The sequence below is a fragment of the Oncorhynchus mykiss genome, chromosome 19, assembly GCF_057628025.1.
Source record: "Oncorhynchus mykiss isolate SJ-2025 chromosome 19, ASM5762802v1, whole genome shotgun sequence".
Classification (NCBI taxonomy): Eukaryota; Metazoa; Chordata; class Actinopteri; order Salmoniformes; family Salmonidae; genus Oncorhynchus; species Oncorhynchus mykiss.
Window position 1 is genome coordinate 31,941,597 of NC_143040.1, and position 144,179 is coordinate 32,085,775.

Genomic DNA, 144,179 nt, shown 5'->3' on the forward strand with positions numbered 1-144,179 from the left:
TTACAAAGGGGGGCACGTTTTTTTCACGGGAGCTCCTATGTGTGCATGCGCTGCACACTTTTTTTTATGGGTGTTATAGTGAAGACCATAAGCGGCGCATGAGTTTCAAGTTTGGAGAAGCTTAGATTTTATCCTACCATTTCTACCGATCTGCGTGCCAGTTATATCTGCACGCCATTTCCATTGAACAATTTTGTTTCAATATCTCAAAGTCATTGTCACTTGGCTAATCACACAAATCTTAATTAAAATGATAAAAATCTCAAAGTAAAAATGTAACTAATGTGAAAGCACCAGCCTCTGACAAATGGACACATTGATACACCGTGATCCATTGGCAGCTAAAGAAATGAGCGCATGGAACTAAGATATCCTATAGGCCAATGCAGCAGTAGGCCTTTAACTTCCACCATCAATTAAGTAAAATACATAGGCCGACAAATAAAAAAAGTAGAAAATAAACTGATGAAAATTCTGGTTCTTTCAATCGCATTCATCTCTTTACTCTACCTGTCTGCCTTCCTTTCTATTGGTCTTGACTTGAGCTATCACTAGTGAAGTGCTACATTGTATCAAATCAATCAACTGGTTCCTGCCTGTGGCTAGCAAACTTGCAAAATTGTATCAACAGTCTATTCTGGGCGCTCAGAGTTTCCTGTGCCAAGGGATCCCGAGTGGCGCAGTGGTCTAAGGCACTGCATCACAGTGCTAGCTGTGCCACTAAAGACTTTGGGTTTGAGTCCAGGCTCTGTCGCAGCTGGCTGTGACCGGGAGACCCATGGGACGGCGCACAATTGACCCAGCGTCATACGGGTTAGGGGAGAGTTTGGCCGGCAGGGATGTCCTTGTCCCATCATGCACTAGCGACTCCTGTAGCAGGCTGGGTGCAGTGCACACTGACATGGTTGCCAGGTGCACAGTGTTTCCTGCGACACATTGGTGCGGCTGGCTTCTGGGTTAAGTGGGCGTGGTGCGGCTTGGTTGGGTTGTATTTTGGGGGACGCACGGCTCTCAATCTTCATCTCTCCTGAGTCTATAGGGTGTTGCAGCGATGAGACAAGACTGTAACTACCGATTGGATACCATGAAATTGAGGAGAAAACGTGGTAAAAGTAACAAAAAAAGGTAAAATAAATAAAGAGTTTCCTGCACCAGTGAGCTCGCACAGAAGGTTTTGTGGTAATTTTATGGCGTTTCAGTTGGATATATCAGATCATGATATTTTACTCTTTAACACTTGGTGATTATCAAGGCCGGGAGAGGGATAGAAAGATTTTTTAAATACTGTGAGGTACTATTATCATTTGCAATGTATGTATAAAAAACAGACTTTGTTGACTTACTGTGTGAGGTGAAGAAAAAATGACTGCGAAGTGGTGGATGTGGTGAGTTATGGCAATCAGAACTCAGACATCCCCAAATGGGCACTTTCCTACATTTGCACGCAGCAGGCCAGGTATTTCTGCATGCTCATGTGCGCGCACTCCATCAACAATATCAGCACAGAGACACCAGAAACATGCTCTTACATGCTCTCAACCCTTACAAAAAAGTCCTACATGAATCCTGCATGACAAATCCTGCAGGAATCCTACAGAATATGCAGCATATGGTTCAAGAATTGGAAGTCCTGCTGGATATCCCACAGGAATTTCGGGGTAGGATTTTTTGTCATTGTCCTATAAGACAATTCCTGCAGGAATCCTGCAAGATCCTGTAAGACTCATGCAGGAAGTCATTCAGGAAAACAATCCCGCAGGTATCCTGGAGATAGTCCTCAAATAAATATTTTCCTGAAGGGTTACCTGATTTTTGGGGTCATTTCCGTTCTTCATCTTTCATCTTTCAGAGAATTTCATGTTGGACAATCCACATCAAAATAAAGCACAAGACATCAGATTGCATGGCAATTTTATTATTCAATGCAGCAATAGCGGATGTTTTTGATTGATTGTCCATTTCACCAGCATAAAAGATGATTCTTAGGAGAAAGAAAAAATGTGATTCTGAATAAATCTGTAAATGTTTTTAAACCTTGTTTTTGTTTTTAAAAGGTTTAAAAAAAAAAGGTTTTGTTTTTAAAAGGTACAACACATGTCATACGTTCATCAGATTAGTTACGGTAACATCGTCTTTGATTAAGCAATTTTGAAGTACGAAACCCATGTTTCCCAGTATTCCTGGCATCTCTCCTCGTGAGTTCTTAAAGTAAAGCTCATACTATACTATGTATTTCTTTAACAATTTCTATCCATTGTTTCACGGTTGAAGGGTCTTTTGGTAGCCATTTCCTAGTGTGGGTCTTTTTACTGACTGCCAGTTGGACCTTCAACAGGTACTTTTCTCTATTCAATGTGTGGTCACATTCACATGATTAGCAGATGTTATTGCGGGTGAAGCGAAATGCTTGTTCTTCTAGCTCCAACAGTGCAAGTATTATCTAACAAATTACACAACATATACCCAATACACACAAATCTAAGTAGGAAAGAAATTAAGACTATATACATATGGATGAGCGATGTCAGAGTGGAATAGACTAAGCTACAGTCGAATAGTATAGAAAACAGTAAATACATTGTGGTGTAGAGCAGGTCAGCCAGCAGGGGGAGACTCGTTGAGGTCTGGTGACAGACATGGTATACATCACGAGGTGATGGCTCCATCTGCTGGACGTGCCAGGTCTCGACGGGCTCTCCACCCAGGACTAATTGGGGCTAATTGGGGAGTTGGTGTGTAATCAAGGGCTGATTGCTCACCAGCTGTACAAGCCCCATAAAGCTGCCAGAAGGGCAGCACACAGGAAAGGACTGGGGGAAGTGAGGTGACTTCCATGTAGTTGGAGACGGTTACCTGAGCTAAGATGAGAGAGTTGATTTTGTGTGCCCGACAGGATACAGCAAGCCCTGTATCCCGGAGAGGGTCTCATGGGGAGACCTATCCTTTTCGTTTTGATTTATTATTTAATAAACACCCTTGAAACAGAGCTAATCATACTCTTCCCGTGTCTGATCGGTGTAAACGTCTTCACCAAACCCCATGGTCTGCCACAACATACAGTTGAAGTCGGAGGTTTTACATACACCTCAGCCAAATACATTTAAACTTAGTTTTTCAGAATTCCTGGCATTTAATCCTAGTAGAAAGTCCCTGTCTTAGGTCAGTTAGGATCCCCACTTTATTTTAAGAACGTTAAATGTCAGAATAATAGTAGAGAGAACTATTTATTTCAGCTTTTATTTCTTTCATCACATTCCCAGTGGGTCAGAAGGTTACATACACTCAATTAGTATTTGGTAGCATTGCCTTCAAATTGGTTAACTTGGGACAAAAGTTTTGGGTATCCTTCCACAAGCTTCCCACAATAAGTTGGGTGAATTTTGGCCTATTCCTCCTGACAAAGCTGATGCTACTGAGTCAGGTTTGTAGGCCCCCTTGTTCGCACAAACTTTTTCAGTTCAGTTCTGAGGTCAGGGCTTTGTGATGGCCACTCCGATACCTTGACTTTGTTGTCCTTAAACCATTTTTCCACAACTTTGGAAATATGCTTGGGGTCCTTATCCATTTGGAAGACCCATTTGCGACCAAGCTTTAACTTCCTGACTGATATCTTGAGATGTTGCTTCAATATATCCACATAATTTCCCTGCCTCATGATGCCATCTATTTTGTGAAGTGCACCAGTCTCTCCTGCAGCAAAGCACCCCCATAACATGATGCTGCCACCCCCGTGCCTCACGGTTGGGATGGTGTGCTTCACGGTTGGGATGGTGCTCCCCCTTTTTCCTCCAAACATAACGATGGTCATTATGGCCAAACAGTTCTATTTTTGTTTCATCAGACCAGAGGACATTTCTCCAAAAAGTACGATCTCTGTCCCCATGTGCAGTTGCAAACAGTCTGTTTTTTAAGGCGGTTTTGGAGCAGTAGCTTCTTCCTTGCTGAGTGGCCTTTCAGGTTATGTCGATATAGAACTCATTTTTTCTGTGGGTATGGATACATTTGTACATTTATATGGGCAGTGATTGGAACAAATACAGTAACCTCAGTAGGACGTTCATTTTGATTGTTTCAATTCTACTCCAAAGGAAGGGAATTCCACCTGTCCAGGTCATCATACATTTTCTTGTTGATGTGAACGTAATTCATGTCATAGAGTTTGGGTACATCTTTTGGTAGATTTACTCCAAGATATTTAATGGAGATGAGGTCCACTGGAAGGTATACCTACTCTTCAGCTCTTCCTGTGGGGTATAATTATATGCTAAGCGCATCCCCTGAATACGGTCCAAATGTATGTAAAAACATCCATCAATATTGGTACACTTGAATCGGGGTCTTTAAATTCAAACAGGACACCGGATAAGACTCCCATTTGGAGTCAGTGTCACTTTGAAAGAAAATGTTCAGTTAGAATAGTTTAACATATGAGCCCTGTATCAACAGGTAAAATAAACAGATATATATAGAGAGTACAGGGAACATAAGGTTGAATATATTATTATGACCTGCTAGATCTACTGTCTCTTTTATATTATACATTTCAGCTAGATCTACTGTCTCTATTATATTATGACAGATCAGCTAGACCTACTGTCTTTATTGTATTACAACAGACCAGCTGTATCTACTGTCTCCATTTCACTTTGGCCATTGATGTGGTCCTGCCCTCTCCTCAACAGCCTCAAATAGGCTATTTCATGTGGGTTGTGGTGGGGCGGAAGACACATGCATCTCACATTTCATGGTGTTTATGATGTTTATATATTGCTTCTAAAATTAAAAAAAAATCACATAATATTTTGTTATTAATTTCAAACAAGGGCATTAGCATGATAACTTACCAGTCCAAAACGATGTCCTCTCTCGTTCAAAAATATTCCTCCACAATCGCTAAAAGAATCGTCCTACAACAATCTCTGTTTCACCTTCCCAATCAATTTATTCTAAAATTGTGTGTAAATCTGTATATCTAGACTTAGATTTAGCTTTCCCTGACTTAGTCGCCATAATGATTGATATATAAACAGCTGAATCTGCGCGTTTACCAAACAATGCAGTGCGTAATATGTGTTTCTCCTTCCGGTATGAAACTTCAATCGCGAATGACTCACTTTACGCTGGAGCTTACTACATGGGTTGGTCTTGCAACACATAAACATGGCGTATTGCCGTTTACATCAGCTCATTGGCTATCTACCCAGCTAGATTTCAAGACGATCAGTGGTCATTGGGTTAAAAGACAGTCAATCAACGAAACAGCGGGCAAATCATTGGTGCACAATGATGTCATGACTTGGTGTCTTCAAATCAATATCTTTCAGTCAATACGTCCCGCGAAATGGCCCATCAGGTTTGATTGTGTTACAAACAAACCAGTTGATTGCAGTGAAACCAAACATGACTGGAAAAGTCACGTTCTGTGTGGGTTATTTACCTGGAATGTGTCGTCGAAAATGGAATGAGGCGGAATTCACGACACAAGCGGTTCACAAAATGTTTAGTGTTAGGCTATAAAAATGGATTTGATCAAACAAAATATCATTCATTGTGTAACAATGAGCATTGGAATTGCAAACAGACGAAGATCGTCAAAGGTAAGCAATTTATTTTAATGCAGTTTGTGATTATGTTACGCCTGTGCTGGTTAAACATTTTTTTTATGTGGCTCTATGCTCAGATAATCGCATCGTATTCTTTCGCAGTAAATCCTTTTTTAAATCTGACAACGCAGTTGGATTAGCAAGATTCTAGGCTTTCGATACATGTGAGACACTTGTATTTTCATGAATGTTTAATATGACTATTTATGTAGCGACACCGTATGTTGTGGAATTTCAGCCCGCTAGCGGGCTCCGTGCGCAGGTAGGTTAATGAAAGAAATAAGCAAACACGTTTGGTGTCTGCCAAAAGGCATGTGGGAGAATCCCCAAACATATGGGAGAAGGTACTCTGGTCAGATGAGACTAAAATTGATCTTTTTGGCTATCAAGGAAAAAACCAACACCCCTCATCACCACGAGAGCACTATTCCCACAGTGAAGCATGGTGGTGGCAGCATCATGTTGTGGTGATATTTTTAATCTGCAGGGATTGGGAAGCTGTTCAGAATTGAAGGAATGATGGATGCCGCTAAATACAGGGAAATTCCTGAGGGAAATCTGTTTCAGTCTTCCAGAGATTTGAGACTGGGACAGAGGTTCGCCTTCCAGCAGGACAATGACCCTAAGCATACTGCTAAAGCAACACTTGAGTGGTTTAAGGGGAAACATTTAAATGTCTTGGAATGGCCTAGTCAATGCCCAGACCTCATTCCAATTGAGAATCTGTGGTATGACTTAAAGATTGCCGCACACCAGCAGAACCCATCCAACTTGAAGGATCTGGAGCAGTTTTGCCTTGAAGAATGGGCAACAATCCCAGTGGCTAGATGTGCCAAGCTTATAGAGACATACCCCATGAGACTTGCAGCTGTAATTGCTGCAAAAGGTGGCTCTACAAAGTATTGACTTCGGGGGGGGGGGGTGAATAGCTATGCACGCTCAAATTCTGTTTTTGTGTCTTATTTCTTGTTTGTTTCACAATGAAATATATTTTGCATCTTCAAAGTGGCAGGCATGTCGTGTAAATCAAATGATACAATCCCCCAAAAATCTATTTTAATTCCAGGTTGTAAGGCAACAAAATAGGAGAAATGCCAAGGGGGGTGAATACCTTCGCAAGCCACTTTACACACACCCACATATAAACATACAGTAACGTTTTCGAGAATTAGTGTTTTCAAACGTACTGTGATCCTGCGGCTACCGTATCTCGTATCTGATTCCTCGTCTGGTCTATTTTCTGCGCCTGGGTCCAACCTTATCACGTCACAGGTAGGCAGGATCAGGGTCAGGACAGGCAGAAAAGTCAGAACTGGGAAGACTAGGAAAAAATTAAAACTAGATCACAGGAAACACAGGAACACACTTGTAGGACTTGATGGACAGACAAACTGTCAACAAACAAAAAGAAAACAGGTATAAATACACAAGAGTTAATGGGCACAAAGACAGGCGAAAAAGGTCAGGGTGCTACAATCTCTGGAGTGCATTTTAACATGATTTTAAACTGAAAGTTGGACAGCACAAATCAAAATTGGAAAATAAGCCTGGTTGCTAACAAGATCAATAGGATTTAGGACTACTTGATGTATAACATCCACATGTCAGATATGGAATATACTTTTTACTCAGCCCCCCACACTGAATACTCCAGGTTAGACTACTTTTTCATGTACCGTGCAGATAAGCAAAGTCTTAAGGATTGTTGGATCGGGCAAAGAGACTTATCAGATCATAATGGAGTTTACCTAACTCTACATCTTGATAGCAAACAAAGAAATACTCTAAGAGTCTTAATAGAAGCATGCTGAATGAAACAGCATTCAAGGTATCAATAAAGACAGAATGGAACGTCTATCTGGAGAATAATGATGACTGGGAAGTATCTCCTGCTACATTGTAGGATGCAGCTAAGCTGTTATTAGATGGAAGATCATAGCCACATCTCTCAAGGAAAAGTTTAAAGAACGGAAAATGCTGAAATTACAGGAAACATTAGGAAGCACAATCTCATAGTAATTTCATATAACCTATTATACACTGCTCAAAAAAATAAAGGGAACACTAAAATAACATCCTAGATCTGAATGAATGAAATATTCTTATTAAATACTTTTTTCTTTACATAGTTGAATGTGCTGACAACAAAATCACACAAAAATTATCAATGGAAATCAAATGTATCAACCCATGGAGGTCTGGATTTGGAGTGACACTCAAAATTAAAGTGGAAAACCACACTACAGGCTGAACCAACTTTGATATAATGTCCTTAAAACAATTCAAAATGAGGCTCAGTAGTGTGTGCGGCATCCACGTGCCTGTATGACCTCCCTACAACGCCTGGGCATGCTCCTGATGGGGTGGCGGATGGTCTCCTGAGGGATCTCCTCCCAGACCTGGACTAAAGCATCCGCCAACTCCTAGACAGTCTGTGGTGCAAGGTGGCGTTGGTGGATGGAGCGAGACATGATGTCCCAGATGTGCTCAATTGGATTCAGGTCTGGGGAACGGGCGGGCCAGTCCATAGCATCATTGCCTTCCTCTTGCAGGAACTGCTGACACACTCCGGCCACATGAGGTCTAGCATTGTCTTGCATTAGGAGGAACCCAGGGTCAACCGCACCAGCATATGGTCTCACAAGGGGTCTGAGGATCTCATCTCGGTACCTAATGGCAGTCAGGCTACCTCTGGCGAGCACATGGAGGGCTGTGCGGCCCCCCAAAGAAATGCCACCCCACACCATGACTTACCCACCGCCAAACCGGTCATGCTGGAGGATGTTGCAGGCAGCAGAACGTTCCCCACGGCGTCTCCAGACTCTGTCACGTCCGTCAGGTGCTCAGTGAAGAGCACAGGGCGCCAGTGGCGAATTTGCCAATCTTGGTGTTCTCTGGCAAATGCCAAACGTCCTGCACGGTGTTGGGCTGTAAAGCACAACCCCCACCTGTGGACCTCGGGCCCTCATTACCATCCTCATGGAGTCTGTTTCTGACCGTTTGAGAAGACACATGCACATTTGTGGCCTGCTGGAGGTCATTTTGCAGGGCTCTGGCAGTGCTCCTCCTGCTCCTCCTTGCACAAAGGCGGAGGTAGCGGTCCTGCTGCTGGGTTGTTGCCCTCCTACGGCCTCCTCCACATCTCCTGATGTACTGGCTTGTCTCCTGGTAGTGCCTCCATACTCTGGACACTACGCTGACAGACACAGCAAACCTTCTTGCCACAGCTCACATTGATGTGCCATCCTGGATGAGCTGCACTACCCGAGCCACTTGTGTGGGTTGTAGACTCCGTCTCATGCTACTACTAGAGTGAAAGCACCGCCAGCATTCAAAAGTGACCAAAACATCAGCCAGGAAGCATAGGAACTGAGAAGTGGTCTGTGGTCACCACCTGCAGAACCACTCCTTTATTGGGGGTGTCTTGCTAATTGCCTATAATTTCCAACTGTTGTCTATTCCATTTGCACAACAGCATGTGAAATTTATTGTCAATCAGTGTTGCTTCCTAAGTGGACAGTTTGATTTCACAGAAGTGTGATTGGATTGACTTGGAGTTACATTGTGTTGTTTAAGTGTTCCCTATTTTTTTTGAGCAGTGAGATTGAAAAGGTAAAACAGGAAATTAACCATATTTATAGTGAATTAGAGAAAAAGCCCAGGTTCCTGAAACAACGAAATGATGAAGTAGGCTGAAAGTCAACAAAATTACTAACATGGAGATTCAGAAAACAACAAGCACAAAAAGCTATTTCTAAATTAAAGACCCCAAAACAAAGAAGATTACATAAAAATTGGATGAAAAAAATTGCCTCGTTATTGTTATTTTATCGTGTTACTTTTTTTTATTTTTTTACTTTAGATTATTTGGAAATATTTTCTTAACTCTGCTTGAACTACACTGTCGGTTAAGCTTGCAACCAGAGAAGGCATATGCACAAACAGAGCATTTTTTTACTCACTTGAGGTCACTCCCCTCAATTGGGACAGAGCAGAAATAACTACTGTCCCCAAAAAAATGCTCTAATGTCTTTGCATATGCCTTTCTGGTTGCTTGTACAGATTTGTATAGTATGATTCAAATGCATTCTGTATTTCAAATCAAACTTTGTCACATGTGCCGAATACAACAAGTGTAGACCTTACCGTGAAACGCTTACTTACAAGCCCTTAAACTGTAGTTTAAATTTATTTTTATTTGGATGTCATGTAATGGACAAACACAAAATAGTCCAAATTGGTGAAGTGAAATGAAAAAAAGAACATTTAAAAAAAAATGTAAAAGATTTCAAATGGAAAAGTGGTGCCTGCATATGTATTCACCCCCTTTCCTATGAAGCCCCTAAATAAGATCTGGTTCACCCAATTACTTCAGAAGTGACATAATTGGTTAAAAAAAGTCCACCTGTGCGCAATCTAAGTGTCACATGATCTCAGTATATATACACCTGTTCTGAAAGGCCCCAGAGTCTGCAATACCCCTAAGCAAGGGGCACCACCAAGCAAGCGGCACCATGAAGACCAAGGAACTCTCCAAACAGGTCAGGGACAAAGTGGTGGAGAAGTACAGATCAGGATTAGGTTACAAAAAAATATCAGAAACTTTGAACATCCCACGGAACACCATTAAATCCATTATTTTAAAAATTGAAAGAATATGGCACCACTATAAACCTGCCAAGAGAGGGTGGCCCACCAAAACTCAGGGACCAGGTAAGGAGGGCATTAATCAGAGCGGCAACAAAGAGACCAAAAATAACCCTGAAGGAGCTGCAAAGTTCCACAGCTGAGATTGGAGTATCTGTCCATAGGACCGCTTTACGGAAGAGTGGCCAGAAAAAGGCATTTCTTAAGGAATAAGAGATCATCAGCATACATGCATATTTTATTTTCACTACCTCTTATTGTTATTCCCTCTAAAAATGGGTCCCGTCTTATAGCCTGTGCTAAAAGCTTGATGTACAAGAGAAAAGTGTGGGTGAAAGATTATAGCCTTGTCTTGCCCCTCGTTCTAAACTTATCGTTCATGACAAATGTCCATTCATCTTACTTCTGGCAGATGAATACAGTGTTTTGATGCACTGTATCACTTCTTCGTTGAAACCAAATCTATCCAGAACTTGGAATAGATAATCCCATCACACTGAATCAAATGCTTTATCTGCATCTAGACTGATTTAATATAGCACCTGTTTTATCCTAAGTGATGTGGTCCATGCATCTCCTCCACGTGGACTGCACCATATTTGCCAGTTCTTGCTGTGAGATGTTACACCACTCTTCCACCAAGGCACCTGCAAGTTCCCGGATATTTTTTGGGGGAATGACCCTAGTCCTCACCCTCCAATCCAACAGGTTCCAGACGTGCTCAATGGGATTGAGAACCAGGCTTGTCGCTGGCCATGGCAGAACACTGACATTCCTGTCTTGCATGAAATCACGCACAGAACGAGCAGTATGGCTGGTGGCATTGTCATGCTGGAGGGTCATGTCAGGATGAGCCTGCAGGAAGGGTACCACATGAGGGAGGAGGATGTCATCCCTGTAATGCACAGCTTTTAGATAACAAGCTCAGTCCGATGATGCTGTGACACACCGCCCCAGACCATGATGGACCCTCCACCTCCAAATCGATCCCGCTCCAGAGTACAGGCCTTGGTGTAACGCACATTCCTTTGACGATAAATGCGAATCAGACCATCACCCCTGGTGAGACAAAACTGTGACTTGTCAGTAAAGAGCAGATTTGGCCAGTCCTGTCTGTTCCAGCGACGTTGGGTGTGTGCCCATAGGTGACTTTGTTGCCGGTGAGATCTGGCGAGGACCTGCCTCTCTCAGCCTGTTGCGGACAGTCTGAACACTGATGGAGGGATTCTGCGTTCCTGGTGTAACTCGGGCAGTTGTTGCCACCCTGTACTGGTCCCACAGGTGTGATGTTCGGATGTACCGATCCTGTGCAGGTGTTGTTACACGTGGTCTGGCACTGCGAGGACGATCAGCTGTCCGGCCTGTCTCCCTGTAGTGCTGTCTTAGGAGTCTCACAGTACGGACATTGCAATGTATTGCCCTGGCCACGTCTGCAGTCCTCATGTCTGTAACGGCTTTCTATTGTGGAAAAAGGAGAGGACCAAAACGTAGCGTGATTAGTGTTCATCATGTTTAATAAAGATGATAAACGTGAACACTACAAAATACAAAACAACAAATGTGAAAAAACGAAACAGTTCTGTCTGGTGCAGACACACAAAGACAGAAGACAACCACCCACAAAACCCAACACAAAACAGGCTACCTAAATATGGTTCCCAGTCAGAGACAATGACTAACACCTGCCTCTGATTGAGAACCATATCAGGCCAAACATAGAAACGGGAAAACTAGACACACAACACAGAATGCCCACTCAGCTCACGTCCTGACCAACACTAAAACAAAGAAAACAAAAATAACTTTGGTCAGAACATGACAATGACTCCTTGCAGCATGCCTAAGGCACGTTCACGCAGATGAGCAGGGACCCTGGGCATCTTTCTTTTGATGTTTGTCAGTGTCAGTAGAAAGGCCTCTAGTGTCCTAAGTTTTCATAACTGTGACCTTAATTGCCTACCGTCTGTAAGCTGTTAGTGTCTTCACGACCGTTCCACAGGTGCATGCTCATGAATTGTTTATGGTTAATTAAAAAAGCATGGGAAACAGTGTTTAAACCTGGAACAATGGAGATCTGAGTTTATTTCATAATCCATGTTAAGACGTATAATCCATGCATTCCTTCCTATCTTTACCCTCTTTTGGAATTTTATTGTGTTACTTTTTATAATTTTTAACTTTAGTTTATTTGGTAAATATTTTCTCAGTTCTTCTTGAACTGCACTGTTGGTTAAACGCCAAGGGGGAGGAATACTGTAGATACCTTTCACCGACATCCACAACTGAATAATCAGCTAGGCCTATTGCCACTCACGCTTTCCAAATAGGCATTGGCCCATGTGCTTGTGAGTTGAAACAATCCACCTCAATTTTTTTAAAGAAGCGAATGATCCCCTGTGGCTAAGTCACACTCTCTGGTTAAGTTTTTTGAATTCTATTCATTAAAACAGGAGCAATTCTATAATTTGGGTAAAAACATACATTTACTTTAGGGGAAGCCAGCATCCGAAGAGTGACCTGTGCACACGTCAACTTTCCTTTCCAATTCTCAAGTGGCTGCCTGAAACCAGAAATCTGTATAAAATGATGAGATGCTCATGTCTCCACCCTAACAATGGGAGTCTCATTGTCCCAAAGGCGGGAAGGCAGGTGAAAAGTTTAGGTCTGCATATTAAGCCGATAGACGGGTTGGTTGTTAAGCAACATAGATTGTTGACAACATGTAAGCTATATTTCATCTCCAATGTTGATTTGAAAACATAAATACATTTGCACAATGAGCACTTGTTGTCTGTCAAATACATCATTACAGTTGTGGGTGAGCTATCTAGCGAATTTTTTGCCATATTAGCATTGACATGAAATCAGTCAAAACACCATAAAATAAGACATGGTGTCAATAACAAGATGAAACGAGCTGATATGAGCCACTTATGATCCCCATATGGTAGTTTATTGCCATTCTTGCTAGCAATCTGGCCACCCAGAATCAGAGCTACACACTGTCTTCTTCCCCATGGAAGCTCGTACATCGTTTTTATGATGTTTTCAGCTAAACCATCTATCGAAAGGCATTGGGCTTATTCTGGACAGATTTTGGTGAGAGTGAGCCCTCTCGCTTCGCCTCTTCCTCTCTGCTGAAACGATCTCACTGGAGAAAGCATCCGAGCTGTCTCGCTAAAAAGAGTATGACATACCATACTCTGTCCAGAGAGCATCAGATACATGGGCTACACATACTGAGACACAAGGGCTCTGTTTCGCTCACTCGGATGCATTATCTGAGATTGATACGTCTTTCTGTTGGTGCGAGTCTCGGTTAAATAAATTCTCAATATTTTATTTGGATGGGCAAGGAATGGTTGGGCAGGCCAGGCCCATTAAGGCCCTCCCAGTGGACATGACATGCACCACTATTTATACATGTATTAATTGCATAATTTAGAAATACAGTTAAGAAGTTTGGCAGAGGATGATGCTAATGATAGAAAATAGTAACTCCTGAACAAAAATAGATAGGGTGATGTAGTAGTATTTGTTGGAATGTTCTGATTCATAAGGGTGTATTAGTGTCTGTCTAGGGCTAGGCTATAATCACAATCACCTTTATTTGTCAAGTACATCTACACGTATCAGGAATTTGACCTGGTGAAATGGTGCTGCTTTTACCACAATAAACAGAATATACAGACATAATATATAGACGTTACTCATAATCCACATACAGTATGTATACTATAGTGTAGTAGTGCTCGATCACAGAAAAAAAAAAGATGCATTTGTATTTGATTATCATACACAGAATTGCAGTCTTTTTCCACAAAAATAATTAAGCCTAGTCCTTGAAAATTACCTTGAAAATTACCTGACTGCAACTACTTTACTGTGGTTGGAAAAGCAGTAATAGCCTTTTCTAAGTTAGTTTCCCCTGGGATTTCATGGGGTAAGGATCATCATCGTCACCTGACCCACTTGCCCTCAGTCATATATATTATTTCTGTATTTAGTTCTTTTTTGGGGGTGGGGGGTAAATCAGCAGCTTACACTCTCAGGCCAGGATGAGTTCACTTCCTGTGATGTCAGATACTGTCATCACATAGTGTCATCAAAAATGCCAGTCCTATTTTTTGACAGAATCTGTAGTCGTTTTGGGGCTGGTATAGAGGGCATTTGGATATTTGTTTAAAAAAGTGGGTGTCTAGCACATGGTAGCTTTAAAAAGTGGATATGATATCTGAGAGATACAGTATCTGATAGTGTTTGGATTGCGGTTGGTTTTTTAGGATGAACTACTTTGGGTATCTGAGGAAAAAGAAAGTGGATATTTAGGACATTCAGCTTTACGAAGTTATATTAAATTGTTGTAAGCCTACTAATTTACTCAGTACTTCACCTCAATATCTATATTTGACTATATTGCTTCCTGCAAGTCCACAGACTACACATACTGCCTTTGGCTGAGTCCACTATTGTGTAAACAAGCCATACTTCTCTGTGGAGAGAGAGAGCGGCATTGCATAAGCCCACCTAGTATTGAAGTGTGAGTGAGAAAATAGCACCTCTGTGTTCTAAAAGCAGACTCTCTCTAACGCATATAGCCCACTCTTTCCGCCAGTGGGTCAGTGGGTATGGGAGGAGAGGAGTGCAGGGGAAGGGGAGCAATACGGATTTACCCAGGGAGGGAGTGGGCGGCATGGGCTGCGGGAAATCTGGAAAGTCAGGAGGCTTCCAGGCAAAGAGGCAGAAGTTTACATGAAAAGATAAAAACAGAAATAATGCCAAAGCAATGTCAGGCTGACTCTGTCATCAGCTATTTCAGCACTTTCAAAAAAACTGAAGAGAGGGAAGGAGGAAAGTGTTGACATCTTCATTCCGTATGTTCCTGCCATTTGCCCCCTCATTTTGCCCCCGCATTCTCCCCTTGCATTCTTCTGATTTATTGTGTTTCAGCATGTAATGACAAACACTTAATGCATATTATTTTTTATCAGTGGACAAATATCATCATAACATAACTATTATAACAGTAACTTAAAGGTTAAAGGTTTTACTGTTATTGTATAGTTCAGGTTTATCCATTGATCATTTCAACTGATAATGTAGCTAATACACATTTAATTTCTTTGTTCATTACATAGGCTTGTAATTTTATAGTCACAATTCAACAGCTCAGACACAGGACGTATGTGGCAGGGTCTACAAACAATCACAGATTTACAAAGGGAAAATCAGCCACGTCGCGGACTCTTGCTCTGGACAAGCTAAACACTTCTTCGCCCCCTTTTGGGGATAACACAGTGCCACTGATGCAACACGCTCTCAAGGACTGTGGGCTCTCGTTTTCCGTGGCCGGCGTGAGTAAGTAATTTATATTTAAGCGTGTTAACCCATACAAGGCTGCCGGTCCAGATGGTATCCCAAGCCTTGTCCTCAAAGCATGCGCAGGCCAGCTGTCAGGAGGGTTTACGGACATATTCAATCTCTCCCTATCCCATATTCAATCTCTCCCTATCTCTGCTGTCCCCATAGGTTTCAAGATGGCCACCATTGTTCCTGTACCCAAGAATGAAAAGTAACTGAACTAAATGATTATCGCCCCGTAGCACTCACTTCTGTCATCATGAAGTGCTTTGAGAGACTAGTCAAGGATCATATCATCTCACCTGTCACCCTAGACCCACTTCAATTTGCTTACCACACCAATAGGTCCAGAGATGATGCAATCACCATCACACTGCCCTATCCCATCTGGATAAGAGGAATACCTATATAAGAATGCTGTTCAAATCAAATCAAATGTTATTGGTCACATACACATGATTAGCAGATGCTATTGCAGGTGTAGCGAAATGATTGTGATTTGAGCTCCAACAGTGTAGTAATATCTAACAAGTAATATTTAACAAATTACACATATACCCAACACACAAATCTAATTAGGAATGAATTAAGACTATATACTGTACATATGGACGAGCGATGTCAGAGTGGAATGGATACAGTAGAATAGTATAGAATACAGTATATACAAATGAGATGAGTAATGCAAGGTATGTAAACATTATTAAGCGAATGAGATACCGTATAATAGTATAGAAAACAGTATATACATATGAGATGAGACATGAGTAATGCAAGATATGTAAACATTATTTAGTGACTAAGATACTAAGATTCATTGACTACAGCTCAGCATTCAACACCATAGTACCCTCCAAGCTCATCATTAAGCTTGAGGCCCAGGGTCTGAACCCCACCCTGTGCAATTGGGTCCTGGACTTCCTGACGGGCCGCCCCCAGATGGTAAAGGTAGGAAACAACACCTCCACTTGGCTGATCCTCAACACTGGGGCCCCACAAGGGTGTGTGCTCAACCCCCTCCTGTACTCCCTGTTCAACCATTAATGCGTGGCCAAGCACTCCTCCAACTCAACCATCAAGTTTGCAGATGACACAGGCTTGATTACCAACAATGACGAGACAGCCTACAAGGTGGGGGTGAGGGCTCTGGGAGTGTGTGTGGCGCCAGGAAAATAACCTCTCACGCAATGTCAACAAAACAAAGAAGATGATAGTGGACTTCGAGGAAACAGCAGGGGGAGTACCCCCCTATTCACATCATCGGGACAGCAGCGGAGAAGGCGGAAAGTTTTAAGTTTATGGGCGTTGTCACACCCTGATCTGTTTCACCTGTCTTTGTGCTTGTCTCCACCCCCCTCTAGGTGTGGCCCATCTTTCCATTATCCTCAGTGAATTTATACCTGTATTCTCTGTTTGTCTGTTGCCAGCACATTTTGTTTCGTCAAGCCTACCAGTGTTTTTCCCGTGCTCTTGTTTTTCTCTATTTCTTGTTTTCTAGCTTTCCTGGTTTTGACCATTCTGCCCTGACCCTGAGACTGCCTGTCGTACTGCACCTTTCAGACTCTGCTCTGGATTACTTATCTCTGCCTGCCTGTCGTTTGCCTGCCCCCCTGTTTTTGTAATAAACTTTTTGTTACTTCGAAACTGTCTACATCTGGGTCTTCTCCTGAGCCTTGGTAGGCGTACACATCACTGACAAACTGAAATGGTTCACCCACACAGACAGTGTGGTGAAGAAGGCGCAACAGCACTTCTTCAACCTCAGGAGGCTGAAGAAGTTTGGCTTGTCACCAAAAACCCTCACAAAATGTTACAGATGCACAATTGTCGCCTGGTATGGCAACTGCACCGCCCACAACTGCAGGGTTCTCCAGACGGTGGTGCAGTCTGCACAACGCATCACCGGGGGCAAACCACCTGCCCTCAAGGACACCTTCACCACCCAATGTCACAGGAAGGCCAACAAAAATAATCAAGGATAACAACCACCCGAGCCACTGCATGTTCACCCTGCTATCATCCAGAAGGTGAGGTCAGTACTGATGCATCAATGATGGGACCGAGAGACTAACAAACAGCTTCAAGCTTCAAGGCCATCAGACTGCACCTTAGAGGCTGCTGCCCTATGTACATAGACATGGAATCATTGGTCACTAATAATGGAACACTAGTCACTTTAATAATGTTTACATACTGTTTTACTCATTTCATATGTATATACTGTATTCTACTGCATTTTAGTCAATGCCACTCCAACATTGCTGGTCCTTATATTTCTTTCATTCTTAATTCCATTCTTTGACTTTTAGATTTGTGTGTATTGTTGTGAATTGTTATATACTACTGCACTGTTGGAACTCGGGACACAAGCATTTCGCTACACCCACAATAACATCTGCTAAATATGTGTATATGAACAATACAATTTATATTAATTTGATTTGATATAGGCTCTTCATCTTGACCTTACTCTCACCAAAAGAAGGGACATAGTGCTCTCCTGTGGCAAGATTTAAAATGTTTTTTTTTGTTTTTTTTAAAGGGAATCAGAAAAGAGCAGTCTTTTCAAGAACACCATAACTCTTGAAGAGCTTATTAATAAACTGATAATTAACAGTTACATGTAATGACTCAATTTGTTTTGAAATATTTCAAATAGATAAATAGTGGGGGGGGAACATTTTGATGTAGTAAGTGTATAGTAAACATAACAAAGGGAACTCAGTGCCTTGTCGATGAACCAACAAACATAGCCTTCAGTATTATGATGATGGAGCCACAGTCAGATTCACTAAAATTATCTTGGCCCGAAGCCAAGTTCAGGGTTCCTTGTAAAGTTACCAGGTCAACGACCGGATGTGTTACTAGTTAATAGCAGTGGTGGAAAAAGTACCCAATTGTCATACTTGAGTAAAAGTGAATATACCTTAATAGAAATAGTAAAAGTGAAAGTCACCCAGTAAGATACTACTTGAGTAAAAGCCTAAAAGTAATTGATTTTAAATATACTTAAGTATCAAAAGTAAATGTAATTGATAAAATATACCTAAGTATCAAAAGTAAAAGTAAAGTATAAATAATTTCAAATTCCTTATATAAAGCAAACCACACAGCATCACGTTCTTGTTTTTAAAATTTACAAATAGCCAGGGGCATGCGCCAACACTCAGACATCATTTACAAATGAAGCATGTGTTTAGTCAGTCCACCAGATCAGAGGCAGTAGGGATGATCAGGGATGTTCTCTTGATACGTGCGTGAATTGGACAATTTTCCTGTCATGCTAAGCATTCAAAATGCAACAAGTACTTTTGGGTGTCAGGGAAAATGTACGGAGTAAAAAGTAATAATTTTCTTTAAGTATGTGGTGAAGTCAACGTAAAAGTTGTCAAAAATACAGATACCCAAAAAAGCTACTTAAGTAGTATTTTCAAGTATTGTTACTTAAAGTACTTTACAACACTGGGTAATAGAAAGCCTCTCTCTTCCTCACACACACATATAAGAAGTCAACAGACCTTTTCAGTTGTCTGAGCTGCATTGTAGCCTGCATTCTCAGAACCAAAAGAACATGCTTTAACACTGTGACTAGGGGGCAGTATTTTCATTTTTGGAAAAATAACGTTCCCGTAGTAAACAGGATATTTTGTCAGGACAAGATGCTCGAATATGCATATAATTTTAGTTTAGGATAGAAAACACTCTAGAGTTTCCAAAACTGTACAAATATTGTCTGTGAGTATAACAGAACTGATGTTGCAGGCGAAAGCCTGAGAAAAATCCAATCCGGAAGTGCCTCATGTTTTGAAAGCGTTGCGTTCCAATGCGTCCCTATTGAGCAGTGAATGGGCTATCAACCAGATTGCTCTTTCTCCGTATTCCCGATGGTGTCTACAGCATTGTGACGTAGTTTTACGCATTTATGTTGAAGAATACCCGTAAGCGGCTACATTGCGCAAGTGGTCACCTGATGGCTCCCATAGTGACTCTCGCGTAAAATACAGAGGTAGCCATTATTCCAATCGGTCCTACTGAAAAACGAATTGTCCCGACGGATATATTATCGAATAGATATTTGAAAAACACCTTGAGGATTGATTATAAACAACGTTTGCCATGTTTCTGTCGATATTATGGAGCTAATTTGGAATATTTTTCTGAGTTTTCGTGACTGCAATTTCCAGGCAATTTCTCAGCCAAACGTGAAGAACAAACGGAGCTATTTCGCCTACAAAAATAATATTTTGGGAAAAAAGGAACATTTGCTATCTAACTGGGAGTCTCGTGAGTGAAAACATCCGAAGCTCATCAAAGGTAAACTATTTAATTTGATTGCTTTTCTGATTTCCGTGACCAAGTTATCTGCTGCTAGCTGGACAAAATGCTATGCTAGGCTATTGATAAACTTACACAAATGCTTGTCTAGCTTTGGCTGTAAAGCATATTTAGAAAATCTGAGATGACAGGGTGATTAACAAAAGGACAATTTCAGTGAAAAACATATGAGGGCAACAGTACTTGTGCAACGTTTCAGAATGATAACTTCCAAAATGTGTGTGCTACATGAAGTCACCCAGGCGTCCCACACAAGTAGCCCAAATGTACCCAAGTGGCCAAATAGGTGAAGGTATACATTTTGAAACAAATAACTATTTACAAAATACCAAAATGGTATTCTAACATATTGATTTAAAAAAATATATAAAAAATGTATATATATACACTTACAAAGTAACATGGTTAACTATTTACACACTTTCAATATTTGGAAGACCCTCAGTCCTCTATCAAATCAAATCTATTTATATAGCCCCAGCCAAAAAACCCAAACAGCAAGCAATGCAAGTGTAGAAGCACGGTGACTAGGAAAAACTCCCTAGAAAGGCAAAAACCTAGAAAGAAACCTAGAGAGTTGCATAGGCAGAACAGTTGAAACTGGAACAGCAGCAAGGCCAGGTGGACTGGGGACAGCAAGGAGTCATCATGCCAGGTAGTCCTGACACATGGTCCTAGGGCTCAGGTCCTCCAAGAGAGAGAAAGAGAGAATTAGAGAGAGCATACTTAAATCCACACAGGACACGGGATAAGACTCCCATTCGGAGTCAGTGTCACTGTGAAAGAAAATGTTCAGTTAGAATAGTTTCACATATGAGGCCTGTATCAACAGGTATAATAAACAGATATACACTGCTCAAAAAAATAGGGAACACTTAAACAACACAATGTAACTCCAAGTCAATCACACTTCTGTGAAATCAAACTGTCCACTTAGGAAGCAACACTAATTGACAATAAATTTCACATGCTGTTGTGCAAATGGAATAGACAACAGGTGGAAATTATAGGCAATTAGCAAGACACCCCCAATAAAGGAGTGGTTCTGCAGGTGGTGACCACAGACCACTTCTCAGTTCCTATGCTTCCTGGCTGATGTTTTGGTCACTTTTGAATGCTGGCGGTGCTATCACTCTAGTGGTAGCATGAGACGGAGTCTACAACCCACACAAGTGGCTCAGGTAGTGCAGCTCATCCAGGATGGCACCTCAATGCGAGCTGTGGCAAGAAGGTTTGCAGTGTCTGTCAGCGTAGTGTCCAGAGCATGGAGGCGCTACCAGGAGACAGGCCAGTACATCAGGAGACGTGGAGGAGGCCGTAGGAGGGCAAAAACCCAGCAGCAGGACCGCTACCTCCGCCTTTGTGCAAGGAGGAGCACTGCCAGAGCCCTGCAAAATGACCTCCAGCAGGCCACAAATGTGCATGTGTCTGCTCAAACGGTCAGAAACAGACTCCATGAGGATGGTATGAGGGCCCGACGTCCACAGGTGGGGGTTGGGCTTACAGCCCAACACCGTGTAGGACATTTGGCATTTGCTAGAGAACACCAAGATTGGCAAATTCGCCCCTGGCGCCCTGTGCTCTTCACAGATGAAAGCAGGTTCACACTGAGCACATGTGACAGACGTGACAGTCTGGAGACGCCGTGGAGAACGTTCTGCTGCCTGCAACATCCTCCAGCATAACCGGTTTGGCGGTGGGTAAGTCATGGTGTGGGGCGGCATTTCTTTGGGGGGCCGCACAGCCCTCCATGTGTTCGCCAGAGGTAGCCTGACTGCCATTAGGTACCGAGATGAGATCCTCAGACCCCTTGTGAGACCATATGCTGGGGGGGATGGCCCTGGGTTCCTCCTAATGCAAGACAATGCTAGACCTCATGTTACTGGAGTGTGTCAGAAGCACCTGCAAGAGGAAGGCATTGATGCTATGGACTGGCCCGCATCGTTCCGCAGACCTGAATCCAATTGAGCACATCTGGGACATCATGTCTCGCTCCATCCACAGACTGTCCAGGAGTTGGCGGATGCTTTAGTCCAGGTCTGGGAAGAGATCCCTCAGGAGACCATCCGCCACCTCATCAGGAGCATGCCCAGGCGTTGTAGGGAGGTCATACAGGCACGTGGAGGCCACACACACTACTGAGCCTCATTTTGACTTGTTTTAAGGACATTACATCAAAGTTGGATCAGCCTGTAGTGTGGTTTTCCACTTAAATTTTGAGTGTCACTCCAAATCCAGACCTCCATGGGTTGATAAATTTGATTTCCATTGATAATTTTTGTGTGATTTTGTTGTCAGCACATTCAACTATGTAAAGAAAAAAAGTATTTAATAAGAATATTTCATTCATTCAGATCTAGGATGGGTTATTTTAGTGTTCCCTTTATTTTTTTGAGCAGTGTATATATAGAGTACAGGGAACATAAGGTTGAATATATTATTATGACCTGCTATATCTACTGTCTCTTTTGTATTACGACAGACCAGCTAGATCTACTGTCTTTATTATATTACAACAGACCAGCTGTATCTACTGTCTCCATTTCACTTTTGCCATTGTTGTGGGCCTGCCCTCCCCTCAACAGCCTCAAATAGGCTATTTCATGTGGGTGTGGGTGGGGCGGCAGACACACGCAGCTCACATTTCATGACATTACATGTTTATATATTGTTTCTAAAATAAAATAAAAATCACATAATATTTTATATTATTAATTTCAAACAAGGGCATTAGCATGATAAGAACTTACCAGTCCAAAACGATGTCCTCTCCCGTTCAAAAAATATTCCTCCACAATCGCTAAAAGAATCGTCCTACAACAATCTCTGTCTCACTTTCTCAATCAATTTATTCAAAAATTGTGTGTACATCTATATATTTAGACTTAGATTTAGCTTTCCCTGACTTAGTCGCCATACTGATTGATTTCTAAACAGCTGAATCTGCGCGTTTACCAAACAATGCAATATGTAATATGTGTTTCTCCTTCCGGTATGAAACTTCAATAGCGAATGACTCACTTTACGCTGGAGCTTACTACATGGGTTGGTCTTGCAACACATAAACATGGCCTATTGCCGTTTACCTCACCTCATTGGCTATCTACCCAGCTAGATTTCAAGACGATCAGTGGTCATTGGGTTAAAAGACAGTCAATCAACGAAACAGCAGACAAATCATTGGTGCACATTGATGTCATGACTTGTTGTCTTCAAATCGGTTTCTTTCAGTCAATACGTCCCGCGAAATGGCCCATCACGTTTGATTGTGTTACAAACAAACCAGTTGATTGCAGTGAAACCAAACATGACTGGAAAAGTCACGTTCTGTGTGGGTTATTTACCTGGAATGTGTCATCGAAAATGGAATGAGACGGAATTCACGACACAAGCGGTTCACAAAATGTTTCGTGTTAGGCTATAAAAACGGATTTGATCAAACAAAAGACCATTCATTGTGTAACAATGAGCATTGGAATTGCAAACTGACAAAGATCGTCAGAGGTAAACTATTTATTTTAATGCAGTTTGTGATTATGTTACGCCTGTGCTGGTTAAAATTGTTGTTTTTTTATGGGGCTCTATGCTCAGATAATCGCATCGTATTCTTTCGCAGTAAATCCTTTTTTAAATCTGACAACGCAGTTGGATTAGCAAGATTCTAGTCTTTCGATACATGTGAGACACTTGTATTTTCATGAATGTTTAATATGACTATTTATGTAGCAATCACCATATGTTGTGGAATTTCAGCCCACTAGTGGGTTCCGTGCGCAGAGGTTAAACAATTTAAAGGCAATGCTACCAAATTCTAAATGAGTGTATGTAAATTTCTGACCCACTTGGAGTGTGTTGAAAGAAATAAAAGCTGAATTAAATCATTCTCTCTACTTTTATTCTGACATTTCACATTCACTTAAAAATAAAGTGGTGATCGTAACTGACAAGTTTTTAAGCTAGTTCTGGTGATTTTCCATTGATTATGTTTGCTAGTCCTTTTGCTAGGATTAAATGTCAGGAATTGTGAAAAACTGAGTTTAAATGTATTTGGCTAAGGTGTATGGAAACTTCCGACTTCAACTCTATATAGCATTTGCCTACGTGATGAATGATGATGAATGATGATCGCTGGCACTCAACTGCAGTGTTGGATTATTATCAGGACAGATGGTGGACACATGGAATTATTTGATTTGGATGGATGGTTGACAACAGCAAGGTAGCGCGATATTTTCTTATCTAAAAAGTGGGTGAAAGTTTGCAGTATACATTTCTTGAGCGCATCAAAGTTATATGTGTGTTGTGATTCATAAAAACGTATATGCAATATATTCCAAAATTCTAACAAAATACACCAGTGTAAATATTTAGGAGACACTGTACAGGTTGTGACTTGTGTTTCTGATCGGGTTGACAATTATCTTCTAATGTCCTTGTCTGGCTACAATGCCATCTTTAGCGCACATTATTTTCTGCTTGGTGTGACGTGGTAAGGTTGGACCCAGGTGAAGATAACAGATGAGGAATCAGTGGTTAAGGATAAACACAATACTTTACTGAGAAACGGTAGCCGCAGGATCACAGTACACTTGAAAAAACAACAAACACTAAGTCTAGAAAACTCACTAAGGAAACAAACACACAGGGTAAACAATTTATGCTTCTGCTATGGACAAACCCGAGTGTCATTAATGTCTCTAGGACGGTCTCTGCCTCGCTCTGGTGACAGGTGGACCCATGACACTTGGTTACCAGAGAAATGTAGGCTGTTGAAAGAGAGAAATAAAACTAATACTGAGGTCTAATAGATCTAACTTCTAATGCCAAATGTTTTCTAACTTATGGGTTTGAATGTATTTTCAATGTTAATGAAATAACTAATGGTAAGCGCATGTAGCCAGGCAATCCCACTCGAATCAGAGCGCATAATCACTACATGTCAGGAAAGAGTGCATATCTCATGCACTAAATGATGCCAAGTAAGAATGGAAGAACTCTGCCTTTTCCATTGGGAGAGGACTGCAGATGGTTTATTATGCATGTATGAACCATATATTGAGACATAGAGTCCAAAACGGGAGGTTTAAAAAATAACAAGGTCGTTATCAATCCTCTAGAACAAGTTTTTAAGCTAGTTCTGGTGATTTTCCATTGATTATGTTTGCTAGTCCATGACTGGATGGCAATAGTCTAGGTGATGTGGGTAAGGCGGAGTCAGACGCAGGATACAGAGATGAGTAATAATCGTAACTTTACTCAATAAACAATCTTCCATCAAGGAGAACAAAATTCCAGATCACATAAACGAGACAACTTGACAACAATAAACACGCACAAAACCATGATGGAACCAGAGGGTTAAATAGGGAATAAATTATAACGTAATGGAAACCAGGTGTGTACAATCAAGACCAAACAAAAGGAAAAATAATTGTAGATCGGTGGAGACTAGAAAGCCGGTGACGTCCACCGCCAAACGCTGCCCGAACAAGGAGAGGCACCAACTTCGGCAGAAGTCGTGGGCTTAATCTGTGTCCAGGCCCTAAATTATCGCAACTCTGAAATTCAAAGCAATGCGTAATAATAACACAAAACACATGGTGGTGAAATTATCTGCACCACTACATCTTGATAGAGCATACTATAGTTCTTACTCTCTGAATATCCAAACACTGTCTTTAATTAACTTGGGTCAAACGTTGTGGGTAGCCTTCCACCAGCTTCCCACAATAAGTTGGGTGAATTTTGGCCCATTCCTCCTGACAGAACTGGTGTAACTGAGTCAGGTTTGTAGGCCTCTTTGGTCGCACAAGCTTTTTCAGTTCTGCCTACAACTTTTCTATAGGATTGTGGTCAAGGCTTTGTGGTGGCCACTCCAATACCTTGACTTTGTTGTCCTTAAGCCATTTTGCCACAAATTTGGAAGTATGCTTGGGGTCATTGTCCATTTGGAAGACCCATTTGCGACCAAGCTTCAGCTTCCTGACTGATGTCTTGAGATGTTGCTTCAATATATCCATATAATTTTCCCTGCTCATGATGCCATCTATTTAGTGAAGTGCACCAGTCCCTCCTGCAGCAAAGCACCCCCACAACACGATGCTGCCAGCCCCGTGCTTCACGGTTGGGATGGTGTTCTTCGGCTTGCATTATGGCCAAACAGTTCTATTTTTGTTTCATCGGACCAGAGGACATTTCTCCAAGAAGTACGATCTTTGTCCCCATGTGCAGTTGCAAACCATAGTCTGGCTTTTTTATTACGGTTTTGGAGCAGTGGCTTCTTCCTTAATGAGTGGCCTTTCAGGTTATGTCGATATAGGACTTGTTTTACTGTGGATATAGATATTTTTGTAGCCGTTTCCTCAGGCATCTTCACAAGGTCCTTTGCTGTTGTTCTGCGATTGATTTGCACTTTTCGCACCAAAGTACATTCATCTCCAGGAGACAGAACACGTCTCCTTAGTGAGCGGTATGACAGCTGCATGGCCCCATGGTGTTTATACTTGCGTACTATTGTTTGTACAGATGAACGTGGTACCTTCATGCGTTTGGAAATTGCTCCCAAGGATGAACCAGACTTGTGGAGGTCTATAATTTTTTTTCTGAGGTCTTGGTTGATTTCTTTTGATTTTCCCATAATGTCAAGCAAAGAGGCACTGAGTTTGAAGGTAGGCATTGAAATACATCCACAAGTACACTGTCAATTGACTCAAAGGATGTCAATTAGCCTATCAGAAGCTTCTAAAGCCACAACATCAATTCTTTGAATTTTCCAGGCTTTTTAAAGGCACAGTCAACACAAAGTAGATGTCCTAACCGACTTGCCAAAACTATAGTTTGTGAACAGGAAATGTGTGGAGTGGTTAAAAAACTAGTTTAAACAAAATTGAATAATCATTACACAAAATGTAATAATCATTACACAACTTTCAAGGAGTAGGACTTCGATGCAAACACATACTGAAAGTAGGCTATCACTTTTCTTTTGTTTTAATGCAATTATTACAATTGTTTGCTTGCAAGTCTTTAAAACAACGGGAATTAGCTAGAAGCCAAACGTTAAGGGACAATGTTGATTGGCAGGTGGAATGATGCTCAATGAGGTTGCAAGGTTAAAGTGGGAGGTGGGGTCAGATTGGCACAGCATTGTCCAATGAGGTTGTGGGGTGAGCCCAAGCAAGTGCATAGCTCATGAACGACAGACAGGTTCTTTTAATTATCTTTGTGCACGCCTCAGAAGCAAAGTGATGACGAAGTCCACCATTTTTGGGACCCGTTTTGGCTTTTGAGCACTACTTTCAGAACTACTGGCTAAAAAGTATATTAAAGTACCAGAAATTATCATTAATTTGCATCTAGACACTGGCCAATACAGTGATTAGAACATGGATGACTTTAAATAAGGAGGGAATGGTACCCTGGTCCCAGATCTGTTTGTGCTATCATGTCAACTCCATGCCAAACATTTTGGAACCAGGCTAAGGTTCTGGGACCAGGCTAAGGGAATGTTTGCATTTGATCACTATTTGAACAGGGTAATTAGGGTATAATAGTGTTAGTAGGGCTGAACAGTCTCAAAGCTCCTCTTTGTGTGTTCTCTCTGCCCTGAGGAGCACTATGTGAATGTACTAGCTCTGATTACACCTGTTGAAATACACTCATTCTGTGTACGACCGGTGTAATTGTAAGTTACATGTTGGTGGAATAAGTGAATAAAGAGTATTTTGAGATATGGAAGTGCTGACTTTAATCCTTTACTGAAATTACTCAAAATGAATTGATTCAGTGGTCTAAGGCACTGCATCTCAGTGCAAGAGGCGTCACTACAGTCCCTGGTTTGAATCCAGGCTGAATCCCATCCGACTGTGATTGGGAGTCCCATAGGGCGGAGCACAATTCGCCCAATGTCGTCCGGGTTTGAACGGGGTAGGCCGTCATTGTAAATAATAATTTGTTCTTAACTGACTTGCCTAGTTAAATAAAGGTTACATTAAAAAATAAGTGGTGTGTCTTGTGGTAGCAGTTGCAAACCATTGCTAACATTTACCTTGGAACTGAGTTGTGTGAGCTTGTGTCATAATGAAAATGGAAAAGGCCAATGGCAGCCAGTGTGTTGCTTCATAAAGAATATACCCGTGACACAAGCATGCATGCACGCACGCACACACACATATCCATGCACACACACATATCCATGCGCATACACACACGGTGACACACGTACACACATACGGCGGCACACCCACACATGCATGCACACGCATCAGAAGCATGCAAATGCACAAACACAGATTTTGATATGCGGTTGTCGGACAAATCATGTGAAAAATGTCACATGTAAATGTAAATTATTTTTTTTATGACATTTTCACGAGTCAGACATGTGGTTTTCGGACACGTGACGTTTCACTTTAATTTTTCACATGTAAACAGACACGTGCTTTTTGTACAGAAGTTTCACCGTTGTTTGTCAGACCATGAGACATCCCAAACATCGGTCATCTCAATCTGTCTTCTCTACAGACGTTTTTGGAATGTCTAATGGTCTGACAAACAACCCTGTAGCTTGGCCACCTACCACTGCAGATGCGGAAGGATGACAAAGGCAGATGCATTGGATTTTTGTGAGAAGACTGAACAGTTTAGGCTACAAAACTAAAATGAGCACTCTATGGAAATGGGAGACTCTCTGTCAAGGAGACACTTCTGAAGGTAACCCACACAAACAAATGGAAGTATGGACCACAAGTATGGACCATAAGTATGGACCACACAACCATATCAAGGGCAGGGTAGCCTAGTGGTTAGAGCGTTGGACTAGTAACCGGAAGGTTACTACCCCCAAGCTGACAAGGTACAAATCTGTCGTTCTGCCCCTGAACAGGCAGTTAACCCACTGTTCCTAGGCTGTCATTGAAAATAAGAATTTGTTCTTAACTGACTTGCCTAGGTAAATAAATAAATCCCTCAAAGGCAAAGGTGTTGTTAATATTTATATGATAGCAAATTTCAATTTTCAAAAATAAAATTATGCTTTCGTCTTTTGAGCTTCTAGTCATGAAATCTATGCAGCCTACTGTTTACAGGCCTCCTGGGCAATATACAGCGTTCCTCACTGAGTTCCCTGAATTCCTATTGGACCTTGTAGTCATGGCAGATAATATTCAATTTTTTTGTGAATTTAATATTCACATGGAAAAATCCACAGACCCACTCCAAAAGGCTTTTGGAGCCATCATCGTCTCAGTGGGTTTTGTCCAACATGTCTCCGGACCTACTCACTGCCACAGTCATACTCTGGACCTAGTTTTGTCCCATGGAATAAATGTTGTTGATCTTAATGTTTTTTCTCATAATCCTGGACTATTGACCTAACAAAATCGTTTGTGGTGCTTTTGCTGTAAAGCATATTTGAAATCGGACACTGTGGTGGGATTAACAACGAGAATAGCTTTTAAATGGTATGAGATACATGTATGTTTGAGGAATGTTAATTATGAGATTTTTGAAGTTTTGAAAATGGCACACTACACTTTGACTGGCTGTTGTCATATCGCTCCCGTTAAACGGGATTGTAGCCATAAGAAGTACACTTTCCCTGCTATGCGGATGACACACAGCTGTACATTTCGATGAAACATGGTGAAGCCCAAAAATTGCACTTTTAGACTCTGACAAAACAGAGATGCTTGTTCTAGGTCCCAAGAAACAAAGAGATCTTCTGTTGAATCTGACAATTAATCTTGATGGTTGTACAGTCGTCTCAAAAAAAACTGTGAAGGACCTCGGCGTTACTCTGGACCTTGATCTCTCTTTGACGAACATATCAAGACTGTTTCAAGGACAGCTTTTTTCCATCTACGTAACATTGCAAAAATCAGAAACTTTCTCTCCAAAAATGATGCAGAAAAATATATCCATGCTTTTGTCACTTCTAGGTTAGACTACTGCAATGCTCTACTTTCCGGCTACCCGGAAAAGCACAAAATAAACTTCAGTTAGTGCTAAACATGACTGATAGAATCTTGACTAGAACCAAAAAATGTGATCATGAAAGGCACTGGAGCGACGAACCGCCCTTGCTGTCTCTGCCTGGCCGGTTCCCCTCTCTCCACTGGGATTCTCTGCCTCTAACCCTATTACAGGGGCTGAGTCACTGGCTTAGTGGTGCTCTTCCAATGCCGTCCCTAGGAGGGGTGCGTCACTTGAGTGGGTTGAGTCACTGACGTGATCTTCCTGTCCGGGTTGGCGCCCCCCCTTGGGTTGTGCCGTGGCGGAGATCTTTGTGGGCTATACTCGGCCTTGTCTCAGGATGGAAAGTTGGTGGTTGAAGATATCCCTCTAGTGGTGTGGGGGTTGTGCTTTAGCAAAGTCAATCTGTTATATCTGGAGTATTTCTCTTGTCTTATCCAGTGTCCTATGTGAATTTAAGTATGCTCTCTGTAATTCTCTCTCATTCTCTTTTTCACTTTCTTTCTCTCTTTCTCTCTCACTCTCAGAGGACCTGGGCCCTAGGACCATGCCTCAGGACTACTTGGCCTGATGACTCCATGCTGTCCCCAGTCTGGAGTGGTTCTCAATCAGAGGCAGGTGTTTATCGTTGTCTCTGATTGGGAACCATATTTAGGCAGCCATATTCTTTCAGTTTGTCGTGGGTGATTGTCCTTAGTGTCTTGATGTCCTTATTCTGTGTTTGTTTACACAAGTATAGGCTGTTTCGGTTTTCGTTCATTACGTTCTTTTGTTTTGTAGTGTTTGTGTTCATTCGTGTTTACGTTGTTCATTAAACATGGATCGCAATAGACACGCTGCATTTTGGTCCGACTCTCCTTCTACCGAAGAAAGCCATTACAGAATCACCCACCACAAAAGGACCAAGCAGCGTGTCAACAGGCAGGAGCAGCCCAAAGAGGAGATGCGCAATAAGGATTTCTGGACATGGGAGGAAATCCTCGACGGGAGAGGACCCTGGGCTAAACCAGGGGAGTGTAGCCGCCCAAAGGTGCAGCAGGAGAAGAGGCAACAGGAGCAGCCCAAAGAGGAGGACAGTATGGACTATACTTCTTGGGAGGAGATAGACAGGTGGGCGGTCGACCCAGGGAGAGTGCCGGAGCCCGCCTGGGATTCGATGGAGCAGTGCGCGGAAGGTTATCGGAGAATGGAGTTGGCAAAGCAAGCACGGCGGCGCGGACGGAAGCCCGAGAGTCAGCCCCAAAAATATATTGGGGGGGGGGCTAACAGGGAGTATGGCTACGCCAGGTAGGAGACCTGCGCAAACTCCCTGTGCTTACCGGGGGGCTAGAGAGACCGGGCAGGCACCGTGTTATGCTGTGGTGCGCACGGTGTCTCCGGTGCGGGTTCATAGCCCGGTGCGGTACATTCCAGCTCCGCGTCGGCATCGAGCCAAGCTCCGTGAGCATCGAGCCAAGTGCCATGAAGCCGGCTCTACGCATCTGGTCCCCAGTGCGTCTCCTTGGGCCGGCTTACATGGCACCAGCCTTGCGCTCGGTGTCTCCGGTTCGCCTGCATAGCCCAGTGCGTGCTATTCCACCTCGCCGCACTGGCAGGGCGACCGTGAGCGTTCAACCAGGTAAGGTTGCGCAGGCTCGGTGCTCAAGAGCTCCAGTGCCCCTGCACGGTCCGGTCTACCCAGTACCACCTCCACATCCCAGCCCTTCGGTAGCAGCTCCCCGCACCAGGCTTCCTGTGCATGTCCTCGGCCCAGTACCACCAGTGCCAGCACCACGCATTAGGCCTACAGTGCGCGTCGCCTGTTCAGCGCTGCCAGAGCCTTCCTCCTCTTCAGCGCTGCCGGAGTCTCCCGCCTGTTTAGCGCTGCCAGAGCCTTCCGCCTCTACAGCGCTGCCGGAGTCTCCCGCCTGTTCAGCGCAGCAAGAGCCTTTCTCCTCTACAGCACTGCCGGAGTCTCCCGCCTGTTCAGCGCAGCCAGAGACTTTCTCCTCTCCTGCGCTGCCGGAGTCTCCCGCCTGTTCAGCGCAGCCAGAGCTGCCAGCCTGCATGGAGCAGCCAGAGCTGCCAGCCTGCATGGAGCAGCCAGAGCTGCCAGCCTGCATGGAGCAGCCAGAGCTGCCAGCCTGCATGGAGCAGCCAGAGCTGTCAGTCTGCATGGAGCAGCCAGAGATGTCAGTCTGCATGGAGCAGCCAGAGATGTCAGTCTGCATGGAGCAGCCAGAGATGTCAGTCTGCATGGAGCAGCCAGAGCTGTCAGTCTGCATGGAGCAGCCAGAGCTGTCAGTCTGCATGGAGCAGACAGAGCTGTCAGTCTGCATGGAGCAGCCAGAGCTGTCAGTCTGCATGGAGCAGCCAGAGCTGTCAGTCTGCATGGAGCAGCCAGAGATGTCAGTCTGCATGGAGCAGCCAGAGCTGTCAGTCTGCATGGAGCAGCCAGAGCTGCCAGTCTGCAAGGAGCAGCCAGTCTCCAAGGAGCTGCCAGTCTGCACGGAGCTGCCAGTCTGCAAGGAGCTGCCAGTCTGCAAGGAGCTGCCAGTCTGCAAGGAGCTGCCAGTCTGCACGGAGCCGCCAGAGCTGCCAGTCTGTAAGAAGCCGACAGCCTACATGGAGCAGCCAGAGCCGCCAGTCAGCATGGAGCAGCCAGATCTTTCAGTCTGCCAGGATCCGCCAGTCAGCCAGACTCTTCCAGATCCGCCAGGCAGCCAGACTCTTCCAGATCCGCCAGGCAGCCAGACTCTTCCAGATCCGCCAGTCAGCCAGACTCTTCCAGATCCGCCAGTCAGCCAGACTCTTCCAGATCCGCCAGTCAGCCAGACTCTTCCAGATCCGCCAGTCAACCAGACTCTTCCAGATCCGCCAGTCAGCCAGACTCTTCCAGATCCGCCAGTCAGCCAGACTCTTCCAGATCCGCCAGTCAACCAGACTCTTCCAGATCTGCCAGTCAACCAGACTCTTCCAGATCCGCCAGTCAACCAGACTCTTCCAGATCTGCCAGTCAACCAGACTCTTCCAGATCCGCCAGTCGGCCGGGATCTGCCAGAACTGCCAGTCGGCCGGGATCTGCCAGTCAGCCAGGATCTGCCAGTCAGCCAGGATCTGCTGAAACCACCAGCCAGCCAGGATCTGGTAGATCTATCTACCTGCCTGAGCTTCCTCTCACTCCCGAGCTTCCTCTCACTCCCGAGCTTCCTCTCACTCCCGAGCTTCCTCTCACTCCCGAGCTTCCTCTCACTCCCGAGCTTCCTCTCACTCCCGAGCTTCCTCTCACTCCCGAGCTTCCTCTCACTCCCGAGCTTTCTCTCACTCCCGAGCTTTCTCTCACTCCCGAGCTTTCTCTCACTCCCGAGCTTTCTCTCACTCCCGAGCTTTCTCTCACTCCCGAGCTTCCCCTCAGTCCCAAGCTGCCTCAGTCCCGAGCTGTCCTTCAGTCCCGATCTGCTCCTCAGTCCAGTGGGGTTCTGGGTGAGGACTACTAGGCCATGGTCGGCGTCGAGGGTGGACTATCCAGGGACGCGAGGAGAGGGGACTAAGACATTGACTGAGTGGGGTCCACGTCCCGCGCCGGAGCCGCCACCATGGACAGACGCCCACCCAGACCCTCCCTATTGTTTTGAGGTGCGTTCGGGAGTCCGCACCTTAGGGGGGGGGGGTTCTGTCACGCCCTGGTCGAAGTATTTTGTGTTTATCTTTATGTATTGATGTATTGGGTCAGGCCAGGGTGTGGCATGGGGTTTTTGTATTGTGGTGTGTTTTGTCTTGGGGTTTTGGTGTGTATGTATTGGGATTGTAGCTAGTGGGGTGATCTAGCAAAGTCTATGGCTGTCTGGAGTGGTTCTCAATCAGAGGCAGGTGTTTATAGTTGTCTCTGATTGGGAACCATATTTAGGCAGCCATATTCTTTGAGTTTGTCGTGGGTGATTGTCCTTAGTGTCTTGATGTCCATATTCTGTGTTTGTTTACACAAGTATAGGCTGTCTCGGTTTTCGTTCATTATGTTCTTTTGTTTTGTAGTGTTTGTGTTCATTCGTGTTTACGTTGTTCATTAAACATGGATCGCAATAGACACGCTGCATTTTGGTCCGACTCTCCTTCTCACCAAGAAAACCGTTACATGGATATAGTACAGACACTTCAAAACCAAATAAGGTAGCTAAATGATCCATGGTATGACCATCAAAAAAAAATCCATGTTAGCTTAGTACCCACTACACTTTCTTTAACCTCAAAGTCAACTTGTTTTGACATCGCAATGTTGTTTTTAGCTGTATAGATTATGAAATTTAAGCTCAACATGTGAAAACAGTATGTTTTTTTTGTAAGGGAGATGATGATGTCATTGAAATAGAATCTCTCTACTCTCGCCAATTATACCGGACTCTCTCTTCTTTCTTACCCACATCTCAATCTCACTTTAATTTCAGTTCAATTGTCTTTATTCGGATGACAAGAAACAAATCCAATGCTGTCAAAGCTAACACGTCACTGAACCGACCAGAAGCAACTCAAAATTAAAGTAATAATATGAAGACTATTATAAGTGACATGTACTTACCTCTCCCCCTCCCTTTCTTCTTTCCCTCCCGTGGGACGCACTTACAGTAAAGGCACAATATGGAAGATTTTGTGCTATACAATGGTCATTCAATTTATGATATACCCATCGATTCCTGAAGAAACTAACTTATAAATGCCACATGGGCTTATTAAAACGGTATTACCCTATCATAACTCACAATATAAGTTTGTAATGATGTATTGTTCATATTTTGTAGTCATAACTTTTTGGAGTGCCCCTTTTCTTTAAACTGTTTATTTTAAGCTATTATTTTTCCATTGTCACTGTATAATGAATAAATAAAGTGATATTCTATTTGAATTGCATTATTTTTCATTCTATTCTAATACATTCTATTATTTTATATTTAAACGAAGTAGGCTATTTTATAGTTCAAATTCGAAACTTGACACACATCATCCTAATGACAGTTCCCAAATCTATGTAACCCTATTGTTCCTCCAATAGATGAAAATGGGCTGAAATACATTACAGACTTAGGCAGTATTTAAACATAAGGCTTATCGTTCCATGAAAACAAGATATGGCTTTAAGAAATAGACAGTCACCCCTCCCTCGACAGAAAAAAACGACATTCGGTGGAGAAGCCAATGAAAAAGACGGATCCATAACGGAGAGAAGTAGTATGTCTGTTGTAAACTAGCGTGCCATGTAGCCTGCATTCGGCTGTGTGTATGTCTGTGAGAATGAGTGCTGTGTGCCTGTCTAAATGTGAGCAAGTTCAGTAAAAGTAACCTACATAGTTTGCGCGCGCTACAATTATTTTTGCAAAGCATAGGAGGAGAAAGTCGAAACGACTATGATGTATTCATTTGGGACCTGGGAAACCAGCTACCAGGACTGGCTACGTCGCTACCAAGCTAAATAAACGCACAAGAAGTCGGTTTTAGTTCAAATTCGTCCTAATCCAGCCTGTCACAAATAACGGATTTGGTCGCTATCATGTCAAGATTTTGACCTGCACAGAGTTTATCTTCAACCTGATATCGGGGCTGATTCTTCTCTTCAACAGAAGTTGAGCGTGCCACCTTTGTGTGTGTGGTGTGTGCGTTAATGTGTAAATGTGTGCGACTGATGTGTAAACTGCTGTACAATTCGCAATGAATGCACTGTAGTTGTAGCATTGCTTCACACCAGTGTACATTTAGCAACAAAAATAGTTTGGGGAAACCATATTCGTAAAATTTCAGGATGTTGAAGACTCTAACCAAGAAGCTAAGGAGACACTCACTCAACGAGATACATCCCTTTCAGTTCAAGGTAAGCATAATATGTTTACAGTATTGTCGAATTTCCCCCTCCCTCCCCCTACAGTAACATCGTCCCCCTGTTGAATTTACCCTGCCCCCACAGTAACATCCCATCCCACATCCAAAATAGAAATTTTAACATTGTTAAGTGCTATTATAATAGTATCATTTAACTAAAATAAAGAATACAACAACCACCGGTTGTGGGTTGGTAGCCAATTGATTGCAGCAACATTTTGTTATATTTTTGATTGCAGCAACATTTTTTACCCTTCTATATTAATTAGTATTGCATTATGCAGAGTGTTTTTGCTAGGGCCTGTGGTTTTAGGTGAATGACCTGGTTACTTCGAAAGACTACTGCAACCACACACACACACACACATTATGTGGGCAGTACAGTATTTTTGCTCCTACTTCAAATCAGGCATTTAACGTTCAAAGAAATTAGCTGGACACATTCTATGTAAAAAATTGCACACACAAGTGTGTGTACAGTTGAAGTCGGAAGTTTACATACACTTTATTTGGAGTCATTAAAACTCGTTTTTCAACCACTCCACGAATGTCTTGTTAACAAACTATAGTTTTGGCAAGTCGGTTAACATCTACTTTGCATGACAAGCAATTTTTCCAACAATTGTTTACAAACAGATTATTTAACTTATAATTCACTGTATCACAATTCCACTGGGTCAGAAGTTTACATACACGAAGTTGACTGTGCCTTTAAACAGCTTTGAAAATTCCAGAAAATTATGTCATTGCTTTAGAAGCTTCTGATAGACCAATTTACATTATGAGTCAATTGGAGGTGTACCTGTGGATGTATTTCAAGGCCTACCTTCAAGCCCAGTGCCTCTTTGCTTGACATCATGGGAAAATCAAAAGAAATCAGCCAAGACCTCCAAACGCCTGAAGGTACCACGTTCATCTGTACAAACAATAGTACGCAAGTATAAACACCATGGGACCACGCAGCCGTCATACCGCTTAGGAAGGAGATGCGTTTTGTCTCCTGGAGATGAACGTACACATTGGTGTGAAAAGGTGTGCAAATCAATCCCAGAACAACATCAAAGGACCTTGTGAAGATGCGGGAGGAAACGGCTACAAAAATATCTATATCCACAGTAAAACGAGTCCTGTATCTACATAACCTGAAAGGCCACTCAGCAAGGAAGAAGTCACTGCTCCAAAAAAGCCAGACTATGGTTTGCAACTGCACATGGGGACAAAGGTCATACTTTTTGGAGAAATGTCCTCTAGTCTGATGAAACAAAAATATAACTGTTTGGCCATAATGACCATCGTTATGTTTGGAGGAAAAGGGGGGAGGCTTGAAAGCCGCAGAACACCGTAAAGCATGGGGGTGCTTTGCTGCAGGAGGGACTGGTGCACTTCACAAAATAGATGGCTTCATGAGGAAAGAAAATTATGTGGGTATATTGAAGCAAGACATTAGTCAGGAAGTTAAAGCTTGGTTGCAAATGGGTCTTCCAAATGGACAATGACCCTAAGCATACTGCCGAAGTTGTGCTAAAATGGCTTATGGACAACAAGTCAAGGTATTGGAGTGGCCATCACAAAGCCCTGACCTCAATCCCATAGAACATTTGTGGGCAGAACTGAAAAAGCGTGTGTGAGCAAGGAGGCCTACAAACCTGACTCAGTTGCACCAGCTCTGTCAGGAGCTTATTGTGGGAAGCTTGTGGAAGGCTACCCAAAACTTTTGACCCAAGTTAAACAATTTAAAGGCAATGCTACCAAATACTAATTGAGTGTATGTAAACGTCTGACCAACTGGGAATGTGATGAAAGAAATAAAAGCTGAAATAAATCGTTCTCTCTACTATTATTCTGACATTTCACTTTCTTAAAATAAAGTGGTGATCCTAACTGACCTAATACAGGGACTTTTTACTAGGATTAAATGTCAGGAATTGTGAAAAACTGAGTTTAAATGTATTTGGCTAAGGTGTATGTAAACTTCTGACTTCGAATGTACACACACACCACCCAACTGTTGCACACAAAATAACTTACATACAGTGCCTTGCGAAAATATTCGGCCCCCTTGAACTTTGCGACCTTTTGCCACATTTCAGGCTTCAAACATAAAGATATAAAACTGTATTTTTATGTGAAGAATCAACAACAAGTGGGACACAATCATGAAGTGGAACGACATTTATTGGATATTTCAAACTTTTTTAACAAATCAAAAACTGAAAAATTGGGCGTGCAAAATTATTCAGCCCCCTTAAGTTAATACTTTGTAGCGCCACCTTTTGCTGCGATTACAGCTGTAAGTCGCTTGGGGTATGTCTCTATCAGTTTTGCACATCGAGAGACTGACATTTTTTCCCATTCCTCCTTGCAAAACAGCTCGAGCTCAGTGAGGTTGGATGGAGAGCATTTGTGAACAGCAGTTTTCAGTTCTTTCCACAGATTCTCAATTGGATTCAGGTCTGGACTTTGACTTGGCCATTCTAACACCTGGATATGTTTATTTTTGAACCATTCCATTGTAGATTTTGCTTTATGTTTTGGATCAGTGTCTTGTTGGAAGACAAATCTCCGTCCCAGTCTCAGGTCTTTTGCAGACTCCATCAGGTTTTCTTCCAGAATGGTCCTGTATTTGGCTCCATCCATCTTCCCATCAATTTTAACCATCTTCCCTGTCCCTGCTGAAGAAAAGCAGGCCAAAAACCATGATGCTGCCACCACCATGTTTGACAGTGGGGATGGTGTGTTCAGAGTGATGAGCTGTGTTGCTTTTACGCCAAACATAACGTTTTGCATTGTTGCCAAAAAGTTCAATTTTGGTTTCATCTGACCAGATGTTCCACATGTTTGGTGTGTCTCCCAGGTGGCTTGTGGCAAACTTTAAACGACACTTTTTATGGATATCTTTAAGAAATGGCTTTCTTCTTGCCACTCTTCCATAAAGGCCAGATTTGTGCACTATACGACTGATTGTTGTCCTATGGACAGAGTCTCCCACCTCAGCTGTAGATCTCTGCAGTTCATCCAGAGTGATCATGGGCCTCTTGGCTGCATCTCTGATCAGTCTTCTCCTTGTATGAGCGGAAAGTTTAGAGGGACGGCCAGGTCTTGGTAGATTTGCAGTGGTCTGATACTCCTTCCATTTCAATATTATCGCTTGCACAGTGCTCCTTGGGATGTTTAAAGCTTGGGAAATCTTTTTGTATCCAAATCCGGCTTTAAACTTCTTCACAACAGTATCTCGGACCTGCCTGGTGTGTTCCTTGTTCTTCATGATGCTCTGCGCTTTTAACGGACCTCTGAGACTATCACAGTGCAGGTGCATTTATACGGAGACTTGATTACACACAGGTGGATTGTATTTATCATCATTAGTCATTTAGGTCAACATTGGATCATTCCGAGATCCTCACTGAACTTCTGGAGAGAGTTTGCTGCACTGAAAGTAAAGGGGCTGAATAATTTTGCACGCCCAGTTTTTCAGTTTTTGATTTGTTAAAAAAGTTTGAAATATCCAATAAATGTCGTTCCACTTCATGATTGTGTCCCACTTGTTGTTGATTCTTCACAAAAAAATACAGTTTTATATCTTTATGTTTGAAGCCTGAAATGTGGCAAAAGGTCGCAAAGTTCAAGGGGGCCGAATATTTTCGCAAGGCACTGTATGTATAAACATTAACACACATTTGACATTTCAATATAACATCAGTATTACACAAACCATCGCCCTACTTCAATGTATTGCACATCTGGTTCTCCTCTGAAAGGGGAATCTGTGTTAGTAATGTGTGTGTGTGTGTGTGTGTGTGTGTATTCCCAGCAGTGTTTCCACCCTAAACTGCCCAGAATGCTTTAACACACACACATGCACCTGGCCTGCTTAAACTACACGTATGATTTGCCCATCCAACAGCTGTTCAACTCTACAGACAGTCTCCTCAGAGTCCAAGAGCTCTAGCAGTGTTTCCCTAGACTAGAGGTTATCTTAGCTGGAGCCCTAAGGACTTTGCAGCAATATACAAAGCTGGTGTCACCAGTCTTCAATAAAAACACTAACCGTTTGTTGGCAGGGGGCTGCATCATCACTTTTAATAATGTAATGTAATGATGGTGATTGAAGTCACCCACCTTTACACTTGCTTTTCTTCAACCTTCAGTGGCAACCAATTCAACGTTACACGGCAGCCATTTTTTTGGACCATGTTAATTTCACATGTGCTCAGTCCTAGTAGGATTTTAAGTCGAATACGTCTCTATGCTACCTGCAGAATGATCTATTTTATAGAGGGCACAGTTGTTGGTCTGCGTACGCTGAGCCAGAGGCTCGTGAATCAATCATTATTTGCGATTCATTGCAGCCAGCAGTAAAATAAAAAAATTATGATGATTCTCGAGTCACTAAAAAGTATTTCAAAAATAACTAATCATTCGCGAACTACACATCACTACCACAGATTTCACTGCTGTTGCTTTGGTCATGGTGATCTGCCGCTGCTGTGATGACCGTTTGGACATTCTTTTCACATGCTTTGCTGTTTCGAAGTGACCTTGTGTTCCAGCACAACGTTGCATGGAGTGCATTACAATTTGCCCCCACTTTCATGTCAAATATTTGGAAATAGTTTTGCACGGTCTTTAGCTGTGATTTTTGTTGGTAAATTAGATTCCTGTTCATTGTTCTGTCTGTCATAAACTGATGGTTGATGACTGACATTTTAACACGCAGACGGGGGAAGAAAGTTTGACGTATGGTTTGATTGGGCAGTTTGAGGTAAGTGGTCGAAATTGCGAAACCTCATTTGTTTTGGACCCTTTTAATGCAGTAAAGTGCAGTGATGGGTCAATTGTGAGCTCTCGCGTAATATGCATGGATTGGTTGATTTTTGCGTTGTACTATGTATGCTATCTTGTAATCCTGGAGAGACTGTTTAATGTAGGGTGTGGAGGGACTTTAAATTGTGAATGGGTCACTCGCCTCAACCTCCACCATTGTATAGAAACCAGGTTTCGGATCAATTCAAAATTGAATTGAGATTCCAGAATTTGAATTTGAGGCAATTTGAATTGAAGTTGTAAACAGGATACAGAATTGCAATTTGAATGAAAGAAAATACAATTTATTCAGTGAAATTCAATGAATTTGTATTCTTTGTTAGATGTTGTACATAAAATAACATGTTATAAACATGCATATAAAATATTGTTGAAACAATGGATTTTCAGGACAAACGCTTAAATTATCAAGGAAAACAAAACATGTATGCAAATATAAGTTATTATATTTAATCAATCACTTACATTTTGTTCAATATTGGGAAATACTACAATTTTCAGAATGTATTAATTTAATTCTCAAGTTGACCCCGACTATTAAAACCTTCCTCAACCAGAAACCGTGGATTGATGGCAGCATTCACGCAAACTGAAAGCGCGAACCACTGCTTTTAATCATGGCAAGGCGACCGGAAACATGACCGAATACAAACAGTGTAGCTATTCCCTCCAAGGCAATCAAACAAGCTAAGCGTCAGTATAGAGACAAAGTAGAGTCGCAACTCAACGGCTCAGACACGAGAGGTACAGTGGGGAGAACAAGTATTTGATACACTGCCGATTTTGCAGGTATTCCTACTTACAAAGCATGTAGAGGTCTGTAATTTTATCATAGGTACACTTCAACTGTGAGAGACGGAATCTAAAACGAAAATCACATTGTGTGATTTTTAAGTAATTAATTTGCACGTAGTTTCACACATCTTCAATGCTCTCTTGTAAGTAGGAAAACCTGCAAAATCGGCAGTGTATCAAATACTTGGTTCTCCCCACTGTAGCTCAGGTTAATGTATGTAGCCTTCCTAACAAAATACATGAGGTTTTTAAACTTGGTCAACTTAAATAATATTCATATTTTAGCTTTGACCGAAACGCATTTAGATGCATCTGTAAATGATTGGCAAATGAAGATTCATGATATAGTCTACTTAGAAGGGACAGGAATAGTGGGGGTGCAGCACTGTACATTCAGAATCAAAATCCTTTTAAGAGGAGGGATGAGCACATCTGCCTCACTAGGCATCCATATTGGTGGGATGTGTGTATAGACCTAGCTCTAAAGTGTCCTATCTGGATGTGTCCTATCCCAAAAGACAGCAAAGAACCCATTACTCGTGCCAATAGTCAACCTTCACTCAGTAATATATTGGAGGGTATTGTGAGTAGACAAATATGAGAGTACATGGAAAAGAATGATCTGATTACAGCCAATCAGCATGCTTATCCCAAAAAACATTCCACTACCACTGCATTGGTTGACATGACTGACCAGTGGCTCAATGCTAAGGATAATGTCAGGTTTGTGAGTGTACAGTTTTTAAACACCAAGAAAACCAAAGTTATGTTGGTCTGTTCCACCAGGAAAAGGCTTATTTTATAATATACACCATTTAAAAACAGCCAAACTCTATTCAAAACAGTACTCAGTTGGTAAGAGACATTCAGTAAATACTCCACCATCTATGTGTTATCCAGAAAGAAAAGAGAAATAGGCAAAATAACATTGACTTAGAGCAATAAAGAAATTGAATAATTTATCTGAGCAAACCAGAAACATTTCTAGATATAAATTCAAACAAGACTTTAAAACCATTTAAATATAACATATAGGACAGTTGTTCTGTCCTATGGTGGATGAAAAATCTCTCTTTTTAGACGGTTTTTATCTGGTATTTATCTGGGCAATATGTCAGTGTATTATGTTTGTTTGTAACAGTGTTTTATTTGAAAATGTGTTTGTATTATAAATTGTATTTGAATGTTTAAGGACTCTTGGAAGATTAGTCCAAATGAGGACTTAGAGAGATCCTAATCAAAACAAAAATCTACACACAATACTCCATAATGGCAAAGACAAAACAGATTTAGACATTTTTGCAAACATGTTAAAAATAAACAGAAATACCTTATTTACCCAAAAACTCAGAGCCTATGAGACTCAAAATTGAGTTCAGGTGCATTCTGTTTCCATTGATTATCCTTGAGATGTTTCTGCAACTTGATTGGAGTCCACCTGGGTGAATTCAATTTATTGGACATGATTTGGAAAGGCACACACACCTGTCTACATCAAGTCCCACAGTTGACAGTGCATGTCAGAGCAAAAACCAAGCCATGAGGTCAAAGGAATTGTCCGTAGTGCTCCGTGGCAGGTTTGTGTCGAGGCACATATCTGGGGAAGGGTATCAAAACATTTCTGCAGCATTGAAGGTCCCCAAGAACACAGTGGCCTCCATCGTTCTTAAATGGAATTGGTTTGGAACCACCAAGACTCTCCCTAGACCTTGCCAACCTGGACAAACTGAGCAATGGCGGGATTAGGGCCTTGGTCAGGGAGGTGACCAGACCCTGATGGTCACTGACAGAGCTCCAGAGTTCCTGTGTAAAGGGAGAACTTTCCAGAAGGACAACCATCTCTGTAGTACTCCACCAACCAGGCCTTTATTGTAGTGGCCAGAAGTGCCTTTTAGTGAGAAGTGGCATACATTGCCAAAAGGCACCTAAAGGACTCTTACCATGAGAAACAAGATTCTCTGGTCTGATGAAACCAAGATTGAACTCTTTAGCTTGAATGCCAACTGTCACATCTGGAGGAAACCTTGCACCATCCCTACGGTGAAGCATGGGGGTGGCAGCATCATGCTGTGTGGATGTTTTTCCAGCAGCAGGAACACAGAAACTAGTCAGGATCGATGGAAAGATGAACTGAGCAAAGTACAGAGCCTTGATGAAAACCTGCTCCAGAGCGCTCAAGACCTCAGACTGGGGCAAATGTTCACCTTCCAACAGGACAACAACCCTAAGCACACAGCCAAAACATAGGAGTGGCTTCGGGACAAGTATCTGAATGTCCTTGAGTGGCCCAGCCAGAGCCCGGACTTGAATCTGGGCTCTGGAGAGACCAGAAAACAGCTGTGCAGCGACGCTGCCCATCCAACCAGACAGCTTGAGAGGATCTGCAGAGAAGAATTGTAGCGTCATACCCAAGAAGACTCAAGGTTGTATTCGCTGTGAAAAGGTGATTCAACAAAGCACTGAGTAAAGGGTCTGAATACTTATGTAATGTGACATTTCAGTGGGTGGGGGGGGGGGGGGGGGGGGGGGCTCCTCCAGACCATTCAAAATGTGCAATGGTGGCACAAGTAGGAGCTGGTTGCTACCAGGGTTCGGGCTCAATTCAGAATGAATTTAAATTCAATTCAGTTGGCCACACCCCAAAGGATTGTAGAATTTGAATTATAGTGACAAGAAGTAGAGTTTAATTCAATGTAATTAAAATAAATTCCACTCCGTAATAGAACATGGAGTTTTACTGAATCTGACTGGTCACACTTCCAGATACTAAATAATATATCACTTCTCTGGAAACAATGTTCATTTACTCTTTAACCTCAGTGTTAAGAATAGCCAATTACATTTCCAGCAACTATATCATTTGTTTGGCGTATTTTTGAAGGCCTCAAATAAAATCACATTTCATTGGTCACATACACATGGCTAGCAGAGGTTAATGCAAGTGTAGTGAAATGCTTGTGCTTTTAGTTCCGATCATGCAGTAATATCTAACAAGTAATCTAACAATTTCACAACAACTACCTTACACACACAAGTGTAAAAGAATGAATAAGAATATGTACATATAAATATATGGATGAGCGATGGCCGAACAGCATAGGCAAGATGCAGTAGATGGTATAGAGTACAGCATATACATAAGATGAGTAAATGTAGGGTATGTAAACATTATATAAAGTGGCATTGTTTAAAGTGACGAGTAATACATTTATTATATCCAAATTTTTATAGTTAAAAGTGGATGAAGATTTGAGTCAGTATGTTGGCAGCAGCCACTCAATGTTAGTGATGGCTATTTAACAGTCTGATGGCCTTGAGATGGAAGCTGTTTTTCAGTCTCCCGGTCCCAGCTTTGATGCACCTGTACTAACCTTGCCTTCTGGTTGATTGCGGTTGTGAACAGGCAGTGGCTCGGGTGGTTGTTGTCCTTGATGATCTTTTTGGCCTTCCTGTGACATTGGGTGGTGTAGGTGTCCTGGAGGGCAGGTAGTTTACCCCGGTGACGCGTTGTGCTCACCTCACTGTTGTGCTCGCCTTACAGTTGTGGGCGGAGCAGTTGATACAGCCCAACAGGATGCTCTTGATTGGGCATCTGTAAACATTTGTGAGTGTTTTTGGAGACAAGCCGCATTTCTTCAGCCTCCTGAGGTTGAAGAGGCGCTGTTGTGCTTTCTTCACCACACTGTCTGTGTGGGCGGACCATTTCAGAATGTCAGTGATGTGTACGCCGATGAACTTGACGCTTCCCACCTTCTCCACTACTGTCCCATCAATGTGGATAGAGGGGTGCTCCCTCTGCTCTGTTTCCTGAAGTCCACGATCATCTCCTTGGTTTTGTTGACGTTGAGTGTGAGGTTATTTTCCTGACATCACACCCAGAGCCCTCACCTCCTCCCTGTAGGCCGTCTCGTCGTTGTTGGTAATCAAGCCTACCACTGTAGTGTCATCTGAAAACTTGATGATTGAGTTGGAGGCGTGCATGGCCACACAGTCATGGGTGAACAGGGAGCACAGGAGAGGGCTTAGAACGCACCTTTGTTGGGCCCCAGTGTTGAGGATCAGCGGGTGGAGATGTTGTTTCCTACCTTCACCACCTGGGGGCGGCTCGTCAAAGTCCAGGATCCAGTTGCACAGGGCGGGGTGGAGACCCAGGGTCTCGAGCTTAATGACGAGTTTGGAGGGTACTATGGCATTAAATGCTGAGCTGTAATCGATGAACAGCATTCTTACATAGGTATTCCTTTTGTCCAGATGGGTTAGGGCAGTGTGATTGCCTCGGCTGTGGACCTATTGGGGCGGAAAGCAAATTGGAGTGGGTCTAGGGTGTCAGGTAGGGTGGAGGTGATATAATCCTTGACTAGTCTCTCAAAGCACTTCATGATGACGGAAGTGAGTGCTACGGGGTGATAGTTGTTTACCTCAGTTACCTTAGCTTTCTTGGGAACAGGAACAATGTTGGCCCTCTTGAAGCATGTGGGAACAGCAGACTGGGATAGGGATTGATTGAATATGCCCGTAAACACACCAGCCAGCTGGTCTGCGCATGCTCTGAGGTCGCGGCTAGGGATGCAGTTGCAAGGCTTAACACATTTAAACGCTTTACTCATGTTGGCTGCGGTGAAGGAGAGACCACAGGTTTTTGTAGCGGGCCGTGTCAGTGGCACTGTATTTTCCTCAATGCGAGCAAAGAAGTTGTTTTAGTTTGTCTGGGAGCAAGACATTGGTGTCCGCGACGGGGTTGGTTTTCTTTTTGTAATCTGTGATTGACTGTAGACCCTGCCACATACAGTGGGGAGAACAAGTATTTGATAACCTGCAAAATCGGCAGTGTTTCCTACTTACAAAGCATGTAGAGGTCTGTAATTTTTATCATAGGTACACTTCAACTGTGAGAGACGGAATCTAAAACATAAATTCAGAAAATCACATTGTATGATTTTTAAGTAATTAATTTGCATTTTAATGGATTACATAAGTATTTGATCACCTACCAACCAGTAAGAGTTCCGGCTCTCACAGACCTGTTAGTTTTTCTTTAAGAATCCCTCCTGTTCTCCACTCATTACCTGTATTAACTGATCCTGTTTGAACTCGTTACCTGTATAAAAGACACCTGTCCACACACTCAATCAAACAGACTCCAACCTCTCCACAATGGCTAAGACCAGAGAGCTGTCTAAGGACATAAGGGATCAAATTGTAGACCTGCTGGGATGGGCTACAGGACAATAGGCAAGCAGCTTGGTGAGAAGGCAACAACTGTTGGTGCAATTATTAGAAAATGGAAGAAGTTCAAGAGGACGGTCAATCACCCTCGGCCTAGGGCTCCATGCAAGATCTCACCTCGTGGGGGATCAATGATCATGAGGAAGGTGAGGAATCAGCCCAGAACTACACGGCAGGACCTGGTCAATGACCTGAAGAGAGCTGTGACCACAGTCTCAAAGAAAACCATTAGTAACACACTACGCCATCATGGATTAAAATCCTGAGGCGCACGCAAGGTCCCCCTGTTCAAGCCAGCGCATGTCCAGGCCCGCCTGAAGTTTGCCAATGACCATCTGGATGATCCAGAGGAGGAATTGGAGAAGGTCATGCGGTCTGATGAAACAAAAATATAGCTTTTTGGTCTGAACTTCACTCGGTGTGTTTGGAGGAAGAAGGATGAGTACAACCCCAAGAACACCATTCCAACCGTGAAGCATTGAGGTGGAAACATCATTCTTTGGGGATGCTTTTCTGCAAAGGGGACAAGGACGACTGCACCGTATTGAGGGGAGGATGGATGGGGCCATGCATCGCATGATCTTGGCCAACAACCTCCTTCCCTCAGTAAGAGCATTGAAGATGTGTCGTGGCTGGGTCTTCCAGCATGACAACGACCCGAAACACACAGCCAGGGCAACTAAGGAGTGGCTCCGTAAGAAGCATCTCAAGGTCCTGGAGTGGCCTAGCCAGTCTCCAGACCTGAACCCAATAGAAAATCTTTGGAGGGAGCTGAAAGTACGTATTGCTCAGCGACAGCCCCGAAACCTGAAGGATCTGGAGAAGGTCTGTATGCAGGAGTGGGCCAAAATCCCTGCTGCAGTGTGTGCAAACCTGATCAAGAACTACAGGAAACGTATGATCTCTGTAATTGCAAACAAAGGTTTCTGTACCAAATATTAAGTTATGCTTTTCTGATGTATCAAATACTTATGTCATGCAATAAAATGCAAATTAATTACTTAAAAATCAGACAATGTGATTTTCTGGATTTTTGTTTTAGATTCCATCTCTCACAGTTGAAGTGTACCTATGATAAAAAAAAATACAGAACTCTACATGCTTTGTAAGTAGGAAACACTGCCCGATTTTGCAGGTTATCAAATACTTGTTCTCCCCACTGTATATGCAGCCCTTTCCTTGTCAAGTGGAGATCAATAGTGCATGTATTCATTATAGTTGAAGTTGTCATGATACACATGTTTGAACATTGAATTAAAATAGCCAGGGAGTTAGTCTGGAATCCTGATACAGTTGCCCGTTGATTTAAAGTTTATCCATCACCATGGAGACTCGTTGATTCGGGCAACGCTTTTCCATCATGGTGGGATAGTTTTTTTTCTCCTTTCCGTGGGGAAGTGATCATTAATTCCAAAATTAGTGTTTCTGAGTTGTCTGCCACTGCTCTTCGCTATTTTCATTTTGCTTAAAAAATTCAAAACATGCAATAATAGCCCGTGGCCTAGTCCCAGAGGCCTTACCCATTCTATGGACTCTGGAGAAAGTGACATTACGCATAACATATGTGGGCAGATTCAGTTGAGTAGACATAAAGTCTCAGATGGTGTCCTCACAGCTTCTGATGTTGTCATTCTCCATTATCCCTGAAAAGATTAGATTGTCCCGCATTGATCGACACTGTACATCAAGCAAGGTTTCTTTAAGTTGTTTGTTCTCCCTTTGCAACACCTCCACCTTGCATGAATAGAGTCTTCATTACCTTTCCGTTCCGTGTTCTCTTTTCTTAGATCATTCTGACATTGGCTGAATTCTAGACCGGCACATAATGCATTGACATCCTCTCAAGTTTGGCAAGCCTTTCATTGATGGGTTTTAACAAGTCAACATCCATATCAGTAAAACTCTCGCCAACTCTACATGCACGTCTTCTTGCTTGGGGATGGTTTAGTGCCATCTTTGATACTGCTTGGCCAACTTGGCTTTGGTTTGTTTAGTTGATTGGGTTTATTGTCCTTAACAGTGCTTGAATCCTACGAAACCAGCGACATTTCTTTGAGCTCGTAAGTATCTCTTGTCAATGAATCGTTCAAGCTCTTCAATGGATTCTGAATCATCCAGTGTGTTTGCAGGCAGAGTAAAACACATAACAAAACAATAGATGTATCTTTCCGGACCTGTACAGGCCATCAGATACACGCAATATATTTTTTTAAACAATTGTTTACTCACTCGTGGTTGAAGGAAGTGCTTGTGTTAGAGGATAAGAGAAACACTTTTTGGTTAGCGAGTTTTCAGTAGTGAAGCGACAGTTGATACATTTCATGTTTATTTAATCCTAGAGCTTCAAGAACACTGTCCTTGTGAGTTCAGTGCCTAGATTGATGAGGAACATGTATTTAATCCATTTTAGAATAAGGCTGTAATGTAACAATGTGGAAAAAGTCAAGGGGTCTGAATACTTTCCGAATGCACTGTACATGTCAAATCAAATTTAATTGGTAAGTTGACATCTTATTTCCAATAGTTCCTCCCGGCTGTATGTAATAAGACTTAAGATTTCCTGGGGTAACGGTGTAAGAAATAATACATTTAAAAAAAACAAAATACTACATAGTTTCCTAAGAACGCAAAGTGAGGCGTTAGAATCACCTTTTGGCAGCCATTTATAACAATTCTATCTGTGAGTCTTTCTGGGTAAGTCTCCATGTGTCTTTTGGAAAACAGACTGAACCAGGTTTTCCTCTAGAATTTGCCTGTGCTTAGCTCTATTCCATTTATTTTTATCATAAAAAAACGTCCTAGTCCTTGCCGATTACAAGCATACCCATAACGTGATGCAGGCACAAATGCTTGAAAATATCAAGGGTGGCACTCAATGATGTGGTGTTTTGGATTTCCCCCAACATAGCACTTTGTATTCAGGACATAGAAGTTCATTTTGCCTCATTTGTTTCAGTTTTACATAAGTGCCTTATTCTGTACAGGCTTCCTTCTTTTCACTCTGCCATTTAAGTTAGTATCAACAATATTGTTGATCCATCTTCAGTTTTTTCTATCACAGCCATTTAACTCCCATTGACCTGGTGGTTAAATTGCTGAGGGGTTTCCTTCCTCTCCGGCAACTGAGTTAGGAAGGACACCTGCATCTTTGTAGTTACTGGGTGTATTGATACACCATCCAGTGTAATTAACTTCACCATGCTCAAAGGTATATTCAATGTTAGCTTATGTTTTTTTTTACCCATCTACCAATAGGTGCCCTTCCATGGTCTTTGTTTTTGAATCTGTGTTTGAAATGTACTGCTCGACCTGAGGGACCTTACAAATGATTGTATGTGTGGAGTACAGATATGAGGTAGTCATTTAAAAAATAATGTTAAACTATATTGCACACACAGTGAGTCCACACAACTTATGTCACTTGTTAAGATAATTTAGAATCTTGAACTTATTTATGCTTGCCAAAAAAGAGTTATACTTTCACATTATAGGGTATTATGTGTAGGACAGTGTCCCAAAATCAGAATGTAAACCATTTTAAATTCAGGCTGAAAAGGTCAAGGGGTGTGAATACTTTCTGATGGCACTGTATATATAATTTAGCAGTCATTTTTTCCAATGATAGGCTGGATGGCATTTATCGCAATATTGCTTGGATCTATTTAATCTCCACCAAGTGCATAGGGTATCGGCTCGATTTGGGACTGGGCGTTAGTGGTAGTCAGTAAGTTTACATTACACACACATGCGCGCACACACACAATAATGTGATTGCTAAAGGGAATGTTAACAGTAACTTCCCAGGGTAAGGGATGCACGATGTATCGGTGAACATGTCGGAATCGCAGGATATTAGCTGAAAATGCCAACATCGGTATCGGCCCGATGTCTAGTTTAACGCTGATGTAAAAAAAAACGATGTCAAAGCTGACGTACATACAAAAAAGTATTTAGTCAGCCACCAATTGTGCAAGTTCTCCCACTTAAAAAGATGAGAGAGGCCTGTAATTCTCATCATAGGTACATGTCAACTATGACAGACAAAATGAGAGAAGAAAATCCAGAAAATCACATTGTAGGAATTTTAATTAATTTGTTTGCAAATTATGGTGGAAAATAAGTATCTGGTCACCTACAAACAAGCAAGATTTCTGGCTCTCACAGACCTGTAACTTCTTCTTTAAGAGGCTCCTCTGTCCTCCACTCGTTACCTGTATTAATGGCAACTGTTTGAACTTGTTATCAGTACAAAAGGCACCTGTCCACAACCTTAAACAGTCACACTCCAAACTCCACTATGGCCAAGACCAAAGAGCTGTCAAAGGACACCAGAAACAAAATTGTAGACCTGCACCAGGCTGGGAAGACTGAATCTGCAATAGGTAAGCAGCTTGGTTTGAAGAAATCAACTGTGGGAGCAATTATTAGGAAATGGAAGACATACAAGACCACTGATAATCTCCCTCGATCTGGGGCTCCACGCAAGATCTCACCCCGTGGGGTCAAAATGTTTACAAGAACGGTGAGCAAAAATCCCAGAACCACACGGGGGAGACCTAGTGAATGACCTGCAGAGAACTTGGACCAAAGTAACAAAGCCTACCATCAGTAACACACTACGCTGCCAGGGACTCAAATCCTGCAGTGCAGACGTGTCCCCCTGCTTAAGCCAGTACATGTCCAGGCCCGTCTGAAGTTTGCTAGAGAGCATTTGGATGATCCAGAAGAAGATTGGGAGAATGTCATATGGTCAGATGAAACCAAAATATAACATTTGGTAAAAACTCAACTCGTTGTGTTTGGAGGACAAAAAATGCTGAGTTGCATCCAAAGAACACCATACCTACTGTGAAGCATGGGGGTGGAAACATCATGCTTTCGGGATGAACCGCAGAGCCGCGCACACTTTTAAATAACGCTCCATAGAATTCTGTGGCACCATGCAAGCTGCGCAGCAGTACGCTGCAACTTTTAACGGAGGGACCACTGAATAGCAGTTGCCATTGAATAGATTGAGGGAGACAGTGCCATCCTGTCTGATGTTCTGACTCTGCTTGCAGATGTAAGAGGAGAAATCCGTACTGCCATGCCCACTTCACTGTTGCTCCAAGCAGAGGAAACTGCAGTTCTGAAATGCATCAAAAAGCATGAAGCCCATACATGCCACAGCGTACATGTTGGACCCCAAGTATTCTGGCAAGAGCATCCCGTCTGGTGCAGAGATCAACAAGGCCTATGGTGTCATCACTACCGTGTCTCACCACCCTGGCCTGGATGAGGGATGGGTTCTTGGCAGTCTGGTGAAGTGCACTTCCAAGCAAGGGTTTTGGGATGGAGATGCAATATGGCAGTTGTGCTAACATATCTCATCAGCCACCTAGTGGAAGGGACTTTATGGATCTGAGGCTCTTTCCCATGTTGCCTCCATCCTCCAAATCCCAACAACATCATCCACCTCAGAGCACAACTGGTCCTTATTTGGGAACACACACACCAAAGCACGCAACAGGCTGACCAGGTTGAACATTTGGTGGCTATCGAGTAATCCTCAACAGGGTTGGAAAGTGACAGTGAAGAAGAGGCCTCAGTCTGATGTTCAAGAGATGGACATTGATGTCCAGGGAGAAGACATGGAAGCCTGAGAGGAAGACAACCAAAGCTTTAGTATAGGAACTATCATTTTTCAGATGTATGTTGAAAACGTTTTTGGGAGATGCAATGGAACATTTGGGGATCATTCAATATTCCCTTTTGTTGTTCAGTGAAATCATCCCATGTGAAGAGTCAACTCATTTAATTAAAGTTCAATTCGTAACTAAGTTGTTTTAAAAATATTCTATTGGATGTATTTAATCATTTGCAATTATGTCTACTTATGATAAGGTAAAAGGTATATGTTTCTGTCTCCACATGATATGGTAAATATATCCAATGCAAAAAACATCTACATTTAAATGGTATTAACATTAATTTGCATATTTTCATTAATTCCCATGGAAAGTTTCCACCTTTTGAATATTCCCCAAAATGTGCAGCCCTAGATTTGAAGGCATAGTGTGCTGTGTGCCACAAGGCAAGGTGTTGCTGTATCTAATAGCCTAATGGTCCCCTGCTCAAACAGTAAGAAAATCAGTTCAGCTCCATTGCACAGCATATGCACTCAAGAGTATCTCATATGTATCTCAAGAGGTAGTTTCTCTCTTGTGCAGAATCTCATCAGAAACACCCAGACACACAGTTCCCTCAACTGTTGAATACATACATGCATGACCTATATCATATTTTATGTTTACCATGCATTTGCAAAAATAATCTATTTTCATACACACTTCACTGTGCATAACATTGATGTCCTTTTCAAGAGTACCCTCTGATACTAGTCTACAGGCTCAACACAAGTATCCTGGATCCCAAGTACATTAGTCATGAAAACCCCATAGACATTTGCATTTTTCATGGTCCAATTATTTGAACCCTGTTTGAGTTCCTCAGATAAAACAAATGTCCCCTGTTTTTCCAATGTGGGGTGAATGTATGTAACATAGATAAGGAGACTAACTGGGACTGCGAAGTAGGAATGTAGCAGAAAATGTAAGGATATTTGGTGTGATAAATAGCCTAGTTCCTTACCCCAGTCGTACACACACTGAATAACTTTGGCTTTACTGTGCGTGCATGTATGTCCTTTAACTCCTCTGGGATATGTGGGACGCTAGCGTCCGTTGACATCTAGTGGAAGCCTTAGGAAGTGCAATATGACCCCATAGACACTGTATATTCGATAGGCAGTGACTTGGAAAAACTACAAACCTCAGATTTCCCACTTCCTGGTTGGATTTTGTCTCAGGTTTTTGCCTGCCATATGAGTTCTGTTATACTCCCAGACATAATTCAAACAGTTTTAGAAACTTCAGAGTGTTTTCTATCCGAATCTACTAATTATATGCATATTGTAGCTTTTGGGCCTGAGTAGCAGGCAGTTTACTCTGGGCACTTTTTTATCCAAGCTACTCAATACTGCCCCCCAGTCCCAAAGAAGTTAAGTGCAACGTTAATGTGTGTGTGTGTGCATCGTGTGTATGAATGTTTTTTTTTTTACCTTTGTGTGTATGAGTGTGTTCCCTCTTAGTCACCTGGTGTCCTTATAAACAGTTAATACCAGGTTCCCTGAAATACCGCCAAATAGTTAAGTCAACATGCAACGTCACTGTTATGTTCACTAAACCTGTTGCCACAGACAATAGTGTCTGACTTGCTCCAAGATGGGGCACACCCTTGACATCTAACCTGGATGCCTTTAACCCCTTGCTTGATGTAGAAGTTGCCCTTAAAAACTGATCTTCGATCAGATTACCTGATCCTGTATCAGTGGTAAGGGGGAAACATGTATATTTTTTTACCTATTCTGAATTGTTTGAAAGGTTCATATCACTGTCAGGAAATGCAAGCTCCCTCCAGCCCTGTGAATGTGTTGGGCCCCACAGCGACACACACACACCCCAGTCCCATGCAGTGCTAGTGGGTGATGTCATGGAGATGGCAGGTGTGACCGTGTGATGGCAGTAAAACTTTGAATGCACACCTATTGTATGTAGAATAAGTAATGTTCAAGTTTTACAGATATACATATGGCAGTCACTGAAATGCATGGATATTACAGTACATACAAAAAACAATTCATGACTATGTATACTGAACAAAAATATAAATGCAAAATGCAACAATTTCAACTCATATAAGGAACTCAGTAAATTGAAATGAATTCATTTGTGGATTTTACATGACTGTACAGGGGGACAGCCACAGGCCCACCCACTTGGGAGCCAGGCCCACCCATTTGGAAGCAATGCCCAGCCAATTCTTTTTTCCCCACAAAGGGGATTCATTACAGACAAAAGTACTCCGTTTCATCAGCTGTCCGGGTGGCTGGTCTCAGACGATCACCAGGTGAAGATACCAGATTTGGAGGTCCTGGGCTGGTGTGGTTACACGTGGTCTGCGGTTGTGAGGCCGTTAGGATGTACTGCCAAATTCTCTAAAATGACATTGGCTTATTGTATAGACATGAACATTAAATTATCTGGCAACACCTCTGGTGGACATTCCTGCAGTCAGCATGCTAATTGCACGCTGCCTTAACTTGAGACATCTGTGGCATTGGGTTGTGTGCCAAAACTGCACATTTTATTGTCCCCAGCAGAAGGTTCACCTGTGTAATGATCATGCTGTTTAATCAGCTTCTTGCTATGCACACCTGTTAAGTGGATGGATTATCTTGGCGAAGGAGAACTGCTCACTAACAGGGATGTAAACAAATTTGTGCACAAAATATGAGAGATGAGCTTTTTGTGTACGGAACATTTCTGTGATCTTTTATTTCAGCTCATGAAACATGAGACCAACTTTACATGTTCCGTTTATTTTTTTTCAATATACATTTAGGAGACTCTGAGTTGTTGATTTAGTTTGCGTAGGTTATGGACAACTTTTATATATCTGTCTTGGCCTGTTGGATAGAGAAGAGGGCACTTTGGGTGTACCTTCCTGACACGTGTCCTTGACAGGCAGTGGGTAACCAGTCCCTGAAAGGCACAGTTTCTCTCTTCTCTCATGAAGTGAGGGTAGTGATAATGAAGTCAGAGCATCCATCTATTCAGGATATGCTGTGCTGAGGATGATTCTGCAAGCATACTTCTGGATACGCTCCAGTTGATCAGAGAGGGCTTGAGTTAAGGAGCAATGCGAAGCTGGTGCTGCGTATTCCAGGCAGGGGTGAATGTAGCCTGTGTATATAGCTACCAGGTCAGCCTTTGGCACATTGAACCTTTCTTGTTTCTCTTTCTAACCATGATTGTTACGTATTCGTCCCACTGCAGATTATTTTGTACAATGACTAAGAAGTTTGACTGATTCACAGACTTGCAGGTCTTTACTGTTGATTGTAAAGGTACTTGGAGGGTGCGGGTTTATCACAAGTAGTGTATGCGGCTTGCTCGAGGAGCACTGGTTCCTTTCTCTTTCTCTCCTTTTCACTGTTTGAAGTGCTTCAGTAGGAAGGGGAGGTGTTGAGTCTGTGTGTGCATGTGAGCACAGATGGCAGCTGCTCGGCCTGGCCTCACTCAGTGTGGTGCGTTACTTAACTCTTAGTGCTGCCGTCTGTTGGGTTTCTATCTTTTTAGACTCCTCAAAAGGAGAATGCTCTTAAAGCACAGCTGAAGGCAATAAAATACCTATCTGATAAAAAATGTGGCATCGATATTAGTCAAAACATTTATATAAAGTGTCAAATGTAAATAGGATAATTTTGTTCATAAAGTCAGTCTCATCCAAAACTGAGTTTTGTGAGTTCATGACTTACTTGAGGGTTGTTTTGATTTTGACTGCTCATTTGCCCACTAACACAGGTTACACAGCTGCTGGGATTGCGCTCTATCCAATCTTACCGCAGAACACAGACAGTGAGACAGACCTGCCCATCAGATCTGACTTTGTTAACATAAGATGACAAATTGGTGCAGTATTTCTCAAGTAAAAAAAATACAAACACCTTAGCTAGATGTAAAATTGCTCTATACTAAAACCTCTGCAAAAATGTTAATTACAATTAATTACAGAGTTCTTGATTTATCTTAGATTCAATCTGACAGTTTGAGGAAGAGATACTGGTTTTGTCCCCCATGAGGGGACTAACATCCCCTAACTGCCACATCGAACCACAAGACTGAAATCTCATTTTTTTAAAGGGACAGTCTGGGACATGGAAATGGCAGCATCAAGAGCTGCCAAGGGTTTACATTGAACTGAAGAGGCTGTCTTCTAGAGAGCAGACTTGGCCTAGATTTAAGCTTTTTGTAACTTCATCCATCTTACACTCAAGTTGGATTTTGGAAGGCATTTTTCAGGAAGAATAGGCCATTTGACCAAGTTTAGGTGTTCGCATGATATGCACGCTACATGTGAAACAGAGTTGTGCTAATTGTAACCTTTTTTACATTGCACAATTTCTTTGGATAAATCATGTTGATTGAGCTTTTGGGTTAGTGGGCCACCATGTTGCTTAAAGCCCCAAAGAGTGGCTTGTACTGATGCTAACTCATTTAACTGGTTGAGAGCCATATGTTGCCTGATGTCATAGTTAACCTTTAACCCTTTCCTTCTAGATTTCCTACCATTGCAGTGGGGAGGGAGCAGAGAGCGACGATTCCGAGGGGGAGAACCAGGAGCTTGCACAGATTGACAGAGGTATGTGTCGCTCAAACCAACCCAAGTCGTCTATGGTCTTCATTGTTACATGGATGTGTACAAGATGGTCATTTAACAGATTAAGCTACTTCTAGGTAACACAGTATAGAAGAAGACAATAAGCTTGTTGCTATTTCTGCCTCTTCAACTTTGACCTATACTCTTGGTTGCCCCCCTCAGAGAGGCGGCGGAACGGCGGCCTCACCCCTCTGGCCACCAGCCAACAGCACAACCAGGGTCCCCTCTCCCCGGCATGCCTCTGTCGCCTACGCCTCCTTCTAGACCCAACTCTGGACCACCACTCTTCCGAAGAAGAGCTGGAGCGAATCAGCCGCAGCGTTGGAGATGGCAAGAAGTGGATGCTGCACCATCACCATGTCGAGCACCACAGCAGTGCCTCCAGCGACGAGGAGGTGCGGGACCTGTTCGGCTGTGGTCCGGTGGTGGCAGCCTTGGAGCCTGGGACTTGCCTGGAGGCCTCCCCCAGCCCAGTGCTCTTTAGCTCCAGCCTGCCTCGCAGCCTCAAGCCCCCGCCCCCCATTCGGCTCCAGTTCCAGGTGGTGCAGCCTGCTGCCAGGCCCATTATCTTGACCCACTTTGACCAGTCAGCGGTTCCCTATACGAAGCACAGGCACAGCTACGGGGGAGAGGTTGGGAGGCCGAGTCTGGACCTGGAGAAAATGCAACAGGTTAGTGTTTCTATGCAGTGTCCACAATTCTTAAATAGCAACCGTTTGTATTGCGTTGTTCATTCTCATGGTCATGCTATGCATAGTGCCTTTTGGCTAGTGTAATTTAAATTAAGAATTGTTTTTATATAAAAGTGAAAGGGTTGATATCATCTTAAATTAGCATGTTGTATGGAAAACAGGGAAGGGAGATTGAATGCAGTCTTCACAACAATGTTTGAACTGTTTAAGAACATTGGTGGCCTATATATTTATGGGTAACAGGGTTAATGTGTTATGTTCAGTTTTCCACCACAAAACACCAGACAATTACTAAAAAGAGTAGAACCAGGGCCTCCGGGGTGGCGCAGCGGTCTGCATTGCAGTGTATCGCAGCTGCCCCCGCGACTGAGAGACCCATGAGGGGTGCCAGGGGTAGCCTAGTGATTAGAGCCGAAAGGTTACTCGATCGAATCCCCGAGCTGACAAGGTAAAATTCTGTCGTTCTGCCCCTGAACAATGCACTGTTCTTAGGCCATCATTGTAAATAAGGGTTTGTTCTAAACTGACTTGCCTGGTTAAATAAAATAAAAACGAGGCAGCGCACAATTGGCCCAGCGTCGTCCGGGTCAGGGGAAGGTTTGGCCTGCCGGGATGTCAGTGTCCCATCGCGCTCTAGCGACTTCTGTGGCGGGCCGGGCGCATGCATACTGACACAGTCGCCAGGTTTACAATGTTTCCTCTGGCTGGCATCCGGGTTAAGTGAGCAGTGTGTCAAGAAGCAGTGCGGCTTGGCGGGTCGTTTTCCAGAGGACGCATGGCTCTAGTCCCATCACTGTAACTCCCGTACAAGACTATAACTACCAATTGGGGAGAAAAGGGGTAAAAAGTGATATATGTATGTATATGTGTGTGTGTATGTATGTGTGTGTATATATATATATATATATATATATATATATATATATATATATATATATATATATATATATATATATATATATACAGTGCCTTGCGAAAGTATTCGGCCCCCTTGAACTTTGCAAATCAAAAACTGAAAAATTGGGCGTGCAAAATGATTCAGCCCCTTTTACTTTCAGTGCAGCAAACTCTCTCCAGAAGTTCAGTGAGGATCTCTGAATGATCCAATGTTGACCTAAATGACTAATGATGATAAATACAATCCACCTGTGTGTAATCAAGTCTCCGTATAAATGCACCTGCACTGTGATAGTCTCAGAGGTCCTTTAAAAGCGCAGAGCGCATCATGAAGAACAAGGAACACACCAGGCAGGTCCGAGATACTGTTGTGAAGAAGTTTAAAGCCGGATTTGGATACAAAAAGATTTCCCAAGCTTTAAACATCCCAAGGAGCACTGTGCAAGCGATAATATTGAAATGGAAGGAGTATCAGACCACTGCAAATCTACCAAGACCTGGCCGTAACTCTAAACTTTCAGCTCATACAAGGAGAAGACTGATCAGAGATGCAGCCAAGAGGCCCATGATCACTCTGGATGAACTGCAGAGATCTACAGCTGAGGTGAGAGACTCTGTCCATAGGACAACAATCAGTCGTATATTGCACAAATCTGGCCTTTATGGAAGAGTGGCACGAAGAAAGCCATTTCTTAACGATATCCATAAAAAGTGTTGTTTAAAGTTTGCCACAAGCCACCTGGGAGACACACCAAACATGTGGAAGAAGGTGCTCTGGTCAGATGAAACCAAAATTGAACTTTTTGGCAACAATGCAAAACTTTATGTTTGGCGTAAAATCAACACAGCTGAACACACCATCCCCACTGTCAAACATGGTGGTGGCAGCTTCATGGTTTGGGCCTGCTTTTCTTCAGCAGGGACAGGGAAGATGGTTAAAATTGATGGGAAGATGGATGGAGCCAAATACAGGACCATTCTGGAAGAAAACCTGATGGAGTCTGCAAAAGACCTGAGACTGGGACGGAGATTTGTCTTCCAACAAGACAATGATCCAAAACATAAAGCAAAATCTACGATGGAATGGTTCAAAAATAAACATATCCAGGTGTTAGAATGGCCAAGTCAAAGTCCAGACCTGAATCCAATCGAGAATCTGTGGAAAGAACTGAAAACTGCTGTTCACAAATGCTCTCCATCCAACCTCACTGAGCTCGAGCTGTTTTGCAAGGAGGAATGGGAAAAAATGTCAGTCTCTCGATGTGCAAAACTGATAGAGACATACCCCAAGCGACTTTTACAGCTGTAATCGCAGCAAAAGGTGGCGCTACAAAGTATTAACTTAAGGGGGCTGAATCATTTTTCACGCCCAATTTTTACGTTTTTGATTTGTTAAAAAAGTTTGAAATATCCAATTAAATGTCGTTCCACTTCATGATTGTGTCCCACTTGTTGTTGATTCTTCACAAAAAAATACAGTTTTATATCTTTGTTTGAAGCCTGAAATGTGGCAAAAGTTCGCAAAGTTCAAGGGGGCCGAATACTTTCGCAAGGCACTGTATATATATATACACACACATATACATACACACACACACATATACATACATATATCACTTTTTACCCCTTTATACTACTCAAAAACATAAAGGGAACACTAAAATAACACATCTGAATGAATTAAATATTCTTATTAAATACTTTTTTTCTTTACATAGTTGAATGTGCTGACAACAAAATCACACAAAAATTATCAATGGAAATCAAATTTATCAACCCATGGAGGTCTGGATTTGGAGTCACACTCAAAATTTAAGTGGAAAACCATACTACAGGCTGATCCAACTTTGATGTAATGTCCTTAAAACAAGTCAAAATGAGGCTCAGTAGTGTGTGTGGCCTCCACGTGCCTGTATATGACCTCCCTACAACGCCTGGGCATGCTCCTGATGAAGTGGCGGATGGTGTGTACACACACACAGTTGAAGTCGGAAGTTTACATACACTTAGGTTGGAGTCATTAAAACTAGTTTTTCCAACCACCACAAATTTCTTGTTAACAAACTATAGTTTTGGCAAGTTGGTTAGGACATCTACTTTGAGCATGTCACAAGTCATTTTTCCAACAATTGTCTACAGACCGATTATTTCACTGTATCACAATTCCAGTGGGTCAGAAGTTTACATACACTAAGTTGACTGTGCCTTTTTACACAGCTTTGAATATTCCAGAAAATTATGTCATGGCTTTAGAAGCTTCTGTTAGGCTAATTTACATCATTTGAGTCAATTGAAGGTGTACCTGTGGATGTTTTTCAAGGCCTACCTTCAAACTCAATGCCTCTTTCCTTGACATTATGGGAAAATCGAAAGAAATCAGTCAAGACCTCAGAAAACAAATTATAGACCTCCACAAGTCTGATTCATCCTTGGGAACAATTTCCAAACGCCTGAAGGTACCACGTTCATCTGTACAAACAATAGTACGCAACTATAAACACCATGGGACCACGCAGCAGTCATACCGCTCAGGAAGGAGACGCGTTCTTTGGTGCAAAAAGACACGTTCTTTGGTGCAAAAAGTGCAAATCAATCCCAGAACAACAGCAAAGGATCTTGTGAAGATGCTGGAGGAAACAGGTACAAAAGTATACATACCTACAGTAATACGAGTTCTATATCGACATAACCTGAAAGGAAGAAGCCACTGCTCCAAAACCGCCTTAAAAAAGCCAGACTACGGTCAGAAACTGCACATGGGGACAAAGATTGTACTTTTGGTAGAAATGTCCTCTGGTCTGATGAAACAAAAATAGAACTGTTTGGCCGTAATGACCGTCGTTATGTTTGGAGGAATAAGGAGGAGGCTTGCAAGCCGAAGAACACCATCCCAACCGTGAAGCACAGGGGTGGCAGCATCATGTTGTGGGGGTGCTTTGCTGCAGGAGGGACTGATGCACTTCACAAAATAGATGGCAACATGAAGGAAAATTATGTGGATATATTGAAGCAACATCTCAAGACATCAGTCAGGAAGTTAACGCTTGGTCGCAAATGGGTCTTCCAAATAGATAATGACCCCAAGCATACTTCCAAATTTATGGCAAAATGGCTTAAGGACAACAAAGTCAAGGTATTGGAGTAGCCATCACAAAGTCCTGACCTCAATCCTATAGAAAATTTGTGGGCAGAACTGAAAAAGTGTGTGCGAGCAAGGAGGCCTTCAAACCTGACTCAATTACACCAGTTCTGTCAGGAGGAATGGGCCAAAATTCACCCAACTTATTGTGGGAAGCTTGTGGAAGGCTTCCTGATACGTTTGACCCAAGTTAAACTATTTTAAGGCAGTGTTATCAAATACACTCAATTAGTATGTAAACTTCTGACCCACTTGGAATGTGATGAAAGAAATAAAAGCAGAAAAAATAAGTCTCTCTTCTACTATTCTGACATTTCACATTTTTTAAATAATGTGGTGATCCTAACTGACCTGAAACAGGGACTTTTTACTATAATTAAATGTCAGGAATTGTGAAACTGAGTTTAAATGTTTGTGTATGTAAACTTCCAACTTCAACTGTATATAAAAAGTCGAACCAGCTCACCTGCTTGACTATTAGATGTTCAATGTTTCTTTTAAATAAAAATAAATAATTTTACCATGTTGAAATGGAAGTTCAGTTCATATTACAGGGTTGACCTTACCTGAGGGACTAAATGTAAATTAATCACATTAAGTAAGTACAATTGAGAATATCTTTCCCAAAGCAACAAAATAACTAGAGCTTTAAAATGGTGCAAATCTTGGGGTTAAATCTTCACCGGAAGTTGGACGAACATGTCGTGGGATATTCCAAAAAGGGGGATTTGAGAAAGAAATACAGTTATTGACATGTAAACACACTGCTATTTGAATATTTAACATGGTTTACTTTAGTTGGAGTCAGAGTGTAGGTTATCCAACTGTTAAATTAAGTGCTTTATCAAAACTTACACACAATGTTTGAGGGACATAAAAGGCACTCGTGGAGCAACCCATTTCCCTTTGGAATTTGTATATATTTATTATTTTGGTATGCTAGTTTTCAATGCGAATTGAGGCCTCGAGCAATTAGCCATGCTAACTACAGCTCTCTTTTTACTCCCAAAAAGTTAGGTATAAAACCTATTGTGGATTGCCATCTGTTCCCTGTAGACTACATCCAATCTTATAAAACAAACAGAAAAGTATCATATTTGGATGGACTAACCATTTAAGGTTCATCAAAAGGGCATTCTTTATCTATGTTCTCCAATGATGCCATGTTTCAACTCTTGTTTGGGTATGTAGTCTGTGGACCACACCACAGATCTTCCAAGATGACTAAAGTGTATTGTTTTATATTTTTCTCATCCATATCTGTTATGGGTTCAAGTAAAGCATTACCTAAATTTAACTAATGGGTTTTCACGAAGGACAATTGACCAAGAAAGTTGTGTGAGTATGTTATTTCACTCAAACTGTATTAAGGACACTGAATAACTAGGCTTTACTTTAGGGTAGCCTTGTACCACTAGCCAGACTGTAGACTATGCTTCATTACATTGAGTTTGGGATTAGGTAAAGGGACACAATAGCGTTGCTCTCCTGCACACACACACCCACACAATCCATTGCCCGGCGCTTGCCACCTCGGTGGTCCGGAGAGATGAGGGAGGCACGGACGGCAGATGTCTGCCCTCGTTTCTCACAAAAGCCAGCAAGGCAGAAGGAGAGGATTAAATAAACAACAGAAAACGACAATGACTAATGAGTCACAGAGAAGCTGGTCCAGTGATCGTTAAAATCCAATAGCCACATTGGCACAGACTATGATATTGGAAGTGTGTGTATGCGTCTGTGTGTAGGGGAGGATTTGAGGGGTCCATATGTCCATGGGTGTTTTTGGAACAAGGGAACAGATGAGAGACAGTGGGTAGTGACAGGGGCTAGGGGAAATAAAAGGAAAGGATGAGGTTATGTGTTTCTGTCTGATCGGCATCTGAGTGTGTGTCTGTGTGTGTTTCTACATCTTTATGTGTGTATGTGAGCTCAGTCAAGGGGAATGGGAGATGCTGGAGGGAAAACAATAGGGGGGTCTTCAGAGGTAGCTGCCAGACAATACTCTCCCATTAACCCTTTTCTGGGCAACTCCAAGTGTGTGTCCCTATGGACCCTGGTCAGAAGTAAGTTCTGTATAGGGAATGGGGTGCCATTTGGGATGCGTTCTTGGTGTCTCCAAATTATCAATCTAAATAAATGTCTAGACTTCTCCATCCTTCATATCAAATGTTATCTACCTCTGTTTTGCTTCTTTCATGTCTGAACTGTCTAAAAAGTATTTTCCTGCATCTCAACCTTTCTCTTTTCTTCCTCACAAACTATTTTAGTGGACAGCACTTTCTCTCCATTAAAAGAACCTAGAGTACATTTTGCAACTACAGTGCCTTGCGAAAGTATTCGGCCCCCTTGAACTTTGCGACCTTTTGCCACATTTCAGGCTTCAAACATAAAGATATAAAACTGTATTTTTTTGTGAAGAATCAACAACAAGTGGGACACAATCATGAAGTGGAACGACATTTATTGGATATTTCAAACTTTTTTAACAAATCAAAAACTGAAAAATTGGGCGTGCAAAATTATTCAGCCCCTTTACTTTCAGTGCAGCTAACTCTCTCCAGAAGTTCAGTGAGGATCTCTGAATGATCCAATGTTGACCTAAATGACTAATGATGATAAATACAATCCACCTGTGTGCAATCAAGTCTCCGTATAAATGCACCTGCACTGTGATAGTCTCAGAGGTCCGTTAAAAGCGCAGAGAGCATCATGAAGAACAAGGAACACACCAGGCAGGTGCGAGATACTGTTGTGAAGAAGTTTAAAGCCGGATTTGGATACAAAAAGATTTCCCAAGTTTTAAACATCCCAAGGAGCACTGTGCAAGCGATAATATTGAAATGGAAGGAGTATCAGACCACTGCAAATCTACCAAGACCTGGCCGTCCCTCTAAACTTTCAGCTCATACAAGGAGAAGACTGATCAGAGATGCAGCCAAGAGGCCCATGATCACTCTGGATGAACTGCAGAGATCTACAGCTGAGGTGGGAGACTCTGTCCATAGGACAACAATCAGTCGTATATTGCACAAATCTGGCCTTTATGGAAGAGTGGCAAGAAGAAAGCCATTTCTTAAAGATATCCATAAAAAGTGTTGTTTAAAGTTTGCCACAAGCCACCTGGGAGACACACCAAACATGTGCAAGAAGGTGCTCTGGTCAGATGAAACCAAAATTGAACTTTTTGGCAACAATGCAAAACCTTATGTTTGGCGTAAAAGCAACACAGCTGAACACACCATCCCCACTGTCAAACATGGTGGTGGCAGCTTCATGGTTTGGGCCTGCTTTTCTTCAGCAGGGACAGGGAAGATGGTTAAAATTGATGGGAAGATGGATGGAGCCAAATACAGGACCATTCTGGAAGAAAACCTGATGGAGTCTGCAAAAGACCTGAGACTGGGACGGAGATTTGTCTTCCAACAAGACAATGATCCAAAACATAAAGCAAAATCTACAATGGAATGGTTCAAAAATAAACATATCCAGGTGTTAGAATGGCCAAGTCAAAGTCCAGACCTGAATCCAATCGAGAATCTGTGGAAAGAACTGAAAACTGCTGTTCACAAATGCTCTCCATCCAACCTCACTGAGCTCGAGCTGTTTTGCAAGGAGGAATAGGAAAAAATGTCAGTCTCTCGATGTGCAAAACTGATAGAGACATACCCCAAGCGACTTACAGCTGTAATCGCAGCAAAAGGTGGCGCTACAAAGTATTAACTTAAGGGGGCTGAATAATTTTGCACACCCAATTTTTCAGTTTTTGATTTGTTAAAAAAGTTTGAAATATCCAATAAATGTCGTTCCACTTCATGATTGTGTCCCACTTGTTGTTGATTCTTCACAAAAAAATAAAGTTTTATATCTTTATGTTTGAAGCCTGAAATGTGGCAAAAGGTCGCAAAGTTCAAGGGGGCCGAATACTTTCGCAAGGCACTGTATGTTTCCCGAAATTTGCCACCTCGAGCCCCCCACTCCCACTAGAGCCCCCCACTCCCACTATGCTACAATTCTGTACCAAATCAAGGATATTGTAGTCACTTTGCCGACAGATGGAGTTAAACACTGTTAGCACAACTCTTTAAAGGAAAGTAATAGTATTGCCAGCGCACGGTGCTAGGACATACCATGAATCCAAACACCTCAACAACGACTAATAGTAGTAGCACCTTTGCAATAGGCTGCTAAAATAAAAGGAGAAGCAAGTGAATAAAATCAGCATACAACATAAGTGTGACATAATGTACAGTCATTTACCTGACAACGTAAAAATATGTCGTTCTGCGCCTGAACAAGGCAGTTAACCCACTGTTCCTAGGCCGTCATTGTAAATAAGAATTTGTTTTTAAAACTTGTTTGGGGATAGGGGGCAGTATTTTCACTTTGGATGAATTGCGTGCCCATAGTGAACTGCATCCTACTCTGTCCTAGATTGCTAATATATGCATATTATTATTACTATTGGATAGAAAACACTCTGAAGTTTCTAAAACTGTTTGAATTATGTCTGTGAGTATAACAGAACTCATAGGGCAGGCAATCTTCCAAACAAGAAGTGAAATTCTGAATGTGGGTCAAATTTGACGTCATCGCCCCTTCCTTTCCCAACAAGAGATGGATCTGGTAGCACTTCCTACGCCTTCCACTAGATGTCCTCATTCAGTAGAACGTGGAATGTAGCTTCTGGTGTGAACTTTGACCGAATGGGAGGGGAAATAGTCACGGTCTTGGCAGAATGCAATTTCCCTGTGGCGCATTTCTCTGTGGGTGCCACCGTCGTTCCATTTGGCTGCAGATGAAAACGTATGATCCGGTTGGAACGTTATTGGATATATATGAAAATAACATCCTGAAGATTGATTCTCTACTTAGTTTGACCAGTTTATTCGACCTGGAATATATATTTTTGAAGTTTTCGTGCGAGTTGTCCTGGACCAGCGTCAGCTTTTGGGCACTTGAGCTGAAAGTGCTAGCAAATGCAGCTAATTGGACATTATGGAACAAAACAACGATTTATTGTGAAACTAGGACTCCTTGCACTGCATTCTGATGAAAGATCATCAAAGGTAAGGGAATATTTATGATGTAATTTCGTATTTCTGTTGACTCCAACATGGCAGAGAAATTTTCGTAACGTTTTTAAAAAATCTGACACAGCGGTTGCATTAAGAACCAGTGTATCTTTAATTATATGTAGAACATGTATCTTTAGTCAAAGTTTATGATGAGTATTTCTGTTATCTGGCGTAGCTTTCTATAATTCCTCCGGATATTTTGGAGGCATTTCTGATCATGGCGTCAATGTAAACCGAGATTTGTGGATATAAATATGCATATTATCGAACAAAACATAAATGTATTGTATAACATGTCATATGTGTGTCATCTGATGAAGATTTTCAAAAGGTTAGTGATTCATTTTATCTCTAATCCTGCTTTTGTGACTCTATCTTTGGCTGGGAAAAATGGCTGTGTTTTTCCTTTGGTGGTGGTCTAAAAAAATATATGATGTGTTTTCGCTGTAAAACACTTTTAAAAATCAGACATGATGGGTAGATGAACAAGATGTTTATCTTTCATTTGCTGTATTGGACTTGTTAATGTGTGAAAGTTAAATATTTCTAAAGAATATTTTTGAATTCCCTGCGCCACCTTTTCAGCTGAATGGGGGGGTGGAGTTCCCCTCGGGGATCGGCTTGCCATAACTTAACTGACTTGCATAGTTAAAGGTTAAATTAAAAAAAATCTTTGTAATATTCTTAAACGGGTCAAAAGGGTCACACGGCTGTTTATCTCTACTACTAATCCACCGTGCTCACGGTAATCCGAACCCAATTGCTCAGATGTGGCACGACCCATTGTCTGTAGAACGATTGTCAAAGCAAACTGTTTGTGGCAGATGTCTTTTTTACCTGGCTGGTCACAAATTATTGGTCTGTCAGATATGCATTAAGTTCATAACTGTGCGCCTCGAGAAAAATATCAGAATTTCCTTTATGGTCCTCAAATGACAGAGATGCATATACGGTTTCAGGGATGATACAGAGCACATTTAAGAGCTATTAATCACCAAACTTTCAACTACTAAACACACTGTACAAACGTTGTTGGGCATGTGAGGTCCATACAGTACCTTGCAAAAGTATTCATCCCCCTTGGCGTTTTTCCTATTTTTTGCATTACAACCTGTAATTTAAATAGATTTTTATTTGGATTTCATGTAATGGACATACACAAAATAGTCCAAATTGATGAAGTGAAATGAAAAAAATAACGTGTGCACATGTATTCACCCACTTGGCTATGAAGCCCCTAAATAAGATCTGGTGCAACCAATTACCTTCAGAAGTCACATAATTAGTTACATTGCACACAGGTGGACTTTATTGAAGTGTCACATGATCTCAGTGTATATATACACCTGTTTCAAAAGGCCCCAGAGTCTGTAACACCACTAAGCAAAAGGCACCACCAAGCAAGCAGCACCATGAAGACCAAGGAGCTCTCCAAACAGGTCAGGGACAAAGTTGTGGAGAAGTACAGATCAGGGTTGGGTTATAAATAAATATCCAAAATGTTGAACATCCCACGGAGCACCATTAAATCCATTATTTAAAAATTGAAAGATTATGGCACCACAACAAACCTGCCAAGAGAGGGCCGCCCACCAAAACTCACGGACCAGGCAAGGAGGGTATTAATCAGAGAGGCAACAAAGAGATCAAAGATAATCCTGAAGGAGCTGCAAAGCTCCACAGCGGAGGTTGGAGTATCTGTCCATAGGACCACTTTAAGCCGAACACTCCACAGAGCTGGGCTTTACAGAAGAGTGGCCATACAAAAGCCATTGCTTAAAAAAAATAAGCAAACACATTTGGTGTGCTCCAAAAGGCATGTGAGAGACTCCCCAAACATATGGAAGAAGGTACTCTGGTCAGATGAGACAAATGTTTGCTTTTTGGCCATCAAGGAAAATGTCTGGCACAAACCCAACACCTCATCACCCCGAAAATACCATCTCCACAGTGAAGCATGGTGGTGGCGGCATCATGCTGTGGGATGTTTTTCATCAGCAGCGACTGGGAAACTGGTCAGAATTTAAGAAATGATGGATGGTGCTAAATACAGGGAAGTTCTTGAGTTTGTCTTCCAGAGATTTGAGACTGGGACGGAGGATTATCTTCCAGCAGGACAATGACCCTAAGCATACTACTAAAGCAACACTCGAGTGGTGTAAGGGAAAACATTTAAATGTCTTGGAATGGCCTAGTCAGAGCCCAGACCTCAATCCAATTGAGAACCTGCGGTATGACAAAGATTGCTGTACACCAGCGGGACCCATCCGATTTGAAGGAGCTGGAGCAGTTTTGCCTTGAAGAATGGGCAAAAATCAGAGTGGCTAGATGTGCCAAGCTTATAGAGACATACCCCAAGAGACTTGCAGCTGTAATTGCTGCAAAAGGTGGCTCTACAAAGTATTGACTTTGGGGGTGTTGAATAGTTATGCACGCTCAAGTTCTGTTTTTTTGTCTTATTTATTGTTTATATAAAAAAATAAAAAATGAATAAAAAAATAAAAAAAATAAAAAAATATGTTGCAGTGGTAGGCATGTTTAAATGAAATGATACAACCCCCCCCCCCCCCCCCCCCCCCAAAAAAAAAAAAAAAATGTAATTCCAGTTGAAAGGCAACAAAATAGGAAAAATGCAAGCCACTGTACCAAATCTCCCTCCCTCCACAACAGCAGGAGACTTGCGTTTACATTCTAACTTGGACTGGGAAGTAGTCTTTGACAGGATATTATAAGCTTTTATAAGCTGCCTTGTTTGGTTTAGCAGCAGCTGCACTTCCGTCACTTTCTTGATTTAATAATTCTTAATTGACTCACAGTGGTCAGTTGCTGTGACATCATCAAATGGATTTACCTCTAATTGTCAATGAAACCCATTGGCTGCTCTCGACAGAATACAGTGGCTTGCGAAAGTATTCACCCCCTTGGCATTTTTCCTACTTGGAAAAACGGCTGTGGGGGTGAATACTTTTGCAAGGCACTGTAAACTGCCCTCGAAGTATGCAGTTTAAGCTGCATTCTTTGTATGAAATGGGGTATACAAATCAATTAATTATTTATTGTAATTATTATTCAGGTGTGTTTTGAAATGTTTCAGTAAGACATGGGACAGAATGCTGAGGGATAAAGTTGGTTTAAAGAGGGATGTTTGCTGATAATTGTTTCTCATTTCTTCCCCTCAGAAAATGCTCCTTAAAAAGAACTGTGGTGGGAAAACACGGGCCATAAAGATTCAGGTGAGTTTAGATGAATCTTCTGGTCCCCACAAGGATAGGAAAATTTGGGCTCCCGAGTGGCACAGTGGTCTAAGGCAGTGCATCGCCGTGCTAGAGGCGTCATTACAGACTCTGGTTCAATTCCAGGCTGTATAACAATCGGCCATGATTGGGAGTCCCATAAGGGCTAGTGCACAATTGGTCGTTGTAAATAAGAATTTGTTCTTATTTTTTGTTAAATATAGGATATAAAAAATTCAAACACAAACACACGGAGTCCTTATCCTTTCAAACCAAGCGATAATACCCAGTCAAGCTGGCCGTGTCCATTAAAGTCGCGATAAGACTGAGGGATCATACAGCCCCGTGAACAAGTCTGTCTCGCTACACTGTTGATGCCCCTCCAAATGCATGCTGGGATAGAATCTGACACCAGTGTCATGTAAAAAATACTCCATGTGAAGGCTTATTATTGTGAACATTTTTACACTTATGATTGCCTGTGATTGTGACATGAAAGTGTGAAAAAGCTCATGGCTTGAGAATTCTCACTGGTCAATTGCTTCTGCTTCATCTTGTTGCTTAGGTGGATAACATCAGTGCCTGATTGAAATTGACACTTAACTTGAATAAATAAGAAATTATCACTTTTTAAATATATTATTGATTATTTTGCTATTCTGTCGGGGCTGGCTAGCTAGCTAGCGTCGGGTAACTTTAGCAACTGGTCAGAATGGTGCGAGTTTATGCGTTAGCATAGCGATTTAGCCACAAACCTGTTACCTAGTTGTGAAAACTGTGTAGATGGCTGAGCTCGTAGCAGTGCCACTGCACTTGTGCGGATCGCTCTCCTCTCACCCACATCTCCACTACAGTCACTTTGATTTGACATTGTTCAAATATGTTATTTTGATAACCAAATGTATTGATCTAGCCAGTTGCCATTCTGTCCATAATATTATATACCAGCTCGCTGTTTGCATGACCACAACTAGCCCTGACGTTCCTTATGCAGTCAAGAGTATGTGACCGCAACCCACCGTCTTTCAGACTTAACAATAGTCTACCATGGTTGCCTCTGCTGGAGCAATCCTTGAATGGAAAGTAAATACAAATAAAAACATTTGTGGTAAAGCCAAGTAATCATCTATCAACCATTGAGGTATATAGCTTGCTATGGATCAACACTACGATGATTGCCATGGTAGTACAATTTCACCAAAATCATCTGTTAAAGTCCTCTCATTTTATGTTACAAATGACCTTTACTGGCGTAATGTGGAACTGAAGACTCAACTTTGTTGTTTTTTCCAGGTTTGTCTCGATAATGCCATGGAGAAAACAAGACCTTCCTTGGTGTCCTTTGTTAGTCCATGGCCTTATGCTTAATTAGTAGGTTGATTTTATTTCAGGTTATAAGGAACACATTACAGGCTATCTGGAAGAAAACTATTCATCCTGGCAGGTATCAGACCAAAAGCAAAAATGTACATGAACATTTCCCATGTCTCATAATGATCTGCTGTCTAATAGCTGTTATTGATGACACTAGATAAGTCAAAGATGAAGTGTATTCTTGCTGCCTAGGCAAAAAAAACTGTCTAGCTATAACAACAGCCCACCCCAATACAATGTGTCATGCTTTTACTGTTACACTTACCCACTGGACCAGCTTAATGTTAGGTTAATGACAGCAAACAACAACACTGAAATATGTGACCGTTTTTTATTTAAAGGGTGGTGGGGGAGGAAGAGAATACATTCCCCAATTTAACACAAAACAATAACAACAAAGCCAAAAGACATGAATAATACAATTCAAAAGTTTTTTTTAAATTTACATCTGCTTTCCTTATGTCTTCAAACAAATTATTAAATCCCTCTGCTCATACTAAGACATATTAGTCAGGCTTGAAGCCATGACTTCCAAGAAATGTGTAAAACTCCAACTTAGTATTGCTTGTGAAGAATATCAGGAAAAACTAACATAATCAGTTTTTAAACCTAGATATTACTAATACAAGCAAGAGGTAGAATGTGGTGAGACCATGTGGTGAACAAAAAACTGAAAATGCGATCGTAAAGGAGGCAAAAGTATGATGAAAGTAATGACACAGTGAGGATGAATGAAGTGAATGACCAGGGATGCAGCAAGGACACTTAACGCCCAGGAGAGGCAGAGCGGTTGGGCACAGGATCAGGCTGCTCCTCCGAATGGACTGTGGGGTGGTCTGAGAAGAGGACAAGACCTAACGCTGCCAGAGCTTGTGCACGCTAGGACAAACAACGATGCAAACAGTGAGTGGTATTCTAACACAATTACGTTTAAACACAACTAATGAAAGTAAATTGTAGGGATGGGATCAGGGCAACATTGGAAATTATGGAAAATATTCCCTTTTTAGGGATAAGTCCATTTCAGCTATGTATTTACCCTACAATTTAGTGGGCTTCCACTGTATCTAAGATACGACTAATTAAATTGGCTATTATCATGAGGTATGAAATCATGTCAGCTGTATTGAAAGTACTGAAACTTGTCTGCCACACCTGATTGAAAAGAGCGGGGCAAATGTCAGCTCGCCACACCTTTGCCAGCGTCCCTGGCTTCCACACTATTTTGCTATCTACAGTGGTGCTGCCGTGTCAACAACCCCATTTTAGTTTTTGGCCTGGCACTACACAGCTGACACAAATTATCAACTTATTATGGTTAGAACGTTGGGCCAGTAACCGAAAGGTTGCTGGATCGAATCCCAGAGCTAACAAGGTAAAAGAAATCTGTCGTTCTGCCCCTGAGAAAGGCAGTTAACCCACTGTTCCCCGGAAGACGTGAATGACGATTATGGCGGCCCCCCGCACCTCTTGGATTCAGAGGGGTTGGGTTAATTGCAGAAGACTCATTCAGTTGTACAACTGACTAGTTTTCCCCTTTTCCCATTATCAAGCTTTGATGATTTCAAACAGGTGTGCAGCGCTAAATTAAAAACAAATGTGCACCCCTTTGGGTCCCCAGGAACAGGGTTAAGAAACACTGATCTAAATATTCTTGACAGGTTCTACAGATGGGTGTTTACCTTCTGGGTATCTCTGCCTGTCGCACCTCCAACTTATGTCAGCTACAGGATAAACAAAAAAAATGGGTAGAGTTTAAGACATGCAACTTTTTCATGAGACATGCTACATGTATAATGGCAATATGAAGAACAATAGGTTTGGCAGTGCTGACAAAGATTGGGGCAGAGCGATTCCCCTTGCTGCCCTAAAAGCAAGGAACAGGGATTTGAATTTCATGCACACTGCCGATGGGAGCCAGCGAAGGGAGTTTTACACAGTTGGCTAGGGGTTGTTGTTATCTGTGACAGAGCCTTGGAGCAGGCAGCCTTTCCAGGCAGGAAGAGCAGCTTCTCTTGTCAATGTTGAGCTTGACGTGGTAGGCTAACATCCAATCTGCTAGACATACAAAGTTGGTTGTCTTATTATCTGGAGGGAGGACAGAGAGACACAATAAGGGTAACTCAGTGTAACTTAGTGTGATTGGTAGAGTCTCAACACTTATGTCCAAATCGCTTCCTACCCCTCCCCTTGGCCCTAACCATTTGTTTCTGTAGCTCTGTAAGGTGTGAGATCCATAATTGCAGTGCTTATAGCCTACCTGCCAAGACCCTACAGATCTGCAAACATCGAGGGGATAGGACCAAGGGGGAGAGAGTGATTTAGGACTGGTGGAGGGAGCATTTTAGGAATGGCTTTACATTGACACAGTACCTAGCTGCTAGTTGGTAGATGCAACGATGATATTTAGCTGACCAGCAATCCTGCCTTGTGTAGGGTTTCTGGAGGTGTATTAGCTGGCTATAAACCTAAAAAGTGTCTTCATTTTAGGAAATCTCCCACTGACAACTATGACTAGCTAGGATCATTATATTAGCATAGCTAACATTTAATTAATGAAATAAGCATTACTAGCAAGCTAGGTGAAAGTTGTTTATACTTTGTCTGAAAAAGAGCTTTACATTTGTTCATTTAGCTAAACAAGCAAGATACAACTGCACACCTGAGAACAAGCCAAATCAACCAGCTGACAACTTATTACGCTAGCTCGCTAATTCAAGAGGGAGGGAGGGTGAGACGAGACATCCAAACTAGCGCAGCCATCTACACAGGAGTGTTCACAACAAGCTAACAGGCTTGCAGCAATCGCAATGTTAACACACAAATGGCTAAATCTCGCCATTCCACCCAGTTGCTAAAGTTACCCGACAAGTGTCGGTGTAATTTTGTTATAAGTGTGAAAAAGATCACAGTCAATCATAATCATTGATTGTGAGCTATTTCACGCTGTGAGCTTTTTTAAATGTTAACCGGCACTGGTTTCTATGACCCTCTGCTACAGCCACTATGTCTACTCTAACAAGAAAGCAGAAACTCTATATTAAACAGCAAGCAATTATCCTTTCATCACAGCTTAAAACTTACAATTGACTTCCCTTTAGGTCCGAAATTACTATATACTGTCATCACTGGGCATTGTTTATTTCTGAACCAAGGGTTTATTTAAGGCAAGTGACACTAGTTAAAGGATATTAAATTGCAATGGCTCAGCGAAGATGCAAGCTACATACACTAGCACTAAAAATTATCTCAGTGCTGAGACTACTCTAGGGTGTTTTTGGAGCGCCATGTGTCACCAGCAGGGTAAGTGTGTGTGGGCCACGGGTTGTGTAAGTGGTGGGGGGAGGCAGGCTAGGCAGCTCGAGTTGAGTCAATGGCACATGGGCATTTTGGCACAAACCAGCACAGTCCAGAAGGATGCATAGAGTGTGGCGGGAAAGTGACTGGATTCTCTGTGGGGATTGCAAACACACGTTTATGACACACCATTAGTGTCAGCACAGACACACTCGGGTTACAATTTTGCACTCATAGGCTAACCCTTTCTATGTGGTTGAACGCTACTTTTGCTGTGTCTAAGCTCTGACTGAAATAAATAATTGAAGCTCATCTTTCAAAGTGGTAGAAGAAGAGGAGAGATGGAGGAGTGTCTGTGGTTACCCTGTGGTGTATCACCAGGGATGAGGTCACTTTCCATTCACCTTCCATTCATGATCTCCTCCTCTCATTGTTGTTTTTGTTGTTAATGATGACTCTTGGTAATGGTTATTTTCCAGACACAGCATTTTCTAGTACAGTATAGATCTTTGGAGCGATTTTGGGGATGCACGATGCTTTCTTTCTCTCTCCACCTCTTGTTACTTATGTTCTTCCTCTTCACCACTCTCTCTCACCCTCCCTCCTCCCCGTGCTCGCACTCCTTGCTACTCTCCCCTTTAACTCCCCCTGCACGTCTCTTCTCCCTTTCTCCCTGCCTCTGTCTTTCTCTCTTGCTCTTTCGCCCTCCTTTTTTCTCCATTAACCTAATTCTCTCTCTCTTTCCTGGCATGGAACCAGGAGAGACACTAGATTTCAGGATGCTGTGTATCCCTGGAAATAATAAGAATTAATGTAAACAAAACATGTCTTGTCCCAAAAAAAGTGGTCTCTTGGCAAAACTTACCCCAGGTATGGGGTCAGTATAGGGACAGGGTAATTTGAGCAGTCTTGAGATAACTGGGTGATGGTAGGTAAAAGGTTTTGTTCGTGGCAGAGGAGGCTGGTGGGAGGAACCATTACAACGAGCCCGTTCTATAGCTCCTGCCACCAGTCTCCTCTGATTCATGGAATGGGGGTGTGGTATATTGTATATCTTAAATGTATTCCTTCACGCAGATATAGATCTCTGTTGAGACGTACCCTTCATTTCTTGACCAGTTGTCTGGGACAGGGATATGCCAATTCATAGCAGCCTCAAATGCAGAGATGTTGCCTAAGTCCATGAAACTGGTTCGTGTGATTCTTAATATGTTTAGCAAGCTCAGACTCCATGTCATCAGAGCCTCTCTTTTGCACAGGTACAGTGCATTCGGAAAGTATTCAGACCCCTTGACTTTTTTCCACATTTTGTTACGTTTACAGCCTTATTCTAAAATGAGGGGAAAAAATTATTTCATGCAATCTACACACAATACCACATTAAGTGAAAATGGGTTAAGATTTTTTATTTACTATTACATTTTTTTTTTTAAGTATTCAGACCCCTTACTATGAGACTCGAAATTAAGCTCAGGTGCATCCTGTTTCGATTGATTGTCCTTGATGTTTCTGCAACTTGATTGGAGTCCACCTGTGGTAAATTCAATTGATTGCCATGATTTGAAAGGCACACACACCTGTCTATATAAGGTCCCACAGTTGACCGTTCAAGTCAGAGCAAAAACCAAGACATGAGGTCGAAGGAATTGTCTGTAGAACTCCGTGACAGGATTGTGTCCATTCACAGATCTGAGGAAGAGTACCAAAAATATTCTGCCGCATTGAAGGTCCCCAAGAACATAGTGGCCTCCAAAGAAGTTTAGAACCACCAAGACTCTTCCTAGAGCTGGCAGCCCGGCCAAACTGAGCAATCGGGGGAGGAAGGCCGGTGAGGTGACCAAGAACCTGATGGTCACTCTGACCGAGCCAGAGTTCTTCTGTGGAGATGGGAGAACCTTCCAAAAGGACTACCATCTCTGCAGCACCCCACCAATCAAGCCTTTATGATAGTGGCCAGACGGAAGCCACTCCTCAGTAAAAAGCACATGACAGCCCGCTTGGAGTTTGCCAAAAGGCAACTAAAGACTCTCAGACCATGAGAAACAAGATTGTCTGGTTTGATGAAACCAAGATTGATCTCTTTGGCCTGAATGCCAAACATCACGTCTGGAGGAAACCTGGCACCATCCCTACGGTGAAGCATGGTGTTGGCAGCATCATGCAGTGGGGATGTTTTTGAGCTGCAGGGACTGGGAGACTAGTCAGGATCGAGGGAAAGATGAACCAGAGATGCTTGATGAAAATCTGCTCAGGACCTCAGACTGGGGCGATGGTTCACTTTCTCTGGAGAAACCTGAAAATAGCTGTGCAGCAACATTGCCCATCCAACCTGAGAGAGCTTGAGAGGATCTGCAGAGAAGAATGGGAGAAACTCCCCAAATACAGGTGTGCCAAGCTTGAAGCGTCATACCCAAGAAGACTCGAGACTGTTTTCGCTGCCAAAGGTACTTCAACAGTCCTGAATAAAGGGTCTAAAAACCTGTTTTTGCTTTGTCATTATGGGGTATTGTGTGTAGATTGTTTTTGTCCATTTTAGAATGAGACTACAACATATCAAAATGTGGAAAAAGTCCAGGGGTCAGAATACTTTCCGGATGCACTGTACATGTTCATTTTCTTTTTTGTCAATGTACCTCGTCAGTATCATTTTTTCATCCCTTGCTGCTGCTCAAATGGACTCTCAAGAACCTCAAGGGGAGCTAGACCCATGATTGTTTTACGTTTCAATAAGCCAGCAGCATACCACCCTGCATACCACTGCTGGCTTGCTTCTGATACTAAGCAGGGTTGGTTCTGGTCAGTTCCTGGATAGGAGACCAGATGCTGCTGGAAGTGGTGTTGGAGGGCCAGTAGGAGGCACTCTTTCCTCTGGTCTAAAAAAATATATATATCCCATTGCCCCAGGGCAGTGATTGGGGACACTGCCCTGTGTAGGGTGCCATCTTTTGGATGGGATGTTAAACGAGTGTCCTGACTCTCTGAGGTCATTAAAGATCCCGTGGCACTTATCGTAAGAGTAACCCCGGTGTCCTGGCTAAATACCCAATCTGGCCCTCAAACCATCAGTCACCTAATAATCCCCAGTTTACAATTGCCTAATTTAATCCCCCTCCTCTCCCCTGTAACTATTCCCCAGGATGTTGCTGCAAATGAGAACGTGTTGTCAGTCTACTTACCTGCTAAAATAACGGATAAATAAAATAAAATACGGGGCATGATGTAACAATTGTCTGTAACATAAAAATCTTGAGTTCAAATGCATGAGCTATTGCAAAAATACTATGCATATTATCACAAAAACTGATTTATGTAATCATTTGTATTGGGTATGGTGGCCATTGGCTCAACTTACCCCAAGGCAAACAATTTGACTATTAGCCGACACAACTACAACGATGCACTTTCATGCTAGGTTTAGGATTTCATTTTGAAGCTTGTTAAGACACCAACTGATGAACAAAACAATCTTACAACAATCTACTTTGGTTTAGACTTCTGACTTTGTGAAAGTCTGTTTTTTGGACAACTTGTTTACCACTTTTTCCATGTGGTTTCTTCCTTCAGACTCCATTTTGTTTATGCTTTCCTAGTAACAAGGGTTGGCTTAACTAACCCTTCACCTCAATTTACCCCACTCTCCCCTACTCCTGAAACTTCAACTCTGGGGTGGGAGAGAGTAGGAGGAGGTGGAGAGAGCTCTTTCTCAGGGATGTAGCCGCCAAGAGCAGTGTCTGGTTTCAGCCCCCGAAGAGGAGGTGGAAGAGAGAGGGGGGGATTGTGAGTGGAAGAGCAAGTTCGAGACAGAGGGATGCAGAGCTGGATGAAAGACTCCTGTTAAGAGGCGTGAGACTGGCAGCACCTCAATGTGTCCATTTAAAGTTAGTGTTATCGTGCTAGCTGGCAGTATTAGTGTGCTTTGATCCAGGCTCAGGTCAGGATACGGGAGTGAAGAGGAGACAAATTACATCTTATTAGAGCTGCTGGTCAGAAAAACTTACCCAAATGAATTGTAGAGCAGAGCTTTGTTTAACTTTTAATGCACTTTACACTTGATGTGGAAGTCAGCACATTACAGTAACAGCATGTACAGTATATTGAGGTGATGGAGAAGGCAGAGAAATATGATACTGAAGGGATGTTTGGTGGGGTGGAGAAATGGGTTCAGGTTGAGAGAGGGATTAAAAGAGAGGCAGGAGGATGATGAAATGATAGAATGAATTGCACAAACCCCAGACTCTCTCATTTTACTCTGTTTGCCCTCTATCCACGGAGGCCAGTTCCTGATTACAGTGTGTGGGGCCTTGTGATACTGTAGGTCAATCTTTCACCCTAGAACTTCCACTACCCCCCTGAGTAGGCCGGAGAAAGTGCTGCCTCACTGCCAAATTACACAAAGCAATTTCCTGTCGAGGGGAAAACGACTTGGGCTAATTTTAGACATACCCTGCAGTCCTTCACAACAGAGAAGAGTGAGAGTCCTGCCCAGGGCTCTGTACAGTATGCAGTGGAAGAGTGTTATGTCACTAGCCCTGTTATGAATATAAAGTCTCACTGAAAATGTAGAAATGAAATATCATACTTTTCCATTCAGTTCTCTTCCTGCATGTCTGTGGTTTTGGTTACATTTGTCATTCACTTGCAGAAATATCAGATATACTTAACAGGAATGTTTCAGTTCTTGGCGTCACTATTCAAAGTCACTAAAGTAATTGTTCTAAGCTCAGTTGAAGCAGAATTTAGTGAGAAATTGAGTTTCAATTATTGCTTTATGTACCCTATCTGCAGTTATTCTGGATGCAATGGAATGATTACCAAAGTCGTTCCAGGGTATCTCCGTGGCATAGGGACAACTCGGTGTAAATGGTTGCCTTAGTTTCTACCCCATCCAGACTAGTTGAATGAAAGGGCTCCATCCCATAAATAGTTATCTTCTGCCTACTGTGAATCTTAGCTCTTTAAAGAGGGCACCAGCTAGCATCACATTAGCCTCTAACTCTGACCTAGCTACAGTAGGGGTGGCTGACCAGTATATTACCACTAACTAATGCCTAGGGAAGCAGGGTAAGCCCTGCTCTTTCCATCTACCCAGAATCATAGAGGATTAAAAAACAGATTAGCCAAAACACTAACTATTCCTTCCTTTGGTTAACCATACTGTCTCTTTTTCTGTCCACAGAACTTGACTGGCACTCGCCCTCTACCCAGGTATGCCTACGATCCCTCCATTTTTGCCTTCCGGTCCCTCAGCACGGTCCCTCCTTGCAGTCCACTGACTCCGTCCGAAGACCGCCCATGTGTGTGAGGGGATAACACCAACAGACCCCCCACACACTTATTGACCGTATAGGAGACCCCCAGGCTATAACTTGTCTCAGCTTTGAAGATGAGACTGTGCTAAATAATGAGTAATAATGGCCGATAGGATAATTTGACAAAGCCAATGTTTGAAAGGTCAATATTGTACTCTCAGGTAATCCCACTCTGTCAAGTCATGCTCTTGCTCGGACAACTGCTCAACAAACACAAGCATCTAATACACCAAGAATGGGGTGATCTTAACCCTGATATTGAATGATGATGTGAGACATGCAGATTGTATGTACTGGGGAATGATAAGGCTGCAATAGAAGTCTCTTTGAAAATACACCGCTTCACTCAAGCTCTTAGTTCCAAGGACACTTCAGATATTTCATACATTAACAGCTGTCTTTTGGATGTCTGTTCAGAAAATGGACTTCACTATCAAATATATTTTCAAAGGACAACACAAGCATTGGAAAGCGTTCAGACTACTCCGATACAGTTCTCTTGTGAATATAAAATGCATCTTGATGACAATCAAGGGTCAATCAAACTCAAGACAGGTTCATTGTCTAGACTGGAAAAAGCTCATTAGGACCACTCATTAACAGAGGGGTTCTTGATACATTGCAAGCTGTACACTGCACAATACATGTAGAGTCGATTTCTTTGTGTGTATCAACCAGTTAGAGGGAAACTGGCCTGACAATCTGTCCTAATACACATGAATAGGTTGTGGTGACAGAGGGCATCCCTGACACATGCAGTCATTTGAAAGTAAAGTAGGTCTGTCTGCATTACTATTTTGTGGATGTTATTTGAATTGTCCAGGTAATAAGCTACTACGGCATGTATGATCGTAGTTTGCGTTAACCTTAAAACACTTAAAACATTTTTTTTTGCTTCAACCTGTCTGAGTTTGATTTTCACTGTAGAGGAAAACCATTGTCCTCTTTTCCTGCATGCATTTCACTGTGCTGAGGTGTAGAAAAGAACAGTATGTAAGCATTTAAGGGAAGTATAAGAAATCTACTAGAATGACATGAGATTTCTAACCCATACCTTCTTTTCTTGTATGAGACAACCAACATTATGCTTCTGAATGACATTCCTGATGGATTGAATGTAAAACTGAAAGTAGTCAACTGTAGAGTCGTTATGCTAGGGTAATCAGAGGACAGATATGAAAAACCTTTTCTCAAGTGACATGACAACCTATTTATGCATATGAATGTATACCGTGATGGACATGTTGAGCTCAAAACAGTGTTGTCACCGTAACCAAGCTCTTCTAAAGTGACTGCTGTGATGTTTCTGTGTCCCTCGCATTACTTCTGAACAAATAAACGCCCTGGGCCTCTTGATTCTTAGGAGTGATTTTTATTTTTACATTTCTACATTTGCGTCAATATACAATATACAGTGCATTTGGAAATTATTTAGACTCCTTCCCATTTTCCACATTGTTACAGCTGTTTTCTAAAATGCATTCAAAATGTTCCCTCATCTACACACAATACACCATAATGACAAAGCAAAAATAACCCTACGATCGCTGACAGTGCTCCTCTGTGTAGATGGGAGAACCTTGCAGAAGGACAACCATCTCTGCAACACCCCACCAATAAGGCCTTTATGGACTGGTCCATTTTTATCCCTATGGTGAAGCATGGTGGTGGCAGCGTCATGCTGTGGGGAGACTAGTCAGGAACGAAGGAAAGATGAACGGAGAAATATACAGAGAGACCCTTGATGAAAACCTGCTCAGGACCTCAGACTTGGGGCAAAGGTTCACCTTACAAAAGAGACAATGACTCTAAGCACACAGCCAAGACTCTGGAGAGACCTGAAAATAGCTGTGCAGGGACACTCCCCTCCAACCTGACAGAGCTTGAGAGGATCTGCAGATGAATGGGAGAAACTCCCCAAATACAGGTGTACCAAGCTTGTAGCATCATACCCCAAGAAGACTCGAGGTTGTAATCGTTGCCAAAGGTGCTTCAACAAAGTACTGAATAAAGGGTCTGAATACTTATGTAAATGCTATACAGTGGGGCAACAAAAAAAAAATGACGACATTTAGAAAAGTCTCAGAGACGCAAGGCTAGGTGCATTGAAACCGTCTCGGCCCATAGAGACGGACCCCAACGTTTCTGTCCGATAGCTCATTCAAGGACCCCGTAGCAAGGCATGGAAAAACGTGGATTTTCAGCACCAATTAGGGTTTTGCTCGGGCACCGAAGGACCTATCGAGCCGAAACTCGGGATTCGGGGACGCCTCACATAGGCCTACACATAATGTCCGAACTGGACCCGCAGCTAGAACGTAACTATGTGTTTTACGTTTTTATTATGTTTTAAACTGAAGGCGCTGTGAATTATGGGCCTGCTCTGGCACATGTGATAGTTGGCTTCTAAATGAGTTGGAAAAAGTGGGTTTGGTGTCAATTGGTATCAGTTTGGTGTCATAATGACATCTAATTGACTGATGGACACTGACTTGCTAGTTGACTTTTGTACATTTGCAATATGTTTAAACGGAGAGGGACCATCACCAAAATGGCATTCTGAAATCAACACAAAAAATGGCATCACCATAGTCTCCAGACTGTGCCGAGTTCAATGAGACGCCCCGCTTGACCGTAGCTCGCTCTGAGTGCAGTGACCTTGAAAAAAAGAAGGCCCAAAATGAAGCCTGCCCCACAATGTCATTTGCTTTTGGGTGACAGTGTGTTGTAACTTTAATGTGTTACAGAGTTAATGTTTAAGTTTATTCTTTGAGCTGTATCTAAAGATATTTCTTTAGATTTATTTGCATATGTAATTGTATTGGGTTGTGTTGAATTACGCTTTTTGACTGCAAGTCCCAGAATGCCTTGCGAGAGGAATGAGTGATAACGCGCCAATTATGTGCAGGTGCTTGTGATTGTGGCTGACTTTCCGATAGCATCTTACCTGCATTGCTCTGTACCAAAACAATTGTTGTTAAATGTAATGTAAACAAGTATTCTTACTAAAATAAGCTTTCGTATCAAAACCGACGTCCCGAGTCATTACTAAGAAGTTAGTTCATCTAAAATTTGGTGCCGAAACCCGGGATATGAGCTGCGACGAAGAAGTGGCTGAAATGGCTGAGGAGGAACGGCGGCATGAAGCAGAAAGAATGAGACGAAAGCGGGGTACCATTCGAGGCGCAACAACACGGATTTTGAATCAGATTGACTTGGAAATATCCCAGTCAAATCCGGATACCGATCACTTGAGTACATTGTTGGAATTGCTATCAGCTAAGGAGGACAGTTTGTTTGAACTCGATCGTGGAATTGAACAGTTAACGCCATTGGACGGATTGGAGGCAGAGATTGCATGCACGGAGGATTACAAAGAATGCATTATCATGCTGAAGAGCCGTGCACAAAGAGTGATAACGAAGAAACAGGACGTCAATCCACTACCAGCCCGGGTGAGTGACGCTAACTCAAACATATCACAGAGAAAATCAGTAAGGCTACCGAAGTTGATTATTGAGAAATTCTATGGAGATGTCAGTATGTGGCAGGAGTTTTGGAGCCAATATGAGACTGCTATTCACAACAATGATTCACTGTGTAAAAAAGAGAAGTTTACCTATCTGAAAACATATCTCACTGGACCAGCTGCAAAGGCAGTAGCAGGACTGATGTTAACAGACAGTAACTATGATAATGCAATCACTCTACTCAAGAGCAGATTTGGAAGGAAAGATCTTGTGATTAGTGATCATATGTCAAAGCTGCTGAATCTCACACCTGTGAAGAAATCCTCTGATCTAAATGCATTGAGGCAGCTATATGATGAATGTGAAATTCAGATTAGGAGCCTGGAATCACTGGGTGTAGTGTCAGAATCCTATGGAAGCCTACTATTCCCAATCTTACTGCAGATGATTCCAGAGGACATAGCTCTTGACTATAGTCGTCAGAGGGGAGTAGATGATGAATGGAAAGTGTCTGAGATTATCAGTTTCCTACAGAAAGAGGTTCAGAGCAGGGAGAGAGCGCTACCAATGACAAGATCATACAACCAACAGAAAGAGAGCAAACCATGGAACAAGTCATGCTTCTCCAATGAAATGAAACCAAAAAGACCCAACATGCCCTCTGCTGCAGCACTGCATACAGCCAGCCAGAAGGAACAGCAAACGTGTCTATTTTGTGACAGTGCAGACCACAAATCAGAAAACTGCCCTGACTACAATATTGCTACACGCAAAGAGAAACTAAAGAACATGGGAAGATGCTTTGTATGTTTAGGACAGAGACACATAGCAAAATTCTGTAAAGTCAAAGATGTGTCATGTGCAACATGTGGAAGCAGACATCACTTTGCGGTTTGTACCAGTAAGAGGAGTGAGGTGCAACCCCCTACTGTTTCTGTAGATGCTGTTGTTTCCTCAGTTATTCCCCATTCAGTGAAGATGAAACCAGATGGACAGAACACTGTGTTGCTACAAACGGCAAAGGCATGGGTAGAAGGCCCATCGGGCAGGAAGATAGCTCGTTGCTTACTAGATGGAGGCAGTCAGAGAAGCTTCATACATGAAAACCTTGTGAAGGGCTTGAAGCTACCAGTAATCAGACAAGAGGCACTCACTCTTCACACGTTTGGCTCCTCTGCCCCAGCAACATCCCAACGCAACACAGTGAAAGTCATCTTGGAGAATGTCTGGGACAAACAGCAGAGAATAGAGATAGAGGCAATTGAAACCCCACAAGTGTGCACAGCTGTGATGAAGGCTCCTGGTGAACGGATTCAGCATGAGCTCAGTAAAAGGGGACTGCAGCTCGCAGACTTTCCAGGAGATGACAATGATCCTGAACTCTCTGTCCTGATAGGAGCAGACTACTACTGGCAGATAGTATCAGGCAGAGTGGAGCGACTGACTGACGAGACGCTAGTTGCTTTAGAGAGCACCTTTGGATGGTCGGTGCAGGGACCCGTGTCCATGTCAAGTGTCGCCGAGGCAACTTGCATGTTCATCCCACTTGATGAAGACACATTAGTCTCCAAGCAACTGCATGCATTCTGGGAGCTTGAGTCTCTGGGTATTCTAAGCGAGAAAACACAGAACCCAGAGGAAACCGAGGCTCTACAAAGGTTTGAGGAAACAACCACCTTCAAAGATGGGCGATACCACGTGAAGTTGCCATGGAAACGAGAAATGCCAGAACTCCAAAACAACTATAGAATCGTCAAGAAACGGTTTGAAGGTCTGAAGAAAAGACTGAAGAAGGATGTGACGTTGTACAGCAGATACAATGAAGTAGAAGACTACTTACAACAAGATATGGCAGAGGACGTGCCCAAGGACAACGCATCAAGTGCAGACAACGTAAAATACTACTTACCTCACCATGCAGTACTCCGAGAAGATAAGGTGACAACAAAACTGAGAGTGGTGTTTGATGCCTCGTCCCATGAAGATGGCTGTCCATCTCTCAATGACTGTCTACTCACAGGACCGAACCTGAATCCGGATCTGCTCAGCGTTCTGATAAAGTTCAGACTACATGAGATCGCATTCATGGCAGACATCAAGAAAGCTTTCCTGCATATATCCCTAGCAGAGAGAGACAGAGACGCCGTGAGATTTCTATGGCTCACTGGCCCACCAAGGGGAGAAAATGAGGAGGAGCTGCGTGTGCTGAGGATGAAAAGAGTGGTATTTGGAGCTTCCCCAAGTCCATTTTTGCTGGCAGCTACAATCAGGAAGCACCTGAAACAATATGAAACAGAACAACCAGAAGTTGTAGAGATACTGAGAGAGTCACTCCACGTAGATGACTTCATTGCAAGTTCACGCAATGTTGAAGAGGCTTACCTTGTGACAACAACTGCAAAGCGAATGCTGTCGATTGCAGGCATGGACCTCTGCAAGTGGATGACCAATTCTCCTGAATTGAAAACAAAATGGGAGGAGAGTACGACAACTGACCACCCGTTGACGTTACAAACACAAGGAGTAGTGCTGAAGGTTTTAGGTTTAGTATGGAGGCCGGAAACGGATGACTTTGTGTTTGACCTCAGGCCGCTACTGAGCATTCTAAAGCAAAAGGAAAACGCAAAGAGAAGTGTTCTGCAGTCGTCTGCACGTATCTTCGACCCTCTTGGTTTCTTAACTCCCTTCACCATCAGGATCAAGTGCATGTTCCAGGAAATGTGGGAGAGGGGACTCAGCTGGGACGAAGAATTACCACCTGATCTGACACGAGAATGGCAACAGTGGTGTTCAGAACTACCCCAGTTACACCAGCTCACCATACCAAGGTGGTACAGAACAGACATGCGGCCACAGAATAACCACACCCTGAAACTACACGTGTTCTGTGATGCAAGTGAAAGGGCTTACAGTGCAGTAGCTTACTTGCAAGGTGAGTCACAAGACAGGGAAACAACAAGTCTAGTCGCATCCAAGTCCAGGGTAGCCCCACTTAAGAAAATGACGCTGCCACGCCTGGAGCTCATGGGAGCTGTGATTGGAGCGAGACTAGCAAACAACTTGATGACCACACTGAAAATGGAAGAAAACCAGATCAAAATGTGGACAGACTCGATGATCGTGCTGCATTGGATTTGCAGCTCAGCTCAGAAATGGAAACAGTTTGTTGCGAACAGAGTGACGGAGATCCAGTCCTTGACCAATCCAGAGTCATGGTCACATATTGAAGGGAAAACTAATCCAGCTGACCTCCCTACAAGAGGACAAACTGTTCGAAACTTGACACAGAGCGAGCTATGGTGGAATGGACCCAGAATTCTGACATCATCCCATCAGTCCGAAGAGACTGATGATAACAAGGTTCCGGATGAGGTGAATATAGAACTCAAGTCCAGTTGCCAGGTTACTGTACAACTCGCAGCAAACAGCACAGACAGCACTGAACCTGTGTTGGAGCTTGAAAGGTACAGCAAACTGAAAAGAGTGTTCAGAGTCACCGCCTGGATAAAGAGATTCATAGCCAATGCTCGTACAACCATAAAGATGCAAGGTGAACTGACTGCTGACGAACTGTTCGATGCAGAAAAGTACTGGATTAAGGTAACACAACGACAGAGTTTCGGACAGGAGATCAAACTACTGAAGGCAGGAAAAAGCCTAAACAATGACTGTAAAATCAGAGAACTGAAACCTTTCCTGGACGAACACGAACTACTCAGTGTAGGAGGAAGACTGCAACAGTCCAACTTCACATTCAGAGAGCAGCACCCATGGGTTCTGCCCAATAAGTCCAGATACTCAGAAATGCTGATACAGTACCACCATGAGAAGGTGATGCATTCTGGAGCAAGAGACACTCTAGTACAAATCAGAGAGCGATACTGGATCTTGAGTGCTAGGCAGCTAGTCAAGAGCACAGTGGCAAGATGTATAGTGTGCAAGAGATTCAAGGCAAGGGCCGGACAGCAGGTCACTGCGCCTTTACCAAAAGACAGAATAACTGAATCGCCACCATTCGAAGTCACAGGTGTGGATTTTGCAGGACCGCTCTATGTGAAAGAAAATGGTTCTGTGAAGTAATACATTGCACTGTTCGCTTGTGCTGTAACCAGAGCAGTGCATTTGGAACTGGTCTCAGATCAGTCAACAGAGACATTCTTGTTAGCTCTAAAAATATTAATCTCAAGGAGAGGATTATGCAAGGTAATCTACTCAGACAATGCAAAAACGTTCAAGAGAGCTGATCAGGACTTGAAAGAGCTGTGGAAGGCAATCGAAGAGCCCCAACTCTTGGCGTTCTTCTCAGAAAGGGGCATCACCTGGAGGTTCATCGCAGAGCGAGCAGCCTGGTGGGGCGGATTCTGGGAAAGACTCGTCAGGTCAGTAAAAACATGCCTGCGAAAGGTTCTTGGGAGAGCTTCACTTAATTTTGAAGAGATATGCACAGTCCTGACAGAGGTTGAAGCTATCCTAAATTCTAGGCCTCTGACCTTCGTGCACAATGAGGTGGATGAACCACAACCCCTGACCCCAGCACACTTCCTGGTGGGTAAAATACTAACCTCTTTGCCTCCAAAGCCATTTCCAGCTGACACTCAGCACCCAACGTTAAACAAGGGGGAAATGACACGCTGATGGAAGTACAGGCAGAGACTTGTGACCAGTTTCTGGAACAGTTGGCGAAGGAACTACTTGCTGCATCTAAAGTCAGCACACCGCTGTGACACACCACAGCCCACCCCACTGAAAGCGGGTGACGTTGTACTCATTGGAGAAGATAACCTACCCAGACAAACCTGGAAACTAGGAAAGATTGAGGAACTGTTTCCAGGCCGAGATGGCTTAGTTAGATCATGTTCAGTTCGTACTGCTTCAGGGACTTTGTTGAGGAGACCTATTCAGTTGATATACTGCCTAGAGATCTAGATGAACACAATTGTTCATCGGGGGGGGAGGATGTTGTAACTTTAATGTGTTACAGAGTTAATGTTTAAGTTTATTCTTTGAGCTGTATCTAAAGATATTTCTTTAGATTTATTTGCATATGTAATTGTATTGGGTTGTGTTGAATTACGCTTTTTGACTGCAAGTCCCAGAATGCCTTGCGAGAGGAATGAGTGATAACGCGCCAATTATGTGCAGGTGCTTGTGATTGTGGCTGACTTTCCAATAGCATCTTACCTGCATTGCTCTGTACCAAAACAAATGTTGTTAAATGTAACGTAAACAAGTATTCTTACTAAAATAAGCTTTCGTATCAAAACCGACGTCCCGAGTCATTACTAAGAAGTTAGTTAATCTAAAACAGTGAAAGAACCGTTAGGGTGAGAAGCACAATTCGACCTCAGGTACGTTCCTAAAGTCCTCCCGATCCGTGCAAGCCTAACCTTGACCGTGTGGCATTAACCCTTAACAGTTAAAAGAAGGTGTTTACATCAAATAGTTTGCATTGACACCTCTCCCCATAGGAATACATTGCCTGCACCCCTAAATTCAACCTGAAACCTATATGGGTTATGAATGCCGTATGAACCTGTCTTCGGTAACAGTCCATCAGGCCACTATGAGGTCTACCTGTGTTGATTCTAAGCTCCCTGGACCAACCGGAAGTGGTTAAAATCACCCTAAAAGTGTATATCCATACCCTGCCTGCAGTTTGATAGACATAGTGCATTCAACCCTGTGTAAATCAGTCAATTCTTAACGTAAAGACTTAAAACTCAGGATTCTGTAAAAACATACCCCAATGAGGATATGTGTTGATTTATAGCTTCCTGTGCCAACCGGAAGTGCCATAATTGGTGTCTCAGGGGCTGTTTCGAAGGGTTAAAAAAGTCAGATCTTTCCAAAACTTTATGTGTGTGATTAGGCAACCCCCATGAACTGTAAATCAATCATTTTTCCCATAAAATTTCAAAGGAAAACTAAATCACACACACACACAACTTGGAAGGAGGGACATATTGGGGTGCGTAGAGACAGACAGTGGCTGCAATAGTTAGCTTTGTTCGAGCTAAAAAAGAACCGTCAGACCTAGAGTTCCGAAACTTTAGAAACCTGTTCTAGACCTCAGGTCGATAGTGTGTGGTGAGTTAGGTGGCTCTATTAGGTTCTCGGACCGAGAAACAGCCTCGTACATTTGCAATGACTTCAATTAATTTTGACCATTACGAAAATGACGACATTTAGAAAAGTCTCAGAGACGCAAGGCTAGGTGCATTGAAACCGGCCCGGCCCATAGAGACGGACCCCAACGTTTCTGTCCGATAGCTCATTCAAGGACCCCGTAGCAAGGCATGTAAAAAAGTGGATTTTCAGCACCAATTAGGGTTTTGCTCGGGCACCGAAGGACCTATCGAGCCGAAACTCGGGATTCGGGGTCGCCTCACATAGGACTACACATAATGTCCGAACTGGACCCGCAGCTAGAACGTAACTATGTGTTTTACGTTTTTATTATGTTTTAAACTGAAGGCGCTGTGAATTATGGGCCTGCTCTGACATATGCGATAGTTGGCTTCTAAATGAGTAGGAACAAGTGGGTTTGGTGTCAATTGATATCAGTTTGGTGTCATAATGACATCTAATTGACTGATGGACACTGACTTGCTAGTTGACTTTTGTACATTTGCAATATGTTTAAACGGAGAGAGACCATCACCCAAATGGCATTCTGAAATCAACACAAAAAATGGCATCACCATAGTCTCCAGACTGTGCCGAGTTCAACGAGACTCCCCGCTTGACCGTAGCTCGCTCTGAGCGCAGTGACCTTGAAAAAAAGAAGGCCCAAAATGAAGCCTGCCCCACAATGTCATTTGCTTTTGGGTGACAGTGAAAGAACCGTTAGGGTGAGAAGCACAATTCGACCTCAGGTACGTTCCTAAAGTCCTCCCGATCCGTGCAAGCCTAACCTTGACCGTGTGGCATTAACCCTTAACAGTTAAAAGAAGGTGTTTACATCAAATAGTTTGCATTGACACCTCTCCCCATAGGAATACATTGCCTGCACCCCTAAATTCAACCTGAAACCTATATGGGTTATGAATGCCGTATGAACCTGTCTTCGGTAACAGTCCATCAGGCCACTATGAGGTCTACCTGTGTTGATTCTAAGCTCCCTGGACCAACCGGAAGTGGTTAAAATCACCCTAAAAGTGTATATCCATACCCTACCTGCAGTTTGATAGACATAGTGCATTCAACCCTGTGTAAATCAGTCAATTCTTAACGTAAAGACTTAAAACTCAGGATTCTGTAAAAACATACCCCAATGAGGATATGTGTTGATTTATAGCTTCCTGTGCCAACCGGAAGTGCCATAATTGGTGTCTCAGGGGCTGTTTCGAAGGGTTAAAAAAGTCAGATCTTTCCAAAACTTTATATGTGTGATTAGGCAACCCCCATGAACTGTAAATCAGTCATTTTTCCCATAAAATTTCAAAGGAAAACTAAATCACACACACACACAACTTGGAAGGAGGGACATATTGGGGTGCGTAGAGACAGACAGTGGCTGCAATAGTTAGCTTTGTTCGAGCTAAAAAAGAACCGTCAGACCTAGAGTTCCGAAACTTTAGAAACCTGTTCTAGACCTCAGGTCGATAGTGTGTGGTGAGTTAGGTGGCTCTATTAGGTTCTCGGACCGAGAAACAGCCTCGTACATTTGCAATGACTTCAATTAATTTTGACCATTACGAAAATGACGACATTTAGAAAAGTCTCAGAGACGCAAGGCTAGGTGCATTGAAACCGGCCCGGCCCATAGAGACGGACCCCAACGTTTCTGTCCGATAGCTCATTCAAGGACCCCGTAGCAAGGCATGTAAAAAAGTGGATTTTCAGCACCAATTAGGGTTTTGCTCGGGCACCGAAGGACCTATCAAGCCGAAACTCGGGATTCGGGGTCGCCTCACATAGGACTACACATAATGTCCGAACTGGACCCGCAGCTAGAACGTAACTATGTGTTTTACGTTTTTATTATGTTTTAAACTGAAGGCGCTGTGAATTATGGGCCTGCTCTGACATATGCGATAGTTGGCTTCTAAATGAGTAGGAACAAGTGGGTTTGGTGTCAATTGATATCAGTTTGGTGTCATAATGACATCTAATTGACGGATGGACACTGACTTGCTAGTTGACTTTTGTACATTTGCAATATGTTTAAACGGAGAGAGACCATCACCCAAATGGCATTCTGAAATCAACACAAAAAATGGCATCGCCATAGTCTCCAGACTGTGCCGAGTTCAACGAGACTCCCCGCTTGACCGTAGCTCGCTCTGAGTGCAGTGACCTTGAAAAAAAGAAGGCCCAAAATGAAGCCTGCCCCACAATGTCATTTGCTTTTGGGTGACAGTGAAAGAACCGTTAGGGTGAGAAGCACAATTCGACCTCAGGTACGTTCCTAAGGTCCTCCCGATCAGTGCAAACCTTGACCGTGTGGCATTAACCCTTAACATTTAAAAGAAGGTGTTTACATCAAATAGTTTGCATTGACATCTCTCCCCATAGGAATACATTGCCTGCACCCCTAAATTCAACCTGAAGCCTATATGGGTTATGAATGCCGTATGAACCTGTCTTCGGTAACAGTCCATCAGGCCACTATGAGGTCTACCTGTGTTGATTCTAAGCTCCCTGGACCAACCGGAAGTGGTTAAAATCACCCTAAAAGTGTATATCCATACCCTGCCTGCAGTTTGATAGACATAGTGCATTCAACCCTGTGTAAATCAGTCAATTCTTAACGTAAAGACTTAAAACTCAGGATTCTGTAAAAACATACCCCAATGAGGATATGTGTTGATTTATAGCTTCCTGTGCCAACCAGAAGTGCCATAATTGGTGTCTCAGGGGCTGTTTCGAAGGGTTAAAAAAGTCAGATCTTTCCAAAACTTCATATGTGTGATTAGCCAACCCCCATGAACTGTAAATCAGTCATTTTTCCCATAACATTTCAAAGGAAAACTAAATCACACACACACACAACTTGGAAGGAGGGACATATTGGGGTGCGTAGAGACAGACAGTGGCTGCAATAGTTAGCTTTGTTCGAGCTAAAAAAGAACCGTCAGACCTAGAGTTCCGAAACTTTAGGAACCTGTTCTAGACCTCAGGTCGATAGTGCGTGGTGAGTTAGGTGGCTCTATGAGGTTATCGGACGAGAAACAGCCTCGTACATTTGCAATGACTTCAATTCATTTTGACCATTACGAAAATGACAACATTTAGAAAAGTCTCAGAGACGCAAGGCTAGGTGCATTAAAACCGGCCCGGCCCATAGAGACGGACCCCAACGTTTCTGTCCGATAGCTCATTCAAGGACCCCGTAGCAAGGCATGTAAAAAAGTGGATTTTCAGCACCAATTAGGGTTTTGCTCGGGCACCGAAGGACCTATCGAGCCGAAACTCGGGATTCGGGGTCGCCTCACATAGGACTACACATAATGTCCGAACTGGACCCGCAGCTAGAACGTAACTATGTGTTTTACGTTTTTATTATGTTTTAAACTGAAGGCGCTGTGAATTATGGGCCTGCTCTGACATATGCGATAGTTGGCTTCTAAATGAGTAGGAACAAGTGGGTTTGGTGTCAATTGATATCAGTTTGGTGTCATAATGACATCTAATTGACTGATGGACACTGACTTGCTAGTTGACTTTTGTACATTTGCAATATGTTTAAACGGAGAGAGACCATCACCCAAATGGCATTCTGAAATCAACACAAAAAATGGCATCACCATAGTCTCCAGACTGTGCCGAGTTCAACGAGACTCCCCGCTTGACCGTAGCTCGCTCTGAGCGCAGTGACCTTGAAAAAAAGAAGGCCCAAAATGAAGCCTGCCCCACAATGTCATTTGCTTTTGGGTGACAGTGAAAGAACCGTTAGGGTGAGAAGCACAATTCGACCTCAGGTACGTTCCTAAAGTCCTCCCGATCCGTGCAAGCCTAACCTTGACCGTGTGGCATTAACCCTTAACAGTTAAAAGAAGGTGTTTACATCAAATAGTTTGCATTGACACCTCTCCCCATAGGAATACATTGCCTGCACCCCTAAATTCAACCTGAAACCTATATGGGTTATGAATGCCGTATGAACCTGTCTTCGGTAACAGTCCATCAGGCCACTATGAGGTCTACCTGTGTTGATTCTAAGCTCCCTGGACCAACCGGAAGTGGTTAAAATCACCCTAAAAGTGTATATCCATACCCTACCTGCAGTTTGATAGACATAGTGCATTCAACCCTGTGTAAATCAGTCAATTCTTAACGTAAAGACTTAAAACTCAGGATTCTGTAAAAACATACCCCAATGAGGATATGTGTTGATTTATAGCTTCCTGTGCCAACCGGAAGTGCCATAATTGGTGTCTCAGGGGCTGTTTCGAAGGGTTAAAAAAGTCAGATCTTTCCAAAACTTTATATGTGTGATTAGGCAACCCCCATGAACTGTAAATCAGTCATTTTTCCCATAAAATTTCAAAGGAAAACTAAATCACACACACACACAACTTGGAAGGAGGGACATATTGGGGTGCGTAGAGACAGACAGTGGCTGCAATAGTTAGCTTTGTTCGAGCTAAAAAAGAACCGTCAGACCTAGAGTTCCGAAACTTTAGAAACCTGTTCTAGACCTCAGGTCGATAGTGTGTGGTGAGTTAGGTGGCTCTATTAGGTTCTCGGACCGAGAAACAGCCTCGTACATTTGCAATGACTTCAATTAATTTTGACCATTACGAAAATGACGACATTTAGAAAAGTCTCAGAGACGCAAGGCTAGGTGCATTGAAACCGGCCCGGCCCATAGAGACGGACCCCAACGTTTCTGTCCGATAGCTCATTCAAGGACCCCGTAGCAAGGCATGTAAAAAAGTGGATTTTCAGCACCAATTAGGGTTTTGCTCGGGCACCGAAGGACCTATCGAGCCGAAACTCGGGATTCGGGGTCGCCTCACATAGGACTACACATAATGTCCGAACTGGACCCGCAGCTAGAACGTAACTATGTGTTTTACGTTTTTATTATGTTTTAAACTGAAGGCGCTGTGAATTATGGGCCTGCTCTGACATATGCGATAGTTGGCTTCTAAATGAGTAGGAACAAGTGGGTTTGGTGTCAATTGATATCAGTTTGGTGTCATAATGACATCTAATTGACTGATGGACACTGACTTGCTAGTTGACTTTTGTACATTTGCAATATGTTTAAACGGAGAGAGACCATCACCCAAATGGCATTCTGAAATCAACACAAAAAATGGCATCGCCATAGTCTCCAGACTGTGCCGAGTTCAACGAGACTCCCCGCTTGACCGTAGCTCGCTCTGAGTGCAGTGACCTTGAAAAAAAGAAGGCCCAAAATGAAGCCTGCCCCACAATGTCATTTGCTTTTGGGTGACAGTGAAAGAACCGTTAGGGTGAGAAGCACAATTCGACCTCAGGTACGTTCCTAAGGTCCTCCCGATCAGTGCAAACCTTGACCGTGTGGCATTAACCCTTAACATTTAAAAGAAGGTGTTTACATCAAATAGTTTGCATTGACATCTCTCCCCATAGGAATACATTGCCTGCACCCCTAAATTCAACCTGAAGCCTATATGGGTTATGAATGCCGTATGAACCTGTCTTCGGTAACAGTCCATCAGGCCACTATGAGGTCTACCTGTGTTGATTCTAAGCTCCCTGGACCAACCGGAAGTGGTTAAAATCACCCTAAAAGTGTATATCCATACCCTGCCTGCAGTTTGATAGACATAGTGCATTCAACCCTGTGTAAATCAGTCAATTCTTAACGTAAAGACTTAAAACTCAGGATTCTGTAAAAACATACCCCAATGAGGATATGTGTTGATTTATAGCTTCCTGTGCCAACCAGAAGTGCCATAATTGGTGTCTCAGGGGCTGTTTCGAAGGGTTAAAAAAGTCAGATCTTTCCAAAACTTCATATGTGTGATTAGCCAACCCCCATGAACTGTAAATCAGTCATTTTTCCCATAACATTTCAAAGGAAAACTAAATCACACACACACACAACTTGGAAGGAGGGACATATTGGGGTGCGTAGAGACAGACAGTGGCTGCAATAGTTAGCTTTGTTCGAGCTAAAAAAGAACCGTCAGACCTAGAGTTCCGAAACTTTAGGAACCTGTTCTAGACCTCAGGTCGATAGTGCGTGGTGAGTTAGGTGGCTCTATGAGGTTATCGGACGAGAAACAGCCTCGTACATTTGCAATGACTTCAATTCATTTTGACCATTACGAAAATGACGACATTTAGAAAAGTCTCAGAGACGCAAGGCTAGGTGCATTAAAACCGGCCCGGCCCATAGAGACGGACCCCAACGTTTCTGTCCGATAGCTCATTCAAGGACCCCGTAGCAAGGCATGTAAAAAAGTGGATTTTCAGCACCAATTAGGGTTTTGCTCGGGCACCGAAGGACCTAGCGAGCCGAAGCTCGGGATTCGGGGTCGCCTCACATAGGACTACACATAATGTCCGAACTGGACCCGCAGCTAGAACGTAACTATGTGTTTTACGTTTTTATTATGTTTTAAACTGAAGGCGCTGTGAATTATGGGCCTGCTCTGACATATGCGATAGTTGGCTTCTAAATGAGTAGGAAAAAGTGGGTTTGGTGTCAATTGATATCAGTTTGGTGTCATAATGACATCTAATTGACTGATGGACACTGACTTGCTAGTTGACTTTTGTACATTTGCAATATGTTTAAACGGAGAGGGACCATCACCCAAATGGCATTCTGAAATCAACACAAAAAATGGCATCACCATAGTCTCCAGACTGTGCCGAGTTCAACGAGACTCCCCGCTTGACCGTAGCTCGCTCTGAGTGCAGTGACCTTGAAAAAAAGAAGGCCCAAAATGAAGCCTGCCCCACAATGTCATTTGCTTTTGGGTGACAGTGAAAGAACCGTTAGGGTGAGAAGCACAATTCGACCTCAGGTACGTTCCTAAAGTCCTCCCGATCCGTGCAAGCCTAACCTTGACCGTGTGGCATTAACCCTTAACAGTTAAAATAAGGTGTTTACATCAAATAGTTTGCATTGACATCTCTCCCCATAGGAATACATTGCCTGCACCCCTAAATTCAACCTGAAGCCTATATGGGTTATGAATGCCGTATGAACCTGTCTTCGGTAACAGTCCATCAGGCCACTATGAGGTCTACCTGTGTTGATTCTAAGCTCCCTGGACCAACCGGAAGTGGTTAAAATCACCCTAAAAGTGTATATCCATACCCTGCCTGCAGTTTGATAGACATAGTGCATTCAACCCTGTGTAAATCAGTCAATTCTTAACGTAAAGACTTAAAACTCAGGATTCTGTAAAAACATACCCCAATGAGGATATGTGTTGATTCATAGCTTCCTGTGCCAACCAGAAGTGCCATAATTGGTGTCTCAGGGGCTGTTTCGAAGGGTTAAAAAAGTCAGATCTTTCCAAAACTTCAAATGTGTGATTAGCCAACCCCCATGAACTGTAAATCAGTCATTTTTCCCATAACATTTCAAAGGAAAACTAAATCACACACACACACAACTTGGAAGGAGGGACGTATTGGGGTGCGTAGAGACAGACAGTGGCTGCAATAGTTAGCTTTGTTCGAGCTAAAAAAGAACCGTCAGACCTAGAGTTCTGAAACTTTAGGAACCTGTTCTAGACCTCAGGTCGATAGTGCGTGGTGAGTTAGGTGGCTCTATGAGGTTATCGGACGAGAAACAGCCTCGTACATTTGCAATGACTTCAATTCATTTTGACCATTACGAAAATGACGACATTTAGAAAAGTCTCAGAGACGCAAGGCTAGGTGCATTAAAACCGGCCCGGCCCATAGAGACGGACCCCAACGTTTCTGTCCGATAGCTCATTCAAGGACCCCGTAGCAAGGCATGTAAAAAAGTGGATTTTCAGCACCAATTAGGGTTTTGCTCGGGCACCGAAGGACCTAGCGAGCCGAAGCTCGGGATTCGGGGTCGCCTCACATAGGACTACACATAATGTCCGAACTGGACCCGCAGCTAGAACGTAACTATGTGTTTTACGTTTTTATTATGTTTTAAACTGAAGGCGCTGTGAATTATGGGCCTGCTCTGACATATGCGATAGTTGGCTTCTAAATGAGTAGGAAAAAGTGGGTTTGGTGTCAATTGATATCAGTTTGGTGTCATAATGACATCTAATTGACTGATGGACACTGACTTGCTAGTTGACTTTTGTACATTTGCAATATGTTTAAACGGAGAGGGACCATCACCCAAATGGCATTCTGAAATCAACACAAAAAATGGCATCACCATAGTCTCCAGACTGTGCCGAGTTCAACGAGACTCCCCGCTTGACCGTAGCTCGCTCTGAGTGCAGTGACCTTGAAAAAAAGAAGGCCCAAAATGAAGCCTGCCCCACAATGTCATTTGCTTTTGGGTGACAGTGAAAGAACCGTTAGGGTGAGAAGCACAATTCGACCTCAGGTACGTTCCTAAAGTCCTCCCGATCCGTGCAAGCCTAACCTTGACCGTGTGGCATTAACCCTTAACAGTTAAAAGAAGGTGTTTACATCAAATAGTTTGCATTGACATCTCTCCCCATAGGAATACATTGCCTGCACCCCTAAATTCAACCTGAAGCCTATATGGGTTATGAATGCCGTATGAACCTGTCTTCGGTAACAGTCCATCAGGCCACTATGAGGTCTACCTGTGTTGATTCTAAGCTCCCTGGACCAACCGGAAGTGGTTAAAATCACCCTAAAAGTGTATATCCATACCCTGCCTGCAGTTTGATAGACATAGTGCATTCAACCCTGTGTAAATCAGTCAATTCTTAACGTAAAGACTTAAAACTCAGGATTCTGTAAAAACATACCCCAATGAGGATATGTGTTGATTTATAGCTTCCTGTGCCAACCGGAAGTGCCATAATTGGTGTCTCAGGGGCTGTTTCGAAGGGTTAAAAAAGTCAGATCTTTCCAAAACTTTATATGTGTGATTAGGCAACCCCCATGAACTGTAAATCAGTCATTTTTCCCATAAAATTTCAAAGGAAAACTAAATCACACACACACACAACTTGGAAGGAGGGACATATTGGGGTGCGTAGAGACAGACAGTGGCTGCAATAGTTAGCTTTGTTTGAGCTAAAAAAGAACCGTCAGACCTAGAGTTCCGAAACTTTAGAAACCTGTTCTAGACCTCAGGTCGATAGTGTGTGGTGAGTTAGGTGGCTCTATTAGGTCCTCGGACCGAGAAACAGCCTCGTACATTTGCAATGACTTCAATTAATTTTGACCATTACGAAAATGACGACATTTAGAAAAGTCTCAGAGACGCAAGGCTAGGTGCATTGAAACCGGCCCGGCCCATAGAGACGGACCCCAACGTTTCTGTCCGATAGCTCATTCAAGGACCCCGTAGCAAGGCATGTAAAAAAGTGGATTTTCAGCACCAATTAGGGTTTTGCTCGGGCACCGAAGGACCTATCGAGCCGAAACTCGGGATTCGGGGTCGCCTCACATAGGACTACACATAATGTCCGAACTGGACCCGCAGCTAGAACGTAACTATGTGTTTTACGTTTTTATTATGTTTTAAACTGAAGGCGCTGTGAATTATGGGCCTGCTCTGACATATGCGATAGTTGGCTTCTAAATGAGTAGGAAAAAGTGGGTTTGGTGTCAATTGATATCAGTTTGGTGTCATAATGACATCTAATTGACTGATGGACACTGACTTGCTAGTTGACTTTTGTACATTTGCAATATGTTTAAACGGAGAGGGACCATCACCCAAATGGCATTCTGAAATCAACACAAAAAATGGCATCACCATAGTCTCCAGACTGTGCCGAGTTCAACGAGACTCCCCGCTTGACCGTAGCTCGCTCTGAGTGCAGTGACCTTGAAAAAAAGAAGGCCCAAAATGAAGCCTGCCCCACAATGTCATTTGCTTTTGGGTGACAGTGAAAGAACCGTTAGGGTGAGAAGCACAATTCGACCTCAGGTACGTTCCTAAAGTCCTCCCGATCCGTGCAAGCCTAACCTTGACCGTGTGGCATTAACCCTTAACAGTTAAAAGAAGGTGTTTACATCAAATAGTTTGCATTGACATCTCTCCCCATAGGAATACATTGCCTGCACCCCTAAATTCAACCTGAAGCCTATATGGGTTATGAATGCCGTATGAACCTGTCTTCGGTAACAGTCCATCAGGCCACTATGAGGTCTACCTGTGTTGATTCTAAGCTCCCTGGACCAACCGGAAGTGGTTAAAATCACCCTAAAAGTGTATATCCATACCCTGCCTGCAGTTTGATAGACATAGTGCATTCAACCCTGTGTAAATCAGTCAATTCTTAACGTAAAGACTTAAAACTCAGGATTCTGTAAAAACATACCCCAATGAGGATATGTGTTGATTTATAGCTTCCTGTGCCAACCGGAAGTGCCATAATTGGTGTCTCAGGGGCTGTTTCGAAGGGTTAAAAAAGTCAGATCTTTCCAAAACTTCATATGTGTGATTAGGCAACCCCCATGAACTGTAAATCAGTCATTTTTCCCATAACATTTCAAAGGAAAACTAAATCACACACACACACAACTTGGAAGGAGGGACATATTGGGGTGCGTAGAGACAGACAGTGGCTGCAATAGTTAGCTTTGTTCGAGCTAAAAAAGAACCGTCAGACCTAGAGTTCCGAAACTTTAGAAACCTGTTCTAGACCTCAGGTCGATAGTGTGTGGTGAGTTAGGTGGCTCTATTAGGTTCTCGGACCGAGAAACATCCTCGTACATTTGCAATGACTTCAATTAATTTTGACCATTACGAAAATGACGACATTTAGAAAAGTCTCAGAGACGCAAGGCTAGGTGCATTGAAACCGGCCCGGCCCATAGAGACGGACCCCAACGTTTCTGTCCGATAGCTCATTCAAGGACCCCGTAGCAAGGCATGTAAAAAAGTGGATTTTCAGCACCAATTAGGGTTTTGCTCGGGCACCGAAGGACCTATCGAGCCGAAACTCGGGATTCGGGGTCGCCTCACATAGGACTACACATAATGTCCGAACTGGACCCGCAGCTAGAACGTAACTATGTGTTTTACGTTTTTATTATGTTTTAAACTGAAGGCGCTGTGAATTATGGGCCTGCTCTGACATATGCGATAGTTGGCTTCTAAATTAGTAGGAAAAAGTGGGTTTGGTGTCAATTGATATCAGTTTGGTGTCATAATGACATCTAATTGACTGATGGACACTGACTTGCTAGTTGACTTTTGTACATTTGCAATATGTTTAAACGGAGAGGGACCATCACCCAAATGGCATTCTGAAATCAACACAAAAAATGGCATCACCATAGTCTCCAGACTGTGCCGAGTTCAACGAGACTCCCCGCTTGACCGTAGCTCGCTCTGAGTGCAGTGACCTTGAAAAAAAGAAGGCCCAAAATGAAGCCTGCCCCACAATGTCATTTGCTTTTGGGTGACAGTGAAAGAACCGTTAGGGTGAGAAGCACAATTCGACCTCAGGTACGTTCCTAAAGTCCTCCCGATCCGTGCAAGCCTAACCTTGACCGTGTGGCATTAACCCTTAACAGTTAAAAGAAGGTGTTTACATCAAATAGTTTGCATTGACATCTCTCCCCATAGGAATACATTGCCTGCACCCCTAAATTCAACCTGAAGCCTATATGGGTTATGAATGCCGTATGAACCTGTCTTCGGTAACAGTCCATCAGGCCACTATGAGGTCTACCTGTGTTGATTCTAAGCTCCCTGGACCAACCGGAAGTGGTTAAAATCACCCTAAAAGTGTATATCCATACCCTGCCTGCAGTTTGATAGACATAGTGCATTCAACCCTGTGTAAATCAGTCAATTCTTAACGTAAAGACTTAAAACTCAGGATTCTGTAAAAACATACCCCAATGAGGATATGTGTTGATTTATAGCTTCCTGTGCCAACCGGAAGTGCCATAATTGGTGTCTCAGGGGCTGTTTCGAAGGGTTAAAAAAGTCAGATCTTTCCAAAACTTTATATGTGTGATTAGGCAACCCCCATGAACTGTAAATCAGTCATTTTTCCCATAACATTTCAAAGGAAAACTAAATCACACACACACACAACTTGGAAGGAGGGACATATTGGGGTGCGTAGAGACAGACAGTGGCTGCAATAGTTAGCTTTGTTCGAGCTAAAAAAGAACCGTCAGACCTAGAGTTCCGAAACTTTAGAAACCTGTTCTAGACCTCAGGTCGATAGTGTGTGGTGAGTTAGGTGGCTCTATTAGGTTCTCGGACCGAGAAACAGCCTCGTACATTTGCAATGACTTCAATTAATTTTGACCATTACGAAAATGACGACATTTAGAAAAGTCTCAGAGACGCAAGGCTAGGTGCATTGAAACCGGCCCGGCCCATAGAGACGGACCCCAACGTTTCTGTCCGATAGCTCATTCAAGGACCCCGTAGCAAGGCATGTAAAAAAGTGGATTTTCAGCACCAATTAGGGTTTTGCTCGGGCACCGAAGGACCTATCGAGCCGAAACTCGGGATTCGGGGTCGCCTCACATAGGACTACACATAATGTCCGAACTGGACCCGCAGCTAGAACGTAACTATGTGTTTTACGTTTTTATTATGTTTTAAACTGAAGGCGCTGTGAATTATGGGCCTGCTCTGACATATGCGATAGTTGGCTTCTAAATGAGTAGGAACAAGTGGGTTTGGTGTCAATTGATATCAGTTTGGTGTCATAATGACATCTAATTGACTGATGGACACTGACTTGCTAGTTGACTTTTGTACATTTGCAATATGTTTAAACGGAGAGAGACCATCACCCAAATGGCATTCTGAAATCAACACAAAAAATGGCATCACCATAGTCTCCAGACTGTGCCGAGTTCAACGAGACTCCCCGCTTGACCGTAGCTCGCTCTGAGTGCAGTGACCTTGAAAAAAAGAAGGCCCAAAATGAAGCCTGCCCCACAATGTCATTTGCTTTTGGGTGACAGTGAAAGAACCGTTAGGGTGAGAAGCACAATTCGACCTCAGGTACGTTCCTAAAGTCCTCCCGATCCGTGCAAGCCTAACCTTGACCGTGTGGCATTAACCCTTAACAGTTAAAAGAAGGTGTTTACATCAAATAGTTTGCATTGACATCTCTCCCCATAGGAATACATTGCCTGCACCCCTAAATTCAACCTGAAACCTATATGGGTTATGAATGCCGTATGAACCTTTCTTCGGTAACAGTCCATCAGGCCACTATGAGGTCTACCTGTGTTGATTCTAAGCTCCCTGGACCAACCGGAAGTGGTTAAAATCACCCTAAAAGTGTATATCCATACCCTGCCTGCAGTTTGATAGACATAGTGCATTCAACCCTGTGTAAATCAGTCAATTCTTAACGTAAAGACTTAAAACTCAGGATTCTGTAAAAACATACCCCAATGAGGATATGTGTTGATTTATAGCTTCCTGTGCCAACCGGAAGTGCCATAATTGGTGTCTCAGGGGCTGTTTCGAAGGGTTAAAAAAGTCAGATCTTTCCAAAACTTCATATGTGTGATTAGGCAACCCCCATGAACTGTAAATCAGTCATTTTTCCCATAAAATTTCAAAGGAAAACTAAATCACACACACACACAACTTGGAAGGAGGGACGTATTGGGGTGCGTAGAGACAGACAGTGGCTGCAATAGTTAGCTTTGTTCGAGCTAAAAAAGAACCGTCAGACCTAGAGTTCCGAAACTTTAGAAACCTGTTCTAGACCTCAGGTCGATAGTGTGTGGTGAGTTAGGTGGCTCTATTAGGTTCTCGGACCGAGAAACAGCCTCGTACATTTGCAATGACTTCAATTAATTTTGACCATTACGAAAATGACGACATTTAGAAAAGTCTCAGAGACGCAAGGCTAGGTGCATTGAAACCGGCCCGGCCCATAGAGACGGACCCCAACGTTTCTGTCCGATAGCTCATTCAAGGACCCCGTAGCAAGGCATGTAAAAAAGTGGATTTTCAGCACCAATTAGGGTTTTGCTCGGGCACCGAAGGACCTATCGAGCCGAAACTCGGGATTCGGGGTCGCCTCACATAGGACTACACATAATGTCCGAACTGGACCCGCAGCTAGAACGTAACTATGTGTTTTACGTTTTTATTATGTTTTAAACTGAAGGCGCTGTGAATTATGGGCCTGCTCTGACATATGCGATAGTTGGCTTCTAAATGAGTAGGAACAAGTGGGTTTGGTGTCAATTGATATCAGTTTGGTGTCATAATGACATCTAATTGACTGATGGACACTGACTTGCTAGTTGACTTTTGTACATTTGCAATATGTTTAAACGGAGAGGGACCATCACCCAAATGGCATTCTGAAATCAACACAAAAAATGGCATCACCATAGTCTCCAGACTGTGCCGAGTTCAACGAGACTCCTCGCTTGACCGTAGCTCGCTCTGAGCGCAGTGACCTTGAAAAAAAGAAGGCCCAAAATGAAGCCTGCCCCACAATGTCATTTGCTTTTGGGTGACAGTGAAAGAACCGTTAGGGTGAGAAGCACAATTCGACCTCAGGTACGTTCCTAAAGTCCTCCCGATCCGTGCAAGCCTAACCTTGACCGTGTGGCATTAACCCTTAACAGTTAAAAGAAGGTGTTTACATCAAATAGTTTGCATTGACATCTCTCCCCATAGGAATACATTGCCTGCACCCCTAAATTCAACCTGAAGCCTATATGGGTTATGAATGCCGTATGAACCTGTCTTCGGTAACAGTCCATCAGGCCACTATGAGGTCTACCTGTGTTGATTCTAAGCTCCCTGGACCAACCGGAAGTGGTTAAAATCACCCTAAAAGTGTATATCCATACCCTGCCTGCAGTTTGATAGACATAGTGCATTCAACCCTGTGTAAATCAGTCAATTCTTAACGTAAAGACTTAAAACTCAGGATTCTGTAAAAACATACCCCAATGAGGATATGTGTTGATTTATAGCTTCCTGTGCCAACCGGAAGTGCCATAATTGGTGTCTCAGGGGCTGTTTCGAAGGGTTAAAAAAGTCAGATCTTTCCAAAACTTTATATGTGTGATTAGGCAACCCCCATGAACTGTAAATCAGTCATTTTTCCCATAACATTTCAAAGGAAAACTAAATCACACACACACACAACTTGGAAGGAGGGACATATTGGGGTGCGTAGAGACAGACAGTGGCTGCAATAGTTAGCTTTGTTCGAGCTAAAAAAGAACCGTCAGACCTAGAGTTCCGAAACTTTAGAAACCTGTTCTAGACCTCAGGTCGATAGTGTGTGGTGAGTTAGGTGGCTCTATTAGGTTCTCGGACCGAGAAACAGCCTCGTACATTTGCAATGACTTCAATTAATTTTGACCATTACGAAAATGACGACATTTAGAAAAGTCTCAGAGACGCAAGGCTAGGTGCATTGAAACCGGCCCGGCCCATAGAGACGGACCCCAACGTTTCTGTCCGATAGCTCATTCAAGGACCCCGTAGCAAGGCATGTAAAAAAGTGGATTTTCAGCACCAATTAGGGTTTTGCTCGGGCACCGAAGGACCTATCGAGCCGAAACTCGGGATTCGGGGTCGCCTCACATAGGACTACACATAATGTCCGAACTGGACCCGCAGCTAGAACGTAACTATGTGTTTTACGTTTTTATTATGTTTTAAACTGAAGGCGCTGTGAATTATGGGCCTGCTCTGACATATGCGATAGTTGGCTTCTAAATGAGTAGGAACAAGTGGGTTTGGTGTCAATTGATATCAGTTTGGTGTCATAATGACATCTAATTGACTGATGGACACTGACTTGCTAGTTGACTTTTGTACATTTGCAATATGTTTAAACGGAGAGAGACCATCACCCAAATGGCATTCTGAAATCAACACAAAAAATGGCATCACCATAGTCTCCAGACTGTGCCGAGTTCAACGAGACTCCCCGCTTGACCGTAGCTCGCTCTGAGTGCAGTGACCTTGAAAAAAAGAAGGCCCAAAATGAAGCCTGCCCCACAATGTCATTTGCTTTTGGGTGACAGTGAAAGAACCGTTAGGGTGAGAAGCACAATTCGACCTCAGGTACGTTCCTAAAGTCCTCCCGATCCGTGCAAGCCTAACCTTGACCGTGTGGCATTAACCCTTAACAGTTAAAAGAAGGTGTTTACATCAAATAGTTTGCATTGACATCTCTCCCCATAGGAATACATTGCCTGCACCCCTAAATTCAACCTGAAACCTATATGGGTTATGAATGCCGTATGAACCTTTCTTCGGTAACAGTCCATCAGGCCACTATGAGGTCTACCTGTGTTGATTCTAAGCTCCCTGGACCAACCGGAAGTGGTTAAAATCACCCTAAAAGTGTATATCCATACCCTGCCTGCAGTTTGATAGACATAGTGCATTCAACCCTGTGTAAATCAGTCAATTCTTAACGTAAAGACTTAAAACTCAGGATTCTGTAAAAACATACCCCAATGAGGATATGTGTTGATTTATAGCTTCCTGTGCCAACCGGAAGTGCCATAATTGGTGTCTCAGGGGCTGTTTCGAAGGGTTAAAAAAGTCAGATCTTTCCAAAACTTCATATGTGTGATTAGGCAACCCCCATGAACTGTAAATCAGTCATTTTTCCCATAAAATTTCAAAGGAAAACTAAATCACACACACACACAACTTGGAAGGAGGGACGTATTGGGGTGCGTAGAGACAGACAGTGGCTGCAATAGTTAGCTTTGTTCGAGCTAAAAAAGAACCGTCAGACCTAGAGTTCCGAAACTTTAGAAACCTGTTCTAGACCTCAGGTCGATAGTGTGTGGTGAGTTAGGTGGCTCTATTAGGTTCTCGGACCGAGAAACAGCCTCGTACATTTGCAATGACTTCAATTAATTTTGACCATTACGAAAATGACGACATTTAGAAAAGTCTCAGAGACGCAAGGCTAGGTGCATTGAAACCGGCCCGGCCCATAGAGACGGACCCCAACGTTTCTGTCCGATAGCTCATTCAAGGACCCCGTAGCAAGGCATGTAAAAAAGTGGATTTTCAGCACCAATTAGGGTTTTGCTCGGGCACCGAAGGACCTATCGAGCCGAAACTCGGGATTCGGGGTCGCCTCACATAGGACTACACATAATGTCCGAACTGGACCCGCAGCTAGAACGTAACTATGTGTTTTACGTTTTTATTATGTTTTAAACTGAAGGCGCTGTGAATTATGGGCCTGCTCTGACATATGCGATAGTTGGCTTCTAAATGAGTAGGAACAAGTGGGTTTGGTGTCAATTGATATCAGTTTGGTGTCATAATGACATCTAATTGACTGATGGACACTGACTTGCTAGTTGACTTTTGTACATTTGCAATATGTTTAAACGGAGAGAGACCATCACCCAAATGGCATTCTGAAATCAACACAAAAAATGGCATCACCATAGTCTCCAGACTGTGCCGAGTTCAACGAGACTCCCCGCTTGACCGTAGCTCGCTCTGAGTGCAGTGACCTTGAAAAAAAGAAGGCCCAAAATGAAGCCTGCCCCACAATGTCATTTGCTTTTGGGTGACAGTGAAAGAACCGTTAGGGTGAGAAGCACAATTCGACCTCAGGTACGTTCCTAAAGTCCTCCCGATCCGTGCAAGCCTAACCTTGACCGTGTGGCATTAACCCTTAACAGTTAAAAGAAGGTGTTTACATCAAATAGTTTGCATTGACATCTCTCCCCATAGGAATACATTGCCTGCACCCCTAAATTCAACCTGAAACCTATATGGGTTATGAATGCCGTATGAACCTTTCTTCGGTAACAGTCCATCAGGCCACTATGAGGTCTACCTGTGTTGATTCTAAGCTCCCTGGACCAACCGGAAGTGGTTAAAATCACCCTAAAAGTGTATATCCATACCCTGCCTGCAGTTTGATAGACATAGTGCATTCAACCCTGTGTAAATCAGTCAATTCTTAACGTAAAGACTTAAAACTCAGGATTCTGTAAAAACATACCCCAATGAGGATATGTGTTGATTTATAGCTTCCTGTGCCAACCGGAAGTGCCATAATTGGTGTCTCAGGGGCTGTTTCGAAGGGTTAAAAAAGTCAGATCTTTCCAAAACTTCATATGTGTGATTAGGCAACCCCCATGAACTGTAAATCAGTCATTTTTCCCATAAAATTTCAAAGGAAAACTAAATCACACACACACACAACTTGGAAGGAGGGACGTATTGGGGTGCGTAGAGACAGACAGTGGCTGCAATAGTTAGCTTTGTTCGAGCTAAAAAAGAACCGTCAGACCTAGAGTTCCGAAACTTTAGAAACCTGTTCTAGACCTCAGGTCGATAGTGTGTGGTGAGTTAGGTGGCTCTATTAGGTTCTCGGACCGAGAAACAGCCTCGTACATTTGCAATGACTTCAATTAATTTTGACCATTACGAAAATGACGACATTTAGAAAAGTCTCAGAGACGCAAGGCTAGGTGCATTGAAACCGGCCCGGCCCATAGAGACGGACCCCAACGTTTCTGTCCGATAGCTCATTCAAGGACCCCGTAGCAAGGCATGTAAAAAAGTGGATTTTCAGCACCAATTAGGGTTTTGCTCGGGCACCGAAGGACCTATCGAGCCGAAACTCGGGATTCGGGGTCGCCTCACATAGGACTACACATAATGTCCGAACTGGACCCGCAGCTAGAACGTAACTATGTGTTTTACGTTTTTATTATGTTTTAAACTGAAGGCGCTGTGAATTATGGGCCTGCTCTGACATATGCGATAGTTGGCTTCTAAATGAGTAGGAACAAGTGGGTTTGGTGTCAATTGATATCAGTTTGGTATCATAATGACATCTAATTGACTGATGGACACTGACTTGCTAGTTGACTTTTGTACATTTGCAATATGTTTAAACGGAGAGAGACCATCACCCAAATGGCATTCTGAAATCAACACAAAAAATGGCATCACCATAGTCTCCAGACTGTGCCGAGTTCAACGAGACTCCCCGCTTGACCGTAGCTCGCTCTGAGTGCAGTGACCTTGAAAAAAAGAAGGCCCAAAATGAAGCCTGCCCCACAATGTCATTTGCTTTTGGGTGACAGTGAAAGAACCGTTAGGGTGAGAAGCACAATTCGACCTCAGGTACGTTCCTAAAGTCCTCCCGATCCGTGCAAGCCTAACCTTGACCGTGTGGCATTAACCCTTAACAGTTAAAAGAAGGTGTTTACATCAAATAGTTTGCATTGACATCTCTCCCCATAGGAATACATTGCCTGCACCCCTAAATTCAACCTGAAACCTATATGGGTTATGAATGCCGTATGAACCTTTCTTCGGTAACAGTCCATCAGGCCACTATGAGGTCTACCTGTGTTGATTCTAAGCTCCCTGGACCAACCGGAAGTGGTTAAAATCACCCTAAAAGTGTATATCCATACCCTGCCTGCAGTTTGATAGACATAGTGCATTCAACCCTGTGTAAATCAGTCAATTCTTAACGTAAAGACTTAAAACTCAGGATTCTGTAAAAACATACCCCAATGAGGATATGTGTTGATTTATAGCTTCCTGTGCCAACCGGAAGTGCCATAATTGGTGTCTCAGGGGCTGTTTCGAAGGGTTAAAAAAGTCAGATCTTTCCAAAACTTCATATGTGTGATTAGGCAACCCCCATGAACTGTAAATCAGTCATTTTTCCCATAAAATTTCAAAGGAAAACTAAATCACACACACACACAACTTGGAAGGAGGGACGTATTGGGGTGCGTAGAGACAGACAGTGGCTGCAATAGTTAGCTTTGTTCGAGCTAAAAAAGAACCGTCAGACCTAGAGTTCCGAAACTTTAGAAACCTGTTCTAGACCTCAGGTCGATAGTGTGTGGTGAGTTAGGTGGCTCTATTAGGTTCTCGGACCGAGAAACAGCCTCGTACATTTGCAATGACTTCAATTAATTTTGACCATTACGAAAATGACGACATTTAGAAAAGTCTCAGAGACGCAAGGCTAGGTGCATTGAAACCGGCCCGGCCCATAGAGACGGACCCCAACGTTTCTGTCCGATAGCTCATTCAAGGACCCCGTAGCAAGGCATGTAAAAAAGTGGATTTTCAGCACCAATTAGGGTTTTGCTCGGGCACCGAAGGACCTATCGAGCCGAAACTCGGGATTCGGGGTCGCCTCACATAGGACTACACATAATGTCCGAACTGGACCCGCAGCTAGAACGTAACTATGTGTTTTACGTTTTTATTATGTTTTAAACTGAAGGCGCTGTGAATTATGGGCCTGCTCTGACATATGCGATAGTTGGCTTCTAAATGAGTAGGAACAAGTGGGTTTGGTGTCAATTGATATCAGTTTGGTGTCATAATGACATCTAATTGACTGATGGACACTGACTTGCTAGTTGACTTTTGTACATTTGCAATATGTTTAAACGGAGAGGGACCATCACCCAAATGGCATTCTGAAATCAACACAAAAAATGGCATCACCATAGTCTCCAGACTGTGCCGAGTTCAACGAGACTCCTCGCTTGACCGTAGCTCGCTCTGAGCGCAGTGACCTTGAAAAAAAGAAGGCCCAAAATGAAGCCTGCCCCACAATGTCATTTGCTTTTGGGTGACAGTGAAAGAACCGTTAGGGTGAGAAGCACAATTCGACCTCAGGTACGTTCCTAAAGTCCTCCCGATCCGTGCAAGCCTAACCTTGACCGTGTGGCATTAACCCTTAACAGTTAAAAGAAGGTGTTTACATCAAATAGTTTGCATTGACATCTCTCCCCATAGGAATACATTGCCTGCACCCCTAAATTCAACCTGAAGCCTATATGGGTTATGAATGCCGTATGAACCTGTCTTCGGTAACAGTCCATCAGGCCACTATGAGGTCTACCTGTGTTGATTCTAAGCTCCCTGGACCAACCGGAAGTGGTTAAAATCACCCTAAAAGTGTATATCCATACCCTGCCTGCAGTTTGATAGACATAGTGCATTCAACCCTGTGTAAATCAGTCAATTCTTAACGTAAAGACTTAAAACTCAGGATTCTGTAAAAACATACCCCAATGAGGATATGTGTTGATTTATAGCTTCCTGTGCCAACCGGAAGTGCCATAATTGGTGTCTCAGGGGCTGTTTCGAAGGGTTAAAAAAGTCAGATCTTTCCAAAACTTCATATGTGTGATTAGGCAACCCCCATGAACTGTAAATCAGTCATTTTTCCCATAAAATTTCAAAGGAAAACTAAATCACACACACACACAACTTGGAAGGAGGGACGTATTGGGGTGCGTAGAGACAGACAGTGGCTGCAATAGTTAGCTTTGTTCGAGCTAAAAAAGAACCGTCAGACCTAGAGTTCCGAAACTTTAGAAACCTGTTCTAGACCTCAGGTCGATAGTGTGTGGTGAGTTAGGTGGCTCTATTAGGTTCTCGGACCGAGAAACAGCCTCGTACATTTGCAATGACTTCAATTAATTTTGACCATTACGAAAATGACGACATTTAGAAAAGTCTCAGAGACGCAAGGCTAGGTGCATTGAAACCGGCCCGGCCCATAGAGACGGACCCCAACGTTTCTGTCCGATAGCTCATTCAAGGACCCCGTAGCAAGGCATGTAAAAAAGTGGATTTTCAGCACCAATTAGGGTTTTGCTCGGGCACCGAAGGACCTATCGAGCCGAAACTCGGGATTCGGGGTCGCCTCACATAGGACTACACATAATGTCCGAACTGGACCCGCAGCTAGAACGTAACTATGTGTTTTACGTTTTTATTATGTTTTAAACTGAAGGCGCTGTGAATTATGGGCCTGCTCTGACATATGCGATAGTTGGCTTCTAAATGAGTAGGAACAAGTGGGTTTGGTGTCAATTGATATCAGTTTGGTGTCATAATGACATCTAATTGACTGATGGACACTGACTTGCTAGTTGACTTTTGTACATTTGCAATATGTTTAAACGGAGAGAGACCATCACCCAAATGGCATTCTGAAATCAACACAAAAAATGGCATCGCCATAGTCTCCAGACTGTGCCGAGTTCAACGAGACTCCCCGCTTGACCGTAGCTCGCTCTGAGTGCAGTGACCTTGAAAAAAAGAAGGCCCAAAATGAAGCCTGCCCCACAATGTCATTTGCTTTTGGGTGACAGTGAAAGAACCGTTAGGGTGAGAAGCACAATTCGACCTCAGGTACGTTCCTAAGGTCCTCCCGATCAGTGCAAACCTTGACCGTGTGGCATTAACCCTTAACAGTTAAAAGAAGGTGTTTACATCAAATAGTTTGCATTGACATCTCTCCCCATAGGAATACATTGCCTGCACCCCTAAATTCAACCTGAAGCCTATATGGGTTATGAATGCCGTATGAACCTGTCTTCGGTAACAGTCCATCAGGCCACTATGAGGTCTACCTGTGTTGATTCTAAGCTCCCTGGACCAACCGGAAGTGGTTAAAATCACCCTAAAAGTGTATATCCATACCCTGCCTGCAGTTTGATAGACACAGTGCATTCAACCCTGTGTAAATCAGTCAATTCTTAACGTAAAGACTTAAAACTCAGGATTCTGTAAAAACATACCCAACTGAGGATATGTGTTGATTTATAGCTTCCTGTGCCAACCGGAAGTGCCATAATTGGTGTCTCAGGGGCTGTTTCGAAGGGTTAAAAAAGTCAGATCTTTCCAAAACTTCATATGTGTGATTAGGCAACCCCCATGAACTGTAAATCAGTCATTTTTCCCATAAAATTTCAAAGGAAAACTAAATCACACACACACACAACTTGGAAGGAGGGACGTATTGGGGTGCGTAGAGACAGACAGTGGCTGCAATAGTTAGCTTTGTTCGAGCTAAAAAAGAACCGTCAGACCTAGAGTTCCGAAACTTTAGAAACCTGTTCTAGACCTCAGGTCGATAGTGTGTGGTGAGTTAGGTGGCTCTATTAGGTTCTCGGACCGAGAAACAGCCTCGTACATTTGCAATGACTTCAATTAATTTTGACCATTACGAAAATGACGACATTTAGAAAAGTCTCAGAGACGCAAGGCTAGGTGCATTGAAACCGGCCCGGCCCATAGAGACGGACCCCAACGTTTCTGTCCGATAGCTCATTCAAGGACCCCGTAGCAAGGCATGTAAAAAAGTGGATTTTCAGCACCAATTAGGGTTTTGCTCGGGCACCGAAGGACCTATCGAGCCGAAACTCGGGATTCGGGGTCGCCTCACATAGGACTACACATAATGTCCGAACTGGACCCGCAGCTAGAACGTAACTATGTGTTTTACGTTTTTATTATGTTTTAAACTGAAGGCGCTGTGAATTATGGGCCTGCTCTGACATATGCGATAGTTGGCTTCTAAATGAGTAGGAACAAGTGGGTTTGGTGTCAATTGATATCAGTTTGGTGTCATAATGACATCTAATTGACTGATGGACACTGACTTGCTAGTTGACTTTTGTACATTTGCAATATGTTTAAACGGAGAGAGACCATCACCCAAATGGCATTCTGAAATCAACACAAAAAATGGCATCACCATAGTCTCCAGACTGTGCCGAGTTCAACGAGACTCCTCGCTTGACCGTAGCTCGCTCTGAGCGCAGTGACCTTGAAAAAAAGAAGGCCCAAAATGAAGCCTGCCCCACAATGTCATTTGCTTTTGGGTGACAGTGAAAGAACCGTTAGGGTGAGAAGCACAATTCGACCTCAGGTACGTTCCTAAAGTCCTCCCGATCCGTGCAAGCCTAACCTTGACCGTGTGGCATTAACCCTTAACAGTTAAAAGAAGGTGTTTACATCAAATAGTTTGCATTGACATCTCTCCCCATAGGAATACATTGCCTGCACCCCTAAATTCAACCTGTAGCCTATATGGGTTATGAATGCCGTATGAACCTGTCTTCGGTAACAGTCCATCAGGCCACTATGAGGTCTATCTGTGTTGATTCTAAGCTCCCTGGACCAACCGGAAGTGGTTAAAATCACCCTAAAAGTGTATATCCATACCCTGCCTGCAGTTTGATAGACACAGTGCATTCAACCCTGTGTAAATCAGTCAATTCTTAACGTAAAGACTTAAAACTCAGGATTCTGTAAAAACATACCCCAATGAGGATATGTGTTGATTTATAGCTTCCTGTGCCAACCGGAAGTGCCATAATTGGTGTCTCAGGGGCTGTTTCGAAGGGTTAAAAAAGTCAGATCTTTCCAAAACTTCATATGTGTGATTAGGCAACCCCCATGAACTGTAAATCAGTCATTTTTCCCATAAAATTTCAAAGGAAAACTAAATCACACACACACACAACTTGGAAGGAGGGACGTATTGGGGTGCGTAGAGACAGACAGTGGCTGCAATAGTTAGCTTTGTTCGAGCTAAAAAAGAACCGTCAGACCTAGAGTTCCGAAACTTTAGAAACCTGTTCTAGACCTCAGGTCGATAGTGTGTGGTGAGTTAGGTGGCTCTATTAGGTTCTCGGACCGAGAAACAGCCTCGTACATTTGCAATGACTTCAATTAATTTTGACCATTACGAAAATGACGACATTTAGAAAAGTCTCAGAGACGCAAGGCTAGGTGCATTGAAACCGGCCCGGCCCATAGAGACGGACCCCAACGTTTCTGTCCGATAGCTCATTCAAGGACCCCGTAGCAAGGCATGTAAAAAAGTGGATTTTCAGCACCAATTAGGGTTTTGCTCGGGCACCGAAGGACCTATCGAGCCGAAACTCGGGATTCGGGGTCGCCTCACATAGGACTACACATAATGTCCGAACTGGACCCGCAGCTAGAACGTAACTATGTGTTTTACGTTTTTATTATGTTTTAAACTGAAGGCGCTGTGAATTATGGGCCTGCTCTGACATATGCGATAGTTGGCTTCTAAATGAGTAGGAACAAGTGGGTTTGGTGTCAATTGATATCAGTTTGGTGTCATAATGACATCTAATTGACTGATGGACACTGACTTGCTAGTTGACTTTTGTACATTTGCAATATGTTTAAACGGAGAGAGACCATCACCCAAATGGCATTCTGAAATCAACACAAAAAATGGCATCACCATAGTCTCCAGACTGTGCCGAGTTCAACGAGACTCCTCGCTTGACCGTAGCTCGCTCTGAGCGCAGTGACCTTGAAAAAAAGAAGGCCCAAAATGAAGCCTGCCCCACAATGTCATTTGCTTTTGGGTGACAGTGAAAGAACCGTTAGGGTGAGAAGCACAATTCGACCTCAGGTACGTTCCTAAAGTCCTCCCGATCCGTGCAAGCCTAACCTTGACCGTGTGGCATTAACCCTTAACAGTTAAAAGAAGGTGTTTACATCAAATAGTTTGCATTGACATCTCTCCCCATAGGAATACATTGCCTGCACCCCTAAATTCAACCTGAAGCCTATATGGGTTATGAATGCCGTATGAACCTGTCTTCGGTAACAGTCCATCAGGCCACTATGAGGTCTACCTGTGTTGATTCTAAGCTCCCTGGACCAACCGGAAGTGGTTAAAATCACCCTAAAAGTGTATATCCATACCCTGCCTGCAGTTTGATAGACACAGTGCATTCAACCCTGTGTAAATCAGTCAATTCTTAACGTAAAGACTTAAAACTCAGGATTCTGTAAAAACATACCCCAATGAGGATATGTGTTGATTTATAGCTTCCTGTGCCAACCGGAAGTGCCATAATTGGTGTCTCAGGGGCTGTTTCGAAGGGTTAAAAAAGTCAGATCTTTCCAAAACTTCATATGTGTGATTAGGCAACCCCCATGAACTGTAAATCAGTCATTTTTCCCATAAAATTTCAAAGGAAAACTAAATCACACACACACACAACTTGGAAGGAGGGACGTATTGGGGTGCGTAGAGACAGACAGTGGCTGCAATAGTTAGCTTTGTTCGAGCTAAAAAAGAACCGTCAGACCTAGAGTTCCGAAACTTTAGAAACCTGTTCTAGACCTCAGGTCGATAGTGTGTGGTGAGTTAGGTGGCTCTATTAGGTTCTCGGACCGAGAAACAGCCTCGTACATTTGCAATGACTTCAATTAATTTTGACCATTACGAAAATGACGACATTTAGAAAAGTCTCAGAGACGCAAGGCTAGGTGCATTGAAACCGGCCCGGCCCATAGAGACGGACCCCAACGTTTCTGTCCGATAGCTCATTCAAGGACCCCGTAGCAAGGCATGTAAAAAAGTGGATTTTCAGCACCAATTAGGGTTTTGCTCGGGCACCGAAGGACCTATCGAGCCGAAACTCGGGATTCGGGGTCGCCTCACATAGGACTACACATAATGTCCGAACTGGACCCGCAGCTAGAACGTAACTATGTGTTTTACGTTTTTATTATGTTTTAAACTGAAGGCGCTGTGAATTATGGGCCTGCTCTGACATATGCGATAGTTGGCTTCTAAATGAGTAGGAACAAGTGGGTTTGGTGTCAATTGATATCAGTTTGGTGTCATAATGACATCTAATTGACTGATGGACACTGACTTGCTAGTTGACTTTTGTACATTTGCAATATGTTTAAACGGAGAGAGACCATCACCCAAATGGCATTCTGAAATCAACACAAAAAATGGCATCGCCATAGTCTCCAGACTGTGCCGAGTTCAACGAGACTCCCCGCTTGACCGTAGCTCGCTCTGAGTGCAGTGACCTTGAAAAAAAGAAGGCCCAAAATGAAGCCTGCCCCACAATGTCATTTGCTTTTGGGTGACAGTGAAAGAACCGTTAGGGTGAGAAGCACAATTCGACCTCAGGTACGTTCCTAAGGTCCTCCCGATCAGTGCAAACCTTGACCGTGTGGCATTAACCCTTAACAGTTAAAAGAAGGTGTTTACATCAAATAGTTTGCATTGACATCTCTCCCCATAGGAATACATTGCCTGCACCCCTAAATTCAACCTGAAGCCTATATGGGTTATGAATGCCGTATGAACCTGTCTTCGGTAACAGTCCATCAGGCCACTATGAGGTCTACCTGTGTTGATTCTAAGCTCCCTGGACCAACCGGAAGTGGTTAAAATCACCCTAAAAGTGTATATCCATACCCTGCCTGCAGTTTGATAGACACAGTGCATTCAACCCTGTGTAAATCAGTCAATTCTTAACGTAAAGACTTAAAACTCAGGATTCTGTAAAAACATACCCCAATGAGGATATGTGTTGATTTATAGCTTCCTGTGCCAACCGGAAGTGCCATAATTGGTGTCTCAGGGGCTGTTTCGAAGGGTTAAAAAAGTCAGATCTTTCCAAAACTTCATATGTGTGATTAGGCAACCCCCATGAACTGTAAATCAGTCATTTTTCCCATAAAATTTCAAAGGAAAACTAAATCACACACACACACAACTTGGAAGGAGGGACGTATTGGGGTGCGTAGAGACAGACAGTGGCTGAAATAGTTAGCTTTGTTCGAGCTAAAAAAGAACCGTCAGACCTAGAGTTCCGAAACTTTAGAAACCTGTTCTAGACCTCAGGTCGATAGTGTGTGGTGAGTTAGGTGGCTCTATTAGGTTCTCGGACCGAGAAACAGCCTCGTACATTTGCAATGACTTCAATTAATTTTGACCATTACGAAAATGACGACATTTAGAAAAGTCTCAGAGACGCAAGGCTAGGTGCATTGAAACCGGCCCGGCCCATAGAGACGGACCCCAACGTTTCTGTCCGATAGCTCATTCAAGGACCCCGTAGCAAGGCATGTAAAAAAGTGGATTTTCAGCACCAATTAGGGTTTTGCTCGGGCACCGAAGGACCTATCGAGCCGAAACTCGGGATTCGGGGTCGCCTCACATAGGACTACACATAATGTCCGAACTGGACCCGCAGCTAGAACGTAACTATGTGTTTTACGTTTTTATTATGTTTTAAACTGAAGGCGCTGTGAATTATGGGCCTGCTCTGACATATGCGATAGTTGGCTTCTAAATGAGTAGGAACAAGTGGGTTTGGTGTCAATTGATATCAGTTTGGTGTCATAATGACATCTAATTGACTGATGGACACTGACTTGCTAGTTGACTTTTGTACATTTGCAATATGTTTAAACGGAGAGAGACCATCACCCAAATGGCATTCTGAAATCAACACAAAAAATGGCATCGCCATAGTCTCCAGACTGTGCCGAGTTCAACGAGACTCCCCGCTTGACCGTAGCTCGCTCTGAGTGCAGTGACCTTGAAAAAAAGAAGGCCCAAAATGAAGCCTGCCCCACAATGTCATTTGCTTTTGGGTGACAGTGAAAGAACCGTTAGGGTGAGAAGCACAATTCGACCTCAGGTACGTTCCTAAGGTCCTCCCGATCAGTGCAAACCTTGACCGTGTGGCATTAACCCTTAACAGTTAAAAGAAGGTGTTTACATCAAATAGTTTGCATTGACATCTCTCCCCATAGGAATACATTGCCTGCACCCCTAAATTCAACCTGAAGCCTATATGGGTTATGAATGCCGTATGAACCTGTCTTCGGTAACAGTCCATCAGGCCACTATGAGGTCTACCTGTGTTGATTCTAAGCTCCCTGGACCAACCGGAAGTGGTTAAAATCACCCTAAAAGTGTATATCCATACCCTGCCTGCAGTTTGATAGACACAGTGCATTCAACCCTGTGTAAATCAGTCAATTCTTAACGTAAAGACTTAAAACTCAGGATTCTGTAAAAACATACCCCAATGAGGATATGTGTTGATTTATAGCTTCCTGTGCCAACCGGAAGTGCCATAATTGGTGTCTCAGGGGCTGTTTCGAAGGGTTAAAAAAGTCAGATCTTTCCAAAACTTCATATGTGTGATTAGGCAACCCCCATGAACTGTAAATCAGTCATTTTTTCCATAACATTTCAAAGGAAAACTAAATCACACACACACACAACTTGGAAGGAGGGACGTATTGGGGTGCGTAGAGACAGACAGTGGCTGCAATAGTTAGCTTTGTTCGAGCTAAAAAAGAACCGTCAGACCTAGAGTTCCGAAACTTTAGAAACCTGTTCTAGACCTCAGGTCGATAGTGTGTGGTGAGTTAGGTGGCTCTATTAGGTTCTCGGACCGAGAAACAGCCTCGTACATTTGCAATGACTTCAATTAATTTTGACCATTACGAAAATGACGACATTTAGAAAAGTCTCAGAGACGCAAGGCTAGGTGCATTGAAACCGGCCCGGCCCATAGAGACGGACCCCAACGTTTCTGTCCGATAGCTCATTCAAGGACCCCGTAGCAAGGCATGTAAAAAAGTGGATTTTCAGCACCAATTAGGGTTTTGCTCGGGCACCGAAGGACCTATCGAGCCGAAACTCGGGATTCGGGGTCGCCTCACATAGGACTACACATAATGTCCGAACTGGACCCGCAGCTAGAACGTAACTATGTGTTTTACGTTTTTATTATGTTTTAAACTGAAGGCGCTGTGAATTATGGGCCTGCTCTGACATATGCGATAGTTGGCTTCTAAATGAGTAGGAACAAGTGGGTTTGGTGTCAATTGATATCAGTTTGGTATCATAATGACATCTAATTGACTGATGGACACTGACTTGCTAGTTGACTTTTGTACATTTGCAATATGTTTAAACGGAGAGAGACCATCACCCAAATGGCATTCTGAAATCAACACAAAAAATGGCATCGCCATAGTCTCCAGACTGTGCCGAGTTCAACGAGACTCCCCGCTTGACCGTAGCTCGCTCTGAGTGCAGTGACCTTGAAAAAAAGAAGGCCCAAAATGAAGCCTGCCCCACAATGTCATTTGCTTTTGGGTGACAGTGAAAGAACCGTTAGGGTGAGAAGCACAATTCGACCTCAGGTACGTTCCTAAGGTCCTCCCGATCAGTGCAAACCTTGACCGTGTGGCATTAACCCTTAACAGTTAAAAGAAGGTGTTTACATCAAATAGTTTGCATTGACATCTCTCCCCATAGGAATACATTGCCTGCACCCCTAAATTCAACCTGAAGCCTATATGGGTTATGAATGCCGTATGAACCTGTCTTCGGTAACAGTCCATCAGGCCACTATGAGGTCTACCTGTGTTGATTCTAAGCTCCCTGGACCAACCGGAAGTGGTTAAAATCACCCTAAAAGTGTATATCCATACCCTGCCTGCAGTTTGATAGACACAGTGCATTCAACCCTGTGTAAATCAGTCAATTCTTAACGTAAAGACTTAAAACTCAGGATTCTGTAAAAACATACCCCAATGAGGATATGTGTTGATTTATAGCTTCCTGTGCCAACCGGAAGTGCCATAATTGGTGTCTCAGGGGCTGTTTCGAAGGGTTAAAAAAGTCAGATCTTTCCAAAACTTCATATGTGTGATTAGGCAACCCCCATGAACTGTAAATCAGTCATTTTTCCCATAACATTTCAAAGGAAAACTAAATCACACACACACACAACTTGGAAGGAGGGACGTATTGGGGTGCGTAGAGACAGACAGTGGCTGCAATAGTTAGCTTTGTTCGAGCTAAAAAAGAACCGTCAGACCTAGAGTTCCGAAACTTTAGAAACCTGTTCTAGACCTCAGGTCGATAGTGTGTGGTGAGTTAGGTGGCTCTATTAGGTTCTCGGACCGAGAAACAGCCTCGTACATTTGCAATGACTTCAATTAATTTTGACCATTACGAAAATGACGACATTTAGAAAAGTCTCAGAGACGCAAGGCTAGGTGCATTGAAACCGGCCCGGCCCATAGAGACGGACCCCAACGTTTCTGTCCGATAGCTCATTCAAGGACCCCGTAGCAAGGCATGTAAAAAAGTGGATTTTCAGCACCAATTAGGGTTTTGCTCGGGCACCGAAGGACCTATCGAGCCGAAACTCGGGATTCGGGGTCGCCTCACATAGGACTACACATAATGTCCGAACTGGACCCGCAGCTAGAACGTAACTATGTGTTTTACGTTTTTATTATGTTTTAAACTGAATGCGCTGTGAATTATGGGCCTGCTCTGACATATGCGATAGTTGGCTTCTAAATGAGTAGGAACAAGTGGGTTTGGTGTCAATTGATATCAGTTTGGTATCATAATGACATCTAATTGACTGATGGACACTGACTTGCTAGTTGACTTTTGTACATTTGCAATATGTTTAAACGGAGAGAGACCATCACCCAAATGGCATTCTGAAATCAACACAAAAAATGGCATCGCCATAGTCTCCAGACTGTGCCGAGTTCAACGAGACTCCCCGCTTGACCGTAGCTCGCTCTGAGTGCAGTGACCTTGAAAAAAAGAAGGCCCAAAATGAAGCCTGCCCCACAATGTCATTTGCTTTTGGGTGACAGTGAAAGAACCGTTAGGGTGAGAAGCACAATTCGACCTCAGGTACGTTCCTAAGGTCCTCCCGATCAGTGCAAACCTTGACCGTGTGGCATTAACCCTTAACAGTTAAAAGAAGGTGTTTACATCAAATAGTTTGCATTGACATCTCTCCCCATAGGAATATGGGGATCTGTCCAAAACTTCATATGTGTGATTAGGCAACCCCCATGAACTGTAAATCAGTCATTTTTCCCATAAAACTAAATCACACTAACACACAACTTGGAAGGAGGGACGTAATTGGGGTGCGTAGAGAAATACACTGCCTGCATTAGTTAATCTTGTTGTAACTTTTAAAGAACCGTCAGACCTAGAGTTCCGAAACTTTAGAAACCTGTTCTAGACCTCAAGTCGATAGTGCGTGGTGAGTTAGGTGGCTCTAGAAGGTTCTCGGACCGAGAAACAGCCTCGTACATTTGCAATGACTTCAATTCATTTTTGCATCACGAAAATGACGACATTTAGAAATGTCCCAGAGTTGCAAGACTAGGTGCATTACGACCACCTTGGCCCATATAGACGGACCCCAACGTTTCTGTCCGATAGCTCATTCAAGGACCCCGTAGCAAGTCATGGAAAAAGTGGATTTTCAGCACCAATTAGGGTCTTGCTCGGGCACCAAATGACCTATCGAGCCGAAACTTGGGATTCGGGGTCGACTCAGCTAGACCTACACATGACATCTGAACTGGACCCGCAGCTGGAACGTAACTACGTGTTTTATGTTTTTTTTATGGTTTTAACCGAAGGCGTTGTGAATTTTGGGCCAGCTCTGAAGTATGTGATAGTTGGCTACTAAAGGAGTTGGAAAAAGTGGGTTTGGTGTCAGAATGACATTTAATTGACTGATGGACGGTGACTTGCTGGTGACTCTTGTCCATTTGCAATATGTTTAAACAGTGAGGTACCATCACCAAAGTGACATTCTGAAATCAACCCTAACGAGCGATTGAGATGAACCAGAATCACTGCCCAGCCATCCCGATTTCGTTGGGCCAGTCAATTTCACATTCCTGCAGGATATTTATAGCATGACAAATTTGTGATTGTACATGCCCATTGAACCATATTGCAAATGCACAGTGACTTTGCAAAAGTGAAAAAACATCACCAAATGGACATGATGAAATCAACACAACGAGTGATGGAAAGGAACAACTATCACTGCCCGGCCATCCCGAGTTCATCAGTTCAGTCAATTTTGGCCCGAAAAAAAGTGACTTTTGACTTTGACTTTTGACTTCCTATGAAATCACATTGCAAATGTACAAATCATATTCCTTATGCACAAGTAAAAATAATAATAATTATGATAATAACATTTTACAAAAGTATATTCATACAGTTCTTACACATGATTAATTGACTTAAAATCGAAACAATTTCGAAAAACGGTCCAGAAAGCACTTTTTTACGAGGGTTCCCATTTTCGACTTTTGACTTCCTATTAAATCATATTACAAATGGACAAAACATATGCCTTATGCACAAGTAAAAAAAAGAAAAAAAAATAATAATGATAATAAAATACGACTAAAGTATGTTGATACAGTTCTTATACGTGTGTAATTGACACAAAACTCGAAAGAATTTCAAAAAACGGTCAAGAAAGCACTTTTTTAAGGGTGTGTGAAGTTTTTTACAAAATTCTGACATTTTTGACTTTTGACTTCCTATGAAATCATATTGCAAATGGACAAAACATATGCCTTATGTGCAAGTAATTAAAAAAATAATAATATGATAATAAAATTGGACAAAAGTATATTCATACAGTTCTCACACATTGACAAAAATTGACAAAAAAAATCGAAAGAATTTTGAAAAATGGTCCAGAAAGCACTTTTTTAAGGGGTGATACGTTTTTGACCAAAAAATCTTTTTTTCAAAATTTTGCTTTTGGATGTTGACTTGGGTTGCAATTTCCAATATGAAAAACCCTGTTGGAGCGCTCTCGCCACTTGTTGGTTCTTTGAAGTGTTACAACTGGCATTTGCCATATGGCATTTGTAATCAACTTTACACGAATCAACGCCACATATGGTTTGTCCAATGCCAATGTTTTGCCATTCATTTTTGTCCATTTCAGGGGGGTTATTCCCTTACATTTGTGTACCATCACGTATCTTTATTATTCGTGGGAATAGAACAGATTTCCCAAATTAAAATGACTTTGGAGATAAAAAACATTGTTCTGAAAACTTGGGTGGCCAAATAAAACCACCCGGGTTTTATTCGGCCCACGGGCTGCCAGTTGAGGAACCCTGATATAGAAGGTCAGGCAGCATGGTTCAACTGTGCTGGGCCAGGTGCTTAGAGCTCCGGAGTGGCGCGGTGGTCAAAGGCAATTGCATCTCAGTGCTAGAGGTGTCACTATAGACCCTGGTTTGATTTCATGCTGTATCACAAATCAAATGAAACAGAAAGGTGGATCTGGAGCAAGGGGCAGACTGGTCCATTTTTAGCCTAGTGGGCCTATTTAACTTTGTTTGTTTTTTTCACACCAAATTATAACTTTCTGGCTAATAATGTGGGCCTCAAGGAATAAAATGGGGTGGTGTGTTAGAAATGCCAGGACCAATTTTTGGTTCCAATCAGCCCATCTGGAGCTAGAGCCAAGGGCCAAAGCTGTCTGGAGGTCCAGCAGGACACTTCCCAATACACCTTAGGAGTGGGTGGGGAAGTGGGATTTGAATGTATGTGATTACAGCATGTGCTTGCATACAGTATTTGTTTATGCAACTGTGTGTATTTTCAGAGTGTGTAAAGCTTGTGCGCCTGGTATGTGGGTTATATGCAGCTAAGGCATCTGCAGATATATATTAATATTAAGAATCAAGATTAACATACAGTATATGAGTATTTAACACCAGTGTGTGTCTCTGTATGTGCAGAGGTTGAGTGGTGGCGTAGTAGACCAAGGCAGGACTTGTGTTGTATCACATCAAAGCCTGCCAAGACTGCAAGGTTCACAACCCTCCTCACTGGGTCACAATAGAACATCTCACCAAACGGTGCAAGCCAATCCTGCAAGCTTTTTACCGTCAGTGTGTGTGTGAGAGAGCCACTGACGTCAGCACCACTCTACTGGGTTGGCTGTGAGAAAAGGGCCTGTAGTGAGGCAGATGGGGATGGTGGAAGCTTTGGAAGAGAGGGAGTGTGAAAATGGAGTGGAAGATGTGGATGGAGTGGTTGAACTGGAGATGAGACGGCATGAATGGCTACAAACATGTAGCTATTTCTGAGGGGAAATTAGTATTCACTGCAAACCTTCAAAGATGAAATCCGAACAATCCGTGGGCTAAGTACTGTGTGGTCAACTTTATTGTACAAATAAAAAGTAACAAAATATGTGACTTTTGGAAAGGGTAATACTTTTAACCTTCCAGGTTTAAGTCTCAGTTGAAGGAGGGGATAGGATACAATAGTAGTGAGGTGGAGGAGGAGAAAGAGGAAGAGAATGAAGGAGAACAAATGCCATGTGGTATTTCTGAGGCAGAATAATCCTACTCTAGGCAGCTTGCCACACACACACACAAAACCCTATTTCACACACAAACCAGCCTGCCAAACGCTGAATCACTCACTCGTAATGAAGATCTGGTTAAAAAGAGACTTTGGAGTGGGAGGACACACACACAAACTACTGTTGACGACTCATTATCAGCTTGCGTTTTATCTGGTAATGCCACACAAGTGTCCAGATGGCCTGCAAAGCTGCTTCAATGCACTCCCTCCCTCTCCCCCCCGCTCACTCTCCTTTGAAAGAGGGTTACGCCAGCAATCGACAGAGTGAAACCCAGCAGGAAGTCCATACTGTTCGGACATCAGGTGGGCTTAGCTGCAAGAGAGCAGCCAAAGTAACAAAGCTGACCTCAGATGAGTGAATATCTGCGCTAAAGCTAAATGTTTCACTATATTATGTATAGTCATCAGACATACGATAGGGCCAAATCAAATTTCAGTTAGAGACTAGGTTTAAGTGCAGGCTATCTTTGTTACGTACAAGGGGGAGAGCCTAACCAGAATCTGAGGACTGATATCTAAACCATAATGGTTTATTCACATTGATCAAGGATAAGTAATGCAAAACATTCACCAAGTTGTTTCAATTTCATAATTATCATGAAAAAAGGAGGCAATGGTTACCTCGCGGTAACTGCAAACTGTCAACTGCAAACTGGCTACCCTATAAAAATCACAATGAGGAAAACATGGAATGTTTTACCAGTTTCAGGCTGTTTCAGCCTCTACAATGTTGCCATTTACTCAAAAAATAAATTAAAATATGCTAAAACATAAGTTGTATGCAATATGGAGAGGGGGTAAACACTGAGGCGACAGTTACCGGTGTGTGTGTTGCTGATAAGTTTGCAGGTGGGTGGAGTCGACAGAAGGGTCAAACATTTATGCCTTGTGTTCAGAAGCCGTTGAGGTGGGTATGGCCATCCCCAGACTGACCTGTAGACTTGAAGGACAACGTTTTAGGCATATTAGTCTGAACACGAACATGTACAATAAGAAAGAAGACCAATCTTAAGTTCCTGCTTGAATACTTAGTGGCCTCGCAAGATCACACATTTAGTATGTTGGCCTGTTGATATATGAAGTTTCTGGCCATCTGCTCCACGAACAAAGCCCTACCTAATCACAGGTATGGGGAAAAATAATTATTCTATCTAACCACTCCAACTTTTCTCATGTCACAGTGTCTGCCAATGACATATACGTTTCTCTGTAGGCACTCGGATGCAAATTTATCCCTCTAATCATCCAAGAAACAAATTCTGGATTACTTGCTAGTTGCTACATACAATGAGTTTTGGCAATGAATCATGTCAGTGTTTATAGCTAATTTGCAGAGAAACAATTGGCCATAAAGCCCGTTTTACTTCCCTTTTCTCTTTCTCCCTCGCCCAGTCATCCCAGGGAGGTCAGGGACAGTCTTATTTTTCTAATTTAGGAGCGTCAGAGCACACAATAAAGTCCCAGATGAGGAACACGGTGCAGTGGACAACACTAGGTTGACAATAATCTTGCTTTGTACTGTACATTTCCTTAGCCTTGTATTGCGTGAGAGAAACTCTTGCTGTAAACTCTACAGTAAATGTCACCTAGCTGCCAGCTTACAAGCCTGTGAGATTGCTTAGACAAAAAGGTCTAATGTCTTGGGGAAGGTTCTTCACCAACAACAAAAACTTGACTGAAATTACATTTCTGTTAAATGGATGAACTACACTTGATAAGGTTAATGTCCTTGCTTATTAACAAAGCCAAGCCAAATTGAGTTGTCTTTGACCCCTACCTACAGTACAGTTTACCTCTAGTCAAGGGGCCAGGTGGTCTGTAATTGAACTCACAAGATGAAATAACTATAAACTAAGAACTAACAGAAGAATAAACAAGTGAATATAAATAAGATTAGTGGTACCCAGACACAATAGTCGGGGCCATCCTCAGGGTACTGTCCTGATAGGGCGGCTGGAAGACAAAAGCACATGATACAACATGCAACAGCATTTCTCTCGCTACAAAGTAGCACTCTTTACGCATGGTACAATTCAGGTAGCAATATACTGAAAAAAATACAGAGACTAAGAGTGTGAATGGTACAATAGAAATCACAGAGTAGCTTAGTCTGTATATTGCAACACTGTTACTTAGTAAATTAATTCTGCCTAAGCCCAGTTTCTTTGTATACCTCATGTTGATCTAACAGTGAAATGGATTTAGGGGGAATTGTGTAGAAAGCCAGCATACATACTTGAGAATTCGAAAATTCTCCATCAAGTTTTGGCTTGTTATTGGCTAGTGTGCATTGTGCGAGTGAGAGCGAGAGAGAGAGGGGGGCACTGAGCTCTAAGTTCTTACTCTGCTGGGGTCCCTCTTTTTTAAGAGCTTCTTAGAACTGGGCTTTGCCTCTGCCTCTCCCTCATCTCCTTCTTTAGGGTCTAAAGAGAGCTGGCAGCAGAAACACCTTCAGAAATGTATAGTCATCAAAATAATTAAGCTTACTTTTCTAAACAATCTATACCATATATATAGTCTGTTCTATTCAAGGCTCCATTTCCATGTCATTTCACTAACATGCACCTGTGGAACGGTCGTTAAGACACTAACAGCTTACAGACGGTAGGCATTACGGTCACAGTTATGAAAACTTAGGACACTAAAGAGGCCTTTCTACTGACACTGACAAACACCAAAAGAAAGATGCCCAGGGACCCTGCTCATCTGCATGAATGTGCCTTAGGCATGCTGCAAGGAGGCATGAGGACTGCAGATGTGGCCAGGGCAATAAATTGCAATGTCCGTACTGTGAGACGCCTAAGACAGCGCTACAGGGAGACAGGACAGACAGCTGAACGTCCTCACAGTGGCAGACCACGTGTAATAACACCTGCACATCCAAACATCACACCTGCGGGACAGGTACAGGATGGCAACAACAACTGCCTGAGTTACACCAGGAATGCACAATCCCTCCATCAGTGCTCAGACTGTCCGCAATAGGCTGACAGAAGCTTGTAGGCATGTTGTAAGGCAGGTCCTCACCAGACATCACCGGCAACAACGTCGCCTATGGGCATAAACTCACCGTCGCTGGACCAGACAGGACTGGCAAAATCTGCTCTTCACTGACGAGTCGTGGTTTTGTCTCGGTCGGATTCGTGTTTATCGTTGAAGGAATGAGCGTTACACCGAGGCCTGTACTCTGGAGCGGGATCGATTTGGAGGTGGAGGGTCCATCATGTTCTGGGGCCGTGTGTCACATCATCGGACTGAGCTTGTCATTGCAAGAAAAACGAAAATGCATTTGTTACTGTAGACAATGTACTGGGTTTCCTAAGGGTTTCCGTTAGGAAAATATGTCACTGTATAACGTATTTCTACTCCAAGAAAGTTAAAATGCATTTGTTACTGAAGCTGTTTTACTGTAATCTCAACGCTGTGCGTGACAGGGAAGAAATCCTCCTCCCTCATGTGGTACCCTTCCTGCAGGCTCATCCTGACATGACACTCCAGCATGACAATGTCACCAGCCATACTCCTCGTTCAGTGCATGATTTCCTGCAAGACAGGAATGAAGATCGCGGATGTCAATCCCATTGAGCAGGACCTGTTGGATTGGAGGGTGAGGGCTAGGGCCATTCCCACCAGAAATGTCCGGGAACTTGCCTTGGTGGAAGAGTGGGGTAACATCTCACAGCAAGAACTGTTTCTTTTTTTGCTCAGTTTAGCATTTTTATCACTATTTTATTGACGAAAGCATACAAATGTTGATGAACAAATACTGTACAGTTATACTTGATCCGACATTTTGCAGTTGCATGTGATTTGGAGTTAGAAATTTAAAACTTTAGAGTACTTAATACATTGCAAATTGGGGGGATTTTTTTGTCACAGCCGAGATGTTAGGCTATCCTTTTGTAAATTAATATCTAAGGGGCATTTTTCATTCAAATCTGGTCTGTGATATTGATTTAGAAATGTAAAACCTTACAGAGAATATCTAAGGTTACCCTCTGTTTCCTACCCTCCTTAGCAATAGTCTATTGTCCTGCTAATAGCCCATCATTCTTTTGTATTCCAATGCATTGAATGAATGTATTACTTACAGCTATTTACCATTCTCATTCTCGGAGTTCATAATCTCATTTTCAAGTCTTCTGGTGGTTACAGTTTTAACCCTGGAAAGGGGTAGCACCGTAGAAAGAAACTGGCTTGTTGACAACTATGTCAATTTCATCTGTTCTCTTAGGTGTCTTTTTTTTTTAGATAAAGAGCTCATTGTTTCATTGTAACTGTGTTTAAGGGTGGAGTTTGGGGTGGAGTGAGCAGTACTGGAAAGGGGTGACTCCTGGTTACAATAGGCCATAAGTATATAGCAGATCGCCGATTGTCCTCACTTTGATTATGTTGTAAGAACATACTGTAGCACCATGACCAGGATCTCTATTAATTTAAGGTGAGCAGATTAGGGCTTTCGGGAGGAACGAAAAATTGCTTGTCAATTCATAATATATTCATAAAATATGGATTCGGTATGTCGAAAATCTCTTCCCAACTATTTTGCAATCTTAAACTGGTATATATTTTTATTTAGCACAATTTTATTTAACCAATTTTGGTCTTTAATACAGGGCCGACAGACAAGTTCCTTACTTTTTCCCCGTTCCACTTGATAAAGGTTCCAATATACTGTATAATGCTTTTTTTTAATCAATTAATATATTTGAGTTTAACCACAATATTTGTTGTATTTCTGGTGGATTAAGCTGAATTTGCAACCAACTTTCTATGGATTGTTTAATTTAAATTAAATGTCTTTTTCACATCAGCAAAGAAGGACTCTGTGTTTCAGAAACTCACTTTATATAGGGGCTATCACTCTTTCACACTGTGGTAAATTAAACCAATTTGTTATTTAGAATGATTTATTTCTGTTTTTAGAGGGAGAGAAACCAAAAGCCCAATGTGGCTATTTTTCGAAAATCGTCAGTCCACATGTCAAGTGTAATTCCCCATTGTATTTACCCAAGTTCTCTCTTAACTCCAGGACCACTGATCGTTTTTTTGTTGTTGTTGCCTGATGCAGGACTCTAGTGCCAGAGAAAAGAGACTCTCAGACTGAAAACACCTCCATTAATTTATAAAAATATAGTCAATTTGTGCCACAGTTTAGACTACCGATAGATCAGCGTAGATCAACTCCCCCTTGTGATAGTGTGGTGCAATGACAGAATGCCACCATCTACCACTAACGGTTGTGACATAAGCTCAAAACGTTTAAAGGAAGAACCACTGAGAGAGAAAGACAGCATACCATCAGAAGAGCAAACAGACACAAAAAGTGTCTCCCTGTACCTGGTAAGAGCTTTAAAAACGACCAAGAGGCGTTTTTGGTTTCCATGGTTCTATCAGACTCCTTTACATCTTTGCTTTTCTGGGAGGGCATTTTCCCAAAGCAAACCAAATAAAAACACTGATGAATGACCACTGCTAAATAATCAAATCAAATTGTATTTGTCACATGCTTACTTACAAGTTCTTAACCAACAATGCAGTTTTAAGAAAGTAACAGATAAGAATACAAAATAAATAAAGAGGAACCGCTGTAGTGTCAATATGCGGAGGCACCGGTGTCGAGGTAATTGAAGTAATATGTACATGTAGGTTATTAGTAGTTATTAAAAACTTCTTCAGGATCGGTGAGAATGTAGGTTTGGTTGAGCTAACGTAGGCTAATGCGGTTATCATGAGGTTGTAAGTAACAAGAACATTTTCCAGGACATATACATATCTGATATTGGCAGAAAGCTTAAATTCTTGTTAATCTAACTGCACGGTCCAATTTACAGTAGCAAAATACAGTGAAAGAATACCATGTCATTGTTTAAGGAGAGTGCACAGTTTTGAACAGGAAAAGTTATTAATAAACAAAGTAGGCACATTTGGGCAGTCTTGATACAACATTTTGAACAGAAATGCAATGGTTCACTGGATCCGTCTAAAACTTTTCACACACACTGCTGCCATCTAGTGGACAACATCTAAATTGCAGCTGGGCTGGAATAATACATAATGGCCTTTCTCTTGCATTTCAAAGATGGTACAATTTTCTTTTTTTTTTCTTTGTATTATCTTTTACCAGATCTAATGTGTTATATTCACTTACATTCCTTTCACATTTCCACAAACTGTTTCCTTGCAAATGGTACCAAGAAAATGCATATCCTTGCTTCAGGGCCTGAGCTACAGGCAGTTAGATTTGGGTATGTCATTTTAGGCGAAAATTGAAAAACAGGGCCCGATTCTTATTGAAGTGAATATGCATAGATAATAACAGGGAGTAGCAGCATCGTAGAAGGGGGAGGGGGGGGTGGGGCAATGCAAATAGTCTAGGTTGGCATTTGATTAGATGTTCAGGAGTCTTATGGCTTGGGGGTAGAAGCTGTTTAGAAGCCTCTTGGACCTAGACTTGGAGCTCCGGTACCGCTTGCTGTGTGGTAGCAGAGAGAAAAGTCTATGACTAGGGTGGCAGGAGTCTTTGACAATTTTTAGGGTCTTCCTCTGACACCGCCTGGTATAGATGTCCTGGATGGCAGGAAGCTTCGCCCCGGTGACGCACGCACTACCCTCTGTTAGGCCGAGCAGTTGCCATACCAGCCATGCAACCCGTCAGGATGGTCTCGATGGTGTAGCTGGAAAAACCTTTTAAGGATATGAGGACCCACGCCAAATCTTTTCAGTCTCCTTGACAGGGAATAGGTTTTGTCGTGCCCTATTCACAACTGTCTTGGTGAGCTTGGACCATGTTAGTTTGTTGGTGATGTCGACGCCAAGGAACATGACGCTCTCAATCTGCTCAACTACAGCCCCATCGATGAGAATGGGGGCGTGCTCTGTCCTCCTTTTCCTGTAATCCATAATCATCTCATTTGTCTTGATCACATTGAAGGAGAGGTTGTTGTCCTGGCACCACACAGTCAGGTCTCTGACCTCCTCCCTATAGGCTGTCTCATCGTTGCCGCTGATTAGGCCTACCACTGTTGTGTCATTTGCAAACGTAATGATGGTGTTGGAGTCATGCCTGGATATGCAGTCATGAGTGAACAGGGAGTACAGGAGGGGACTGAGCATGAACCCCTGATTGGCCCCTGTGTTGAGGATCAGCGTGGCGTATATGTTGTTACCTACCCTTACCACCTGGGGGCAGCCCGTCAGGAAGTACAGAATCCAGTTGCAGAGGAAGGTGTTTAGTCCCAGTGTCCTTAGCTTTGTGATGAGCTTTGAGGGCACTATGGTGTTGAACGATGAGCTGTAGTCAATGAATAGCATTCTCACATAGGTGTCTCTTTTGTCCAAGTGTGAAAGGACAATGTGGAGTGCAATGGAGATTGCATCATCTCTGGATCTGTTGGGGTGGTATGCAAATTGGAGTTGGTCTAGTGTTTCTGGGATAATGGGATAATGGTGTTGATGTGAGCCATGAACAGCCTTTCAAAGTATTTCATGGCAACAGACATGAGTGCTATGGGTTTGTAGTCATTTAGGCAGATTACCTTAGTGTTCTTGGGCACAGGGACTATGGTGGTCTACTTGAAACATGTTGATATTACAGACAGACCGGGAGAGGTTGAACATGTCAGTGAAGACACTTGCCAGTCGGTCAGCGCATGCTCTTAGTACACGTCCTGGTAATCCGTCTGGCCCTGCGACCTTGTGAAGGTCTTACTCACATCGGCTGTGATCACACAGTCGTCCGGAACAGCTGGTGCTCTCATGCATGTTTCAGTGTTACTTGCCTCGAAGCGACCATAGAAGTTATATATCTCGTCTGGTCAGCTCGTCTGGTTTATCTCGTGTCACTGGGCAGCTCTCGGCTATGCTTGTAGTCTGTAATAGTTTGCAAGCCCTGCCACATCCGACGAGCGTTGCAGCCGGTGTAGTACAATTCGATCTTAGTCCTGTCCTGGCGCTTTGCATGTTTGATGGTTCATCGGAGGACATAGCCGGAGTTCTTATAAGCATCTGGATAAGAGTCCCGCTCCTTGAAAGCGGCATCTCTACCCTTTAGCTCAGTGCAAATGTTGCCTGTAATCCATGACTTCTGGTTGGGGTATGTACAAACAGTTATTGTGGGGACGACGTCATTATTGATGAGGCCAGTGACTTATGTGGTGTACTCCTCAAATGCCACCAGAAGAATCCCAGAACATATTCCAGTCTTCCACAACTATGTCCCTGACCTGTATGGAGATCTCCTTGGTCTTCACGGTGCCCCTTGCCTAGTGGTGTTGCAGACTCTGGGGCCTTTCAGAACAGGTATATATACTGAGATCCTGTGACAGATCATGTGACACTTAGATTGCACACAGGTGGACTTTATTCAACTAATTATGTCACTTCTGAAGTAATTGGTTGCACCAGACCTTATTTAGGAACTTCATAGTAAAGGGGGTGAATATATATGCACTCAACACTTTTCTGTTTTTTATTTTTTAGAATTTTTTGAAACCTGTTATTATTTTTATTTCACTTCACCAATTTGGACTATTTTGTGTATGTCCATTACATGAAATCAATTTCACCTCTCTGGGATATGTGGGACATAGAGTGCTACATTCAAATAAATTACTATAAAAATCTAACTTCCATGAAATCACACATGTAAGATACCAAATTAAAGATACACTTGTTGTGAATCCAGCCAACATGTATTTTTGGCGAAAGCAAACGATGCTATTATCTGAGCATAGTAAACAAAGAGAGAAAGCATACCCTGCAGGCACGACATAAAACACAGAAATAAAAACATAAATCATGCATGTTATTATTGACGATTTTCTTCCTCTGATGTAACGATCTTCTTCCTCTGAGGAGGAGTATGAAAGATCGGACCAAAACGCAGCGTGGTAAATGTCCATTTTAATGAAATATAACTGAACACTGAATACAAAATAACCAAAGTGAAACAATGAAAATCGAAACAGTATGGTGAAACACAGACACAGAAAACAACTACCCACAGCCCATAGTGGGAAAACAGGCTGCCTAAGTATGGTTCTCAATCAGAGACAACGACTGACAGCTCCCTCTGATTGGGAACCATACCAGGCCAAACACATAGAAATCTAACACACAGAACAAAACATAGAATGCCCACATCGGATCACGCCTTGACCAAACTAAAATAGAGACATAAAAAAGGAACTAAGGACGTGACACCTTGGTCCTTTTGTTCGATTAATTCCGTTGATATATATCCAAAATATCAATTTATTTGGCGCATTTGATCCAGAAAAACACTGGTTCCAATTTTGAACTTACATTCAAAATATCTCAAAAGCTACCTGTAAACTTTGCCAAAACATTTCAAAATACTTTTATAATACAGCTTTAGGTGTATCGATAAAATTGAAGACGGGATGATCTGTGTTCAATACAGGAAGAAAACAAACTGACGCTACCTTTCTGGTCACGTGCCTCTATCTAACAGTACACTTGAAGTGACCCTCATTTTGAACAGGGCTACTTCTTCATTACACAAAGGAAAAACCTCAACCAATTTCTAAAGACTGGTGACATCCAGTGGAAGCGGTAGGAAGGTCCCTTAGAAATCTGGATTACCAATGAAAATTCATTGAAAAGAGAGTGACCTCAACAAAAACAAAATCTGAATGGTTTGTCCTCTGGGTTTCGCCTGCTACATAAGTTAGTTTGTCCTGCTATAAAAATCCTGCAGGAATGTGAAATTGACTGGCCCGGTGGACTCGGGATGGCTGGGCAGTGATTCTGGGTCATCTCAATCGCTCGTTAGGGTTGATTTCAGAATGTCACTTTGGTGATGTTTTTTCACTATAGAATCATATTGCAAATGCACATGCATTGTTGTGCAACTGGTAACTCAAAAATAAAAAAAAGGGTGATTTCATTATGTCCATTTGTTTATGTTTACTTACTTTTTCAAAGTCACTGTGCATTTGCAATATGTTTTAATGGGCAGGTACCATCACGAATTTGTCATGCTATAAAAATCCTGCAGGAATGTGAAATTGACTGGCCCGATGAACTCGGGATGATGCAGTGATGCAGTGATTCTGGTTCATCTCAATCGCTCGTTAGGGTAGATTTCAGAATGACGCTTTTGGTGATGGTACCTCACTGTTTAAACATATTGCAAATGGACAAGAGTCAAGTGGACAAGAGTCCATCAGTCAATTAGATATCATTCTGACACCAAACTGATACAAACTGACACCAAACCCACTTTTTCCAACTCGTTTAGTAGCCAACTATGACATACTTCAGAGCTGGCCCAAAATTCACAACGCCTTCAGTTCAAACCATAAAAAAACCATAAAACACGTAGTTACGTTCTAGCTGCGGGTCCATTTCTTATGTTATGTGTTGGCCTAGCTGAGGCGACCCCAAATCCCAAGTTTCGGCTCGATAGGTCATTTGGTGTCCGAGAAAAACCCTAATTGGTGATGAAAATCCACTATTTTCCATGACTTGCTACGGGGTCCTTGAATGAGCTATCGGACAGAAACGTTGGCGTCTGTCTATATGGGCCGAGACGTTCGCAATGCACGTAGTTCTGGATTACTTGCTAGTTGCTACATACAATGAGTTTTGGCAATGAATCATGTCAGTGTTTATAGCTAATTTGCAGAGAAACAATTGGCCATAAAGCCCGTTTTACTTCCCTTTTCTCTTTCTCCCTCGCCCAGTCATCCCAGGGAGGTCAGGGACAGTCTTATTTTTCTAATTTAGGAGCGTCAGAGCACACAATAAAGTCCCAGATGAGGAACACGGTGCAGTGGACAACACTAGGTTGACAATAATCTTGCTTTGTACTGTACATTTCCTTAGCCTTGTATTGCGTGAGAGAAACTCTTGCTGTAAACTCTACAGTAAATGTCACCTAGCTGCCAGCTTACAAGCCTGTGAGATTGCTTAGACAAAAAGGTCTAATGTCTTGGGGAAGGTTCTTCACCAACAACAAAAACTTGACTGAAATTACATTTCTGTTAAATGGATGAACTACACTTGATAAGGTTAATGTCCTTGCTTATTAACAAAGCCAAGCCAAATTGAGTTGTCTTTGACCCCTACCTACAGTACAGTTTACCTCTAGTCAAGGGGCCAGGTGGTCTGTAATTGAACTCACAAGATGAAATAACTATAAACTAAGAACTAACAGAAGAATAAACAAGTGAATATAAATAAGATTAGTGGTACCCAGACACAATAGTCGGGGCCATCCTCAGGGTACTGTCCTGATAGGGCGGCTGGAAGACAAAAGCACATGATACAACATGCAACAGCATTTCTCTCGCTACAAAGTAGCACTCTTTACGCATGGTACAATTCAGGTAGCAATATACTGAAAAAAATACAGAGACTAAGAGTGTGAATGGTACAATAGAAATCACAGAGTAGCTTAGTCTGTATATTGCAACACTGTTACTTAGTAAATTAATTCTGCCTAAGCCCAGTTTCTTTGTATACCTCATGTTGATCTAACAGTGAAATGGATTTAGGGGGAATTGTGTAGAAAGCCAGCATACATACTTGAGAATTCGAAAATTCTCCATCAAGTTTTGGCTTGTTATTGGCTAGTGTGCATTGTGCGAGTGAGAGCGAGAGAGAGAGGGGGGCACTGAGCTCTAAGTTCTTACTCTGCTGGGGTCCCTCTTTTTTAAGAGCTTCTTAGAACTGGGCTTTGCCTCTGCCTCTCCCTCATCTCCTTCTTTAGGGTCTAAAGAGAGCTGGCAGCAGAAACACCTTCAGAAATGTATAGTCATCAAAATAATTAAGCTTACTTTTCTAAACAATCTATACCATATATATAGTCTGTTCTATTCAAGGCTCCATTTCCATGTCATTTCACTAACATGCACCTGTGGAACGGTCGTTAAGACACTAACAGCTTACAGACGGTAGGCATTACGGTCACAGTTATGAAAACTTAGGACACTAAAGAGGCCTTTCTACTGACACTGACAAACACCAAAAGAAAGATGCCCAGGGACCCTGCTCATCTGCATGAATGTGCCTTAGGCATGCTGCAAGGAGGCATGAGGACTGCAGATGTGGCCAGGGCAATAAATTGCAATGTCCGTACTGTGAGACGCCTAAGACAGCGCTACAGGGAGACAGGACAGACAGCTGAACGTCCTCACAGTGGCAGACCACGTGTAATAACACCTGCACATCCAAACATCACACCTGCGGGACAGGTACAGGATGGCAACAACAACTGCCTGAGTTACACCAGGAATGCACAATCCCTCCATCAGTGCTCAGACTGTCCGCAATAGGCTGACAGAAGCTTGTAGGCATGTTGTAAGGCAGGTCCTCACCAGACATCACCGGCAACAACGTCGCCTATGGGCATAAACTCACCGTCGCTGGACCAGACAGGACTGGCAAAATCTGCTCTTCACTGACGAGTCGTGGTTTTGTCTCGGTCGGATTCGTGTTTATCGTTGAAGGAATGAGCGTTACACCGAGGCCTGTACTCTGGAGCGGGATCGATTTGGAGGTGGAGGGTCCATCATGTTCTGGGGCCGTGTGTCACATCATCGGACTGAGCTTGTCATTGCAAGAAAAACGAAAATGCATTTGTTACTGTAGACAATGTACTGGGTTTCCTAAGGGTTTCCGTTAGGAAAATATGTCACTGTATAACGTATTTCTACTCCAAGAAAGTTAAAATGCATTTGTTACTGAAGCTGTTTTACTGTAATCTCAACGCTGTGCGTGACAGGGAAGAAATCCTCCTCCCTCATGTGGTACCCTTCCTGCAGGCTCATCCTGACATGACACTCCAGCATGACAATGTCACCAGCCATACTCCTCGTTCAGTGCATGATTTCCTGCAAGACAGGAATGAAGATCGCGGATGTCAATCCCATTGAGCAGGACCTGTTGGATTGGAGGGTGAGGGCTAGGGCCATTCCCACCAGAAATGTCCGGGAACTTGCCTTGGTGGAAGAGTGGGGTAACATCTCACAGCAAGAACTGTTTCTTTTTTTGCTCAGTTTAGCATTTTTATCACTATTTTATTGACGAAAGCATACAAATGTTGATGAACAAATACTGTACAGTTATACTTGATCCGACATTTTGCAGTTGCATGTGATTTGGAGTTAGAAATTTAAAACTTTAGAGTACTTAATACATTGCAAATTGGGGGGATTTTTTTGTCACAGCCGAGATGTTAGGCTATCCTTTTGTAAATTAATATCTAAGGGGCATTTTTCATTCAAATCTGGTCTGTGATATTGATTTAGAAATGTAAAACCTTACAGAGAATATCTAAGGTTACCCTCTGTTTCCTACCCTCCTTAGCAATAGTCTATTGTCCTGCTAATAGCCCATCATTCTTTTGTATTCCAATGCATTGAATGAATGTATTACTTACAGCTATTTACCATTCTCATTCTCGGAGTTCATAATCTCATTTTCAAGTCTTCTGGTGGTTACAGTTTTAACCCTGGAAAGGGGTAGCACCGTAGAAAGAAACTGGCTTGTTGACAACTATGTCAATTTCATCTGTTCTCTTAGGTGTCTTTTTTTTTTAGATAAAGAGCTCATTGTTTCATTGTAACTGTGTTTAAGGGTGGAGTTTGGGGTGGAGTGAGCAGTACTGGAAAGGGGTGACTCCTGGTTACAATAGGCCATAAGTATATAGCAGATCGCCGATTGTCCTCACTTTGATTATGTTGTAAGAACATACTGTAGCACCATGACCAGGATCTCTATTAATTTAAGGTGAGCAGATTAGGGCTTTCGGGAGGAACGAAAAATTGCTTGTCAATTCATAATATATTCATAAAATATGGATTCGGTATGTCGAAAATCTCTTCCCAACTATTTTGCAATCTTAAACTGGTATATATTTTTATTTAGCACAATTTTATTTAACCAATTTTGGTCTTTAATACAGGGCCGACAGACAAGTTCCTTACTTTTTCCCCGTTCCACTTGATAAAGGTTCCAATATACTGTATAATGCTTTTTTTTAATCAATTAATATATTTGAGTTTAACCACAATATTTGTTGTATTTCTGGTGGATTAAGCTGAATTTGCAACCAACTTTCTATGGATTGTTTAATTTAAATTAAATGTCTTTTTCACATCAGCAAAGAAGGACTCTGTGTTTCAGAAACTCACTTTATATAGGGGCTATCACTCTTTCACACTGTGGTAAATTAAACCAATTTGTTATTTAGAATGATTTATTTCTGTTTTTAGAGGGAGAGAAACCAAAAGCCCAATGTGGCTATTTTTCGAAAATCGTCAGTCCACATGTCAAGTGTAATTCCCCATTGTATTTACCCAAGTTCTCTCATAACTCCAGGACCACTGATCGTTTTTTTGTTGTTGTTGCCTGATGCAGGACTCTAGTGCCAGAGAAAAGAGACTCTCAGACTGAAAACACCTCCATTAATTTATAAAAATATAGTCAATTTGTGCCACAGTTTAGACTACCGATAGATCAGCGTTCTAACTCCCCCTTGTGATAGTGTGGTGCAATGACAGAATGCCACCATCTACCACTAACGGTTGTGACATAAGCTCAAAACGTTTAAAGGAAGAACCACTGAGAGAGAAAGACAGCATACCATCAGAAGAGCAAACAGACACAAAAAGTGTCTCCCTGTACCTGGTAAGAGCTTTAAAAACGACCAAGAGGCGTTTTTGGTTTCCATGGTTCTATCAGACTCCTTTACATCTTTGCTTTTCTGGGAGGGCATTTTCCCAAAGCAAACCAAATAAAAACACTGATGAATGACCACTGCTAAATAATCAAATCAAATTGTATTTGTCACATGCTTACTTACAAGTTCTTAACCAACAATGCAGTTTTAAGAAAGTAACAGATAAGAATACAAAATAAATAAAGAGGAACCGCTGTAGTGTCAATATGCGGAGGCACCGGTGTCGAGGTAATTGAAGTAATATGTACATGTAGGTTATTAGTAGTTATTAAAAACTTCTTCAGGATCGGTGAGAATGTAGGTTTGGTTGAGCTAACGTAGGCTAATGCGGTTATCATGAGGTTGTAAGTAACAATAACATTTTCCAGGACATATACATATCTGATATTGGCAGAAAGCTTAAATTCTTGTTAATCTAACTGCACGGTCCAATTTACAGTAGCAAAATACAGTGAAAGAATACCATGTCATTGTTTAAGGAGAGTGCACAGTTTTGAACAGGAAAAGTTATTAATAAACAAAGTAGGCACATTTGGGCAGTCTTGATACAACATTTTGAACAGAAATGCAATGGTTCACTGGATCCGTCTAAAACTTTTCACACACACTGCTGCCATCTAGTGGACAACATCTAAATTGCAGCTGGGCTGGAATAATACATAATGGCCTTTCTCTTGCATTTCAAAGATGGTACAATTTTCTTTTTTTTTTCTTTGTATTATCTTTTACCAGATCTAATGTGTTATATTCACTTACATTCCTTTCACATTTCCACAAACTGTTTCCTTGCAAATGGTACCAAGAAAATGCATATCCTTGCTTCAGGGCCTGAGCTACAGGCAGTTAGATTTGGGTATGTCATTTTAGGCGAAAATTGAAAAACAGGGCCCGATTCTTATTGAAGTGAATATGCATAGATAATAACAGGGAGTAGCAGCATCGTAGAAGGGGGAGGGGGGGGTGGGGCAATGCAAATAGTCTAGGTTGGCATTTGATTAGATGTTCAGGAGTCTTATGGCTTGGGGGTAGAAGCTGTTTAGAAGCCTCTTGGACCTAGACTTGGAGCTCCGGTACCGCTTGCTGTGTGGTAGCAGAGAGAAAAGTCTATGACTAGGGTGGCAGGAGTCTTTGACAATTTTTAGGGTCTTCCTCTGACACCGCCTGGTATAGATGTCCTGGATGGCAGGAAGCTTCGCCCCGGTGACGCACGCACTACCCTCTGTTAGGCCGAGCAGTTGCCATACCAGCCATGCAACCCGTCAGGATGGTCTCGATGGTGTAGCTGGAAAAACCTTTTAAGGATATGAGGACCCACGCCAAATCTTTTCAGTCTCCTTGACAGGGAATAGGTTTTGTCGTGCCCTATTCACAACTGTCTTGGTGAGCTTGGACCATGTTAGTTTGTTGGTGATGTCGACGCCAAGGAACATGACGCTCTCAATCTGCTCAACTACAGCCCCATCGATGAGAATGGGGGCGTGCTCTGTCCTCCTTTTCCTGTAATCCATAATCATCTCATTTGTCTTGATCACATTGAAGGAGAGGTTGTTGTCCTGGCACCACACAGTCAGGTCTCTGACCTCCTCCCTATAGGCTGTCTCATCGTTGCCGCTGATTAGGCCTACCACTGTTGTGTCATTTGCAAACGTAATGATGGTGTTGGAGTCATGCCTGGATATGCAGTCATGAGTGAACAGGGAGTACAGGAGGGGACTGAGCATGAACCCCTGATTGGCCCCTGTGTTGAGGATCAGCGTGGCGTATATGTTGTTACCTACCCTTACCACCTGGGGGCAGCCCGTCAGGAAGTACAGAATCCAGTTGCAGAGGAAGGTGTTTAGTCCCAGTGTCCTTAGCTTTGTGATGAGCTTTGAGGGCACTATGGTGTTGAACGATGAGCTGTAGTCAATGAATAGCATTCTCACATAGGTGTCTCTTTTGTCCAAGTGTGAAAGGACAATGTGGAGTGCAATGGAGATTGCATCATCTCTGGATCTGTTGGGGTGGTATGCAAATTGGAGTTGGTCTAGTGTTTCTGGGATAATGGGATAATGGTGTTGATGTGAGCCATGAACAGCCTTTCAAAGTATTTCATGGCAACAGACATGAGTGCTATGGGTTTGTAGTCATTTAGGCAGATTACCTTAGTGTTCTTGGGCACAGGGACTATGGTGGTCTACTTGAAACATGTTGATATTACAGACAGACCGGGAGAGGTTGAACATGTCAGTGAAGACACTTGCCAGTCGGTCAGCGCATGCTCTTAGTACACGTCCTGGTAATCCGTCTGGCCCTGCGACCTTGTGAAGGTCTTACTCACATCGGCTGTGATCACACAGTCGTCCGGAACAGCTGGTGCTCTCATGCATGTTTCAGTGTTACTTGCCTCGAAGCGACCATAGAAGTTATATATCTCGTCTGGTCAGCTCGTCTGGTTTATCTCGTGTCACTGGGCAGCTCTCGGCTATGCTTGTAGTCTGTAATAGTTTGCAAGCCCTGCCACATCCGACGAGCGTTGCAGCCGGTGTAGTACAATTCGATCTTAGTCCTGTCCTGGCGCTTTGCATGTTTGATGGTTCATCGGAGGACATAGCCGGAGTTCTTATAAGCATCTGGATAAGAGTCCCGCTCCTTGAAAGCGGCATCTCTACCCTTTAGCTCAGTGCAAATGTTGCCTGTAATCCATGACTTCTGGTTGGGGTATGTACAAACAGTTATTGTGGGGACGACGTCATTATTGATGAGGCCAGTGACTTATGTGGTGTACTCCTCAAATGCCACCAGAAGAATCCCAGAACATATTCCAGTCTTCCACAACTATGTCCCTGACCTGTATGGAGATCTCCTTGGTCTTCACGGTGCCCCTTGCCTAGTGGTGTTGCAGACTCTGGGGCCTTTCAGAACAGGTATATATACTGAGATCCTGTGACAGATCATGTGACACTTAGATTGCACACAGGTGGACTTTATTCAACTAATTATGTCACTTCTGAAGTAATTGGTTGCACCAGACCTTATTTAGGAACTTCATAGTAAAGGGGGTGAATATATATGCACTCAACACTTTTCTGTTTTTTATTTTTTAGAATTTTTTGAAACCTGTTATTATTTTTATTTCACTTCACCAATTTGGACTATTTTGTGTATGTCCATTACATGAAATCAATTTCACCTCTCTGGGATATGTGGGACATAGAGTGCTACATTCAAATAAATTACTATAAAAATCTAACTTCCATGAAATCACACATGTAAGATACCAAATTAAAGATACACTTGTTGTGAATCCAGCCAACATGTATTTTTGGCGAAAGCAAACGATGCTATTATCTGAGCATAGTAAACAAAGAGAGAAAGCATACCCTGCAGGCACGACATAAAACACAGAAATAAAAACATAAATCATGCATGTTATTATTGACGATTTTCTTCCTCTGATGTAACGATCTTCTTCCTCTGAGGAGGAGTATGAAAGATCGGACCAAAACGCAGCGTGGTAAATGTCCATTTTAATGAAATATAACTGAACACTGAATACAAAATAACCAAAGTGAAACAATGAAAATCGAAACAGTATGGTGAAACACAGACACAGAAAACAACTACCCACAGCCCATAGTGGGAAAACAGGCTGCCTAAGTATGGTTCTCAATCAGAGACAACGACTGACAGCTCCCTCTGATTGGGAACCATACCAGGCCAAACACATAGAAATCTAACACACAGAACAAAACATAGAATGCCCACATCGGATCACGCCTTGACCAAACTAAAATAGAGACATAAAAAAGGAACTAAGGACGTGACACCTTGGTCCTTTTGTTCGATTAATTCCGTTGATATATATCCAAAATATCAATTTATTTGGCGCATTTGATCCAGAAAAACACTGGTTCCAATTTTGAACTTACATTCAAAATATCTCAAAAGCTACCTGTAAACTTTGCCAAAACATTTCAAAATACTTTTATAATACAGCTTTAGGTGTATCGATAAAATTGAAGACGGGATGATCTGTGTTCAATACAGGAAGAAAACAAACTGACGCTACCTTTCTGGTCACGTGCCTCTATCTAACAGTACACTTGAAGTGACCCTCATTTTGAACAGGGCTACTTCTTCATTACACAAAGGAAAAACCTCAACCAATTTCTAAAGACTGGTGACATCCAGTGGAAGCGGTAGGAAGGTCCCTTAGAAATCTGGATTACCAATGAAAATTCATTGAAAAGAGAGTGACCTCAACAAAAACAAAATCTGAATGGTTTGTCCTCTGGGTTTCGCCTGCTACATAAGTTAGTTTGTCCTGCTATAAAAATCCTGCAGGAATGTGAAATTGACTGGCCCGGTGGACTCGGGATGGCTGGGCAGTGATTCTGGGTCATCTCAATCGCTCGTTAGGGTTGATTTCAGAATGTCACTTTGGTGATGTTTTTTCACTATAGAATCATATTGCAAATGCACATGCATTGTTGTGCAACTGGTAACTCAAAAATAAAAAAAAGGGTGATTTCATTATGTCCATTTGTTTATGTTTACTTACTTTTTCAAAGTCACTGTGCATTTGCAATATGTTTTAATGGGCAGGTACCATCACGAATTTGTCATGCTATAAAAATCCTGCAGGAATGTGAAATTGACTGGCCCGATGAACTCGGGATGATGCAGTGATGCAGTGATTCTGGTTCATCTCAATCGCTCGTTAGGGTAGATTTCAGAATGACGCTTTTGGTGATGGTACCTCACTGTTTAAACATATTGCAAATGGACAAGAGTCAAGTGGACAAGAGTCCATCAGTCAATTAGATATCATTCTGACACCAAACTGATACAAACTGACACCAAACCCACTTTTTCCAACTCGTTTAGTAGCCAACTATGACATACTTCAGAGCTGGCCCAAAATTCACAACGCCTTCAGTTCAAACCATAAAAAAACCATAAAACACGTAGTTACGTTCTAGCTGCGGGTCCATTTCTTATGTTATGTGTTGGCCTAGCTGAGGCGACCCCAAATCCCAAGTTTCGGCTCGATAGGTCATTTGGTGTCCGAGAAAAACCCTAATTGGTGATGAAAATCCACTATTTTCCATGACTTGCTACGGGGTCCTTGAATGAGCTATCGGACAGAAACGTTGGCGTCTGTCTATATGGGCCGAGACGTTCGCAATGCACGTAGTTCTGGATTACTTGCTAGTTGCTACAT

The 144,179-nt window shown here is 42.7% G+C and overlaps 1 protein-coding gene across 4 annotated transcripts; it reads left to right on the forward strand.

Moving 5' to 3' along the window:
- The first annotated feature begins 35,036 nt into the window (after positions 1-35,036).
- LOC110497479 (uncharacterized) lies at positions 35,037-81,248 on the forward strand. 4 transcript variants are annotated; one of them, XR_016488891.1, is made up of 7 exons: positions 35,037-35,117; positions 35,685-35,754; positions 56,768-56,849; positions 57,030-57,538; positions 69,853-69,906; positions 71,200-72,183; positions 79,754-81,248. XR_016488891.1 is itself a non-coding variant. In XM_036954469.2 (6 exons), the coding sequence occupies exons 2-6, from the start codon at positions 35,686-35,688 to the stop codon at positions 79,877-79,879; spliced, it is 840 nt and encodes a 279-aa protein (XP_036810364.1). In that variant the 5' UTR covers positions 35,037-35,117; position 35,685; the 3' UTR covers positions 79,880-81,248. The 4 variants fall into 4 exon arrangements, 2 of the variants coding, with proteins under 2 accessions (XP_036810364.1, XP_036810363.1); XM_036954469.2 differs by lacking the exon at positions 71,200-72,183; XR_005037681.2 differs by having other exon boundaries at positions 35,055-35,754.
- Positions 81,249-144,179: the final 62,931 nt, after the last annotated feature.

What these genes read in the sequence shown, in the direction of transcription:
- LOC110497479 (XM_036954469.2), top strand. Translation starts at nt 35,686, where the DNA reads ATGTTGAAGACTCTAACCAAGAAGCTAAGGAGACACTCACTCAACGAG. An exon ending in GCTTGCACAGATTGACAGAG is followed by an intron (nt 56,850 to 57,029) that starts GTATGTGTCGCT and finishes TGCCCCCCTCAG; the next exon opens with AGAGGCGGCGGAACGGCGGC. An exon ending in CACGGGCCATAAAGATTCAG is followed by an intron (nt 69,907 to 79,753) that starts GTGAGTTTAGAT and finishes TTCTGTCCACAG; the next exon opens with AACTTGACTGGCACTCGCCC.